The following is a 144179-nucleotide window of genomic DNA, read 5'->3' as shown; positions in this document are numbered from 1 at the left end:
CCGGCTCACGATTTTTTCTCTCAAAAATAAACATTAAAAATAGTTACTATTTGCTTAAAAAAATCATAGCCAATTTTAAGGATTTTTTTAGTTGCATTTTTTATTAGAAAAAGTTTCAAATCTTCTTTCATTTATATTCCCACCCACAATTCTCTCTCCATTATCCACAAATTCCAGACATCACACAGGGGCCAGGGCTAGGGAAAGGCAAGTGAGGCGTCTAGGGGGCAGCACTGGAGGGGCCAGCACTGGAGGGGCCCTCAGTCCTAGTCCTGCATCATCATTTCACCAGCAAGTATTTTAGTATGTACGTGTCCATATGAGTCAAAACTCTTTAATTGAAAAAAAAAAAAAAAAACCGGGGCGCCTGGGTGGCTCAGTTGGTTGACTTTGGCTCAGGTCGTGATCTCATGGTTCAGTGGGTTTCAAGCCCCACATCAGCCTCTGTGCTGACCGCTCGGAGCCTGGAGCCTGCTTCGGATTCTGTGTGTGTGTGTCTCTCTCTCCCCACCCCCCACTCGCACCCTATCTCTCTCTCTCTCTCTCTCTCAAAAATAAATTAACATTAAAAAAAATTAAAAAACAAAACCCCAGGTAAGTATGTTACTATGATCACACTTAAAAATAACAATCCCTTACTATCATCCATCAAACATCTAGGCTGTGTTCAAATTTCTCTGATTATTTCATACTATTTTTTAAGGTTGATTTGTTTGAAGGAGCGTTGAAACAAAGTCCACACATTGCACTTGGTCGATACAGCTTAAAGAACGTTTCTTGCAATCTGTTGGTTTCTCCATTCCTTTTTTCATTGCTATTTTTTAAATTTTGCCTGCAATTTATGGCTTAAAAGAAAAACAGGTGATTTGCCCCATAAAGTTTCTTTCTTAATTTTCTTAATTTTGCACATTCTTAATTTTTCAAATCATCTGTGTGATCTCATTGCATATGTTCTTCTGCCTCCAGTAGGTCCTGGAAACTAGTAATTAGATCTAGTGGCTTGAGCAGTGTCTTAGTCCGTTCAGGCTGCTGTGATGAAGTACCACAGACTGGGTGGCATATGCACAGACATGTATTTCTCGCAGTTCTGGAGGCTGGAAGTCCAAGATCAAGGTGCCAGCACGGTCAGGTTCTGGTGGAAGTCCTCTTCTATTTGCAGACTGCTGACTTCTTGCTGTATCCTTGAATGGCAGAAAGAGTTGGCTAGCTCTAGCCTCTTCCCATAAGGCACTCATGCCATCCAGGAGGACTCCACCCCATGACCTAATTACCCCCTAAAGGCCCACCTCCAGATACCATCATGTCGGGGATTAGAATTTCAACTTGCAAATGTGGGGAGAGCAGAAACATTTAGTCCGTTGCAACCAGATTCAATGTTTTTGCAAGGATACTTTGTGGATAATGTTCTGTCTGTCCACACAGAGGCACGTAATATCTGGTCATCTTGGGTTTTGTGATGTTAGTAGCCATCGAAGATCATTGCCTAGATTTGTTACTTATTAGAGTTACAAAATAGTGATACTCAGATTTTACTATTCTTCCTTTATTTGTCGGCTGGAATACTTCTATAAAGGGGAATTTCTTCCCATCAACTATTTGTTTGTTTTCAGATACAGCTCACACAGAAAAGACAGATAAGTGTGTGATTCTTTCCCTTTATGTGCAGCTTTCAGAGTAATGAGTCAATTTTCCCTTATTCTCCAAAGATGACCGATGAGGTGGTGATGTTGTTTTGTATCATCAGGAAATCATGGACTTATAATATATTTGATGCATTTCAAGAAAGTTATCCAAACTTTTTGCAGTCGGAACCCCTTGAAGTTGACACTTGAATCCTTTTGATGAGACCTAGTAGTCTTGCTGGTTGCCTGTTACGACTAGATACTCCAGGCTTATTTTGCATATTTCACGCCCCAGATCTAGAATCGGCCACTCAACCAAGGAGCCCAGATTTTACAATCTTAAAGTCCAGAATTTCAAATGTCCGCCTCTGTTATTAAATATTCACTTGTTACAGGAATATAGTTAATGATTCTTGACAGTTCAAGGCATGGAACCAGTAGGAGGGAAGCCAGTTAGGGCTGAGGTGAGTAGAAAGAAGAGAGAGAAGACATCTATTCCAATTCCTCCCTCTGCTTCCTCCCATCTTTCCTATCCTTCTTACGTCAAATTTCTGAGCATCAAGAAAAGCCAAATGTTGCCTTTTTCTAAGTGGGTCTACAGATGTAGTTGGGGTAGGAATAAATTTGGGCGTAAAGAATTGATTAAGGGACTACTAGGAGTAAAATACATTGTTCCTGTTTAAAAAATTTTTTCAAAATATTTGTTTATTTTTGAGAGAGCGAGACAGAGCAGGAGCAGGGAAGGGGCAGAGAGAGAGGGAAACACAGAATCCGAAGCAGGCTCCAGGCTCTGAGCTGTCAGCACAGAGCCCGATGCGGGGCTCGCTCACGAACCTTGAGATCATGACCTGAGCCGAAGTCGGACGCTTAACCAACTGAGCCACCCAGGTGCCCCTATTTTTCCTTTTGAAAAACAAAGCATTCTTCTTTCTTTCTTTATCTGTCTTCATGGACGATGGGTAGTATTCTTTGATACCAAGGAAGGAATGCAAAAGTTTGGTTCCAAGTACAAGAAATCAGAAACTGGAGATGGTGAGGGGTAGCACCAGGTTTCCTCAGGCCCGCCTCCACCCAGGGCACAGGAAATGAGAGCCAGAGCCATTGTTCTCCATCTGGACCCGGAGCTGAAGATGGGGTCTCCAGTGGATCCAGAAGAACTTGGGGCCCTCCCGTTCCTTCTGCTCTGTGAGTGTGTCTGTAGTGCCACAGCTCTCTGGGATGCCATTACCCATGGGGTCAGGAGCAGTGTTTCAGATGGGCAGAAAACTGCCACTTCTTCAAGCCACCTGGAATTATTTTTGTTATTGTTTCAGGGGAAAGCCATAATAGCATTTTTGCAAGTGGAGTGGTTGCTTTCTTTATTGTTACCTGATATTTCTTAGTTGATATATATTTTTTTCCAGGATACCTTTCCACAAGACTCATTGTGCAGGGGGAAACACAATTGAAATCAATTGCTAATTAAATTTGTGTCTAAATTAATAAATCACAACTATTCAGATCATATCTGTCTGAATAACTTCTATTATGGTGAACGTAATTGTTAGATTCAGCATTTAATGAACCGTATTGTTAGGTGAAATTCTTATGACAATTGGGACTAATAGAATATATTAACCTTTATTCTTCCCAGCTTGACATTACATTGGACCATGTTAACATGAAAGCACCTGGAAGAGTCTCATCATTAAGTATCCATTGTGACTCTGCTGGCCTTCTGATGGAGCTTGTGAGGCTTTGGGAAATTAGTAATATTTGATATTTGTCAGTGAGTGTCCTTATCTACAACCAGTTTTTAGGGCGTTTGATTCTGTGTGTGCCTGTCTTCATAAGATGGAAAGTGTACCAAGGTCAAGAGCTGGAAAGCCCCCGTCCAAAGTCAACAACATGTTTGGAACACCCATCTATAAGGTGCTCTGGGTTTGGGGCCCTGGGACAGGCATGTAGTGGGGTGGTGAGAGAAATAAACATGACTCTTTTCCTAGGGGTATACTTAGTCTAATGCAGACAACAGGAGAGCTTGCTAAGAAACTATAAAGAAAGCTCATTCCAAAGAAATCTAAGTATATTTAACTAGAAGCAGTTTTGTGGACCTATATCAAGCTGTGGCTCTAAAGTTCTATGATTGCATTCCTAGAGAATATATCAAAATTTATAATTTATTTATCCTTTTGAATGTTATCTCCTTCAAAATATCAGCATGTCAGCCTGGAAACCTCTTCTAATGAACTTTGTTTTGGGAGGTATCTTTAGGGTTTGGCATCTGCCATTTATAATTTATTTATTTATTTATTTTTTTAATTTTTTTTTCAACGTTTATTTATTTTTGGGACAGAGAGAGACAGAGCATGAACGGGGGAGGGACAGAGAGAGAGGGAGACACAGAATCGGAAACAGGCTCCAGGCTCTGAGCCATCAGCCCAGAGCCCGACGCGGGGCTTGAACTCACGGACCGTGAGATCGTGACCTGGCTGAAGTCGGACGCTTAACCGACTGTGCCACCCAGGCGCCCCCTGGCATCTGCCATTTAAAAAAAAATTTTTTTTTAACGTTTGTTCATTTTTGAGAGAGACGGAGCATGAGCAGGGGAGGGGCAGAGAGAGAGGGAGACACAGAATCCGAAGCAGGCTCCAGGCTCTGAGCCGTCAGCGCAGTGCTTGATGCGGGGCTCGAACTCGTGAACGGTGAGCTCAGACCTGAGCCGGAGTCGGATGCTTAACCAACTGAGCCACCCAGGCGCCCCTGGCATCTGCCATTTTTTAAATGCTCAGGGTGGAGCATCTGTTCTGCCTTTATAACTAGGAAAATAACCCCAGTTTACAGAACTGAGAAATACTGGGCGATGTTACAGTTAAAGGGTGAAAGTTAGCCTGTCACGTCCACCCTAACACCAATCAGTCTGGCAATGACAACAGGCAGGGCTAACCAGCCTTTCTGTGATGCTCAAAGTCAGACTTGTTAGTCAGGGTCAGAGCTCACTTTCTCTGGTTGATTATAGACCAGCCCTTTGTGCAAAATCCTGTCACTGAACAGTAGCCAGGGGCCTTTAGGTTTTACAGTAACTGTAAAACTGACCCCAATACACAACGGAAGGTACAGGTACTTCCCCTCACTCTAGTCCCTGGCTTCCTTTTCCTGCCTGTTTGAGGGGGCAGGATGGAGTGGGAGAATATACTCCCCAGCATCATCTGCTGAAGTCACTCAGGGTGACACCCACCTCCACTTTTCTGTTGTTTGTTTTGCTAAAAGTAATAAGCCTCTTGTAAGGAACGTGTGGTTGGGATTACTACTTTTGCTTTAAGCAAGTTCCTAAGAGAAAAACTGCAACCCCGGTGATCTATAGCGGAAGGAACAGGACACACACTAAGCCCTGAAGACCACGGTCCCCCCCCGCCTCACGTCCAACAGTCTGGGGTGTGTGCGTGTGTCCGTATTTGATTTACACGTGCCACTTGGACTTTTAATCATCTGTTCCATTTGGCCATTTTAGACTCTGGTCTAAAACACGGAAATCTTCCCAAACTGATTGGGATTAACGCTGGGAAATTTTCACAGAGAATATCCAAGAGTTCTGAAGAATCAGACCGACAGGGTTTAGCAGAAAGCAGTGAGGAGGGCAGCTCAGAGGGAGAGGCAGAGAAGGGGATCTGCCCGAGTGGAGAGTGAGGGCGTCACTGGCCCCAGGTGTACCCTGAGGTTCCCAGGTAGCAGCTGTCAGCCCGCTATCTAGAATCCTGCACTCCCCTCCCTCTCCTTAAGGCAGTTAGGAGAGAGGCTTCTTCTCCAAAGTTGGTCTTCCAGAGTGTTCTTTTCTCTCCCTCTGTTATCCCCTGTTCTCCTTCCAAGCAGTCTGTCCCCAGGCCTCTAATTTTAGCCCAACTGTTACTGGGCTCAGGGTGGACAGAGCAAACTGCTCCTGTCGGTCTGCTTGTGGGTGCTTGGTGGATGTCAGCCACTAGCGGGGGTCTCCTTGGCCCGGGGCCCAGTCCGAGCAGACCAGAGCTTGGAGACAGCCAGCAGCAGGGACCTGGAGCTTGTGAACAGGTGCTCTAATCCCCTTGTGAAGGTGGTTTCTGAGAGTGGACACAAGGATAGTTCATATGGCTCGTTAGGGGAGCGGGAGAAGGGACAGGGGAAAATCTGTTCTTGAAAACAGGACATGCAGGTTTGCAGATGATGTGTTTCCAGCTGCTTTTTCAGAACCATCGGAGACGGCATGTAGAAGGTGGTAAAATGAGGTATAATTTATCAAGCAGGCGAAAGGGGATCCAGGACATGGTAGGTATTTCCGTTTGGGTGCAGAAATATTTAGTTTTGAAATTATTAAACAACATCATCATCTCCTTGGCGATTTTGTCCTTTCGGTAATCTGAGCAGAGCACATATGTATTTGTGTCTGCAAATTACTTTGGAAAATGCATATTATTTACTTGTTCTGAAGAGGCTCTTAGGCTCTGTTGTCTAAATAGGAAATTTGGATCTAATAAAATGGGGCTATTATAGACTCCCAGACAAATAATAACAGAGGCTAATACCTTTAAAAATTCAAAATTAAAAAAAAAAGGTCATTTTGATTAGATGTCAGGACAAAATTCAGTATAAACCTCTACAACTCATTTCTTTCTTCCTCAGTTCTCTCTGTTTTAACACAGTCAAGGCAAATCCCTGGGTAAGAGAAAGTTTCTTCTTGCTCTCTGAGAAACAGCTGAGGCTATAAGCCTCAGCACCAAGAATGTCTCCTGTCACTGGGGCCCCTTGGGCTCTGGGAAAAGGAGTAACTGGATATGTTCTACGCAGATTCTAGATGCATATGAGCTAGTGGAGGAAGTGAGTAGGGGTGTGGTGTCTGACTGGACATTTTACTGGATGGGGACCTTGGGAAAGGTCAGGTCCCCATCATCTTGAGTGAAGTGCTTACTTCTACACTGTCGGGTCCCTTGAGGCAGGCACGTGATGCCTTTGAACTGCACAGAGTTTCTGCCCTGGGGCCCATTTCACCAATCACAAACTTTGGTGCAATTTCTCAAATATAGTGACCAGTTTACCTTGGCGATCTAGAATCTTGACTTTTCTTTGTCCATCTCCCCTTTCAAAGGCATCTTAACCAAGATGGGCTTTAGAACTGCCTTGGCATGTAATCTTTTTTCTTCCTTTGAACTCCTATGGTAATGACATTCCTACAGCATGGTTTCATACTGCGCCCTGATGTTCTCTTACCTGAACCTCAGGTTTGTTATCTGGACAATAAGCAGAGGTAACCTTTCTTGTCCCGAGATATCTTATGCAGAATTTCGATGGATAGAATATATACTAATAAGAGCTGCCTTGTTAGAATCCACGAGGAGCCCCACTGACCCTTCTCTACTTGCCTCTTCCTCAGTTCCTTGGTGGTGCTCAAAGCCCACAGGGACATGACGGTCCAGGGTTCCGCTGGTCACTGTTTGAGTCCCAGCACGGAATGACTTCTAAGACTTTCCCGCTCTGGGGTTTGGAGGTTCCAGGCATTTCATGGGTCAATGGCCATCTCCAGTGTTGGCTTTGGTATACATGAAGAAGAGAAGAGGATTAGGCCATTGATGTTTGCCCCTCCTACTCATTTATTTGCCCTCTTCAGATAGAAAGGTTTGACGACTTGGGGGTCTCCCAAGTCAGTCTCCTGGAACCGCATATTTGGGAGGATCATCTCCCACCGTGGAGTGGCGTACTCCAGTTGATTTGAGTGTCCTGGGGCAATACTTGTACTGTTTTCCTTAAGAGGAACCAATGCCTTCATCTGCGCCATATACCTATGGAGCACAGTGGCTGGTGCTGGGGGTGTAAGGATCTGCTTTGAGAGGTGTCAGGAGCCGAAATAGAAGCCCTCAGGAAACACCCAGCAAAGGGACAGGCCTCACTTTCTGGAAACTTCCTGGGTTGTAAATCTCCGGCTTCCTTCTTAGAGAATCAGAAAGATCAGTATTTACTGTGAGGCTCTTGGCTTGGGCTTGGCTTCTTCCACAGCCTCCCTGCATGGCCCCCCTGGTCACATGACGTGCTGGCTGCTTTCTTCTGGAGCCCTTGGTTTCCTAAATGATAATGGATGAAAGATCAAATCTGTCCCACACAGGTAATCTTTGCCATCTTAATATTTGTTAAGCTTTTTGATTTACTGAAGAGTTAAAGTCACGTCAGGTCACAAAACTGCACATTAGATCTGCTTCATGAAACACTCTGAGCGAATGGTTTAACTCATTTATTTCACCATCTTTAAACCAATGTAGCAGAAGAATTGCACCTCCCCTTTATAAATCTTCCCATTTATTTCTGACTCAGGTTTATGGGAGGGTACAGACCTAGACTGTGCTGGGGTTTTACGTATGGCCGTGGAAACCTGACATGTACTGCTCATAATGGTGAGCAAATGCAGCTCACATATGTTAAATTAGCCAGAGAAGAATTTCATCTAGAAAGCCTGAGGCATGTGGTCTGCTGATAGGACTTCCCTTTGGCTTCTGAGATTCCTCAGTTCCTTACTTTCTTCTCTTCTCTGCTGCCCCTCTTTTTTTACCCGCCCCCCCCACATTTGCCTCTTTTACTCCAGAAGTTCAACTGATTTGGAGAGGAATTTAACCAGCAAAGGCTTTACAGAGAATCATTGCAAGTCCCTCTAAAAGAGAAGGTTGAGAGACAGTGAAATGTGACTTGATGTAAATTAGATTAAGAAGAATCCAGTGGTGATATTTTCCCCCAATCAATTCAGTCCCTTACTCCTCAGAAAGGGAATTTCTAAAAAGGTACGTGACTGTTCTAGGCATCTTTAGCAATCCTGTGGGACAGTTGCCCTGAAGTTAGATCTGAGCGTTGTGCTGAGTGACTTCTTCAAGGTGTTGAGATTGGCAAGGGGGCATCCCTTCCCTGGAAACCTGACTCCTTCCTAATGTGATCTCACTGAGGGCTGGGACACTAGGCTTTTCATATCTCTATTTTCTAGAGATTGCAAGTTTTATCTGTGGTCTGATACAGAATCAATTTTTAAAAAATGTTCCAAGGATATTTGAAAATAATTTCAAATACATAATTCAAAATATGCACTATGTTTTATATTACAAAGTTCAAAACACATTTATTAAATCAGGCTGGCAATGGTTCCTTCATATCTGTTATATCCTTATTTATTTTTTATCTATTTCATCTTTGATTTTTTGAAAGGCAAGTGAAAATCTCCCCCATGATTGAGGTTTTCTTGGTGTTTCCTTGTGTTTCTAATTGACTTTACTTGATAAATGTTTCTGATATATTTTTTGGAAGTCTAAATATTTATGATGGTTTTATCTCCTTTGTGAATTGTACCTTTATCACCATAAAATATTCATCTTTATTTTCTTTCATTTATATCTACACATTTCTAATTATTATTTTCTTTAGAATGCCTTATTTGAAAATTAAAAATAAACCAAAAGAAAACTATAAATGATAATATGGTCAAAACTAGATGCTCACTACCCCAAATGAACAAATGTTAACTTTTTCATGTGTACTTCACATTAAAAAAAAATTGATAGACTTCATTTTTTAGAGCAGTTTTAGGCTCATAGCAAAATTGAACAGGAATTACAGAGAGTTTCTAAATTGCTTGCCCCAAATACAACACAGCCTTTCTTACCATCAACATCCTGCACCAGAGTGGTATATTTGTTACAATCAGTGAACCAACATTGCCATACCATTATTAGCCAAATTCCATAGTTTACATTAGGGTTCAGTTTTGGTACATTCTATGGGTTTGGAAAAATGAATAATGACATGTATTCAACTTAATAGTATCATACAAAGTTTCACTGCCCTGAAAACTCTTCTGTGTTCTGTTTATTCATTACTCCCACCTCCCTAATCCTTGAGAACACTGATCTTTTACTGTCTCCATGATTTTGGCTTTTACAGAATGTCATATAGCTGGAATCAGACAGTATTGCAGCCTTTTCAGGTTTGCTTCTTTCTCTTAGTAAGAGCATCTAGCTTCCTTCTTGTCTTTTTATGGATTGACTAATATTCTATTGTTTGACGTACCAATTTACTTATCCATTCATCTACTGAAGTACATTTTGGTTGCTTCCAAGTTTTGACAATCATGGATGAAGCCGCTATCAACTTCCGTGTGCATGTTTTGGGGTGGACATAGTTTTCAATTCATTTGGGTAAATACCAAGGAGTGTGATTGTTGCATAATACAGTAAGAGTATGTTTAGTTTTGTAAGAAGGTGTCACACTGTCTCCCAGGGTGGCTGTACCATTTTTTATTCCCTCCATCACCGAACGAGAGTTCCGTTGCTGCAAATTTTGCCAGCATTTGGTGTGTTCAGTGATTTGGATTTTGACCATTCTAATAGGTGTATACAACAGCATCTCATGGTTGTTTTAATTTGCAATTCCCTAATGATGTATGATATTGAGCATCTTTTCTTATGTTTATTTGCCATCAGCGTATCTTCTTTGGTGAAGCATCAGGTTAGGTGTTTTGCCCAGTTTTTAATTGGGTTGTCTGTTTTCTTATTATTGAGTTGTAAGTGTTCATATGTATTTTGTATTACGGTTCTTTATCAGATATGTCTTTTGCAAATATTTTCTCCTAGTTTGTGATAGATTTGCTTTTAAAGAAATGTATTTAAATCTCCTGTATTTCCCTCTCTAGTCCAATTCCCTTCTATCCTTCCTCAAAAGAAACAATTATCAAGAAATCAGTGTGTATTTAGTCTAGACTCATGTATTTACTACATGTATTCATTAATGACACAGTAATGATTTGTGCATTTAAAATTTGTTTAAAAGCTCTCATACTGTACAAGATTTCCCTCCCCCCTTCAATCTATGTTCCTTAAAAAACATCCACATTAATACATATAGATATGCTTATTCATTTTAACTAGTGTAGAGTATCCTATCACATGAATATATCACACATTTAATATCCATTCTCCTATGTCAGTCATTTGAATTATTTCTAACTTTTTGCTCTTATGAACAAAGCTCCAGTGTCTCATTGTGTTTGTGTGAAAGAGTTTCTCTGGTGTATGGAAGTGGAATTTCTGAGTTGTAGTATGTGCAGGATTTTTTTAAAGTCATATTAGATACTTGCTGTTCAATGTGATGATGTCAGTATACACAAGGAATGTGTGAGGTTTTTATTTTTCCATATTTTTACCAATAATTTATGTGGTCAGAATTTAAAAATGTTGTCAGTTTAAAGAAGGGGAACTAGCATCTCACTGCTTTTTTTGTTTTTGTTTTTATTTTTTTGGTTTTTTAAACTGCATCTCCCTGATTACGCTTGAGGTAGAACACTCTGTATCCTTATTGGCCATTTTCTCATTTGCTTATTGCCTGTTCATACCCTTTACCCATTTTTATGGGATTGCTTATTTCTTATTCATTCTAGAAGACATTCACGTATTATGGATTTGAAGTCTTTGTTGGCAAAGATGATATTTAAAATATTAAACAAAAAACGAAACACCAGTACAGCATGAGCAATTACCAATCAAAATAGATGTCATCTTCAATTAGAACAAACTAAATTCATAAAGACATTACAAAAATTTTATTCAAAAATTATAGAGATTTATTCCTTTATATTTAGGTATTTAATTAGAATTTGTAATGAATATGATAGAGGATCAATTCTTTTTTGAATAAGAAAAGTCCATTGTCCCAACCTCATCTATTGAACAGTTAATTGTTTCTCTACTCATTTTTATGTGTTCTCCACGTTATAGAAAGGTATCATATATATTGGGTCTGTTTTTGGTATTTCTTGTTTGTTTAATTAATTTGTTTATCTCTCTGTCAATATCACACTTCTTAAATTAAACCACCACTTTAGAAAGAATTCTGGTTTTTCAGAGCAAATGTCCCTTCTTGTTCTTTTTCTGAAGTATCTTAGATATTTGTGCACATTTACTCTTCCATGGAAATTTTAGTTTCAGAACCTAAATATCCAGGAAACATTTTGTTGATATTTTGATTAGAATTACAGTGAACTTACAAAATAATTAGGAGAAGAACATTTTTATGGTATTGAATTTTTTTTTAATCCACAACCATGATCTTTCCAACCATGTATTCAGGTTTCCTTTCCTGTTCTTTAATGATATTTTATGCATTTTTTCATAAAGTTTCACATGTAGTTTGAAGTTTGATAGTAATCTATCAAGGTGGTTTGTTAAGGTGCCTTACATTTTTGTAGCTGTCGTGAATTCTATTTTGTTTTCTGTATAGTTTCCAATTGGTTATCACCTGTATTTGAATGCTATCGATTTTTGTATGCTTATCATATATCTGGCAATCTTGATGTAGTTCTTACCAGTACTAATGGTTGATGTGCAAATAATGACAATTTTGTCTCATTCTTATCTTATTGCTTTGTCTAAGACATGGTATCAGGATAAACAGTCTCGTAGATCAGCAATGGAAAGAAATGTCCTTGATCTGGTCAAACGCATATATCACAAATTACAGCACATATCACATGTAATGGTAAAAGTTTAGATGGCAAGATTTCAGATGTTTCCCATTTTTAAATTGGAAGGAAAGGGATCCTCGCTTTTCTCCTACTAAATAGTTTTTTTTTTTTTTTGTAGATATGTTTTATCAGTTTAAGGGAATTTCTTTTTATTCCTAGATAGCTGAGAATCTTTCGTGAATGGTGTTTAATATTATTAAGTTAATGTTGTATTGTATGTGTTGAGATAAATGTATTTTTGTCCTTTAAACTGTTAGTGTGGGGTATTGCTTTAGAGGGGTCTGATGTTAAACCATCCTTTCATTTCTGGGATAAATATTTCTTTAAAATTAACACATTTTTTATACTAATGGCTTCGGCTTGTTAAATTTTATGTTTGATTTGTTCTCTATGCTCATTAGTGAGATAAGTTTGTCTTCTTCTTTTTTGTTCTGTCATTTTCTTATTTGTGTGTCAAGACTTACTAATCTCATATAATACAATCATGGAAAGGTCTCTCTCTCTGATTTTATTTTTCTTTAAATCTTCTGTCCCTGAAGATTTAGTAAAACTTACCTGAAAAATGATCTCTTCTTGGTGTCCATATTTTTGGAGGAATGGAGGCAGGAGTGAAAAAATATTTTAACTATTGGGGGGCCTGGGTGGCTCAGCTGGTTGTGTCCGATTTCAGTTCAGGCCATGATCTCACAGTTGGTGAGTTTGAGCCCTGCCTTGGGCTCTATACTGACAGTGCAGAGCCTGCTTGGGATTTTCTGTCTCCCTCTCTCTCTCTGCCCCTCCCCACTTGTGCGTGCGATCTCTCTCTCTGTTTCTTGAAAATAAATAAAATAAAAACATTAAAAATATTTTAACTATCAATTAAATTTTTAATTAAAAATTTTTAAATGTTTATCTTTGGAGAGAGAGACACAGAGCACGAGTGGGGGAGGGCAGAGAGAGAGGGAGACACAGAATCTGAAGTAGGCTCCAGGCTCTGAGCTGTGAGCACAGAGCCCAACACACACCCCTCAATTACATCTTTTAAAAAGTGAGTTTTGGTTTACGTAGGGTTTCTGTTTCACCTTGAATTTTGATCATTTGTGTTATATATTTGATAATTTATATTCTTCTAGAAAATTACTCGTTTCATCTGTTATACAATGTTATCTTTGTAGTTAAGTTCCCCCTTTCATTCTGAATATTGTTTTATGTGCCTTCTCCCCTTTTTTTCTTATATAAAATGCTTAACTCATTTATTTTTAATCATGTTAATCTTTGATGAACGCACTTAAGGCTAAATATTTTCCGCCAAGTAATACTGTATCTTTGCAGTTCTGATAAATAACAACTTCTCTAGAGTCAGAAATCTTTTGTGATTTCCTCTTTAACTCAGGGGTTATTTGGGGGTGTGACTTTTAGTTCCCAAATGTTTGGTTTCTAAGGAAATGTTTCCTTATTGTTGAATTCTTACTAATTGAACTGTGGTCACAAAACATGGATTTTATAACGTTAGTTCTTTGAAACTGTTATCTAGAATGCAATCAATTGTTGTAAATCTTCCAGGTAAAATTGAGAAGAAAATTCAGGTAGAAACAAGGTCCTTGAATTGTAATTAGATACTTACATTGAAATTTCAATTGATGCACTATTATAAAATAGATACTGTACATCAGAGTGAACTGTCATTCCCAAATGCAAATTTAAAAAGTAGGTGAACCAGAACCAGTTTAATGACTTTTGGGCACTTGAGTTGGAAACCATAACTGTTACATCTAATTGATGTATTTTTTTCAATATGTTGGTGTTCCTCATTAGTCCCAGTAAAGTTTTTCACCTAAAAATCTTCCTTTTTTCCCCCCTCTCCTCTCTGTGATGTTCTTCTTGACTTGGTAAATTTTGTTTCTTTTGGTTTTACTTTTCTCTGCTTCTGCAGTGGGTTTTATTCCACTTTTAAAATTCTGTTCTGTCTTTTAAAACTCAGTTAAAAACCTATTATTTCTGTGTTTGATGTAGAGAAAGAAGATTTAAATGTCAAGTCACAGACCCATCTCTTTACTTTCAACACTTTGCTTTTGTGTCATTTCGGGTAAATCTCTTATAAGGAGCTCATATTTAGTTTTGGCTTTTAGTTTTTCAACCTAACTTGAGAATCTCTGTCTTTCAATAAGGGAATCTAGCCCACTGACTCCTGTTCTTTGGGGTAAGTGTCGTGTCTGGTATTGCTCCCAGTCTTTTTTTTTTCTTTTTCTCTTCTTTTCCTTTCTTTGCTTCTGCTATATTTATTGTGTGCCTTAGTGTCCTTTACTTTTTGCTTGAATGACAGCTCTTTGTCACTGTTCTCTACCTCTGCCTAAAGTGAGGTGGAATTTTAACATCTTAATTGTATTCTACTAGTGAAAATCTTTACATCAAAAAAATGTTTAATGTTTATTTATTTTTGAGAGAGAAAGAGAGAGAGACAGAGCACAAGTGAGGGAGGGACAGAAAGAGAGGGAGACACAGAATCTGAAACAGGCTCCAGGCTCTGAGCTGTCAGCACACAGCCTGACATGGGGCTCGAACTCGGGAATGGCGAGATCATGACCTGAGCTGAAGTCAGATGCTTCACCTACTGAGCCATCCAGGTGCCCCAGAATCTTTACATTTTTAATGAACATTTTAAAATGTATTTTTCTTTATTAGCTTTATGAATTAAAATTATTCTTTTACACAAAAAAATTAAGTTTAATCATGCTTTTATTTTTTTCATTCTATCTTCTCTTGAATTTCAGAAAATCTGAGTTCTTATTTCCAGATCAATACTTATTTTTCTGTTACACCATATCCTCTTTATATTTATTTAGTATTCATTAATTAAGTAATTAATTTACCATACCCTCTTAAAAATTTTTTTTCATATTTATTTATTTTGAGAGAGAGAGAGTGAGAGAGAGCAGGGGAGGGGACGAGAGAGAGGAAGAAAGAGAATCCCAAATAGGCTCCAAGCTATCAATGTAGAACCCCATGCAGGGCTTGATCCCAGGAACTGTGAGATCATGACCTGAGCCAAAATCAAGAGTCGGATGCTTCACCGACTGAGTCACCCAGGTGCCCCACCGTATCCTCTTTTTAAACCATATTTTTCATAGCTATATCTTCAACACTTAGTTAGGAGTAATTATACACATTACTGGTTTCATTGGTCATAATTAATTTATGTGTATTATGTTTTCTTTTTTCATGAGGTCTTCAACTGAATTCATGTTCATTTTATGGAATTTTTTATGAGTACTTTTTTTTTATAAGGAGACGATGGTGGACTTTCTGAATATGTGCATGTCAAAGATGCCATCATTTCACTCACGTGTGGAAGCTGAAAAACAAATGAATAAACAATCAAAAAGCAAAACCAGGCCTATAAAGACAGAAAAAAAAAATGATGGTTGCCAGAGGGAGGGGAATGAGGGATGGGCAAAGTAAGTGAAGGGAAGTAGGAGGTCCAGGCTTCCGGTTATGGAATGAAGTCACAGGGATGAGAGGTACAGCATAGGGAATAAGGCCAATCATATCATAATAGGATTGTGTGGTGACAGACAGTAGCTCTACACCTGTGGTGAGCACAGAGTGATGGATAGAGAAATTGAGTCACTCTGTTGTACCCCTGAAACTAAGGAAACATTGTGTGTCAACTATATGCAAATAAAAACATAATTTTAATTCCTTTTCTTTTGTGTTCAGGAGAAATAATTGCTACACTGGATAGAGAAGGAAACCCTTTGTTATAAGAATTCTATATAAAATATCTTTCTGCTATTTTTTCTTTTTTAGTGTTATAAGAATTCAGTGACAGTTTGAGTTAGTTGAATTAGTTGTTTTTTTTTTCTTGAATTGTTGCTAATGTATACAATATGCATGAAACTTAGTTTCATATATTTGGCAAGACATGCTTACTTCTGATTTTTTTCTTATTCATTCTGATACTTGGCAAGGCTTGTCAAGGTGAAGGATTTGGTTGTCTTCCTTATGGAGAAATTTTCTTCTATTACTTTTCTTTTATTACTTAGGAATTCGTTATTCGTTATTATTCGTTCTCTCTCATCCACTACTTCTTTTCTTTTGGACATCTTTTTATATTGATGTCGCTCCTATCATTTCTCTTCTTAAATCCCAGTGCTTTGTGTTTTGGCCCAGTGTTTTGGGAGCATTTCTCAAGGCAATCTTCTAAATCATAAGTCAGTTTTCATTAATGTGTATTCTGCTGTTCACTTTCTCCACTGAGTTATTATGCTTGTGATTTAATAACAATTCCAGTAACTCTCTTGTTCTCAGATTGTCTTAACTCTTTAAAAACAGAAACCTACTGCTATTTTAAATGTAAGTTTCATTGAGGCCAAATTTGCATAAATAAAATTCTCTATTTTAAAGTATACAGTTCAAAATTTGAAAAATGTATACAGTTGTGTAATCATTACCACAATCATCATATAGAATATTTCCATTACCAAAGGAGTTCCCTCTTGCCAATTTGTAGTTAATCCCTGTTCTTTATCTTAAAAAATGTTTTTTAATGTTTATTTATTTTTGAGAGAGAGAGAGAGACAGACAGACAGAGCACGAGCAGCAGAAGGACAGAAAGAGAGGGAGACACAGAATCTGAAGCAGGCTCCAGGCTTTGAGCTGTCAGCACAGAGCCCGACGTGGGGCTCGAACCCATGAATTGTGAGATCATGACCTGAGCCAAAGTCAGATGCTTTAACCAACTGAGCCACCAAGGCACCCCTCCCTTTTCTTTATCATAACTCTTGGCAATCATTGACCTGTTTTCTGTCACTTTAGCTTTGGTTTTTCTAGAATTTCATATAATGGAATTATTTATTCTGGCCTCTTTGATGTCTGACACCTTTCATTTAGCATAATGCTTTTGAGATTTGTCCATGTTATTGCATATATCAACAGTTTGCTCTTTTATAGCTCAGTGGTATTCCTTTTCATGGACCTCAGTTGATGAACATCCCTCCCTCCAACCCATGTTTTGGATGTAATGAACAAATTACGAAAATTCATGTACAAGTCATTGTGTGTACAAAGTTTTGCATTTGGTCATGTAGTAAATGTATATTTAGGATTATAAGAAACTGCTAAAATGTTTTCTCAAAGAGGTCATACATTTTGCACTCCCATCAACAATGTATGGGAGCTGCATTTCTTCTTGAGTGACCTTTGATAGTTTGTGTCTTTCAAAAAATCTTTTTGATCTAAGTTGGAAGTGATTGGGAAAATATCAAGCCCAGAGAGGATTCAGTTAAGGGCAGCTATGGCAGTACCTTCTGGACCGTTTCAGTATCTCTGCAGCAATTGTGTTCATAGTGGATACAGGTCCTAACATGAAGAATAACTCCTGCTGAGCAAGAAGGGAGCTGTGGAGTTATTGGGTGCAGAGAAAGCCCCATAGAAAAGGTGAGTGGCTTTGGGAATTTCTCACTGTGTAATCTCCTTTCTTGTAATTGCTTGCCTGGCAGCGTCTATGGTCTTATTCAAGTGGGGTGAGAGTATGGACGGGGGCTCTAAAAAACGGACATGGAGGTTGGGTCTTTTCCAGGTTCAGATAAGATGGGCTGGGTCAGTCTTTCCTCCCCATTGTTAGGATCCTATCTTCATAGGAATCCAGATTTTCAGATATGTGACAAGGTTTTCTTTTACACTCGTTGCATTGCCTCAGAGAGAGAATTAATAAAAGGGGAAGACGGCCCATGATATTCTATCACCATCTTCCTAGAATAATATCCTGTCACTTCTATAAGTTATCAATTTCTCCACAACAAATGACCCAAAGCTTAGCAGATGAAAACAACAAACATTTGATATCTCCCATGGGTACAGAATCCAGGTGCTGCCTAGCCAGGTGTTCTGACTCAGCATCTTTCACAAGGTTGCAGTCAAGGTGTTGGCTAGGGCTATAGTCATCCCAAGGCTCGAATGGGGAAGGATCTGCTTCCAAACTCACTCAGTGGATGGCGGGCCTCAGAATACCTGCTTCCAAACTCATTTAGGTGGCTACTGGAAGCCCTCAGTTCTTTGCTACGTGGACCTCTCCCCAGGACTGCTTCACAACATGGCAGCCATCTTTCCCTAGGAACTTGTGAGAGAGCACTCAAATGGAAGTCACTATCTTTTTATAGCCTGATTTCGGAAGTGACATCCCATCGCATGTGCCATATTCTATCCTCTAGAAACAAGTCAGTAAGTCCAGCCCACAAGCCAGGTTAAAGGGATGGGGATTACACAAGAGCATGAATACTAGGAGGTGGCAATTATATAACTGCTTACTCTTTTGTTCTTCAGTGTCGTGCTTAGAATTTTCCCAGAAGCAGACCTGAAGAAAGGATTCGGTTGTAAATAGTTTATTTGGGAGATGATCCCAGGAAAACCTGGTAACAAATGGGATGTGAGATAGGAAAGGTAAGAGAGCCAGTCTATAAAGGGAACATTTTCAAGTCAGTTACTAGCCTGGGCAGCTGGAGCTTAAATCTGCTGGGGAACTCTGGGAAGCGGTATAGAACAGGCCACAGTGTTAGCCCATCCAAGGATTGAGGAAGTTTAGGTATTTATCTACAGACTCTCCATCCAGTTATTGCTTGATGACTGTGGAGAAACTAATTCTCTGGTACTCCTGCTTGGCCTGCATATGCTAAGAGTGCTTCCTCACCCTTCTAACTCCGCCCACCCCCCCCCCCACCCAATCCTACGGTCTATGAAGGTAAATGCTATAAAGATATAACAGAATCTGCTATACCCAGCTGGACTGTAAGTTTCATGAAGGCAAAGACCATCTACCTATCATTTTCTTTCCATCGCATCGTCATTATCTAGCATACCACTAGCACTTACTGTTGCTCCACAACTGTTTGTTGAAAGAATGCAGGTCACTGATGGGGGCACCATGAAGGAGCTCACAGCGCAGTGAGGGAGATAGACTTGCACACTGCTAACTACCGTAGGGTAAGTGCTCCCTTATAGGTACGTCGGGGGTGCTCTCAGTGTCTAGGGCAGCAAGTGCCAATTCTGCCTGGAAGTAGAAACGAGGCTAAGGAGGGTCTCACACAAGAGTGAAAGTCTGGGCTAAGTTGTGAAGGGACATGGATAGAATTTTCTGATAGGATTTTTCTGGATGGAAAAAAGTAGAGGCAGTTCAGGGAGATAGAATGAGTGGCAGAGGCATTTGCTATTTATAAAAATGGAGTGTAGGTACTTTGAGTCCTCTCCTTCCCTTGTCCTTACTCTGCCCTAGAAGTTTTACGTGGTCTGAACTTTTGGTGCTTTCTGTGCATGCCATCTTGTCCACAAAGTCATCATTGGCTTGATCGTCTTCACATGTATTAATGCCCTCTCCCCTCTCTTTCCCAACAAACACGCACACAACACGGTGGCTCAAAGTCCTTATGACAAAGATAATCTTTTCTTGATCTTTGAAAAGGCAGGTACAGTACATATACACACATAACAAATATTTTCTTTATGTATTTACTGTTTGTAGGAAGTCTAACCCTAATCCAGCATTTATTAAAACAGGACAGGATTTATTAAATTGGTTCAAGTTTATCAAATATGTACAGATCTTTACATAGATTAATTCGCTTTTTAAATATTTGTGAAATTTATTAAGATTTTGGAGGAACTTAAATAATACCTGAGCTGTCCAGCTGAATTTGGCTTAAGTGTTTTTTTGTTTTTTTTTTTTAACCTAAGGGATTGATGAGGCGATAAGGAACAGACACAGGACTTTAGATGGTCCGTTGAAAGAGGGCCAGTGGTGTCACCAGTTGGGGCCTGACAGGCAAAGGAAAAGACCTTTGGGTACTTGTGGATGAAACTCTCTGTTCAAGAGACCTAGAAGATTCTGATGGTGCAGCTTGGGGACAGTGGGACCTGCTACTCTATGATGTTCTAAGAAATGGAATCCATGGATGCCTTTCTTCCTGCTCATTAATTCAATAACGTACTGAGCCCCTGCCATGTCCCAAGCATGGGCCCCATGGACTTGGAATACAAAATGACCAAGCCGTAAGCCTAGTTCTCAAAGAGCAGGAAAGATAGACCTAGCTACATAAGTTTCAAATTCTAAGTTCAAATCCTGTGTTCATCATTTACAGCCTCTCTGACCTTAAAATTACCTATTTCTTTATTTTTCTTGTTTATTTATTTATTTATTTATTTATTTATTTATGAGAGAGAAAGAGCAGGTGAGATGGGCAGAGGGAGAGAGAGAGAGAATCTCAAGCAGGCTCTACCCTCAGCGTGGAGCCCAATGCAGGGCTCAATCCCTGGGATCGTGGCCAGAGCAGAAATCAAGAATCACACGCTCAACCAACTGAGTCACCCGGGTGTCCCCAAATTACTTATTTTTTTAGGTCTTCATTTCCCAATGTGGAGAATTAAGAATTATTTGAAATTTTAAGTTAAGGCGTATAGGAACATCTAGCTGAGTGGTAATTTCTGCCTTCTAGTTATACCCGGTCAGTAAGTCAGTCCACACATTTCTGCCGCCTGAAGATCTTTTGAGTCCGTGCACTTTGCTCTACTGCTGCGTCTACCTGGTCCCAGCCACCAGTATCTCCTGCTCAGTGGTCTCCCTGAACTGACCTTTGTCTTCCTCCAATCCGTTCCCAAGAAGTTACCCTACGTGGTTTTTTTAAAGTTTGAGAATGATCATGCCATTTCCTGACTTAACAAGTCTTCAGTACCTTCCCATTTCTCTTAGGACAAAATCCTACAAAGCCCTGCCTGACATGCCCACCCCTCTCCCCCAGCGGGCCTAGTGGTTAATGCATTCAGGTTGCCTGGTTTCAATCCTGCCTCTGCCACTTTGTGCCAAAGGGTTTCGGGTTCGAGGTCTGTCTCTCTCCAGGTCCTTCCCCCTCTCCCTTCCCCCTCCTTTAAGGATATTCTATTAATTCTTTGGTCTCATTTTAAAAGTCACACACTCCAGGGGTGCCTGGGTGGCTCAGTTTGGCTCAGGTCATGAGCTCACAGTTTGTGGATACAAGTCCCGAGTTGGGCTTTGCGCTCATGGCACTGAGCCTGCTTCAGATTCTCTGTCTCCCTCTCGTTCTGCTCCTCTCTCTCCTACTCGCATGCTCTCTCAATCTCTCTCTCAAAAATTAAAAAAAAAAAAAATTTTTTTAAGTCACACACTCTAGGAGGCACTTCCTGATTCCCTCCCCAGACCAGTTTCTCTCCTCCCTATTATATATGCCCATAGCACCTTGTGTGTTTCCTCAGCAACGCTCATGACACAAACAATTTCTAAACAATTTCACCTAAACAATTTCTGTCTTTTCAGGAAGACCCAAGCCTCTCGGGTCAGGGATGCCACACGCCTTATTCACCGTGGAATCCTCAGCTCATACACAGTGCCTGGAGATCATTGGCACTGAAGGACTATATTAGCAATAAAATGTAGCCAAACTATCTGTACTAGTGTACCATGCTATAGCAGAACTTTTTATCAACTGTTATGGGTGCATAGGTATCTGCCTCACGTCCAGAAAAATAAAGTATTAGCCATGTCCGGAAACAGCAAGTGCCCTGCTGAGAGCTGCTGAGGGATATCTGGCCCTCCCAGCAGACTTCCCAGGGGTGGGAAGGTGGCAGCAGGGGGTTTTGTTTGGTGGTTGTGGTGGCTGTCTGTTGCGGTGTCAGTTTCTTCACCCCCAGCAGATTCTGGCACACGTCTCAGATTAAAGTGTGAATTTCCTAAGCGAGTGAAGGCCTCCAAATGCCTTCCAGAGCGGAAGCACTCCACCCCAGAAATATGCAAATTGCATTAGGCACCTGGATGTCGTGATTGGTCCAGGTGCTAAGCATATTCTATTTTCTGCAAAGTGGTATATAAAAAAATAATTCTGCAACAAAGACGCCATTTGTTCCCAATTCACATATAAGTTTTCAAAGATTTAGATTTTTTATTTGGAATGACTTTGAGTTTGGCTCTTTAACAGTATAGTTATCTTACAGTTCTCTGCTTTGTGCACTATGAAAGAAAGAAAGAAGGAAAGAAAGAAAGAAAGAGAAAGAAAGAAAGAAAGAAAGAGAAAGAAAGAAAGAGAGAAAGAAAGAGAAGAAAAGGAAAAGAAGGGAAAAATTAAAGTACTCTATGAAAACGTAAAACTTCAGTATATCCTTTGATGGTTCATATAATTGTCCTCATATTATATCTGAAGCAAAGAGCAGGTAGTTTTGTGTTCTCCCCCACTTCCCCTTAATATGGCCACGCCTGTGGTAATGCAGTGGACAGGAAGTTTTGGGAGGATCTGGAAGTTTATACTTCTAGGGAGACTGAGCTCTCATCAGAGAGTTGAGACACACACATCCAAGAGAGAAAAAAATCTCAAGAATCCAAAGGTAGAATAAGATAGGGTGAAAGATACATCTTCATCTGGTGGGATATGGCAAAAAGAATGGCCAGACCTGAATGTCATTGCGTAAGGAGGGCTGATGGAAGAAGGTGAATTTTGAGCATCATTCTAGGCATGAGAGGTGGTGTTCCAGGTATGGGGGCGAGTCCCCGGGAGGACACAAGTGGGTTGTGTGGGGAGTGAAAGACAGGGAAGCCAATAGAAAGGAAAATCAAATGGGAGTGGGCGGTAATGGGGTTGGGGTCACAGTGTTTAGGAATCACCCTCCCTGGCAAGCTGGGGATGTGAATGATGTCACAGATGGGAGAGTGGAGATTATTTTCTGCCAGGCTCCTTCATTCAGTAAATACTTATGGAGTATCTACTTGACTTCAGACTCTAAAGGAGATGATGAGGATACAGAGATTATAAGACACCACCCCCACTTTGGAGGAGCCCAGAGTTGAGTGGGGGCAGACACAGAAAGGGAAAATTATAATATAATCTGCTGCAGGCTAGAATGGAGGTGCGGTGGCAACCAAGAGAGACCAGGAAACGACTTCATAGAGGAGGTGAGGAGTGACTGGGGGAACAGAAAAGGCAAAAAGTATGGTATTCCTATTGGTTAGAATTGGGAGTGAGCCTATTTTGTTCAAGGGGGAAAGGGAGAAGTTCAGGGTGGCTGGGGCTTTTGGGGACAAATGGGAATTTTCTGGACAGGAAACTGGAGAAGGAGTTTAGAGCCAGATGGGGCCCCTCAGCCCCTGTTCTGCAGGCAGAGGGACCAGCTGGCTGGGGATCTCAACAAGGAAACACCGTGATCACATTTATTTCCAGGATAAGAACTCTGGAAATGCTGTGACAGACAGAGGGGACCCAGACAAAGGTCGGGGCAGGGTCTGCAGTTAGTAGAAAGTGTTTTGCGACAATCCCAGTAACTGAGGGACAACAATCGGTCAGGGCAGGGGGGAACAGAGAAGCTTTCTGAAGCTCTGTTTAGTGGTTCTACTTTTTCCAGAAGTTCTTTTACTTCTATTTCCATTAATGTCCTATTGAATGCAAATTCAGGCCTCTTTCCTTCAGCCTTCACCCCTCCTTCCCCTTCAGAAGTTGAAATCTGCTTCACAAGGCAACAGGTACAATGAATTCCACTCAGAGGAAGAGCAGAACTGCCCTGGGCTCTTAGCGGCGCAGGCAGAAGAGGCCAACATTAGTGCGCCCTGACCCGCTAGGAGGGGCTCTCGGAGACCCATCTTTCCTTGCTTCCCTCTTGACTCCCGTGCAAGGTGAGCCGGGCCTCCATTTCCAAGGCCCGGACATCCATTATTCACAGGCTCATTGTGCTGGTGAGTCCGACAATGGTTCCGCTTCCAGGACAAGAGGTGGCCCCTTTTAGGAGGGCCTGGAACTCTCTGTGGTCATCAGAGGAAGGGAGATGCACCGGCCTTTGGCTGCCCGGACGAGGCCAAGGCTTTGCCTCTCTGGCTAGGGTGGGAGGCTCAAGACAGCAGGACTCGGAGTGCTGCAGAAGTGCAGTGAGAGAATTAATTGCTCTCGAGGGCATCTCGAAAGCAGCTTGTTTTAAACAGGAGTTGAAAAGGTGGCAGCGGGTTGTCTCTGTCTTCGCAGTTGGGGAGGGGAGTGTCCCCTGGAGAGGGCGGGGCTGCAGAACACCTCAGGTCAAGGCCGGCTGGCATGGGACCTCACCTTCACAGAATTGCCAGAACTTGCTAATCAGCAGCGGAACAAAGAAAGGGTCCAGGAGACAGTGTGCCGAAACTCAGTGCGATGCGATGGGGCAGAACCGGGGTCGGGCTTGTTCTGGGGTGGAGTCAGGGCTGGGGTGTGCCTGCTCGCCCAGCCCGCACTCCCCTCCCAGCCGAGTGGTGAAGAGGCACTGAAGGTAGCTGTTAAAGCGGTACTTTTATCTGGAACAAAACCCATCTGTAATCTGGCAAGGAGACGAATTAGTCTATCAGCAGCCATCGCCGTCTCAGCATCAAGTAGATTATCAGATTGGCAGAAACGGGGTCCTGCTGGAGCACCTGAATCAGGGGCAGGAGCCTGCCTGGGAGGAGGCCGGCTCCACATGAGCTGGGAACAGGTGGCCCCCGTGTACACAGAGGGGGTGTGGGAGGGAGAATAAGCAGGTCTCCAAGTAGAACTTCACCTACTTCTGAATTTTGCTAAGACCCCGCCCAGGTGGCTAAAGGGCTGGGTCCCCACACTGGGACCCACCTGCCGTTTCTCTCCCACAACGGCTGCCCCTTTGGGGTTGTGAGCCAGGCATTGTGGTTCTCAACTGGGAGAGCTCAAAGTGACACATGAGAAGTCAAAGTGGATTTTTTTTTGTGAGAAGGATTCTCCACCTCCTTTTCCCTTTCTGCAAAGCAGATAAGTGGTTTCACCCACCTTTTGTGACTTCCAAGCAGCTGAATGGCACTTGTGGTGTTTGAATGTCATATAATAGACACTGTCACCAATAGAGAAATGTCCTTTTCCGTGTTTCTGAGCGTTCCTGTGCTTACTACGTTTTGCGTGTGCACTCTCTCTCCCTCTTTATAGAGTGGCTGTGAACAATTCCTGAAAATGTTTGTCCCGTGTTTTCAAGCATCTATGTCTTTGGAACGCTGTATGGGAAATGCCGGTCCCCTGGGGGACTGTGTGTGGCGGGCAGAGTTCCAGGCAGAGCTCAGCTGGGCATGTGAGTCGTAGGCAGCGTGCTGTTCTGAGCGGGGCAGGGGGATATGATTTGAGTCTTCGCATTCTGGAGGACTTCCTGAGTCCAGACACGGGCTGTACCTTCAGCTGGTCATGTGGCCTTGGAGGCAGTTAGTTGACTTTTCTGTCCCTCAGCTCCTCATCTGTAAAATGTATTCATAGTCTGTACTTCCTAGTGTGGTGTTAAGTTTCTCTCGGTTAATGTGGGTAAGGATCTCAGAAGAGGCCTAGCAGACTCTAAGCACTGTATGTGTTTGCTGACGTTGTTATTATCATCATTGGATTTGAATGTTGCTCTCTTCTAAGGTCTCTTTCAATAAAACATCTTTGAGTGATTTTTCAAGATAGGCATAAGTGACATATTTTCTAAACCCAGTACAGCCAAGGCTGTCTTTCTCTTACCGTCGCACATTAAAGACAATGTGACAGGGCTTTAAATTCTTGGATCGCAACTATTCCCCCTCAAAATCCCACAGATCATTCTCTGTGACTTTCTGAAATGTAGGGTAGCTAAGAAGTCTAAAGCCGCACTTAATTTGTTTCTTTGCAGATAATCTAGTTTTCCTAATGTGGATTTTTGTAGGCTTTTTCATCACCGTTGTATTTCAAGAATTTTGGCAGAATGTCTACATGTGGTTTTCTCTTCATTCATTTTGTCTGGAAAAGTCTTTAAAATCTACTTACAAATCTTTCTTCACCTCAAACAATGTGTCTTTTGGGGCGTCTGGGTCGCTCAGTTGGTTGAGCAACCGACTCTTGATTTGGGGCTCAGGTCATGATCTCACAGTTGTGGGACTGAGCCCGTGTTGGGCTCCGAGCTGAGTGTGGAGCCTGCTTGGGATTCTCTCTCTCCTTCTCTCTCTGCCCCTCCCCCACGCATACCCCCCCCCATAAGTAAACATTAAAAAAAAATACAATTTTCTCAGTTTATCATTTTGTGTTCCATATTCACTACATTTTGTAATCTAAGTAGTGCTATTCAAATTTTAGGGTTTTTTTTTTCTCTCATTCCATCTCTTTTTTTTGACATTTATAAGTTGAAAATTACTTATTTTACATCAATATGTAGCCTCATAAATGCTCACGATACTTGAGGAAGGCTCATTAAAGGCCATGATGCTTGTTCCTACCTCTCTTGTTCTCCAGTTGTACGAAAGCGTAAGATAAGACAAATAGGGTGCCAGGGTGTCTCAGTTGGTTAAGCATTCTACTTTGGCTCAGGTCATAATCTCACAGTTTGTGAGTTCAAGCTCCCTATCAGGTTCTCTGCTGTCAGCACAGGGCCCGCTTTGGATCCTCTGTTCCCCTCTCTCTCTCTGCCCCTCCCCGACTTGAGCACACACACACACATACACACACCCTCTCAAAAATAAATAAACATTTTTTAAAAATTAAAAAAATAAGATAAAGAACTAGAAGGATAGAACTAGATTGAACTTGATAAAATTATAATTATTTTCAGATAATATGGTTATACATTTAAAAATACAAAGTATTAAAATAATTTTAAATGAATTATGGAGTTCAGAAGGTACCTATATGTAAAGCAAACAAAAAAATTATTTGCTTTTTTGTCTACCATAGAATCTATTAGAAAATAGAGGAACATATCAACAATAGTAATAAATTTTGTAAAATACCTAGGAAAAAAACTCTTCAAAAGAAAACTATAAAGTATTGTTGCAAGATGTACAGGAAATCCAAGTAAATGGACGAAAATAATATTTGAAAAGATCAATAATCCATAGATTTGATTTCAATAAAAATTTCTAAATGGTTATTCTAAACATAACATAACAAACATTTTTCTAAACTTAATGATTAAACATTAAATCATGTTTTAGAATTTGAGGGCAAAAGAGTAAGACTAGGTTTGCTCTACAAGATATAAAATGTATTATCGAGGATGAATGATCAAAGTGGTAAGGTAACATTTTAAGTAATTTTCAGGAAACAAAACATTACTCAATAAATGGTATTTTACTTTATTTTTTATTATTTTATTATTTTAATTTTTGTTTTGTTTTTAATTTTGAAAAAAACTATTTATTTATTTATTTATTTATTTATTTATTAAATGTTTATTTACTTTTGACAGAGAGAGAGCATGAGTGGGGGAGGGGCAGGGAGAGAGGGAAACACAGAATCAGGAGCAGGCTCCAGGCTCTGAGCTGTCAGCACAGAGCCCAACGCGGGGCTCAAACCCACAGACCACGAGATCATGACCTGAGCTGAAGTCGGACGCTCAACCAACTGAGCCACCCAGGTGCCCCAATAATTTATTTATTTTTTAATTTACATCCAAGTTAGTTAGCATATAGTGCAACAATGATTTCAGGAGTAGACTCCTTAATTCCCCTTACCCATTTAGCCCATCCTCCCTCCCACAACCCCTCCAGCAACCCTCTGTTTGTTCTTCATATTTAAGAGTCTCTTATGTTTTGTCCCCCTCCCTGTTTTTATATTATTTTTGCTTCCCTTCCCTTATGTTTATCTGTTTTGTATCTTAAAATCCTCATATGAGTGAAGTCATATGATATGTGTCTTTCTCTGAGTGACTAATTTCGCTGAGTATAATACCCTTTAGTTCCATGCATGTAGTTGCAAATGGCAAGATTTCATTCTTTTTGATTGCCAAGTAATATTCCATTGTATACATATACCACATCTTCTTTATCCATTCATCCATTGATGGACATTTGGGCTCTTTCCATACTTTGACCATTGTCGATAGCACTGCTACAAACATTGGGGTGCATGTGCCCCTTCCAAACAACACACCCGTATCCCTTGGATAAATACCTAGTAGTGCAATTGCTGGGTTCTAGGGTAGTTCTGTTTTTAATTTTTTGAGGAACCTCCATACTGTTTTCCAGAGTGGCTGCACCAGTTTCCATTCTCATCAGCAGTGCAAAAGAGACCCTCTTTCTCCACATCCTCGCCAACATCTGTTGTTGCCTGAGTTGTTCATGTGAGCCATTCTGACAGGTGTGAGGTGGTATCTCATTGTGGTTTTGATTTGTATTTTCCTATTGATGAGTGATGTTGAGCATTTTTTCACGTGTCGGTTGGCCATGTTGGTGTCTTCTTTGGAGAAGTGTCTATTCATGTCTTTTGCCCATTTCTTCACTGGATTATTTGTTTTCTGGAATTGAGTTTGATACGTTCTCTCTCTATAGATTTTGGGTACTAACTCATTATCTGATATGTCATTTGTAAATATCTTCTCCCATTCCGTTGGTTGCCTTTTAGTTTTGCTGATTGTTTCCTTTGCTGTGCAGAAGCTTTTTATTTTGATGAGGTCCCAATAGTTCATCTTTGCTTTTGTTTCCCTTGCCTCTGGAGACGTGTTGAGTAAGAAGCTGCTGCAACCAAGGTCAAAGAGGTTCAGTAAATGGTATTTTAAAAGTTGGACTGTCATTTAGAGAAAAAAATTAGATTCTCCCAAGTCACTCCGTAAAATAAATTTCCATATGGAAGAAATGCTTTTCTCACAGCAGAAGTAAAATGTGTGCTAGTATTAGAAGCAAATACAAATGGATATTGACACCTTTGGCTTAAGGAAAATATTTATTCACAGGTCAAAAAGCATTAACCATTCATCTATTTATTTTTCTCATACTTGTTTGGCACTTAGTAGACTTAAAAGGGAAAAATGGGTATATTTTATTATAGTAAAAATTATGTTTGCTATAACTGTATTAATTAAGAATATCCTCCACTGGTAATGACAGAAAACCTGACTTAAATCTATGTTAAAGAGATAATGTTTTTTTTTTTTTTTTAATTTCATTCAGGAAGCAATCTGGGGACTGGTAGTCCAGCTGGGCTGGAAACATGGGCTGTCTCCATCCTTCTATTTTCTGTCCTTAAAGTATAGAGCTTTGTTCTCATGGAAGTCACCTGATAGTTGCATGATGATTGTTGATGTACCTCCAGACTCATACTCATTTTTCACACAGAAAAAAAGGCAAGTAGGTAAAATCCCTAGGAAGAATGCCAGCAGAGTCTATTTCTTGTAAAGAAAAAAATTTTTTCCATAGCCTCACTCAGCAACTTCCATTCATATCTCTTGGCTATAATTGGTCACATGACCATTTCTGGCTGCAAAGGAGTCTGGGAAAGTGCATTTTTTCAGCCTCTATTATGGAAGGAGGGTTAGGGAGATAGAGATTATAAATGCCTTTTGAATGTCCAATCCACAATAAACAAAATTCAAAGACAGAAAATTGGGTAATTATTTGCATTATATAAAATAAAAATTAATATTAAAAATAAAGAGCTTCTAGAAATCACTGAAAACAAACCCAGTAAAAAATAATATAAATAGGACATTAACAAAAGAAGGTATAAAATGACCAATGGACACATTAAAATTTAGTCTCTCCCCTAATCCACTACATACAAATTAAAACAAGATATCACTTTTTATGTATCGAACTTGCAAAGATTATAGGAACACATATCAGTACAGGGATGCTTATCCCCCTATGCAGTGACCATGAAATCACTGTAAATGTCCAAGATGGGAGAACTGGTCAAATTAATCATGGTTCATCTATAGAGCAGATTATCATGTGGTCATCAAAAATACATTTTACACTATATTGTTAACACTATTAACATTTTCACGTTGTTAAGTCATTGCCCTCACCCCTGCGCTCAGCTGGGGTCAGAGACCGTGACTGGAGCAAATGCTCTTAGAAGGGGATCAGAGGGCAAGGTGGCTCTATGACTGGCCCGCAGGGTGTACTGCAGTAAGAGTTCTTGGCTCTGCTGTCCTTTCTTCTGCAAATGCATCTCCTGGTTTTGGAACTGGTTTTGAAAAGGTGAGTCACAAGATGAAACGATGGCCGTTAAGAGATGGGTTTTGTACGTGAAAGGATGCTGGTAATGTGTCTTCAAAATTTGAGGATATGGTTGTGATGGAAACTGAATTTTAGCAAGCCACTCATACCAGATGGATTTCTATATTTGCAGAACCAACACCATTTCTTAATGGATTGGAGATGCAATAATTGTCCGAACTCTCTTACCACATGCCAGGCCGTGCTCCCAGAAAGCTATGTCTTGCGTTAAGTCACAATCGTTTAAGCTTTATTTAACCTTTCGCTCAGTCACTTGTTCAATATCAATGGGGCACCCACACCCACTAGTTCTAAGGGGTGTAAGCCCCTGTGACTGGTGCAGGTAACTCACTGAAAGAAGAGTCAGAAAATAAACACCTGTTCATTTTTATTCAGCCCAATGAGAGAGAGAGAGAGAGAGAGCAACAGAAGGAGAAAGAGAGAGAGAGAGAGAATGAATGAGGTCTGACTATTAATGTCTGGTAATAATTATTGGTCATCAATATGATGATTAGTAATTAGTTAGCAAATAGTGTGGTTTTGATGCTATAACTCAGCAACGATGTGGCCTTCGATCAGTCTCTTGTATTTAAAAGGGAATAATAATTCCTGGGAGATTTTAGAAGAATTAGAGATAATAGATGTCTGGCTTGGTGCCTGAGTGCTATTACTTTTAGGCAGCATTTTCCCTGGAGTGAAAAGTGGCAATTCATTCCATTCCTTTTGCTCTTACTTTATGTTCGTTAAGCAACTTTCTGACACATAATTTGCTCCTCTGAGGCCATCACTCCAGGAGAGAGTGTTCTGAATGACCAGTGTGAATTATCCTCTAAGATATATTTCCCATACTAAATTGATAAATCCATGAAGATATTGGGATTCTGGCTGGCAGATTAGGCCCCTGCCAATTTGGTTACAGAAGTAACTTCCTCAAGTGTGACCTATTCCGAGTGAACAGCTTCGAGTATGTTTCAGGATCCCGGAATTTGAGAACTTGAGTGGTAACTCACACCTGCCAGTTACTGCCCACCCACGAAAGACTCATCTGAGCAGGCAGCCAGTCTCACCCCTGAGCTCTTAACTGAAAAGGGACTTTTGACCCGGTGATGCTATAAGGGCCGGTTGGGAACAGGTGCCAGGTTAGGCCTCATGCAGTTGACCGGGTAAGAGATGAAACTGACCTGAATGCAGATAGTAGCAACGGGCATGCAAAGAAGGAAAAGAACATGTGAAGAAACCGAGAAAGATTTGATAGAGTTTAGAATCGTAACTTTCTGACACGTCGCAGTTAGAGATTATTCAGGTCAACCCCGTTGTCTTCCACCTGTGCATCGTGAGACCCAGGTTCTGTGCTCTGTTTCTGCGTCAGGTACTACCTTCCGGGCCCTGGTGGACACAGTGCATTGCAGGCCTCCCGAATGCTTCTATTATAGCCTTGAGTGTTTTGCTAAAACACACGGCACAATAGCTATCTCAAGTACGCCCGGGCATGGCTTGGGCTATGGATACATATGCTGTGTGCATTAATCAAGTTTAATAGACCCCCACGTTTGAAACAATGCCTTAAAAAATTTTTTTTTTCGGAGACTGCACAGAAGTGTGGCATTGTACAGCAAATAAAAGTGTTGCTACAATGCCTGTAAATCAGAGCTTTAAACTATGTTTCAATTATCCTTCTATTATCCAGCTGGTATTTAAGCATGTTTATTATTCAAATCAGCAGCGAATGTGCTGCTGTTGTGTAAACAACTGTCACTTGCTGAAACAATGATTAGGAGGCAGCATCCCTTTCAGGTGTACTTAGGAGTACTTATACCCCAGCCACTTGTATTTAAATATCATGTAAACACAATGCTTGAGTGACTACTTTCACTCCCGTTCCCAGTGCCTCATGCCAATTCTATTACATTAAGAGGGAAATCTATTAAATTTTTCATTTATACACATCCGTACACTGTTTTTACCCATTGTATCATTAGGGCTTAGATTAATATAATAGATGTGCTGAGAGATACAGTGTGCATTGAAAAAGCCTGCTCAAAATAAAAGCCAATTTCTCTGCATTATTTGGGGGTGTTGGAAAGCTTTTGTGAAAACAATGCAAAGAAAATTATTTTCTGAATAAAAAACATGACATGGAGAAAAGAAAAATTTGGCCCCCAGAAAGAGCAATCTTGAACCTTTATTAGCTCCATTACCAATTCAGCATATAAAAGATAGAGAGCCAGAAAATAGGGCATTTGTTGAATGAATCTGTGTCCCTTTTGTAGGTACTCTGCTATCACTGGGGAGGGGAATGTGTGTGTATCAGGGCAGGGTTTGTAGGCGCAGAGCTCAGAACTCCTACTAGGCTATATTCCCAATGAGTCGATCCTTTTTCTCTTAAGCCTCAGTTTCCACATAAAAACCAGGAAGACAAAATTTTGAGCGATGAGGAATCATGGTCCATTCAAATGGTTGATGCCCACTGGGGATTTTACGTTATCTGACGTATGTTTGGGGACGGGGGCTCAATAAATTCCTGTTGATGGATTTTAGTTGCTAACCTGCAAATAGTCTCTACTGTGCTTAGGAAAAGGGGTGGGTGCTCGAGAGAAGGGGGTGACGACAGGATTTTGATTCGGGTTTGGAAATGCACACCCAGAAAATTCATGGATGAGGGCTTTTGTACTTAGCCAAACATCCCAAGTGGGTTGTAGAAGAGCTTTGATTTCATCCGTGCAGGTAATGTGAATAATGTCCCAAATACTGCCTTCTTAATTGATTTCAAAATACAATAGATTTCAAGTTCCTTAGAATCTGTAATATATAGGGTAACCATGTAATTTGTCAGACAACCTGGGACATTTTGAGAGTGAGATGTGCTAAATAATTATGTCAGGGCATCAGGTATAAACCGATACTGTCCTGGGTAAATCTGCACATATAATCACCTTAGAATCACATGGCTGGAAATCAAATTTGCTAAGATGTAAAGCAAGGAAGGAGAATGAAAAAATAGTGACTCAGGGGTCTGACTACACCCTTCTTTTGAGGTGGGTTAGTGTTTTATTTTAGAAGAAAAATAACTTATTTATTTTTTTTTTTTTAGTAATTAGAATCCTCAAAGGCAGTAAATTCAACTTTCAAAGAACATACAAGCAAAAGTCTATTTTTATACATTAGATGGATTCGTGAATGGTTTACTTTTCAAAATGACTGTTCCTTAATGAAAAAACTTACCAGATTCCAAGCCAGTAACCTGTATTTATATGTGATTTAATTTGTTCAAGTGTTGCCTAAAGAATGCCTTTTACACAAATGTAAAGTCTTTACGCTTAACACAACTTTAACTTCTTAGCAGGGACTTGACTCGGCCAACACCGTGAAATGATGATGCGTAGAATTCGCACGTGGTGCCAAATCAGTAAGTACTAACTCTTATGTATTAGAGGGTATGCAGGCGCTTGGCTAATAAATTTTATAATCTCCTCCCTTGTAACAGGCAGCATCCAGAGATGACAAACTTTTGTATGGTAGCATACAAAAATCATTTTCATCTCTTAGACAACCGATTTCTACACTGACATTTCACAATTCCTACAGCCATTTTTGAACTCTTTTATTAGGCCCATGGATGTATTTCCTTTACTGAAGCATGTGTTCTGAAACGTTTTTCATTGGTAAAACTGGGATATCAGTTTGTTAGTCGTTTTATAGATTTATCAAACAGCAGCTTATCTGGTCTTTTTCCCATCTGGGCAGACGGATTCTCACAACTCTGCCTCCGGTGTCTTGGATGGCCTCTTTCCCAACAACTTCTTGGGTTTCTGCTTACAAGGGGAGACTAATTGCCACAGTGACATCGAACAGCATTATTATGCCTGATGGTGTAATGCTCAGCGGCCAAGGTAGTTTCCCCCTTCAATTATGTGCTCTGTCTCTCCTAAGCCCATACATTACCTGCACCTGTCCGTAAACAATTCTCCTCCATTATATACATGTGCTAATTCCTGGTGCCAGTCACCAGATCCCGAATACCTACAACAGACTCTTTGGTGTCCCCAACCGTCTGACTTCTTTTATCTCAAAGCTAACCACGCTTTTATCTTTGTCTTTTAAGCTCATTTGATGGAGGCAAGTACAGTGTAGTTTGGTTTTGTTGTTGATGGAACATTAACAGGATTTCTGCTGAGGTCTATTCTACATTCCCTAACGTAATGTTGTAAAACTCCAGGCAGGGTTTACTGGCCAAATCATAGGCATTAACAAGGTAGGTTGTAAAAATAGCCCAAGCAACACAAATGTGGCTTCTAGGTACTCTATATCTGCCTCTTTAATGGAGTGTGGTGGCTCTGCGAGTTTTGATTCTGTTCATCCTTTGAGGTTTTCGGTTCGAGTCCTACTTTTGCTGGCAAACCGTCCTCCACTCTTCTGATCCCGGTTCCTCCTTGAATTCATAGGACCAGAGTTTGTAACGTCCAGTTCTTGTAATTAACCACATTCTACCATTATTTGATGACATTTCCCCGATTTTCCTTCTATGACATATATTATAAGCTTTTAGGGGGGCGGGGAAGGGAGGAGGGTCCCTTTCACTCCTGTGATTGTCTTAGTGTCTCGCACATGGCTGAGGTCAAAGGGGACTCATAAACACGAATTTAGCAGATACTGATTGAGTACATACTGTGTGCAAAGCTTGGTGCTCAGAATTGGGGAAAAATACAATAAAAAAGATATTCCCTTCCATCCGAGGGGTTTTCAAGATAGGATAAATCCAAAGGAGAGGGGAGAAAGGCTGGATTTCAGAATCATATAGCTAGTCTTCAAAGGAATAGTATACTTAAGAAAATGGAGCTACGGGATAACATAATTCAAGAAAAATCTTCAATGAAAAGATGTCTGTTAGGAATTGAAAAAAGTTTGTTTTTGCTTTTTGTTTTGTTTTAGAGATAGGAATGTCTTACTAGCCTGGCATAAAGGCCACACGTTAGAGGAGCTGTTCTGAAAGGTTCTGAGCATCTGTGTCAAAGGTGTATGGCTTTGGGAATGGACTCTCTGAGGGCAGGACGGGGCTGGGAAGGTCACGCCTGCATGGTTCTGCTGTGGCATGCCAAGGCTGGCTGTTCAGGAGCATCAGGGTGCAGCAGTCCGGCCAGGCATCAGCATTTCATAGAGGGCATTGGTGGAGGAGGTGAGGAGGGTACTGTGGGAGAAAAAGCCAACTTGCAGCCATTGCTTTGGGGTTCCCCAGAAGCAACTGGAAAGAGTTGACGTAGGAATGCACTTCCTTCACTCCTCTGCTCTGAATAGCCCAGAAGCTCTTCATTTCTCTTGGAAGAAACGCCAAGGTCCTTAAAACGGCCTGGAAGGTCCAGACCCTGTTACTCCAATGACTTCATCCACTCTCCCTTCTCCAGCTACACACCGGCATCCTACTTGTCCTCAAATAAGCTAGATCCTGTCCTGCCCCAAGGCCTTTGCCCTAGCTGTCACCCGTGCCAGGATTTCCCCTGGCTTACTACTCTCGCCTCCTTCAAGCATTTGCTTAAATGTCACCTGCACAAGGAGATGCCTGTTCACTACTGCCGGCCTCTGTCCTGGCACTCCCCATTCCCTTCCCTCGCTTTTTCTCGATGCACTTGTTGCCATCCAATATATTTTATAATTCACTCACTTTTTGTGGATTTGCAGTCTTTCCGCTTACGGAATATAAACTCCGTGAGGGCCCAGGGTTTTGTCCATTTGCTCTCTGAGGTCCTCCTGAGCCTAGCTCACTACCTACCATGCACTGAGCAGGTCTTTACTGGATAAGTGAAGGAGCAGGAGAGTCTTGATTAGGGGTAGTGAGAGACAGCTTTTAATGTGTCCCTGACTTCATTTGCACTCTTAGCTGGGGACATTCACGTTACAATTATAATGGGGCTCTGTCTTCATTTCTGATTGATAGATTCGTACGTCTTAAGGCTTCACTTAAAATTGTCTGTTCCTTAGTGTCTCTGGAAACAATTCATGGTCAGCAAACTAATAGTTCAATGTGCAAAGGAAGAACATAGCAGGGGACTTCAGAGTGAATATCTTTATTAAGGGAGACATTTTTTGGTAACAATTGCTGCCTCCATATTTGGAGCCAAGTAAGTCAACCTTTAGGCAAAACAATTTTTGCCCCGATTCAGCGTCTTTCATAAACTGAGAAGGCGGCTCATTGTCAGTGGCTATAACTACAGTCACCTACCTCCCTCAGCCTGCTACTTAAGAAGCTGCTAATGGCCAACTTATTAGCCCATTAGCAACTGCTTTGGCCCATTAGCGGGCATTTAAGTGGGACAGACTGCTGGGAGTTCCAGCAGGGTGAGGGTTGGCTGATGTCAGTGCTAGGGTTCCTTGCTTGAGCAAGCAGGTTTCCTTATGTGGCGCTTATTTATAATGAGGTGCACCTGTACCTCATTCCCCCTCTGGGGTGGAAGTTTTAGGGCAATCGTTCGGAAAGGGGTAGTTTTATACTTGTGAGCTGCAGACACTCGGCTGCTGATGATTTGGCCGTTAGCCGCCTGTATCTAATTGCCCTCCCCTCCCCCTGCCAGCTACGTGCACCCACCCAGGAGTTAATGCAAATCCCCAGCGATCAGAAGAGATGTGCCCCAACCTAGAGTGGTAGCCTGTGTGCGAACCGCAAGGAGTTAGCCTGACTTGTTACTTGATCTGTTTTGTTGCTGTGGTAGGGTGAATAATGCCCCCCTGCAAGGATGACCATATCGGAATCCAGCCACCCACCCCCCCCAAGTGTGAATGCATTACCTTGCACAGCCAAAGGGAATTTGCAGATGTGATTAAGTTATTAAGGACCTTGAGATAGGGAGATAAGCTGGCATTATCCAGGTGGGCCCAATGTAATCACAAGGGTCCTTAAATGTGGAAGAGTAAGGGCTGGGTGGCTCAGTCAGTTAAACATCTGACTCTTGGTCTCAGCTCAGGTCATGATCTCCAGGTTCGTGAGATTAAGCCCTGCGTGGGGCTCTGTAGATGGCAACGCAGAACCTGCTTGGGATTCTCTCTCTCTCTCTCTCTCTCTCTCTCTCTCTCTGCCCCTCTCCCACTCATGCTGTCACTGTCTCTCTCAAAATAAATAAGCTTTAAAAAAAGTGTGGAGGAAGGAAGCAGAAGAGGAAGGTAGGGTGATACCACATGAAAAGCTATCCCTGTGTTTTGCTGCTCCAAGACGTGGAAGGAGGGCCATGAGCCACAGAATGTAGGCAGCCTCTAAAAGCTGGAAAGGCCGAAGAAATGAGTTCTCCGTAGAGAGTCTCCAGAAAGGAACACAGCAATACTGACAGCTTTACCGTGGCCTTCTGAGACATATTTCCAACTTCTGACCTCCAGAACTGTAAGATAATAAGTTTCTATTGTTTTAAGCCATCACGTTTATGGAAATCTGTCACAGCAGCCATAGGAAACGAATGCATTACCCAAGACGGTCAGTGGATTTAGTGATCGGGCAATTGAAGAGACAGAGAACATAATCCCTTCCCTGAAGGTATCGAGGTGGCAGAAAATAGGCACAAAAAGCAGGTTCTCTACAACAATATATGAAGAGTATAAACTTTAATCTTCACTCTACTCTTTTTTTTAATATGAAATTTATTGTCCAGTTGGTTTCCATACAACACCCGGTGCTCATCCCAACAGGTGCCCTCCTCCATGCCCATCACCCACCTTCCCCTCCCTCCCACCCCCCATCAACCCTCAGTTTGTTCTCAGTTTTTAAGAGTCTCTTATGGTTTGGCTCTCTCCCTCTCTAACTTTTTTTTTTGCTTCCCCGCCCCCATGGTCTTCTGTTAAGTTTCTCAGGATCCACATAAGTTCACTCCACTCTTAATACATTACTTTAGCAGGAGCTTAACAAACAAAACAAAACCAGATAAGAAGCCCCCAAACTTTCCACTCCAGAGTCTGTGGCATGCACAGAGGAGGATAGATAAATGCATTGTTACCTGAAATAGCTTGAAACGTGAAGCTACGTGGTCAAAAGCAACCACCGCTCCACAAAGCGCGTGGTGAAGGCGCCATGACACAAAGTAATACTGGTGAGTAGCTTCATCAGCATAACATGCACAGTCCGGCTGTCCTAATACCCATCAACAAAGCAGCTTCTGTGATGGCTCCTGCTCCTGGTATCTTGCACTGAAGCGCTCACATGTACTGCCTGTGCTGAGTCCTTCCATGCTGCTCATGGCTTGTTGATTATCTTCACCCATTTTATTAGTTCTTCTCTCTGGTTACTTCTGACCCGTTTTGATAGTCTTCTAGGCATCCTCAGAAAGCCTTTGGTGTTTGGACTTTATTTTGGTCTTAGAGCCATTTGGAAAAATCTTAAGATATGTCATCAAGATTTTATGTGACGTCTCAGCGTTCTCATACCTGAATCACGAATTTAAACGCAAACGTTTAGCCTTTGATTAATAAATGTTGAGGGAGGTACATATTCTTGTAAATAGTCTTTGGCACTGTATCAAGTTCCAAGTTGGTGATAAGTATCTGATATCGCACACACAAAAATTCTCAGCTTAATTTCAGAAAACCTTCAGAAAAGCATGTCATTAGAGTGGGTTGAATGATGGCCGCCCAAGCGATATGTCCACGTCTTAAATTCCGAGAAGCTGTGATATGACCTTGTTTGGAAAAAGAGTCTTTGCTGATGTGATTAAGGTTCTAAAAGAGGAGATAATCCTGGATTATTCAGTGAGTTCTAAATCCAATAACAAGTATCTTCATAAGAGACAGAGGAGGAAAAGACACAGACCCTGAGCGGAAGACTGTGTTAAAATGGAGGCAGACATTGGAGTCACACAACTACAAACCGAGGTATTCCTGGAGGTACCAGAGCTAGCAGAGGCAGGGAAGGATTCTCCCCTAGGGCCTTTGGAGGGAGCACTGCACTGCCAATACCTTGATTTCAGACTTTTGACCTTCAGATGACAAAAGAATTAATTTCTGTTGTGTTAAGTCACCAAGTTTGTGTTAACTCGTCATGGCAGCCACTGGAAACTAACACATTTGTAAAACATTCAGTACCTACATGTTACCTGTTAATGTCAGCATCCATAAGTTATCAGGCATGGTTGTCGTGAGGTCATTGAATCACTGGACCACACTCATTGGCTGTAATGATTGTATGAAAAATGTCACCCAGCTGAACCTTTCAAAAATACCCTTAAACTGTTTTGCGTCTATGAGATGGCTGCCATCAGTAAAGGGTGCAGTGTATTTTCATATACATGTTCCCATGGGAGGCCATGGAATGGGGGTGAAGTTATTTTAGGGAAAGATGGTTATAGGTGAGTTCTGAGGAGGACCTACACTGCTATATCCCAGAGAGAAGAGGGGAATGGGAGTCCCAGCTGATCCATCCGTTTTGTAAGAACATTTAATTACTGGCCCCAGGAAGCATTGTCTTTGAATTTTATGTAACAGCCGCATTCTCAGCAGATAGAGGAAGGCAGACCTTGGGGCAAGCAAATGGGAAAAATAATCTATAAAGTGTGTTCACAAAATATGACTGTTATTCCGCCCTGGAACTTAATAGAAATCCTTTGACTGTTGTTCTGCAGTCAACAAGACTCATCTAATTGGTGACCATGGTAACAAAATCAGGTCATACGGAGGTTCATGCTGAGATCAAGCATATGTAGATCTCCTAGTTCAAATATACATAAAGATAAGAACCTGTTGGTAAGAGTCCGAAATGGTAGGTTGAAGATGGGCTCTCCTCTACCAAGCTGATAACCCTGAGAAAATGATCATTTGTCGGCGGTAGCCCTACGTTTTACAGAGGAGGAAGAAATGTCTCAAATTCACTGGGGGGGAAGAGATAATTCAGAAATGTGAGACCAGAATGAGTGCATAGATGTTGCTTCATAGATCTGTGTAATTTACTCCCTGGGGTTTGTAGTGTGTCTGACTTATATTTTAGACATAATTAAGTAATCAGCCGTGTACATTGTAAAATGAATGTTTAGGCTGCTTGAGGTTAAATTTTCACAGCCATAGCAGCTGCGTGGTATTAGCGACCACCCCTCCCCACAGCCAAATCCTCTCCCCAGCATACAGTCAGTTATTTAAAATCTGTGAATGGGACTAAAATTATTTCCACATTCACCATTTTTCAGCGGATCTAAAGAGCAACCGCATGGTAACCACTGGATATCAGGATTACTGCACTTCATGCTAGTGAGCGTTCTCTGTTCTGGCTCAGTAGCTGGAGTGACAATAATATCAATTATGGAATGAATAATACTTTTGTTTATGGGGGATCTCATCTGATCCTCAAAAAGCCCTGCAAGCTAGCAAGTTTTCCTCATGATACAGATGAGAAAACTGAGATGCCGAGAGAAGTCACAGGGTTTTAAATGCAGAATTAAGGAGCTAATGTATGTGAAATCCTTGAGATAATGCGACGGAGGATCTAACCCAAGAGTCTGCGCGTGATGGTAGGGATGATCATTGTCGTAGTTCTTACTGTTCTGCGTCCCAACCCTGTGCTGTTTTGCCAGCCTCCTTGGCACAGACACCCTTACACCTGGTGGCATTTCTTCTTTCTTGCTCCTAGTGGCTCTTGCTCCATGACTCTTGGAGAGACTTATGGGGAGGAGAGGGATAGAAGAATTCCTTTTCTCTTTCCTTTCTTCTCTTCCCTCACTTTCTTTTCCCTTCTTTCGTTCCTTCCTTCTTTTTAATCCGGTGTGACCTATATACTCCCTTTCGTTCTCCACTAAATCCAAGAGAAGATAAAGTAAGAGGGAAGACCGGTGGGTGGTGAGGGATGATCTAGGATGTTTGTCTACCTGCTCCAAGGATGCACGGACCTAGGATTAACTTAGGCCACGGGTTCCTTGGGGGATTTTTGAAGAGATGGGTGGGTGCGTTCTCTCTTAAAAAACAAAATATAGCATTTTTTTATTGTCGAAGAAATGGTTACTGTTTATTAAAAAAAAAAAAAAAACTCAAGCAAGACAGACATATAACAAGAAAAAATAAAATCCTTGTCCATTCCTACTCCTTAGAGGTAATTGTTGTTAACAATTTGATGTATATTGCCTTGGGTTCATTTCTTGCTTAGTGAATTGTATATAATACACCCATTATATAATATGAATATGCATTTTAAAAAGCAAATTATCTTTATATATTCTGCAATTTACTGTTTTCATTTAATAACCTATCTTCCCATATTAGTAGATGTAAATCTACCTCGTTATTCTTTAACAGCTCAAGAGTATTCATTGCTGTACCAAGATTAATTATATACCAAGATTAATTATATATGTGTATGTGTGTGTGCGTATATAACATCTTTGTAGGTTTGTGAAAGTATTTGGAGGACCACTTCTTAGAGCTGAAATTGCTAGGTCAAAAATGTACACGTTAAACCTTTTTTACAGGTACTCTTGGTCTGGCTCCCATATCCCAGCCCCACCCTGCATCATGTTCTCCCTTGCAGTCAGTAATTCCTTTTCTCTAGCCTCTCTTACACCGTGAATTTTTCATGCTTCCCCCAATCATAGAGACTGCACACTCCATTCTTCTCATTTGAACCGTTCTTCCTTTCTTTGCCTTGTTAGCTCCTTTTGCATAGCAGACCAGTTATCACTTCCGCAGAAGAGTCTACCCTGATCACCCCAAGTAGATTAATCCCCGACTATACACTCCCAAAGCGCCATGTTCTTCCCTTTCATTACACTTAACCACAGTTGTAACTTTACACACACTTCTGCTCTTGATTGGCTGCTGCCTGTCTCTTTTAGCAGACCATAAGCTCCGGGAAAGCAAAAACTGTGCCTGATTTCACTCACTGATGTGGTTCTAATGCCTACCTCTCGCGCCTGGTCCATAGTCCAAAGTGTTTCTGTATATAACTTGAATGAGTGAGTGAATGTGTTACTTTAATTATACCCTTAACACCAGCGTATTTTCCAGAGGTCTTCTGAAGGACTAATGGATAATCAGTACGCAAAGTTATTTCCTTCATCACTTCAGTAGACGAGAGCTACTGTAGTTTCTCTGTTGTCCATGCTTCTCAGTCATGAGGCCGTTGAGAACACCCAGGGTAGAAGCCTGTCGAACCCTGGGGGAGCAGGCACAGATGACCCACAGAGTCATGACCGGAGGGATCTGGGGTGGCATGAAGCCAACCTCTTCATACTACCAACAAGGCTCCTGAGGCAAGGACAGAGGAAAACACCACGTGAGTGACAGAAGCAGAATGAGGATTCAAGTGTCTCAGTCTGGGGACAACGCTCTTGTTATTCTTTTCTCCAGATGTCAAGAGGACATCAGAGGGGTCTGAGGACAAGCCGTGCTTTGCAGAGGGGGAATGTTCTGGGAATTGTGCTCCATTTCTATTAAGCACTTTCTGCCTTCTCTAATAGAGTGTGGCTTCCTTGGTACTTTGCTGTCTACTCTGTGCGTGTGAAATACCCGCCCACTGCTTGTGTGCCTGAAGTCTGGGATCTGGTTCCATGTGGCCACAAGTGTCATGAGGTATGGAGAATCAGGAGGTCTGGGAAGAAGGCTTTGTCACTTACTGGCTCTGGGTGTCTGGACGAGCTTCAGTCTCCCTGTTGGTGAGGTAGGATAGGCATCTCCACTCTGTACCCTTGCAGCTTATTGCAAAACAAACAAGACCACAATTTGAAGTGATTTATAAGCCGCAAAACACCGCAGTCTGGAAGGCAGCAGCAGGAGCGGTCCATAGGTATTTATCTCTTCTGCATTGTGTGGTGGTATTCGCCAGCCAAAGCAAGTTAAAGAGACGTAGTTCCAGACCTCTAGGAGCTTTTTACAAATGCAGACTTTCAAAACATTCAGGAGATTTTGAGCTTCTTACATTTGGGGACCAAGTTTTATTCATCTTTACAGCACCTCCCCCTTCCCCGATGGCTTGCCCAAGGCATCTCTTTTTGGTGAGTGGGTGTCAGTCACAGCGTCTGATGAGTTAGCTAGGTACCAGAAGACCTCACTGTGCCATTCAGAAGGACTGCTGGTCTGCATTAAGGCAATATTTTTAATTCTAAACTACAGTTTTAAAGAAATGGAATTTGTATTATTTTCAGGAACAAGTAGTAACTCAAATGGGGCTTTACTTTATTTGGAGCAGGGTTTTGGCTTACAAATGGTACCTCGTGGCAATTTCATAGATTACCCTCACATGCATCATATCGCTTTCGTGGCTGTCCCGTGAAGTGGGTTATCATCCCTGTTTTATAGGTGAGGAATGGGGGCTCGGGGAGCAGAGGTAACTCGGTTTCTCACAGTTGGTGTTCGAATTTGGATTTTTTGACTGCGGTGTCAGGACTATTTGTAAGCTTTCATTCTCTTTAAGAGATTTCATTCTTTGCCATACCCTCATCTTCCTCACCCCTGTCTCTCCCCAGCCCCCATCATGCTTGCCTGGCAAAATCGAGCCCTAACAGTTATTCAACTCTCCTCCCCTCCCATGCTTCACCTAGACAGCTGAACCCTTCTAGAGAGAAACATGGACCGTACTGACTGCCTTACTTTAAGGTCGTGACTGACCAAGCTCAAGTGGGCTCTCAGTGCTCTCCAGCCATCCTACAGTCCTACACTTTGCTCATCCCTGACCTTTCCTAGTTGACGAGGTCACACTAATTCTTATCTTTCCACGTTCCAACATCCTCTCTGGGCTCTCTGGTGATGAGCTTCATATTTCACTGAGAAAAAATTGCGAACAGAAAAGAATGAACACTTGGACTACCACACCTTTCAACTTCTCTGCTTTTGCCCCAGGTGATCTACACTCTCTTCTCTTGGTTGCTTTAGGCCATCACTCCTAGAGACATTCTTTCTTTCTCCTGCGATTTTCCCTCTCGACTGGACTACTTTTGCTAGCAATCAAACATGCCATAATATCTCCCATTTAAAAAGAGAAAAAACAACGCACTAAAAATTTCCCTGGACCCTACATCTCCCTCCAGGATGACCCCATCCCTTTCCTCTCCATTACCAGCACTATTTCCTAAAGAAGTCATTCATACTCAAATATGCAATGGACCAGTACTCAGCCATAAAAGAGAATGAAATCTTGCAACACGGATGGACCTAGAGGGCATCATGCTAAGTGAAATAAGTCAGACAGAGAAAGACTAACTCCATATGATTTCATTTAGATGTGGAATCTAAAAAGCAAAGCAAACAGACAAGCAAGAGCAGAAACAGACCCATAAATACGGAGAACCAGCGGGGCGAGGGTGGGTTGCGGGAGGGGAGGGGCCTGGGGGCGGAGCAAAAATGGATGAAGGGGAACGGGAGATACAGGCTTCCAGTTATGGAATGAGTAAGTCCTGGGAATAAAAGGCACAGCATAGGGAACGTAGTCAACGGTATTGTGATAGCGTTGTATGGTGACAGATGGGAGCTACATCTGTGGTGAGCATATAGTTGTCCAATCATTATGTTGTATACCTGAAACTAATATAACAATGTGTCAGCAACACTTCATTTAAAAAAAAAAAAAAAGTCATCCATGCCCACCGTTTCTATTTTCTGTCCTCTTGTTTTCTCTTGGCTTACCTTTTCTATTCAGGCTTACCCCGGCCACTCCACCAAAGAAGGCACCTTCAGAATAACCAGTGGCCCCACATTGCCAAATGCAGTGTCAGTCCCAGCTCCAGCTGAGCTCACCATGAGCCCTGTATTCAGCACAGCTAATCAGTTGCTCCATTTGCCATGAGACCCTTGCTTCACTTGCGACCTAAGACATCTCCTCCTGCCACCAGGCTGCTCCTTTTTGGTTTTCTTGATGAGTTTCCCTTCACCTCTGATCTCTAGGCATGGGAGAGTCCCAGGGCTCAGTCTTTGGTCTTTTCTCTTTATCCGTTCCCAGTCTCTAATATTTTCACCAAAGTTTCCTGGCTTTAAATACAAATGTATATCCCCAGCTGGTACTCCAGACCCCTGCAGACAGCTGCCCGTTTGACACCTGCAGTTGGATGGCTAGTTGCACCTGTAGTCGGGGACTCCTGACTTCCTCCCTGTACCCGCTTTACTCCTACTAAACAACTCCACTCTTCCAGTCGCTAAACCTTGCACTTTGAGCTCATCCTTAACTCCTATCTTTCTCTCTTACCCCCACGGTTGATCTTCCAGCAAATACTGTCTCTCTAACCTTCAAACAATGTCCAAAATTCAAGCACCTCTCTCCAACCCTGTTGCCCCTTTGATCTGAGCCGCTACCTCTTGCCTGGTTTATCCCCATACATTTCTAACCGGTCTCTGTGTTTTTACTTTGCCTGCATAGCAGCCAGAGTGACCTTTTAATAACCCAAGTTACAATAATAATCACGATTATCATGGTAAAATATTTGCCAGGTGCCAGGCATTATACATCCATGTCTATGTCTATATGTCTATATATCTATATCTATATCTATATATCATCTATATCTATATCTGTACCTATATATTTAATCCTCATAACAATCTTACCTATAAGACTTATTATCCTAAGTGTTTTGCAGATGAGGAAACTAAGGCAGAAAATTGCTAAATAACCCACCTCAGGCAACATAGCAAGCAGGTTAGTAGCAAATTTGGTGGGTGGTAGTTGTGACAGGCTCAGTGGGGGTGGGTAGCTCCACCTCCCCGAAGTGATTAAATCTCTTTGCCAGCGCCGATCAATTTTGTAGTAAATAGCTGGGCTATTGACCCTTTATTGAGTGTGTGTGCTAGGCAGTGCATGAAATACACACACGTCATCTCCTTTATCCTCTTGACGTAGTCTTGTGCATAGGTGCCATTAGTCCCCTTTTACAGATGAGGAGACTGAGGCTGCTTCATGGTAAGCGGTAGAGATGGGCTTTATACTTCGGTCTTTGAGACTTCTAAGCCCACGCTTTCCCAGCGGACTGATGGATACAACGAGGGTATCTTCTCTCAGAAGGGAGGTTAGTGGATCTGCTGAGTCAGAGGCTGGTGCCATTGGGCTGGGGCTGGAGTTGGCTGTTCCTTTTAGGGAAGCAGTAGACCGGGCCCATGAGAGCTGTATGACCCTCTCAGACAGAAGTGACCACACTGTGGAGCTGACTGGCCTGGGGCGGGACGGGCACTCTGCTCCCTGGCTGATGAGGAAGAGCAGGGATGGATAATGGACAGTCCTATTTTTCCCCGGTCCTGGCAGGTGCCTGAGCTCCTCTGGCACGCAGGTGGCATGTGTGTTCCAGACCTCAGTGGAGCTATGCTGGGTGTCTCCGGCCGCCATCAGCCTGGTGGGGGCAGAGAAGCTGGTTTTCCCAAGTCTCTTCTCAACCTCGCCCTGACATAATAAGGACCACAGTTCAGCCTTTTCTTACCCCCTTCTTGTTTTCGTCTTGTGCTCTTTGGGAGCGAGCTCTTTGCCACGACTTTGGACTTGTCTCAGGGACTTTACACAGGCGGTCTCCCCTGCCTAGAACCCTTGTCTCCCCCACCACGCACATCCTCTTGCCCCTTTTGCCACACTTAGCAGCGAAGCAGCTCTCTGTTCTCAACCTCAAGGTCATTTCCCCGGGGCAGCCCTTCCTGATCCACCTGGCTGGTTCAGGGCCCAGGGGTTCACTCTCAAGGCATCATAAGCAATTTCTGTACTTACCACTTATCACAGTTTGAAATGACATTTTCTGTGCTTACATTTGATTAATCTCCATCTCCCCAACTAAACTTTGAAACTAGTGGTAATAAAGATCATGGTAAGAATAACAACGACAACAATAATGTCAGCCAACATTCGTTGAGCCTCTGTTCCAGGCATAAAGCTGAGTTTTTCCACGGACTACCTGATTTGATTCCCACAACACCGCTTTGAATTATGTATTACTTAAATTTAAAAAAAATTTTTTTTATCTTTTTGAGAGAGAGAGTGTGTGAGCAGGGGAGAGGGGCAGAGGGAGAAAGAGAATCTTTTTTTTTTTTTTAAAGTTAATTTATTTCGAGAGAGAGAGATCGCAAGAGTGGCAGAGAGAGAGGGAGAGAGAGAATCCCAAGCAGGGACCTCACTTTCAGCACAGAGCCCGATGCGGGGCTTAAACTGATGAACTGTGAGATCAGGACCTGAGCTGAAAGCAAGAGTCAGATGCTTAATCCGCTGAGCCACCCAGGTCTGAGAGAAAGAGAGAGAGAGAGAGAGAGAGAGAGAGAGAGAGAGACTCTTAAGCAGGCTCCACGCTCAGTTTGGAGCTTGCCACGGGGCTCGACCCCATGACCCTGGGATCATGACCTGAGCTGAAGACAAAGGTCAGACACTCAACTGACTGAGTCCCCCAGGCACCCCTGTGGTACTTTAGATTCCCATTTACAGATGGAAAAACTGAACTTCTGTCACTTTCTCAGGCTCGCTCATCTCCTCAGTGGAGTTGCTAGGCTCTGAATGTAGAGGTCTCCCCCCGCCTTTTTAAAAATTGAAGTATAGTTAACATAGAATATTATATTAGTTTCAGGTGTGCAACATAATGATTTGACAATTATATACATTATGAAATGCTTATCACAATAGGTGTAGTTACCATCTGTCACCATACCAAGTTACTACAGTATCACTGACTATATTCCCTGTGCTATATGTTACATCCCTGTGACTTATTTATTTTATGACTGTAAATTGGTACCTCTTAATCCCCTTCATCTATTTTGCCTGTTGCCCCATCTCACCCCCTCTGGCAACCAGTTTGTTTTCTGTATTTCTGAGTCTGCTTCTGTTTTGTTTTGATTTTTAGGTTCCACATATGAGCAAAATCATACGGTATTTGTCTTTTTCTGTCTGACTTGGTTTACTTAGCACAATATTCTCTGGGTCCATCCATGTTGTTGCAAATGGCAAGACCTCATTCTTTTTTATGGCTGAGTAATATTCCATTGCATATATATATACATATATATATATATACACCATATCTTCTTTATTTATCTCTGGATGGACTCTTGGGCTATTTCCATGCCTTGGCTATTATCAATAATGCTGCGATAAACACAGGGGTACATATATCATTTTGTATTAGTGTTTTCATTTTCTTCAGGTACATACCCAGGATTAAATTACTGGATCACATGGCATTTCTATTTCTAATTTTTTTTTAATTTTTTTTTCAACGTTTATTTATTTTTGGGACAGAGAGAGACAGAGCATGAACGGGGAGGGGCAGAGAGAGAGGGAGACACAGAATCGGAAACAGGCTCCAGGCTCCGAGCCATCAGCCCAGAGCCCGACGTGGGGCTCGAACTCACGGACTGCGAGATCGTGACCTGGCTGAAGTCGGACGCTTAACCGACTGCGCCACCCAGGCGCCCCTCTATTTCTAATTTTTTGACGAACCTCCATGTTATTTTCCAAAGTGTCCGTACCAACTTATGTTCCTGCCAACAGTGCATGAGGGTTCTCTTTTCTCTGCATCCTTGCTGACACTTAGTTCTTATCTGGTGGACACCAGCCTGAATGCAGGCTTCTTGACTCCAGGGCTTGCTTTTAAGCTCTGTGAGGGTGTTTTAGCTCACCATAGGAGGGATATATTAAGTTTGTAAGTTGAATTGATTGGTTTCGGGTGGGTTGATTCCCCTCTGGGTCTCCTGTGGACATGAAAGCTAGATTTTGCTTGGGACTGGGTGATCCATCCTGTCTACTTTGTTCAAGCACCCTTTGTCCTCCTTGAAGCTTCAGTGGCCTACACTCTACTGAAAGTCCTGAAGCATCCAGGAATAGCTCCTATAGGAATTTTCTTCCACTTCTAAGACTTACTCCTCCATTTTCATGATTTGGCCCATCTCCTCTCTCCCTTTTACCTAGCCCCCTGCCTTGGGAAGCAGGTGGCATTGTGCCTATGTATTTTCTTCAAATCATTTGTGGTTCTTCCTTTTGTTCTTTACTTCCCTCATCTAGAACTTAGGACAGTTCCTTGAAGAAATCCCTTGGGGATATCTGGCAGATCTGAGCAGTCTCTCAACTATGGACTCAAGATCTTGTTCCTACCCATGAAGTTCTAGCATCCAGGTCAATCCCCAAGTATGTCATTCAACCTTAAAATCCTATGGGCCACCATTAAAGTAGAGCCATTAAACCAGAGGGATCATACCAACCACCCAGATAAACTCCTCATGGCCCCTAATATTTTCTGATGCAAACAATAAGTAAGGGTCAGTAAGACCTCCAGTGATGGCCCCACGCTGGAGGGCCTATGGAAGGAGGCTGGCACATTACCACCAGTGAAACGTAGAGAACGGAGACAAATTCAAGGCATATTTCCCCAGAGCTGTTTGCTTACATCTTGGTTGGTGCTTTAGTCCAGGCTGGCTTAGTTAAAGGTTACTTGAGCTCCTTTCTGCCTCCTGCATTGAGAGCCGGAAGGGCAGGACTCGTGCCCGTGTCACCTCACTCTGCTCAGCACTGCCATTGTCATGCTGTGGGCACCACAGAATAGGGAATGAGAGAAGGTCAAGGTCTTTGTGTAGAAACGTCTTGGGTACAAGGGTTTTTGGATGGTGAGAATTCACTACTACTTTCCTTCCTAATTTTCATTTTCCTAAGCAGGTGTTGCGGAAGAATTGAAATGAAAGCGTGGAAGGATATTGAGGGGCTGCGGGGATGGAGCCAGAGCACACGCTGTTATAGGACGTGGGGCACTGACACGGGGTGCGGAGATGAAAGGGAGCCCCATTGTCCTCCTCTCCGGTCTCCATCTCTTTCTCTTCCCCTTTCTCTCCCATTGCGTTTATCTTCTGCTACTCAGTTTCAATGACTTACTCCCAGACGGACATTTGTGATACCGTTTGGCTCCTGAAACACCTTTTCTATTTGGAATAAAGAATGAAGGAAGACAGGGAACGGCAGGGCCAAAAAGGACACCCTAATTTGATGGGTACTTACTGTGTATTAGATACCACAGGGGCTCTGACTTATGTTGTCCTATTTATTCTTGTATCAATCCACGGAGGTAGGTGTGGTTACCCTCACTGCAGAGATGCGAAGCCAAACTCAGGCAAGGTCGGCGACTTGCTCAAGAACACTTGGTCAGTTGGTGGAGCCGAGCTACAGAGCCAGGCCTGTCTGACTCTGGAGCTGGGATCGTGTCCTAGCTAGAACACGGCAATTCTCCAGGACCAGAGGAGGAGGGAGGAAGGGGAGGCCTCCAGGTGGCTTGGACATATTTTATCAGGGTTCAGAGCATTTTAGGCTATTGGTGGAAAGAACTTTCCTAAATTCATCCTGGCCTTCTCGTCACCTCTCTTCTCTGGCTTAGAGATAAGGCTTGTGTCCATGTTGGACCATGCCTGTGCTACAGTCTCCTAGCTGGTGCTTTTTACCTGAGTGAGCACAGACCAGTGTTAGAGGACAAATTCCAGTGCCAGACACATGTGTGGTTCTGACCTCTCTAGGTCTCGTCTGGCTCCACAAAGAAACCCAAAGAGGCCGGTGCTCTGAGAATGTCCTCTCCCCCACCCTGTCCCTAGCTCAAGTATGCTTTTCTTGGCACTGGTGAGTCAACAGGTGTGAACAAGTGTACAGAGACCTGGCACGCCAGGGCTGGCACTGCTCGTGGCCTTCACTCACAAGAGATGGCAATTTCCACCTTCTGCAGGCTGCCCATCAAAACACATTGTTGCCTGGCACCTCCGTAGGCTCCAACCAACTTGTGAGTGGGCCCCGTGCCATCCCAGCAGATGGGCAGAGGGGTGGGGAGCAGCCAAAGCAGTCCCATCCTGGAGGTGCGTAAAGTAGAGGTGGTGAGGGCTTGATTTCCAATTGAGGATGGGTCAGAATGACCCTCTCTACCTTAGATTTATAGGACAGGAGTTCAAAGGGGATGGGGTCCGTGGTGTAGCCTATAGCTAGTTGTCTGGAGTTTGTTTGGGGTGCGAGGGAAGTGACTTGGAACCCATCAGAATACTGTGGCTTTGACTTTAATGGCCTTAAGTGGAATGTGGGAAAATACTAACTCAAGATAGGAGATACAGAAAGACGAGAGGATTCTAAAGAGATCTTTGCCTACTCCACTTTCCCTTCTCCACCACACCCCAGCTATCCCAACAGCCCCGGCTGACAGAATCGTCCTGGCCACCAGGCCAAGATCAGAGTTGAGGCCAGGGCTGGAGGAGCCCTTTCCATGAGTGATTGTTAGCACAGGCAAGTGGTTCTTAGGAAGTAGGAACAGGCTCCTTGCCGCCTTTCAGAGGGGATGCACAATGTTCCTGTTTCCCAAGGAACCGTGTCATGATTTTGGAACTCAAGGGGGTGATTGTCAGCACGTTTAAGCATCTTAAAGGAGCCACCTAGGTCTGGCCTGCAGAGTCTGTGGGGAAGGCCATCAAAGTTGGGGAACAGTCAAGCAAAGCCTTTATGCAGAGAGAGGATTCTCAGGAACAGTGTGTTGTCTGTTTGTGGAGGGAGTGGAAGGAGCAGCTTTCGAGCCTGAAAGGTGAGTGGACCTGCATTCTGTACCCTGAATGCCAGCCTGGGAGCTGGGGCTTTGTTTAACAGAGGAGGGAGCCATGAAAGTTTTGAGAGGAGAAGTACTTTGATTAGCACTTTTCCCGAGAAACCTAGAAAATGTGGCCATGTGCAGGGAGAGCCAGAGTTAGGAAGTCAGAGCCCAGGGGCTGCCATGATGACTCACGTCTAAATGAGGGCAGTGGTAATGGGATGGAGAGAAAGGAGGGTGGGAAGGCCTTCACTAGGATACCCTGATGGGATAGAAACTCAGAGGGAAAGGAAAGAGTCAAAGAAGACTTTAGAGTAACAGAACAGTGGGGCCATTAATGGGGAAGGTGAAGTCAGCAGGGGGCTCTGTCTTGATGGGAAGGCCTTTCAGCTGGGTCATTTCAATCCACATGGTACATATTATTTTGTACTCTGGTGGATTTTCTTGGCTAACTGAGAATTAACTTTGTGTTGCAGTTTATTATTCTCACAGGTAAGTTGAGGCTCCTGGAGAATGAGACGTGACCGCCTCTCTCCCAGATTCGAGCTTTCTCTAACCCCTTGTATTTTGACCCCATGTACTTTGGAACGAGTATTTGACTGGCCTGACTTCAAAGCTAGCCCCTTGTCTCCCTGAAACATTTTCCACTTCCACGCGTCGCTATAATCTTTTGGTTATCATGTTAAATAATTTACAGCCTCTGCCAGTCTGAAATTACATGCAGGGCTGCTCTGTTTGTGGCCTACCCACCAATTAGCCACATACCATTTTATCACTGCAGTGACACTGCAAAGGGAGAAAACAGTTGTCATTGTCCCAAGGGAAGCTGGGGACTAGCAAGGTCTCAAAGCCGTGTGTCTGGTGGGGCCAGTCGATCAAGGATGGTACCCGGAATGGCACTGAAGTCCTCGTACAGACAGACTCATTGTTTTTTTGTTTTTTTGTTTTGTAACCATGACCTCCTCACCTGTTTCTCACACCTGTTCATTAAGAATCACAGAATCTGTAAGATAACCTCTTCGTAGGATAGCAAATAGCTTTCATTTCTTGTGTGAACTCTGAAAGACTAGAGGTGGTTGCCCGGAGTATTGCCCTGGGAAAGATTTTAAGGCTCTGACGGGACTCAGTAGGAGAGTGCTGTGATCAATTAGTTATGTCTGTCACGGGCAGAGCAATAGAAAGGGCCGCATATCTGACATCTCTTATCCAGTTCAAACCTGACCCTTGAGATAAAAAGTAAGGCCTGGAAACATTGTGACTTATTTAAGATAATAGAAGCTAACACAAATGTTTAGTATGTGCCAGGGAATATTCTAAACACTTCATATAGAGAAACCCACTGAATCCTCAGAACGTCTCCTAGGTGTTTACCTCCTTTTACAGAGGAGGACATAGGAGACACAGAGAGGTTAAAACACTGCCTGAATACACAGTAAGAGGAGCTGGGGTTCAAATCCAAATAGTCTGACTTAAGCTGCAGCCTCCAACCACTGTTCTTCTGCTCTGTGCCCTCATACAGCTCCTTGGTGGTGGGGCCCAGAGCCCAAGGCTCCGGATCCCCAGCTGAGTTCTTTTCTCCCATGGGAACAAACCAATATGCTCCCCAGCATTCATGGCTATATACATCAAAATTGGAAGGGAAGCAATAGCATTAAGAGAGAAGCAATACTTTATTGAGTGTTTAGGGTGTGCCAGGCACTGTGCTAGGAGCTGAGGCATCAGAAATAAACAAGTAGTACCCTGTTAGCGTCCTTAAGAAGCTCACCCCTCAGGACAGAAAAGGCCCATCTGAAATCCCACCTCACGAAGTCTTTGCCTGCAACGGCCGACCCTGATTTCAGGCTGGTCGATGTTCCTGGGCCTGCTCATAACCTTCTCCTCTTCTCTACTCAGCATCACTGGCACCCCCCCAGTCATGGTAATCCTCTGACTAAGTTCACACCGAGGACGTATCATATCAACACCGAGTGGAGTTCTACGTGGTGCCCCATTGACCCCGAAAACTGGGTAGTGGCTTGACTTTGTGGGGATTTGCGCACTCTGCTTTGAGGAAACTCATCAACTTAGGTCAGTAGACTCCATCTGGAGGCTCATTTTATTAATTCCTCTTTAGACAATGGTCCTATGGCTAAATTACCAGTTTATTTATACTGTACCTCTTCTCAGGAAGAACCTAAAATGACCACGTACAATAAGATTATGGGAATAGAATAAAAATAGAAAATCTTGATCGAGACAAGGAAGAGGGAGCGAAAGTGTTGCCAATCATATAGGTTAACACAGTTGTTGTGTTGTGATGAAGCAACACGTTTTATATTGTGCTTCCTGGCAGCCAGTGCAAGATGGAAAGGAATGTGATATAGTTGTCAGTACTGGAAAGAAGAAACCATGACGACTCCTCAGAGGGCTCCCAACTTCTCGAAGTCAGGAGAGCTGCCTTGATCACACTTAGCTGTTGTAGTGTAATGTGAACATACTGGGTCTTTATTCCTGGTTCCTGGCACAGAGCTCCTAAGAGCCTTGGAATTTCCTGAGTGATAAGAGGAGTGTTTTTGTTATTCACAGTGAGCATCTTTTGATCAGCCCTGACCTGAGTTTATGCTAATAAGGTGACTTAAGACTGGGCTGGTTACTGGAAAGACCAAGTGACTAGAGGGTTGGAACTTTCAGCCCCACCCACTGGCCACCAGGAAGTGGGGAGGCTGGAGATGAAGCACTATAAAAGCTCTTGAACAAGTCAATTTGATGAGCTTCTGGGCTGGTGAACACATGGAGTTGCTGGGAGGGTGGTGTTCCCAGAGAGCAGATGTAAGCTCCACATTCCACCTCCCACCATACCTTGCATCTGTTCCAGTGGGCCATCTCTGAGTTGTGTCCTTTATAATAAACTGGCAGATGTAAGTGCCTTCCTGAGTTCTGTGAGCTGTTCTAGCAAATTATAAATCTCAGGAGGAGAGGTAGGAAGTCTCGATTTGTAGATAAACTGGAGAGACGTGTGGGTAATCTGGGGATCCACACTTGTGACTGGTGTTTAAAGTAGGGGAAGGCAGTTTTATGGGCCTGGGTTCTTAATCTGGGGGTCTGTGCTAAGTCTGGATTGTTAGTGTCAGAATTGAGTTGACTTGTAGTATATCTAGTTACCGCCTGCAGAGAACTGGTGCATGAGATGGCTGAGTCTCTGATTTGGGGATGAGGGAATCCATGGAGATGGGGACGATGGCCACATCAGGGGGGATTTTAATTTCCAGGGTCCTCTCCCTGTAGGACATTTGACTATTAAGATGAAAGCTCAGGTCCTTCCCAAGTTCTTAGGAGGAATTAGTTCTTTTGGGGAATTCCTTGGTTCCCACAGTCGGTGGCTAATGAATATCTGTCTGTGTGGCGAGATAACCAAGAAAGAAGGAAATGTCAGTAAATGACAAACTTGCAGAGTAAGTCTTGGGCCCAGCAACTCCTTCAACCCTGGGTGTTTTAGGATTTTTAAATTATGATTCTTCTGTTTGAGGATCTATTCTCCTGTTCTTTGCATGAGAAATAAGTCACCTATTAGGAAATATTCACAGGATCCGAGCGGGACCGAGTACCAACTACACGGCGTTTAGGAGGACAGAGAACACCTACCAAACAGTGCCCCCCAGGCCAAGTGAGGACGTGAGGGAGTGTGGCCGGGAGCTGTGGACAGCCTGTTTCATAGTGAAGAACCGCCTGGTAAAAGGAAGATTTTAAAAAAGGATGAGAAAATAATTTCATAGCAGCAGTGGGGCTTGAAGTGGTCCTTCAAAGAAGACTTCTGGATTGCCGTAAAGATGGGGGGGAGGGTGGTGTTTCTGGAGCGAAGGAGCAGCTTGAGCGGAGCTGTGGAGGTAGGAGTGAGTGTATCTTGAGGTTGGACAGCAGGAAGATGATAACCACTACCAGGGAGGAGTTGATTGTGTGTACTACCCGCTAGATTCCTGCCTTTGGGGAGCCCGTGTTCCCCTGGAGGAGACAGACATGAAACAAGGCGCCAATATAAACGCATACTAAGAGATTATGATAAAGGTCACAAAGGAAACCAACTGGGTGCCGTCACAGACAGTGATGGGGTTGTGGTTTATTAGATGTACTCCTATCCACTGTTTCATCCGTACCACGACTCTCTGACGGAGGCAGGGCAGATATCATTATCCCCATTTTGCAGATAAGGGGACTCTGAAAGTTGAGGTGACACACCAAAGGACACAGCCACTGGCTCTTTCCCCTCTGACGTGCTCTGCCTACTGCAGTGTTAGGTGATTGAAGATGTTCGCCGAGCGCCTGACTACCCACCAGGCCTCCTCTTCCAGCGTGTGATCTGCATGAACGCAGGACTGTTTCTCTCTGTTCCCTTCCGGTGGGAACTGTCAGCCTTGGAACCCGCATCTCAGGCCCTGACATCCATCCAGCTTCCTGGTGACGGGCCACCAAACGTCTGCGATCAGCATTTTGTCACATTGAGCCCAGAGAAAACTTCCATTTCACAAACACATGGCAACATTGTAAATGGTTGAATAAATTGGCCCAGTTTCCTTGCAGAAAAACAACCCCGTTCCGAAATGATAGAGGCCCCTCATGAATAAGAGGAATTGCCGTCGCTCTCCGGGGTTGGTGCTGTTGGGGCCATCCGTTCGCCTGACCCAAAGCACAGCGGTTTCTTTCTCACAAGCCATTCCAGTTGGAGACTAAGTGGGATTTTGGGGGTCATCTTTCTGTGGGGCCCTGCTCCGGATTGGGCTCTCAGTCCTGCCTGGGGCGTCCCCAGGGTGAGATGGGAACAGATGAGCACCGGGACAGGTTACAGTTGTCCAATTCGAAGCAAGCGATAACAGACGTCGTAGAGCATGAATCGAGCCTTGTTCTTGCATAGCACACCCAGCCACCTCTAGTGAAGGACACTGGGGAGGGGAGCAAGGTTACTGTCAATAAAACATTGGAGCCACTGGATTGATCCATTGTCTCCATCTGCCCCATTGGATCAAATAATCATGGGAAACCTGATGAAGAGATCTGAGTCTCAGTTTACCCAGGAGCAAAATGTGCGTAATGCTAACTGATATTTTACATCAGTAATGCCTTGAGACTGTCCTTTGAGGAAGCATACAATTTAATAACAACCGAATCCGTTCAAAGCCCTGGGCAGAACACTAAGAACACACATTTGAATGGGACTAAGGGCACATGTTCAGGGAGCGCTGGGTCCAGTGGGAGAGACAGCTGTGTAGAAACTAAGAATGGTGTGCGTCGATTGTACAAGTAGTATGACAGTGGCCTAGGCCAGTGTCATGTGAACAGATGATATAAACTGGAGGACCCGGGGAAGACTTCGCCAGGAAGTTTGAACGTGTCCCGGAGAGTGAGCAGTAGTTTGTCAGGTGGAGCAGGGGCCCCCAGGTTCTGGGGGTGAAGCTTCACGGAGGGATTTCTGGATCTAGTACAGGCGGTGTTTTTGCTCAGCTCTCGACTTTGGGACTTTGTCGCCTTCTCCTACCACTGTATTCCCCTTCCCTCTATGGATGGGGAGAGGTCATTTGATCTATTTGTAGTCAGAGTGTTGGAGGATTGAGAGGAATGATGTCTCCACTTGCAGAAGTCTCTAGATCTGGATGGCAAACCTCTAGCACGTGGGCCCCCATCTCCTTTGGAGCCATTGGCTGACGGAATCGCCACATTTTCTGCTGAGCCCTGACTCGGCTTCTGGACCTTTCTCAGTAAGGTGCTTCAGAGAGCTGCCACCAACCTGCCCGCACAGGCAGGGAGACTGTTTGCCATTCTTGCCCGGCGCATGTTCTTCGGCCCCGTCGGGCACATTGGTCCTGTAGGCAGCAGAGTCCCCTCCCACCTGGGGGATCAGGAAGTACAGAGCCAGTGTCTCCATCTTCAGATGGGTAGGATGGCCCGTTAGGATGAGCAGGTACCCAGAAGTGGGACCCCCAGAAGTGAAACTTCCTCGCGTCTTTGGCTGCACTCTTCCTCTCTCTCTGGTACACTGCTCATTCTCACCAAGTTTCTGACATTGAGTCCTCTTCGCCTTCCCTGTGTGAGGCATCGGGGGCTACAGAGAAGGTCAGTAAAACACACGGTTCTCAGTCTTGAGAGTCCTGGAATGTGTTTGGAGCATCGGGAACAAGCATTCATGACGGAGTGAAGCAATTATACCATGTTAACGATGTACGTTAACACGTCTAGATTCTATAATAATACAGGACACAGCATTAGAACTGTTCCTTTGGATAGTATTTACTAGGCGGCGTATGATCATGTGTGGCAGCATGAGCAGGCAGTCAAATTCCACAGGACTTCAACAGGAAGACATAGCCTGGGCCCCCAAGCGCCACACAAGCGACAGAGACCAGTAAACCAGGCTTTACACTGCAGTGTGATAGGGGCTGTGCTAAGACAGTCTCCTAAGGGGAGCAGGGGAGCAGGGAGAGCTGAACCAGGGCATTAGCCACCTGATGAGGGTTTAAATTGCATTCCAGAGAAGAGGGACAGTAAATGCAAAGCCAGGGAGGAAAGAGAATGGTGCATTCAGGAGCTGCAAGGAATTCACGTGGGTACAGCCAGGGGAGCTGGCTAGAGAGATTCACGAAAGACCTCAAAGTCTCCTTGAAGGGTTTGGACCTGTGCACGGGCCGGTGCCAAGCTGTGGAGGCACGGTGAGCGGGAAGGCACGATGAGCAGGAAAGCATCACTGAGGCAGCAGCGAGGGAAGAATTGGAGAGGGACGATGCTAGGGGCATGGAGGAGACCACTAGCCCCAGATAAACAGTGACTCAAGTGCTAAACGGAGGAGAGCCACCGAGGAGGAGAAGGAGGAATTCAAAACGCCGTGAGGCAATAGACAACGCAGCAGTCTGCTGACCGACTCTTCGGAGGTTGTGTGGGAGGGAGAACTCAACCGATGGCTTCCAGATTGCCGGCCTGGGATGGAATTTGAATAGGAAGGCAATATTCAGGTGGGGGTGATGGCTAATAACAGGGGTTCAGGGAGCCCTTTGAAGGCTAAAGTCCAACTTCCTGCCTTTAGCCATCTATGTCAATTTAAAGCATCGAGATAAATGAGGGTCTATCGATTCCCAAGGAGCAGCAGAGGAGACCGCCCTTCTCTCTTCAGAGTGGGAATCTTTTCAGACCAGGAAGTCATTTGTTTTGGAACAATTCTTCCCATAGAGAATCGATCTATCCTGATGCTACTTAATTCAGCTGGAAATTTTTGTGATTATTACATGCAAGTTACTGTAGGACTCCATCTTTCCTGTTCCTGTTTTCCTTTCCCTCTTAGACCTTGCAGATTCAGGGTGTGGACTCTGCTCAGGGATGGGCAAGATAGAAAGCTCCAAGGACACATTTTACAAAGGATCTCACTTAGCTGACAAACTTTCAGGTAATGCTGGAATGATTAATGAATGGCTTAGCAATTCATCTGGATGCGTTCTTGTCCGGCAGCTACTGGCTCATCGTCTGCAGCATTTCCAGGAGTGCACGTGCACTTGAAGAGGAGGAGGGGGTGGAGAAAGGAAAGGAAAGAAGGAAGAAAACATGAGAAGAGGGAGAGGAGGGGAAGAAGGAGAAGGAAAACAAGAAAGTAGGAAAGGGATTGAAATGGAATAAAAACACAAGTCACGTAAGTTTAAGTGGAAGGGTGGACTGACGAGAGGGGACAGGAAGCCTGGCAGGGGTGAAGGGAAGGGGATCCTTCAACTGTAAGAAGTTGAGGGGAGGACAGGGGTGGTGCCCAGACCCAGGATGGCAGAGTGAGGTTGGGGATGGACACAGGACAGCGTCCAGGAGATATTTGAGCACAAGCAATAATGTTAGCTCACAGGTTACTAGGGGTGACCACCTATAAAATATTCTCTTTATTTCCTTTTTAAGTTTGTTTGTTTGTTTACTTATTTATTTAGAGAGCATGGGCAGGGGAGGGGCTGAGAGACAGAATCCCAAGCAGGCTCCGCTGTCAGCGAGGAGTCTGAAGTGGGGCTTGAACTCATGAACTGTGAGATCATGACCTGAGCCAAAATCAAGAGGGGGATGCTTAACTGACTGAGCCACCTAGGCACCCCAAAATATCCTCCTTTTAAAAGGAGTTCAGCAGGGCCCCTGGGTGGCTCAGTTGGTTAAGCGTCTGGCTTCAGCTCAGGTCATGATCTCGTGGTCTGTGAGTTCGAGCCCCGTGTCGGGCTTTGTGCTGACAGCTCAGAGCCTGGAGCCTGCTTTGAATTCTGGGTCTCCCTCTCTCTCTGCCCCTCTCCCACTCACGCTCTGTCTCTCTCTCTCTCTCATTCTCTCAAAAATAAATTAAAAACGTAAAAAGTTTAAAAAAATAAAAGGAATTCAAGGATACGACTTTTATTTTTAAGCTTTTTTGGTAGGCAGGGGATGCCAGGGAAGGAACAAGGCCTCTAGCGACACCCCTCCTCCATCCTCTCGGGCTCAGCAGCAGCAGAAGCGTGACCCTGGGTCAGTTACCTACTCTCCAAACCTCAGGTTTCTTGTCTAAAACAAGGGCATCCACAACACCGCTGGGGATCCATGTGAGCACCACCAAAAACCAGTGGCTATTTTCATGGCTGCCCAACGGAGCACTTGAATATGTCTCAGGCCATTACCAGCTTCACAGAAGTAGGAACCACACCCTCATTTGCTTCTACTCAAGCTGCTGAGGTGTTCAGGCCTGAACAGAGAGGGTGCTGAGAATGGCACAGCAGGGGAGAAGAGGAAGGGGAGGAACCGCAGCACAGGAGAGCCTGGGGCCATGGTTGTGTTTCCATTGAAAGGATTATGGGTGACTCATTTAAATAAATAGGTCTCCTGTACTAAAGTTCCATCTGGGGATTAAGGCACCAAAACCCTGCTGTTGCCCGGTGTTTGGGTCTCAGCCGGAGGCAATGGGAGGTGCTGGTGTAGGTGAGATGACCTGCAACGCACGGGTAGCATCGTGGGATGAGACCCAGGGAAAGAAGCACTATTTTTTGTCTCTTATAAAATCCACGCATACAAGAGATCTTTCTTTCCTCAAGCAGGTCAACACATCATCCCCCTAGTAAGAATTTTTCCTGAGAGTAGACCAGTCACTTTGGAGAGGTCCTCCTTTTCGAAGAAGACCACGAAAGGACATGAATGGAGTTTATTTTAATATGTTAATACCTGGTTTCCTTTCCCCAGTGCATCCTGAGCTGAAGCTTGCCTCGCCACTCTGTATGCACCAGACCTCCACACCCGAGGCTTATCACAAGCAATTATCTTACCCAAATAAAAAATGAAAATGGAAAAGTTAAATAAATAACAGGACATCTTGATGGAATCGCAGTAATGCTCATCTTGGTTAACATTAGCCCTGACTTTTGGACAGCTAGATTTGTTAATACGCTTGTCCTTTGTTTAGGCATCTATCTGGAAATCTCGTGACTTTCCAAAATGATGGATGGCAGCCATCTCACCCTCTCCTAAAAAAAAAAAAAAAAAAAAAAAACAACACTCTCCAGGAAACTGGAAGAAGCGAAATGGACACTATAGACCTGACCTAAGCGTGGCTGAGATCGGAGAAAACCGCAAAACTGAGCTCACCTAAAAATTACCACTGTCTTCTCCACAGCGTGTTCAGTGTTCTGTTGTTCCAGGATTCCTGCTCTGCATTCCTGCACCAGTCAGGCCTCGGTGCACTTGAACTGGAAAACCGAAACCTGGGATAGCCGTCAGGACGGACCAGCGTGGGCTCTGGCACAAACCATCCTAAGCCTCAGGGGTTTGACCCAGCAGATGTGTTTATTCCTTCTTCATGCAAAGCCCTGTAGGTGCTACTGGTTTGTCACGACAGTTGCCCTTGCAGATCTCCAGCCTGGCATCGCACGCTGCTTTGACCTCAGAGCACCTCCGTCCCACTGTGCCGTCTTCCTGTGGCCGCAACAGAGAAAGAGAAGCCTGGAGATTCAGGCACTGACGAGTACACGCTTTGGCAAGGAGGGGACACAGGCTGGCTCCCTTCACATTTCCTTGGCTGAAACCGGTCCTGTGGTCAGCCCAACCACCAGAGGTTAGGAGAGCCCAGAGGGAAGCGCAGGAACAGTCCACGTCACTGGACATGAGCAAAGTCTAATTCCTCAGGAACTTTGACCACTGACGGTTGTTTTTCTGTACTCGCCCTAAGCGTACTGGCAACTGAACTCAGGTGTCAGCCGTCTGGGGGTTCCTGGGTCCTACAGACTTTGCAAGTTGCCCTTTCTATATAAAAATATATGAATTATCATTTCAAAATCGACTATTTTTAAGAGCGGTTTTAGGTTCAATGTTGGGCAGCAAGTACAGCGACTTCCCAGAGACCCCCTGCTCTCCCCACGCCCTACACAGCCTCCCCAACTATCAACATCCCCCACCCGAGTTGTACATTTGTTATAGCTGATGAACCTACATTGACACATCATTATCACCCGAAGTCCATAGTTCGTGTCAGAGTTCACTCTTGGTGTTGGACATTTTATGGGTTTGGACAAATGTGTGAGGACATGCATCCATCATTATGGTAACATACAGAATAGTTTCACTGCCCTGAAAATCCTCTGTGCGTCAATACACAGACGCACAGAGGATTCCAGAGAACAGAGGATTCCTCCTTCTGCTCTCCTTACTGCCTCCGTAGTTTTGCCTTTTCCAGAATGTCATGTATTTGGAATTGTATAGTATGCAGCCTTTCCGGATCAGCATTCTCCATGTCTTTTCATGGCTTAATAGCTCATTTCTTTAGACCATGGAATAATACTCCATTGTTTAGATGTGCCACAATTTATTTGTCCATTCACCCACTGAAGGACATCTTGATTGGTTCCAAGTTTTGGCAATCATGAATAAAGCTTCTATAAACATCTGTGTGCAGGTTTTTGTGTGTACAAAAAGTTTCAGCTCTTTTGGGCAAAGACCAACGAGGATGATTGCTGGATTGTATGGTGAGAGTGTATTTAGTTTTGTAAGAAACTTCCCAACTGTCTTGTACAATGGCTGCGCCATTTTGCGTTCGCACCAGGAAGGACTGAGAGTTCCTGTTGCTCCACATCCTTGCCAGCATTTTGTGTTGTCAGTGTCTTTGGATTTTGGCCATTCTACTAGGTATGTAATGGTATCTCATTGTTCTTTAGTTTGAAATTTCCGAATGATGTAGGATTTTGAGCGTATTTTCTTATGTTTATTTTCCATCTGTATATCTTCTTTGGTGAGGTGTCTGTTCAGGTCTCTTCCCCATTTTTTAGTCGTGTTTTTTTGCTTCCTTCCTGCTGACTTGTAAATGTTCCTTGTATGTTTTTGGTAACAGTCCTTTATCAGATATGTCTTTTGCACATATAATTTCCTTGTCTGTAACAAGTCTTTTATTTTAAAGAAATGGGATTCAGAGTCTCAATCTCCATACGAAACCACATATTCCTATCCGTGCTTTTATAGATTCTTGGAAGTGGAAGGGCCTATATCTTTCTTGGTTACTTCTAGCTAAGATTTCCATACCCAGAGAATTGTTTATCTCTCCTCTGAGTATATGCAAACATGGAATGTAGCCTTCTTCTTCTTGTAATTTCTTCCATCTCCAGGGCCCCTACTTCCTAGCATTATAGATCCACTAAAGGTATGGGCCATCGGAGGGAGGTTACAGCATGGCTTTGTGTAACAACTTTAAACACAGTATTAGATACAGCCATTCTTCAAAGCTTCTCAGCATACCCAGCACCCGGAATATCTCAGTGGCCACCTTTTCTTCTCCTGGCATGTTGCCTGTTGCTCTCCCCCCACCTCTTTCCTCTCCCCTTGACTTCTTTGTGTCTCCTGAAAGGTCCTCAGTCTCTGAACTTCTGGTGTTCTCCCCTTTCTAATTATAGGTACAAAAAATGTTTCTCTTGGGGCACCTGGGTGGCTCAGTCAGTTAAGCATCTGACTTCAGCTCAGGTCATAATCTCATGGTTTGTGAGTTTGAGCCCCATGTCAGGCTCTGTGCTGATGGCCAGAGTCTGGAGCCTGCTTCAGATTCTGTGTCTCCCTTTCTGCCCCTCCCTGCTCATGCTCTGTCTCTCTCTGTCTCTCAAAAATGAATAAACATTGAAAAAATTAAAAAAAAATTTTTTTCTCTCATTTCCTGACACAGAAATATTCATTCAATCCTTTGTTTTTAGTTTCTCTTTCTAGAACATACTCTAGGATATGATACATTAGGCATTTCGCCAGGACATAGTGAATTTTCTCTCTTTCAGAATTTCTACTGCTGCCATTTAAAATATCCTCTTACTCAGGGACCTGGGTGACTCAGTTAGTTAAGCATCTGACTCAATCTCAGCTCAGGTCATGATTTCACGGTTTGTGAGTTCAAGCCCCACATTGGGCTCTGCGCTGATGGTACAGAGCCTGCTTGGGATTCTCTCTCCTTCTCTCTGCCCCTCATCTGCTTGTGCACACACTCTCTCTCTCTCTCTCAAAATAAATAAATAGACTTAAAAAAATATATCCTCTTACTCACCTTTGTAGGATAATCTTGCCAAGTGCAATATGGGGATAGGATTTAAAAAGTGTAGGAATAACCCACCTGAGCAAGACTGAATGAACCCCGAGTCCAGCTTTGGGAGCAGAAAGTGATGTTTTACCCATAATGGCCACTTATGAGCATGTCTGTTTCCATGGAAGAAATCTCATCATAAAGTCAGGTGGTCAATTTGGGGGACAGTTTGCCCAGAAAGTCGTTCTAAGATCCTCAAGGGGGCTGCCACAAATAATTAAAAATAAATAAATAAATAATTGAAAATGCTGCAGCTTGAAAGTGTCATCAAAGAGTCAAAACAAACTGGGGGTCTGTTCCCCTCGTGCCCACCCTCCTCCCTGGCAGCAAGGTCCTTGACAGGAGACAGTGTTAGCCGGAGCAGCATGCGGTGCAAGCTCTTAGAAAGTGCTGGTGAAGATAGCCATCTGTGGAGAACAGGCACGCCAAGCCGTTTATCCACTTTGGAACTCTGGGAAATTTCGGGGATTGCTTGAACTATTTCATCACTGCTACTTCTTATGAATGTTTACCAACATTTGGTTGATTACTCATTGTGAATGGTAATACTTCCTTGTTTCTGTCTTTCAACAAGTCCTACTGCTGTGCTGGGTCCTGTACAGTGTGGTTACTCCTCTGGGTGTTTAGAAATCTACAGAGATGCTCTTTTGGGTTTTCCATAAACTCATTCCCCCTTCACTCTCTCCAGTGAAAATCAGCGGTTTCTTTTTACTCACCCACAATGTGTTCCTCTTGAACTGTTTTACCTCTTCTAACCCTGTCCCTGGCTCCTACGATCTTCGCTTGGGAAGGTTGGTTACGAGTTTCCTTATCGCAGTGGCCAGAACAGGATACAAGATTCCAAGTCTTCAACGTTCTCCTCACAACTTAATCTCCTTCTTCAAAACTTTGAGACACCGCCTGGCATTCTATGATGTCATCATTGTGACGTTATTCAAGACTATTAGAAGCAGGTGAAGGCATTTGACACCTTGTAGTTAAAAGATACATTAAAAAGTGATACACAATTCGCATAATTTATGGATGTTTTCACTTGGGGGGGGGGGTAAATATTTTTCCTCAGCCAGGTTAGCATGGGAATTTTCAGAAAGGAGCATATATGATTTTCATTTTCCCCATTTCTTTTGCCCTGACCTAGAATATGTGGAGAAGAGTAGGCAGGGAGGCACAGCAGGAATGAAGAAAGGTGGACAAAAAATGTAGAGGGTGGGGGTTATCCGTCGTTATTTATTTATTTGTTTTTTCACCTTTTAATAAGAAGTTGGAAAAAATTAAGCAATAATAAGAATAAATTATTTAAGTGTCTACTATGTGATGGATGGTCGTGGTGTTAGGCCCTTTGCGCTAGCTATCACATATGATCCAAGGAATTAAGAAAAAGGGCTGTTAAATCATGCAGAAGGAGCAGGCTTGTGGGAGCAGACGAACTGCATCAGTGGGTGGAATTTAGGAGAAGGCAAATATTAAGACTATAAAGAAATTGCTAAGCGGTTAGCCTTGTCTGATAATCCGTGGGGCGCCCTGGAGAGAAGTGACTTTCTGGCTGCAAATTTAGAGGTTTGTCTTAAAGATTGCTAACGAAACAAGGCAGACATCTCGCCATCTAAAAAGACATCAATTTTTAGGGGCGCCTGGGTGGCTCAGTCAGTTGAACGTCTGACTTCGGCTCAGGTCATGATCTCGTGGCTTGTGAGTTCGAGCCTCGCATCGGGCTCTGTGTGACAGCTCGGAGCCTGGAGCCTGCTTCGGATTCCGTGTCCCTCTCTCGCTCTGCTCCTCCCCTGCTCAAGCTCTGTCTCTGTCCTTCTCAAGAATAAATAAAACATTTTTTAAAAATTTTGAAAAATAAATAAAAAGATTGATCAATTTTTTATATTTTTATGATCAGAAAGAATAATAACTATTATTTTAAAAGGGATTGATTAAGTCTCATTGCCTGCATCTTGACATGCTAGGGAATATGCTGTAGGAATGCCCCAGGCACAAAGGACTTTGCCCTCTAGAAACTATCAAGTCAGGAGGATAACCCTGAGACAGAGGATGTCATTCATTATTGTTTTCAATACCTCCATTTCAGATTCAGGGGGGCCAGCAATGGAGCTCAGACTTAATCCAGGTGGGATGGGGACCAATGGGGGTTATTTCCTTTCTACGAATTGGGACACTCATTTTAGAGAAGGTAGCACGTTCACAAGGGCCTCAACAGTGGAAGAGAGAAGCATGCTTTGGTAGATGGGGAGGTAGAGACGCTTGGATCCATCTTGACAAGAGGCCCAAGGGTGGAAATAAGAGGTTGAGATCAACGCTGCCCTTAGAAGCCAGAAAGGTCCTCAGCCTGTCCTGGTCCTACACTTTTAAGGCCCTGCTTTGCCTCTTTCTGACTCTTCTCTCTATGGGAGGTGAAGAATCCATGGACTAAGGATGTGTGCCCACCCTGAGCTCATGCCTCTTGGCCTTTACTTTCTAAGTCATGCTCTGGGTTCAGAAACATGGAATTCCTTGGGTTTCCAGGCATAGCCTCTTTCCTGTGTCTGTCCCCAGGGTGTGCAGAGAACAAAGCACTCTCATATACATCCTGGACCTGCAGGTTTGTGGGGAGCAGTGGTTTATAGAAGGCATATTTGGGGTTTGGGTGCATGGACTGGAATATCTGCCTATATGGGAGCCTTATGTTGTGCAAGACAGAGCCACAAATGGAAAGAGAAAAGGCAGCAGGGCGGAATCCCGGGATTGGCTTTCTCCGTACCTCCTGGCCCACGTACAAGTCTGAGTGTGAGAATTCTAAATGTGAAACTGGCCTTCCAGGTTGATCTGAAGCCGTATTTGTAAGGTATGAAGATCGAAAATGTTTTCTTCAGCAGTATGTTGGCTTGATACATATTGGACATGTCCTGTGTGGCCTCCACTTGTATTCCTGCCTTGGGAATACAAATGTTCCCTCTCCTCCTTACAATTATTGTTAAGGATTTTCCTTTGGAAGTAACTGTTCACGCAACAGGGTATGAAGGCAGCAGAGATCTGGCCTCCCTTTCCCACCGATGTAGCAGACTCATTCTGGACAAAACGCAACATGAGTCCTAACAAGTAAGGCTAAGCTCCGTGAATTCTTCTCTCTGTGTGTTTGGTTTGTCGCAAGGTGCCAGTCCTTATGTTGTGGTGTGTATACGACAGGTGTGCTGCCATGTTCCCAAAGTCCTCTTCCCCCCTCTGATAGAGAGGGAGAACTTTGAAGAAGGATGAATTGTAAGAGAGGTTTGCCTGTGAGCATGTTCACACCCTCTCTCTCTCTCTCTCTCTCTCTCTCACACACACACACACACAATTTGAGGAGCTTCCTTCCCGTCTCTTTGTCTCTTTACACTTGGGAGTCTCCACGGAGGCTTTTCTTCCACCTGCTTGTGTCTGCTACAAAAGGGGCTTGCAAAGAGAGTTGCTATGGCACATCTTTGCAGATAACAGGAGTTGGCAGATGTTTTTTAATTAAAGAATTTCAGGTTATGAGAAAGATGTCATGGGTAGTGAGAGTGGGGACTTGCCAGCCACAGACCCCTGCTTGTGTCTGCTCAGCCCCAACACGGAGCATCTGCTTCAGGATTTCAGGAAATGCCATTGTTGGAGGTGGAAAGGAGTGGGGGGCAGATGCAGGCATCAAGACGCTGCCAGCTCTTGATTACCTACCATTTGGGGTACAGGCCCCCAACCGGAATGATCTACATCCGTAGAGAACACAAAGCGACACTGGAACACAACGTCTTGACTTCCTTCTTTGACAAACTAACCACAGGAAAACTCTTTAGGGTTTGGTCTTCTTGACTCCTTCCTCCTTCCTTTGAGGCCAATCACAGTGAGGAAATCACGTACAAAGGACAGAGAAGCTGGGATCTTCAAGCCCTGCTTTCCCATGTAGCTCTTTTTAATTGCTTTAGCCAGCAAAACCATCACATTTAGATCTTCAGAAGGAACTTTGAGGCCTTCGCTTTGCTGTTGAGGGAACAGAGGCCCACGGAGGGCAAATGACTCGCTTAAGGTCTCCCTGTGAAATCAGTGACAGCGCTGGGCCTAGAACCAGGCCTACTGACTCATTGTCACCATACTGCCCATGAAGACTGCTTCCTTTTGAAACTCTTAATAGCCCTTTTGGGCCATCCATGCAGGTTAACATCTGGTTGAATGTTATTCTTTGGTATTTCTCCTATATTAATATTGCTTAATATGCCTAACAAAAATATAAGTGTGTCTATAAGAGTCACAAAATTTAAATGCTTACAGAATCCAGTTAGGTAAAATAAATGTACAAATAAGCCAGGTGAAAAACACTAAGGAATGTTGAGGCCTGGAGCATGCCTGAAGATACATGTCCCTCTTTAAAGGCATCTAAACAATAAAAATTTTTCAACATTGTGTAGGCCAAACAAAACATCTATAGGACACAGTTGACTCTTTGGTTGCCATATTGCAACCCCTACCAAAAGGCCTAGGACTTTGGTAGTAGCCAAACGTAGGGTCCAGCACTGTCCGATAGAAATACAATGTAAGCTTCCTCCATATGTAATTTTAATTTCTAGTAACCCCATTAAACATTAAAATAAAGAGATGAAATTAATTTTAATAATGTACCTTACTGAATCATATATATCCATAATAGTAGCACTTTTTTTTTCTTTTTTTTTTAAGTTTATTTTTGAGAGAGAGCGAAAGCACAAGTGGGGAGAGGGCAGAAAGAGACGGGAGAGAGAGAATCTCAAGCAGGCTCCGCACTGTCAGTGCAGAGCCCGATGCAGAGCTTGAACCCAAGAAATGTGAGATCATGGCCTGAGCGAAGTCGGATGCCTAACAGACTGGAACACCCAGGTGCCCCAATAATATTGTTTCAACATGTAATCAACTTAAAAATTATTAATGAAGTCTCTGAAAACCAGTGTGTATTTTATGGCAGGTCTGGGATTTGACTTTACCTTTCTTACAAGCTTTTTACACAATTTCACATATTTTGGCAAAAGAGATGAGATCCTTGGCTCAGAGATAAAGGATTTTATTACTCAGGGCACAGCAGCAGCATGAGCACCAACACGTTTGCCTCAGTTCCCCTGGTTCCTGAAATAGGCAGAATTCTAAAGTGGCCCCAGATATTCCCAGTCCCTTATATATGCACAGCTTCTCCTTAGTTATTCAATCCCTGTGAAGGGATTTTGCCGACATAATTAAAGCCTGAAATCAGTTGAATGTAAAATAGGGCAACTAAACAGGTGGGTGTGATCTACTCACATGGCCTTTTAAAATCTGGGTGTAGAGGTCAGAGACAGAGAAGTCACAGAGATCGAAAACATGGGAGGGATTTGATGGTAAGAAATTCTCCACTGTTGGCTTTGACACAAAGACCATGATGTCGTAAGGAATGCAGGAGGCCTCTATGAGCTGACAGTGGCCCCTGCTGACAGTCAGCAAAGAAAATGGGGGAATCTCAGTGCTACAATCACAAGGAGTTAACTTCTGCCAACAACCGGAACTTGGAAGAACTTGGAAGTGGATTGTACCCCAGCATCCCCAGATCAGAACTCAGCCTGGTGATCCTTTAATTTCAGCCTTTGAGACCCTGAGCGGAGAGCTTTGTGTGGCCTTATGACCTACAAAACCATGAGCTGATAAATGGGTAGTATTTTAAGTTGCCAAATTTGTGATAATTTGCTACTCTGCAACAGAAAACCGATACGTGTCTAAAGTCCCATGGGGGTGACGTGGAGGGCCCAGGTGGTTGTAGCACATATAATGGGTTTATGTGACTGCTGAAGAACCCTGAGCCTAGGGAACTCACCCTTTTATAGAAAGCAGAAGGCAAGCCTACTTTGTCCCAAAGGCAGATATCACATCCCTCAAGGATGCTCACTACAAGCACAATTCTGATACATGCCCTAGGTAAAAAGCGATCAGAGTCTTATATTCTTGGCATATTGCTATAGACTGAATGTTTGTGTCCCCCCAATTCATATGTTGAAATCAAGTCCTCAGTGGGATAATATTTGGAGATGGGGCTTTGGGGAGGTGATTAGGTCATGAGGATGGAGCCCTCATGAGTGGGATTAGTGTTCTTAGAACAGAGACCCCAGACAGCGCCCTCACCCCCTCTGCCATGTGAGGACACAGTGAGAAGATGGCAGTCTGCAAACCAGGAAGCGGGCCTTCAGCAGACACCGAATCTGCCGACACCTTGGTTTTGGGTTTCCACCCTCCAGAACTGTGAGAAATAAATTTCTGTTGTTTAAGCTACCTAGTCTATGGTAATTTTGTTACATCAGCCCCAAAAGGCTAAGATTCATACCGAGCAAAATGCGTGAGAGCGAGAGAGATCCACGAAGGGGTGTCTCTCAACATCTTATACTCACTGCACATTTCACTTTGGACCAGACACATTTTAGACGCTCAGGAACCACATGTGGGTAGTGCCCAACATATTGTACAGCACAGATAGAAATACAAAAACCACCAAATATTTGTTGAGGGTTGATTGGGAAGTTGAGAATTGAGCTCTATGGCCCTTTAGACGTATGACTGATGCCTTTTCCTGAAGTTTAAAAGCTGTTAATGAAGGAGAGGTTAGTTAATTAGTCTGTCCGTTGACTAGGTGGGGATTACCTAAGGGAAGGATCATATCGCCAGCCTCCTGTGTATCTGCCTACTCATGGATGTTATCCTCTCTCCTCACGGGTATTTCTCAAACTTTCTTTTTTGTGTTTTAAAGCGTTGCTCCCTTATAGAGCCTTTTAAGACTTTTTTCCCCCCTAATTGTTCCCTCTCTCCCATGAAGTTATATACCACAGGTATACCGAGGTATATAGGTATACCATATATCTATTTATGTTCTTTGGCCCTTTGGAAGTCCATAAGTCATTGTAATATTTAAGCATTTTTACTTCCCCCAATCAAATTTTGCCCCTTGGGGGCAATATTGCCCCGGCTGAGAACGGACCCTTTAGAGGACTACTGTTATATTTATCAAGCTCACCAGAGACAGACTGATAAACCAGGTTGCCATTGTATCTCACTTAAGGTGGAATAACTTACACTTCCATTTGCCTAGGGATGCTGCATGAAGTGCCCCACTTACCTCTTTTTTCTAGACTCTTGCCTGGCCAAACTGCAAACCCTGCCCTAGGGCTACAACTTTAGTAGTAGCCAGGCATATACACCAGCACAGTCTTTTCTTGGGGAGAACTCTGGACAAACACTGAAGCATTTTTGTTCTCAGGGTCCCCTCACCCATCAATTACACATTCCAATCTCAGTGACCACCCCCTTTATTCTCAAGCATTTTGGAGAGCAGACAGCCCAATTCAGCTTTGAGACCATTATTTTGTCCTTTGGAAGAGTGGCAGGGATATTTTCTACCTGGATGTGGCTGTCCCAGGAAGAATATGATAAGGCAAACTTTTCAGGTGAGAGTATTTTTTATTTTATTTTTAATGTTTTTATTTATTTTTGAGAGAGAGAGAGAGAGAGCATGAACTGGGGAGGGGCAGAGAGAGAGAGAGAGAGAGACAGAATCTGATGCAGGCTCCAGGCTCTGAGCTGTCAGCACAGAGCCCGACATGGGATTCGAACTTGTGAACCATGATATCATGACCTCAGCTGAAGTTGGACACTCAATCGACTGAGGCACCCAGGAGCCCCAAGAGTACTTTTTAAAATCCTGAAAGTCAATTGTTGGAGGGACAGGTTTAGGGGAGTCAGCATTGCATATTCAATATCCTTGGAAGTCAGATTCTGGAGCTAATTATTTCATTTATAAAAGGACATGTGTTATTCACTTTACTTAGAAGTAGGCTTTTAACATCTTCAAAGTTTTTTTGTAATTAACTTCTAAATTACTTGTACAATGGTCAAGATCCTTGGTGTGTATGATACCACTTCTTTGGTATTTATTGAAATTTGCTTGGCAGCCTAGCGTATGAGAAGTGTTATGAGTGCCTCATGTGTGCTTGAAAGGAATGTATTCCATAAAATTGCCTGAACAGTTCTTTATATGACTTTAGACTTTGTTAATTATGTTGTGGAATCTTCTACATCATTATTGATTTTTCTGTCAGCTCGACCTACTGATTTGAAAAAAGTATATTATTATCTCTCATTGTGAGGATGGATTTGCCAATTTCTTCTTGAAACCCTATTAATTTTTGTTCTGTATATTTCAAAGCTCATGTCAATAGAACTTTCTGTAATTATCTTTTTTTCTGATGAATTATTCTTTTAATCATTATAAAGTACCTCTACCTCTGGGGCGCCTGGGTGGCGCAGTCGGTTAAGCGTCAGACTTCAGCCAGGTCACGATCTCGCGGTCCGTGAGTTCGAGCCCCGCGTCGGGCTCTGGGCTGATGGCTCAGAGCCTGGAGCCTGTTTCCGATTCTGTGTCTCCCTCTCTCTCTGCCCCTCCCCCGTTCATGCTCTGTCTCTCTCTGTCCCAAAAATAAATAAGCGTTGAAAAAAAAAATTAAAAAAAAATAAAGTACCTCTACCTCTAACAATTCTTGAAATCTATTTCATCTGGAATTAATAAGGTGACATCAGATTTCTATTAGATAGTATTTGTCTAATATGTTTTTTTTCTATCCTTTCACTTAAAATATTTATATGTTTTAAATTTTAGCTACGTCTTTTGTATAGTGTGCATAGCTGATTTTTTAAGGCAAGAAAATCTCTGTCTTAAATCTGGGGAAGTTTATTTCATTCGTATTTATTGGAATCACAGATACATTTAAATTTATTTCTCCTGAAGATTTTGTGTTTTTCATTTGTTGTGGTTTAAGCTTTTTTTCTTTTTCCTCTTTATTCCTACTTTATTTTGAGTAGATAAAGCTCTCTTTATTCTCTATTCTACTGATTTTAATTTTGTTTGTTCTATTTTTGTTCTTAAAGACAGCCCTAACATAAAATAGCATATATACTTGACTTAGAATGTGTCATCCAGGATTGTGTTGTAGACTGCTAGAGAGCACCGATAGCATTGTTTTCCGTATTGTTAAATGGTAAGGCCTTAAACTCTACCTTCTTTCCAGAAATTCAAAGAGCTTAAAACATTTCAACTGGTCATTTCTTCCTGTCTCCCAAATTGTTGTCAAACATTTTAATTACTCTTTGCTTTCATACCACAAATTAGTTATTTTTATATCATTATTGATGATTTAAATATTTCTTGTTTATTCTTTCTTGTTTATATTTTCCCCATACGTTTACCAGTTGTTTTGCTCACCATTTTTTCCCCTTGCATTTTAAATTTTCTTTCTGGATTCAATTTTCATCTTCTTGATGGAAGGTAGGTAGTTCTTGCATTAGGGGGTTTGTAAGTTACACATTCTCAGTTTTTGATTGCCTGAAAAAGTCTTAATTTATGTATATGTTACATATTTTCTCTTATATGTATTGAATAAAGTGTAAAAAAATAAACCATTTTTAGTCAGTGGTGTGCCTTTACTCTTGAATGCTAGGTTAACTGGGTATAGAAGTCTAGGTTCACAGGTATTTTTTTTTCCCCTCAGCACTTGGAAGATATTTGTGCTTGTTATTAATTTATTGCCTCTCAAGTCCAAATCCATCCTTCTTTGCTTTACTTTGTGATATCATACCTGAACTCTCTAGATTACATTTCTCTCTCACCAGAAGGCTTCGTGTTAGGCTCTGCCAAGAGAGGGCACCAGAGGGACACTACAAGGCTGGAAGAGGAAGAAGGAAAAAGGAAACCTTTTTTTCTTCTGTTGTTCTGGTTTTTTGCCTAACAGGGAGCAAATCAAATGTAAGGATCCTTGTTTATCTGTGACACCCTCTAGCCAGTTTCTTTGTTACCACATTAGAGGGTGGCTCTTAGATCTCATGGCTTATCAATGACCAATTTCTTTGCCACCATATCTGTGGGCATCATGTTCCTATGGCAACCATGCCCTCTTCTCAGAGGTCTGAGTTTCAACTTTGCAGGGTCCTGTCCTCTGAGATTTTAAGTTCTTTTCTTGTTCACTTTCCTTTCTTTCCTAAGGGTAGCAGTGTGTGTGTGTGTGTGTGTGTGCATGTGTGTGTGTCGTGTTTGTAATTTCTATCTCTTATACTGTAGAGTTTGTTTGGTCCATTTTAGTAATTAACCACCTTTTACCAGTTGATAATTCATTATATTAAATTTTTCCTGTTTAAACTGCTGGTGTGGTTTCAGTCTCCTGACTTGACCCTAACTGATAAAATACTATTCTATTGTTTTCTGTTTTATTTTGTTGCTGTGCAATAGAGTGTTGTCAGCAAAAGATTTGAATAGGCACTTAGTAAAAGAAGATATAAACTGGCCAAAAAGCCCATGAGAAAGTGTTCAACGTTATTACTCATCAAAAAAATGCAAACTAAAATGACAATAAGATACCAGTGCACACCCACTGGAATGGCTAAAATTAAAAAGATTGACAACAGTAAGTGTGGACAAAGATGTGTAACAACTGGAACTCTCATACGTTGTTGGGAGTGTAAAATTATACAACCAATGTGGAGAAAAGTCTGGTGATGTCTTATAGATGGACACCTACTCTATGACCCCAGCTAGTCCACTCTTAGGTATCTACCAAGGAGATACAGTGTTCCCAAAATGTATGTTCACAAAAAAACTTTTTCAAGAGTGTTCATAAAGGCTTTTTTTCCTTATCTCTAAAATGGAAGGAGCTCAGATACCCATCAGTAGGGGAATAAACAAACTGGTATATTCGTACAAGGGAAAACTAGTCAACAATAAAAAGGAATACAGTGCTGATACATGCAGCATCATGAATCAATATGAAAATCAGTGTGCTACGTGAACGGAGCCTTATATTAAAATGCACGATTTCACTTATGTGCAATTCCAGAACAGGTAAAACTAATCCATGGCAGAGAAATATCAGTATAGTGGTTGACTTTGAAGGAAAAGAAACAGGAAGGAAATTTCTGGGGTTGATGGTTATATATTTGATAAAGGTTTGGGTCACATAGAAACTTACATTTATGATTTGTGCATTTCATTGTATGTAAATTTGAGAGCAATAGAAAGCACCTGCAAAAACATATTGAACTCTATTTAATAATATCCTTGTTGAATCATTTAGGGGGAAGTGTAGCAATGCCTATAATTGTCTTTGAAATGCACACATACAAAAAATATGCCCAAATAAAAAACAATAAAAAAATTTAAAAAACTTATGAGGGATTGATGGATGAAGACAGGCGTGGATAGAGGATAGATATATGATGAAGCAAATACAGTAAAATGTTACTGGTCGAATCTAAGTAGTGGGAATACAGGTTCTCACTGTGAAGTTCTGTCAACTTGCTGTATGTTTTATAATAAAATGTTGGACAAAAGGGCTACTGCCCATCCAATAATAATTATTTTTGAAGGAACTTGTGTTTTGTTCCACATCTTTTCTTTGTTTTTTATGTTCTGCACTTTCACTGCAATGTATTTAGATGTGAATTAATTTTTATTGCACTTAGGGTTAATCAGCTTACATCTTTTTTTAAAGTTTATTTATTTATTTTGAGAGAGATGGAGAGAGAGACAGAAAGAGAGAGAGCATGGGGGAGGGGCCGAGACAGAGACATAGAGGGAGAGAGAGAATTCCAAGCACGATATGGGCTGCCAGTGCAGAATCCGACATAAGGTCCAATCCCACAAACAGTAACATCGTGACCTGAACTGAAATCAAGGGTTGGATGCTTAAGATCAACTGAGCCATCCAGGTGCCCCATGAGCTGACATCTTTTTTCATTTTATGAAGCTTCTCAGCCCTTTTTCCATTGAAGTTGCCTTTTTCCTCTTTTTCTGAAATTCCCATTAGATGTGTGTTTAAACTTCTTGTTCTATCATCCTCAAATCTTAGCCTCTCTTTCATATATCTCTGCCTTTCTTTGCTGCATTTGGGTGCCCTCACCTTATACCTTTAGGTATTTCATACTTTTGTCCATTTTTCAGTTTGCTGATTCTCTCTTTGGCTGTATCTATTCTGCTGGTTAAACTATGACTATGTTTTTCATTTCTAGAAATTCTATTTGTTCTTTTCTCAATATAATCATCATTGTATTGTGCTTTTAAAAAATTCTTTTATATAGTTAACCTTCTAAAACAAGTTTAGTTTTTAGCTTAATTCTGATAGTTTATTTTAAGTGGGTGTTGTCAGGGGTCAGAATTCTGCTCTTTGCTGTATTTCCTGACTCCCACTCATTGTGGATTGCCTCCTTGTGTCCTTCATAAATTTGGATTGTGACTAGAGTAATAGACATTTACCTGAGGGACTCTTCCAGCTTGAAGAAATTTTTGTCCCTTTGTTTGTGCAGGGCACACAAGAATCATAGGCCTCAGTCCCTTCTGACATTAATTGTTTATATCATGCATCTAGAGCAAAGTTGAGCCCCAAACCCACATGAATGCAAGCCTGTGGTCATGAATTGCAAGAGGAGATTATTTCTTTTCTTTATCCAGAGCCTAGTTTAAGACAGCTAAACTTCTTGATCATCTTCCTGAGTCAGAGTATAGATTTTGCTTACTCCCTCCTACAACTAAGGTAGCACTTCAAGGCTTCTGATCTTCTGTGGGGGAAAAGGAAAGAGAGATGTGTGAATTCCACTTCCTTCATCACGTGGACTCAAGGCCCAATCTCCTGATTAGATGTGGACATTCACGCCCAGGCCCTTGCATTACCAAATCTGGCTGCCCTCCATAAGCAGCTGGGGCATCTGCTCAGGCTTTCCACTCTGGTGTTTAGCTCTCCCTTTATTTTGGGTCTCTGGAAATTTCCCTCATTTTCTTATAAACCCAGTTATTGCTTTTAAAAGGATGTTCATTATAATCTATTCAGCATTTTCTAGGTGTTTCATATTGGGAGTGTCTTCAAGTAATTTGATCTTCCATAATACCGGAAATGAAAGCTGTGTTAGGCATTTCACATGGATTATTTTATTAATTCTTCACAACAACCCTATAATATATAGTCCAGGAAATCCAGCCATAGGGGAATTAAGCAGTAAGCTGGTAAATGTGGAAAAGTTGGGATTCTCTCAATGTCCAAACAATTCGGGTATGTAGGCTTTTGTCCTCTGGTGTGGCAAGAGTGGAGAAACCTACTTCCTGTCCTGGGAACATTGCTTTTCCTGGGTCAGCAGTGTCACTCAATTAGTACTCTAACAATCTCCCTTCTGGGTATGCATTTGCTGTCTTTCATTCAGCAATAAGGCCTGAAGAGTGTTCTTTGTACTATGAGAAGCAGGTGGCTTTTGTAATTCTCCCATTACCTGTCCCCTCCAGCCTGTGGGTTGTCAGGAAGAACAGCATTTGAGGTCCTTTATGGGGCCACTCTCAAGTGACCCTCTGCTGACTGACAAGAAGACTCAGGCACAGGAGCATGGGACTTGTGTGTCTCATATAGATTTTGACTGAGTTTTATTTGAGTCACTTGCTCTTATTTGCAAATCTGAGGAGTGATGAGCTTTCTGTTTGTCTCTGAAACTGCGTTGCAGACAAGGGGGGTGATCAGATGCCCTGGTTCCCTTGGGGTGGGGCATTTCCTAGGATGTGAGACTTTCAGTTCCCAAACTGGGTGAGTCCTGGAAAACCAAAATGTGAGTCACTCTGCAGACCTTTCGGGGGGATTATTAACCAGATCAGCCCCAGTTCTTTGCCATGAGAGGCCAGAGCATCTTCTGGTTTCCAGATTTACCCAGAGATGAAAGGAAAGGGGTTTAATGGTGAGAAGAGGAGCACAGAGGACTGAAGATTCATTTCAAGGACATATGGAATGAAGCAAAACCTCACCAGGTACTTCCCAGCTGTTTCTAGTTACATCGCAGCAAAAGATGGAGTAGCTTGGGAGGGACAAAAAAGTAGAAGCAACAGGAAAAAGAACTAGGATTTACAGAGCATGGTTTCCCGGCCCTTGGATCTGGTTAGATGCTTAGTCTATTTCATACAATTTAGCCCTGATTGGACTTGAAGAGGCAGACAAGTTAGGCCCATTTTGAAGAGGAGGAGACTGAAGCTCCGCAAGATTGAGTTCCTTGCCCAATATCACGTTTGCAAGCAATGATGTCTGGATTCAAACCCAGGTGGGCCTGACCCCGAAGCCAGGCCTTCAAGCTGACCTCAGCGAGGGGGTGGGAAGGAGCGCTCTTTATGCTGGCACTGATTTAGGGAGTTGTGAGTCAAGGACGAAAGATGGAAAAGAGGCAGGCTCTGCAAACTATCATGGCCTCGCAAACAATCCCTGCTATTGGGAAGAAGCAGCCAGTGGCCACTGCTCCAGTGGGAGAGTCAGGGAAGTGAACAGGAGAGCATGGGGGTGCTCTCTGCCTGTTACCCACCCCCCTCTTTCTTTTCCCCTCCCCATCATGCTTCTACTCACTGTCGGGTTAGATGGAGTGGCCAGGGATGCTGGACTTGGAGATAAAGATTCCTTTGCCCTCAGCCGTGCTGTTTATAGACCACCATGCGGGCGGTCCCACCCTCTGATGCCTGCTCTTTGCTGTTGAGTGCCTTAATCTCTGGTCTGAGGTTGTGCGCTTAGTCTATCGTGCCCCCACTTGCTTATCTTCAGAAAAACAGCCTTCCTATTGCCTGTCTGTTGCACTGTAAAATGCTGTATCAATATTAACCATTATTAGGGCATCCTTGCCTGATGAGCACATCCTAAGGATCCAGTGATCAGGGCTGCTCTTAAAGGCTTCTTCTAATATTTACCTACCCAGCTTCCTTCCACACTCTTTGCTATGTTTTTCTGAGACAGCTGTGTTGAGAACAGAAGGCTCTTCTGCGCAAACTCATAAGTCACCGGCACTTACTTTGTGTATCCAGGGCTCTTATGCTCTGCAGCAAGCTATTTAAAAAAAAAAAAAAATTGGAGTGGATATTTGATATAATAGATTATTACATGTTCAGCATATAAATTACTAAGTCTTAGAAGCAAGAAATGAGTAATTTTGCCCTGAGGTAATATAACAGCTACTGTGGAGTCACTAAAATCAATTAAATAGATCATTTGTGGTCAGGGCAGAAGTGTGGAATCACCGCCTGAATAGCATTCAGTAGCTGTTCCCTCACTTAATCATTCAACAGCAGGTACTGAGAACCCAAGGTGAGTTTGGGACATTATCGAAGTTGCAAGGCTACAAAGAAATGCAAAACACACAGCTTCAAGGAGACCAAAGACTTTCCTCAAATCCCTTCCACAGCAAGTTGAATGAAGTCATTGCCATGTCTGGTGGGTACAGGTAAGCACGAGGAAAGTGGGCCCTCTTAGAAAACAGCTGGACACGGAACCAGAAGCAGGAAGGGTAACCTGTAAAGTTGGTGTAGGAGGGCATAGGGTCAAGAGGCTGCAGCACAAGTCGTAGTTAGAGCCGGGGGTCATGGTACTAAGCCCAGCTCTATTGCTTATTAGCTGTATGATTTAGGACCACTTTACCTCAATGAGTTCCAGGTTTGTTTGTTTTTTTCATCTGCCAAAAGGTTGATGAAACTATTTGCCTCAGGGTTATTGTTAAGAATTAAATGAGATATCGTATGGGAAATGCCTGGCTCACGGTGGATGCTCAAAGAAAAGTGTGGCCATGATGCTTTTAATACAGGTCCACATGAAAAGATGGGGTGCCATTCTCACGATGGGGATCATCCCAACTCTGCTCAGAAGCCCAGAGGTGTGAGGGTCTCGTCTTGCTCTGGTTACTGACCTGTGTCCCAGCTGAAAAAAGAGACTCGTTTTCTCATGGTCCCCAAAGAAGAATCCAATTTTGTGGGAGAGTCCTGAAGAGGGTAGAATTCTCTGCCCACAATAGAAGACCCTTTGCTAACCGAATTCTCCCTGGGAGGAGAATTCATTTTTTTTGCTAGTGAGGAACTTTTCATCTGCCTCTATAATTGAAATAGGACTGCTGGGTCATTGGGTCAATATCATGTGGCCTGTGAGTCATCCAGGGCAGGGGTCCACTTTTTATCAAGTGAATTAAAAATCTATTGACCCAGGTCAAACGATGTGGAGGGGTGAGAAATTATGTAATGAATCTGGGCGATCTAGCCTCGTGCCTATGCTGCTTCGGGCGGCACAACAACCTTCGACCCTGATGCCAACCCCCCTTCCTTGTCAGTGTAAAACCATTCAAATGAGAATGGGCGGGCCAAATTGGATTTCTTTGATTAAAGCACCCGTGAGTGAAAGATGCTCTAAAATAACTTATGTCACAAACCAAAGTTAAAATAATGTCATACTCTGATAATTCACACTCTCAGGCTTGACAGTGGAATATGCTAAGTAAGTCTTTAAATGCTTATGTTTCTTCCAATTATAGGTTTTTGGTCTAATAATTGCTTCACCGAATAGATGAATTGCCTCAATATTCTGCTGACTTTGGCCTGGAAAGATGTGTCCTTTTGAAACTAATATTCAGTAGAAATACTGCCACCCCCCCCCCCTTTTTTTTGGTAGCCTCAATCTGTAAAATGGAGAGCTTTTTTGAATGACCAGTAAAGCATGACTTCAGTTAGACTTAACCAATTTCTGTGGGGTGTCTGCTCAGGTAAGGAACAGGGCCAGCCACTGAAGGGGACACGGGGACAGAGAAGGGAAGCGGTTGTGAGGACTGAGTGAGTGCAAGCGGAGGCAGAAAGGGACTCCAGGAGTAGCGGCAGCAGAAGGCAGCATTTTCAAAATGCCTTGTAGGTGGCTGGGCTTTGGAGACAGGGAAGAGGGTGGGTCAAAGACATGGCAGGGACAGGGAAGGGTAGAAGGAAACCAGGGGGGCTCAGAGATGGCTGTCCCCCGGGGCTCTTTGAACTTAATACAGATAGTTCCCTAAGTGTTAAGCATCTCTGTGTCCCTTTAGCTCATTTCTAACAAACGCATAGTCACTGTCTACTAAGTAGAGAAGCCCAAACTGCAGCTTGGGTCTGTCTGATGCTTCTGAGCCTCTCACTACTGGTTCTTAGCCTTGGGACAGAGCAGATCCCCCCGGGGGCACTTTTGAGACACGGGATCCAGGATGTCACTCCAAATCATCCCCAAGACCTCGGGTGGGAGCCTGGGCATGCGTATACTGAAAGACTCCGGGGTAGTGCTTCTCAAACCGGATGTGCACAAAGGTCCCCCCGAGGAGCTGGGTGAATGCAGGCCTGGGCCCAGGGCCCAGAGTCTGCATTTCCTGCAGGCATACAGGTGAGGCTAAGCTCCTGGTCCCTGGTATACTCTTAGACTAGCAGGGTTCTGGGTTCCTGAGTCTTACCCGAGGTTGAGAATCATTGCCCTGGTCGACACGGTCTCTTGTGTAGGCTTCTGTAAATACGGAGACAACCATCTGAGGGGACACAGAGGCTCAGAGCTGAGGGGCAGGAGATCAGGATGGGGCTGGGCCATCGGGGCCAAGCTGGCAGAGTGCTTCAAAAAGCACAGGGACTGACAAGCGGATCTGTCTGCTTCAGAGAGAGCTCCCGGTGGCCGAGCTCTGCGGAAGGCAGGCTGGGGCGGATTCCATCCCTGACAGATCCCACACGCAAGACCTTCAGAAGGACCCATTGATTAAAGAAATGTGTTCTCCATGTAGGAGGAAAACTCCAGGTTTAAAACTAATTTCCTTCTGTGGGGCTCTTCCTCCCTGCCCCAGTACTGACACACATAGACATTCTCAGAGGAAATAACTGGGTGCTTTGAAACAAAGCCACATGAGGCAGACACATACAGACTTTGATAGAAAGATGGCCATCCCGGTTTTCTCTGGTTCCCAGACTGGGGAAATATTATTATGTTCCAGTTACGTCGAAATGAAACACATTTTAAAGTTTTTTTTTTCTTTTTTAATAATGGAAAAAGCAGGTAATCCGAAGAAGTGACTATAATTCCTTTAAACCATTTTAAAAATAAATGAATTTAGTGTTTTTTTTATGTTAAATCAGGAAATAGCTTCATTGTTTGAATTAGATATAATTAAACCATTGATTTGGCCTCATCGGAGAGTGAGGGTTTAGCAAAGAAACAGGGACACTGTGACAGGGTTGTAGATGGGTGGGGGAGACACAGACTTTGTCCAAGTTCATTCGATTAATTTCTTTATAAAAAGATAAAAATTAGGATTAGCCAGTGGCCTCAATAGGGAAGTGTAGCAAATGTCTTCTCCTTTTTCTAAGAGTCCCCGTCTTGGCGATATTGTGTTGCTTAGGAACTAACAAAACACGTCTGTGTGTGTGTGTGTGTGTCTTTCTTTTTTTTAATGGTCCCATTGTGCCCTGATATTTTTCCAAGTTGGCAGCTGTGAGGAAAAACAATGTGATTTGGTTAGATGCAGCCTCCTTCTCTCAAGTCTGGAGCAGAATAGATAAGAACTTGTATGTCAGAATACAAGGTTTACTCAGCACTAGTCAAAAGCTTTTGATGTTGCCTGCCCAATCTGGCCTCACATCTTTGAAGTTCTATTACACATGCTAGGGTTCCGTCAATAAGAAACAGACCTTTCTTTCCCCTGCTAGTTAAAACATCTGCCTCCTGGAAACGCCCTGCATTAAAGCAGGTTACAATAGTCCCAGGGCTAACAGAGACCTGGGCTTTGCCACGCTAGTGACGAGAAGGGAAAGGTTTAAGGAATGGAAGCCATTTAAGAAAACCCTCAAGGATCTGGGGTGATGGTGTTTTCTTATTCCAAGATTTCAAAGGAAAAGATTCAGCTTGGTTGGCTCTCTCAGAAGCAGAGTGACTGATCAGGGCAGCCTTTTCGTGTGGCTCTTTATACAGCGCTGTATTCACGTTATAAGTCACATGTGATCTACACTCTTTATCTGGGGCATTAGCTGTTTTGCAGTGAATAGGAGCAGGGAAAACAGGCTCATTGGTTTGTAGTGTCACTCTTTGCAATGTCATTTAAACTGCTCAGCAAATGGCTTATTTGTCAAAGAATATTGCTTTTTCCTGGAATAAAACCCAGTTACTGAATGCCGAAACCTATGGATATCAGAAATGATATCGTGATGTGCTGCTGTTGCTGTTACAAAGTGGTGCCCTTTGAAGGGACGGAGAGGTGGGGGTAGGGGAGCCATTGTTCCTGGAAATGAAAGCATCTAAACAATGGATTCGCTGAAGGACCTTAGATGCCAGGCTTCATGCCCCAAACTCTGGCTTGCAACAAAAGCCTTCAACTCAGAGAATCCAGTCCTGGAAATGTTGGAGGTGGGTAGAAGTCCAAGGCGCGTTGGTGAAGGAGGGCAGGTAGGCAGACAAGCGGTTGGACTGCAACCCAATGATCGACGGTCCCAATTGTGAGTCCCGATTGCGTGGCTACAGGCCTGCTGCATCGGCTGCTGGCGGGTGGGGAGTAAAAGTCAGAAGGGAAAAAGGAACATGAGCCCATGCCCATGCCTTAGAAAATCTTTGCCAAAATGTTGAGCTCAAAATGCAAGTGTCAGGGGCAGGGACAAGTTGGTGTGCTTTGGGGCAACAGAATTATTGGGCAGATAAGTTGTCCTGGGGCATCACTGACACCCATTTTCTGTGCCTTTTTCTCCCTTGATAGTACATCCTTTTTTTTCTCTCTTAATCTTTACATTTGGTGTTCTCATACTCTTGTTCTTATTTCCCTCCATTCCCTCAAATGTGGGCACAGGAGTAGATTCTTATCAACTTTTCCATTCTAAGAATGAATGGCTGGAAATGCTCAATTGGTAACTCCTGCTAAGAGCATTTTCATTTTTTTTTTATTAATTTTTTTTCAACGTTTTTTATTTATTTTTGGGACAGAGAGAGACAGAGCATGAACGGGGGAGGGGCAGAGAGAGAGGGAGACACAGAATCGGAAGCAGGCTCCAGGCTCCGAGCCATCAGCCCAGCGCCTGATGTGGGGCTCGAACTCACGGACCACGAGATCATGACCTGGCTGAAGTCGGACGCTTAACCGACTGCGCCACCCGGGCGCCCCAAGAGCATTTTCATTTTAAGGGAATACAAAGTCAAGCCGAAGAAATGAACCTCTCTAATGGTGGAATTTTATGAATTGGTGGGCAGAATTTCATTTCCTTAGAATTTTACCTCTACTAACCTTGCAGAGGAAAGACAAACAGTCCTTTCCCTCGGTCAGTTTGCAAAATAATAAGGGAGAAAATCAGCAGCGATCCAGAATTTTTACCTGAAACATTTGCAGATAAACCGGGTCATGACCGTGTTACGATACGGATGGTGAAGGTCCATAACGAGGAGGGGCCCCAAAAGTGGCATGCAGGTCAGCTGGGTGTCAGAGCCAGATAAACTGTGTGAGAGTGCTGGATGACAGAAGGGAGAAGAGGATGCTGAGCCATCGTGGGCTCCATCCTAGAGAGGAACGTGTTGACACCCGTGTCTGGAGAAAGCCACGGTCCCCAGGCTGGCTTTGAAGAGGCAGTGGGAGGGTGGAGGCAAGGAGACTGACCGGGGAAAATCCCCCCAAACGATGGGGTGTGGTGTCGGGAGCACAACGCTACAGCCTGACCACCTGCTTAAATCCCAGCTCTGTCGTCCTAGAGCTGTGCGTCCCTGGGCAGATTATTCTATCTGGGCCACCGGATCTTCTTCTGGAAGATGGGAGTGATACTGGCATCTAGCTTGCTGTGTTCTGATAAAGAGGAAGTGAATTGCAATGTTTCTAAATAAATACCTATAGAACCATATAGATAAATGTATATACGTATCCCGCGAAGCCCTGGTCTGTGCCTGGCACAGAACATGTGCTCTCGGTGTTCGTGTTTATGGCTGGTATCCAGATGCGAGGAAGGGAAGCCCAGACCTTGGGTGTCCCCCGGGCGCCGTGCTGGTGACACAGCCCCACGAGACCAGGAGCGGGTGTTCAGATCCACACGGGTGGCTCCTGGATCTGTTGAGGACGGGCGCGCCCGCCGAAACCCAGTGCAGCCTGCGTGTTTGTCCGTGGACGCCTTTCCTTGGACGCTTCGTTCCTTGGATATTTGTCGAGGAAGTTAGTGCCCACCTCAGCAGGAAGGTGCCAGTCTTCAAATCCATGCTCATATTCCCCCTTCGGGAAAAATAAAAAGAAATGGGCTCAGCGTGCATTAGACACGGAGAGGTACAGGCCGCAGGCTTCCCAGGAGTGGAATGGGGATTGTTCGCTCTCCGTTGCCAAGATGGAAAAGGGTTGTCAGCACTTCTGGGATGGGCTGGACGAAGATCGCTGAGGGGGCTGGGGTGGGGTGAGCTGGACCGTCGTGGCTCTACCTGGACCACCTTTCCCAGCGGAGGGCATGCTGAATACAGGGGCCCAGAGAAGCTTCTGTGCCTGAAGCCTTCGCTTTCTGCTCACAGCTCCGAGGCACCGCTGACCGAGGTCAAATGTCACCCTCTGAAAGAGAACTGGCCTCACGGTGTCCACTTCTGCTCTTCTCTGCTCCCTCTCCCCCGCTCTCCCCCCTCAATCAGCCCCACTCCACCTCCACTGTCATTAAAATGACATTTTAATGTTGCATGTTTCCTTACGTTGCCAGTCGGAATCTACCCACTAGCTCTTTTCTATATTGTTTTGCTTCACAAGACACAGACTCTTATGGGGGGGTGAAAAGGCAGGAGAAGGAGCCACTTATTTAAGGAGAGACACAGAAAAAAAAGGTACTTTTCTTTTTATTTGAGAACTTTTAAGATCCAGCCTGTTAGTAACTTTCAAATATGCAGTACAGTATTAGCTACGATCATTAGCTGTACATTATAACCCCAGGACTTATTTACCCTGCAACCCTCACCTCTGGCAACTGCGAATTGTTCCCTGTATCGATTAGCTCTTTTTTTTTTTTTTTTTTTGAGTCCAGATATTAGTGAAATCACAGGATTTTTGTCTCCCTCTTATTTCAGTTAGCACAATGCCTTCAAGGTCCATCCGTATTGTCACAAACGGCAAGATTCTTTTTTTTTTTTTTTTTTTAGGCCTGAATAATATTCCATTCATGGGCTAAATATCCATTCATCCATCAATGGATGTTTAGGTTGTTTCCGAGTCTTGGCTATTACAAATAATGCTGCGGTGAACACAGAGGCACAGATCTCTCTTCAAGTTAGTGTTTTCGTTTTCTTCAGAGAAACATCCAGAAGTGGAATTTACTGGATCAGATGGTAGTTCCGTTTTCAATTTATTGAAGAAACTTCACGACGTTTTTCATAGTGGCCGCACCAATTTATGTTCCCACCAAGATTACGTAAGAGTAGCCTTTTCTCTACATCCTCGCCAACACTTGTTGTTTTTGTTTTAAAGTTTATTTCTTTACTTTGAGAGAGAGAGAGAGACAGAGAGAGACAGAGAGAGAGAGGGAGAAAGAGAATCCCGATCAGGCTCCATGCTGTCAGTGCAAAGCCAGACATGGAGCTCGATCTTCTGAACAGAGAGATCATGATCTGAGCTGAAATCAGGAGTCGGATGCTCAACCGACTGAGCCACCCAGGTGCCCCTAACACTTGTTATTTCTTGTCTTTTTGTTACTAACCATTCTAACAGTAAGTGCTGATGATGAGTGCTGTTGAGCACCTTTTCATGTACCTTGTTGGCGATGCATATGTTTTCTTTGGGAAAATCCCTATTAACATCCTCTGCCCCACTAAAAAAATTTTTTTTAATGTTTATGTATTTTTTGAGAGAGAGAGAGAGAGAGAGCGTGGGCAGGGGAGGGGCAGGGAGAGAGGAAGACACAGAATCCGAAGCAGGCTCCAGGCTCCAGCCAATCAGCACAGAGCCTGACATGGGGCTTAAACTCATGAACCTTGAGATCACGACCTGAACTGAAGTCGGACGCTTACCCGACTGAGCCACCCAGGTGCCCGTCCTCTGCCCCATTTTTTAATCAGGTTTTCTTCCTTCCTTTTCTTTCTTTCTTTCTTTCTTTCTTTCTTTCTTTCTTTCTTTCTTCTTTTCTTTTGCTATTGAGTTGTATGGGTTCTTTATATATTTTGGATTTTAACCCTTTATCAGGGGTTATGTATTGAAGTACTTTGTCACCGTTATCCCAGATGGGGGAGAACAGCTTGAGGAAAACACGGAGGTGGCAGGTCTGGATGGTATTTGCTGAGTAACAAGTGGCACTGTCTGGCTGGACTGTAACTGACCAAGTACTTTAAACTGATCTCGCCATTTACTTCTATTCTTCTTCATCCTTTGACACCACTAAAGACAGAAATTTTGTCTCCACTTCATAGGTAACTGTACTGAGTTACAGAAAGTATCAGTGTCTGGTCTGAGGCGACACAGCTCCTACCTGCCCCCAGCTTCCCTCACCGCTTTACCCGCTTTACCTGCACTCTATGGTTTGTATCGGGGAAATGGTGGGTGTTACGTCTGGAAAGATACGATGTGGCGGGATTAAGAAGAAACACGAGAGACCAAGTCACTTTGTTCTGATGGCAATAGGGAGCCAGCAGAGGTTCTTGAGTAGGACAAGGACGTGGCCGCACAATTGCTTTAGAAAGGGCAGTGGAGAGACGGTTACGGGGAAAGCAGAGGAACGGGGTGCAAGTGAAGGGCCAGCTGGTCTCAAGCCCTGCAGGGCTGGCAGGCAGAGGGCCACAGCAATGGAGGCAGGGGGTGGGGGGGGAGGGTGGACCCCTAAGCGGAAATGAATGGGGGAGGGCCCGGAGCCAAGTGGTTAGGAAGCAGAGGAGAGAGGGAGGGAGGGATGGTGTTAAAGGATGGGTCTGCAGCTCGAGAAGTAATCTGTCCACGGAAAGCCATGTCATCCAGAAAGCCATGTTCTAAAATGCAGGAGACTCATTTCATGGACGTTCCTGTTTTCTCTCCGCGGTTGAGTCTCCAGGGGGCACAAGTGAGGGAACAAATGAAAGAAAACCACAAACACAGTCAATACAGGCAGCCCTGGGCTGTAAGGCAACGGTTTTGGGAATGGCAGTTCCCAAGGGCAGTGCTAGGACTGCAGCTCGGGCTTCCTGGCTTGGATTCTGAAGCAGCACGCGAGCGACTTAAGGAGGGAGGGCTCTCAGGAGAGGCAGGCAGGGAGGTGAGGGAAGCAGGACAGGGCAGATGAAGAAGCCGGGCAGAGGACAGCTCAGGAGCTGCACAGCCCCTGTCTGATCCCAGGGGGCGCTCTGGAGCACCGGCTGGACGAGGAGGTCGTGGTCCCGCCCAGAGCCAAGGGGCTTGGGTTCTACAGCTGCAGGTCAGTCCGCTGTTGGCTGGGATCCCCCCGGGGGGGCCTCTCCGGGTGAGGCGGCCAGCCGAGGGCCACCTCCAGCGAAGAGTGCAGGTGTGAGGCCCTCAAAGGTGGTACCTGCTGCAAGTGGGGGAGGAAGCAGCTCCCAGTGTGCACGTCGACCACCCTCAGAGGAGGCTCTTGCCTTCTGTGGTCCGCTTCAGTCTTCGCTCCCAGCGTCAACTGTCCGCATTCCCTGGCCTTACCGGACCCCTTCGGGCCCCGCCTGTTCCGCACGCTCTTACTCCCTGTGCTCGGGAGCCCTGGTTCCCCCGTGCTGTCGGCTGCACCGCCTGTATCATTTCGGATGAAGGTGATGGGAGGTCCTCCGGGAAGCCTTCCTTCCTTCTCCCAGGCAAGAGCTGAGGCTGACTGCCTCGGTAACACACAGCGTTTGTCCTCTGCCCGTATCTCAGCACGACACGTGTTGCTTTAATTTTGTTTCTTGTGTACCTGTGTTCCAAATACACTTTGAGCTCTCGGAGGATGGGAGATGTATGGATTTAAAAAAAATTTTTTTAATGTGTATTTAAATTTGAGAGAGAGAGGGAGAGCACAAGTGGGGAAGGGGCAGAGAAAGAGGGAGACACAGAACTTGAAGCAGGCTCCAGGCTCTGAGCTGTCAGCACAGAGCCTGACGTGGGGCTCGAACCCACGAACTGCGAGATCATGACCTGAGCCGAAGTAGGATGCTTACCTGACTGAGCCACCCAGGCGCCCCAGGAAATGTATGTATTTTTAAAATTCATTTTTGAATACCCAATGGCTGTTCCCTGTGCCTGGCACATGTTCTAAATGTGTGTGAAATGAGGTTATATTGAATGCATGAAAGAAGGTATCATTGAAAGGCGAGCAGACCCTTATTTCAGGCATAGAGTGCTACCTGCATGGGTGATTTTGGGTGAATGGCTTAATCCTGTGCGGTAATGCACTATCTGTAAATATGTGAGCCCCAGGACACCTCCAGCTAATCCCTGTTCTCCAGTGGCTTGCGATCCTCCTGCTAAAAAAAACGAAACCCAAGCAAAGATGGCCCCTATCTACTCTTCGCCAAAAGAACCTAAAATCCTTCCTGACTGCATGTGATGTCGCTGCTAACCTCCATCAGCCGGGATCACGTTATTGACGGGAAGCATGTCCTTAAAACACCAGCACATTTAAAAATGAATATAAACATTTGAACTGTGACTCTTCCCTGTTTGTTTTAAAAGACAATTTTACATAATCAATGGGGCTTCTAGGTTTTTAAAGTGGGAAGAATGGTTTTGGGGTGAGAGGCACAGAGGAATATGGAAAACTACTTTGGATTGGCATGACGAGAAGGAAGCAGGAAGTTAAGTAGTTTGGCCAAGGTCACACAGCTAATAAATGATGAGAATTATTTGAACTTTAAAGAATATGTGACAATCAATATTATCGAGTTCTAATTTACATACGATAAAATGTACCCACTTGAAATATAGAATGTGATGAGATTTTTTAAAAACTCAGTATAATTATATTGTTTGTAACCTCTCTATGCAATCTAGTAAATGGGTACTGTTTTAAATATCAATATACAAAGTAAATTTATGCTCATTTATAGCACTAGGAGTACTATTTTATTATTTTAAGTATTTGAAAATATGTTAGCTGTGTGTTTTTTTGGCATATTGTTGAACACTCCTTCATTTTTTAAAGTTTTTTTTTTAATCCAGTACAGTTAACATACAATGTTATATGAGTTTCAGGTGTACAATATAGTGATTCCACAATTCTATACATTACTCAGTGCTCATCAAGATAAGTGTTACCTTAACCATGCCCCCACTCCAGTAACCATCAGTTTATTCTCTGTAGTGAAGAGCCTGTTTCTTGGTTTGTCTCTTTTTTTCCCCTTCTGTTTGTTTTGTTTCTTAAATGCTGGAAATCAGATGGTATTTGTCTTTCTCTGACTTACTTTGCTTAGGATTATACTCGCTAGCTCCATCCATGTTGTTGAAAATGGCAGGATTTCATTATTTTTTTTTAGTTTTTTTTAATGTTTATTCATTTTTGAGAGATAGAGAGCATGAGCGGGGAAGGGGAGGAGAGAGGGAGACACAGAATCTGAAGCAGGCTCCAGGCTCTGAGCTGTCAGCACAGAGCCCAACGCGGGGCTCGAACTCACGGACCACGAGATCATGACCTGAGTCGAAGTCGGACACTCAACCGACTGAGCCACCCAGGCGCCCCAGGATTTCATTCTTTTTTATGGCTGAGTAATATTCCAGTGTGTGTGTGTGTGTGTGTGTGTGTGTGTATAATCACATTTTCTTTTTTAAAAAAATTTTCATGTTTATTTATTTATTGTGAAAGAGAAGGAGAGAGGGAGGGAGAGAGAGAGAATGCAATCAGGCTCCAGTCTGTCAGCGCAGAGCCCTACCTGGGGCTTGAACCCACAAACCGTGAGACCATGATCTGAGCCAAAATCAAGAGTTGGCTGCTCAACCGACTAAGCCACTCAGGTGCCCCTCCACCACATCTTCCTTATCCATTCATCTATCAATGTACACCTGGGCTGATTCCATATTAGACTATCGTAAATAATGCTGCAGTAAACATAAAGGCACATATATCTGTTCAAATTAGTGTTTTTGTAGGCTTTGGGTAAATACCAAGTAGTGGAATTACTGGATCATAGGGTAGTTCTATTTTTAATTTTTTGAGGAACCTCCATAGCGTTTTCCACAGTGGCTGCACCAGTTTGCTTTCCCACCAACAGCACACAGAGGTTCCTTTTTCTCCACATCCTCGCCAACACTTGTTGTTTCCTGTGTTGTTGATTTTCGCCATTCTGATGGGTGTGAGGCGACAGCTCAGTGCGTTTCCCTGATGATGAGTGTCAAGTTTGATGAGCTTTAACAAATACACTTGCCTTGTAATACCTCCAAAATCAAAATACAGAGAACATTTTCATCATCTCCAAAAGTTCCCTCAAGTCCCCTTTGTAGGTGACTCCTCTGTTCCTAGCCTAGGCATCTAGTCATCTGCTTTCTGTCACTATAGATTGGCTTTCCTCTTTCTAGAATTTTATTTAAAAGGAGTTATGCTGTATGTAGTCTTCAATGTCTGGATTTTTCTTCTTGACGTGTTGTTTTTGGGATTCACCTCTGTCGTATCACTGATTTGTTGGGTTTTATTACTGAGTAGTATCCCATTGTGTGGGTGTTCCACATTTGTTCATTCATTCACCTGGTGATGGGCTCTGGGTTATTTCCAAATTGGGGGCTTCTCTGAAGCTGAATAAAGCTTCTCTGAGCATTTGCATGAACCCATTTTTCATTTCCCTTGGGTAAATACCCCGGAGTGGAATCGCTAGGTTTAATTTTATGAGAAACCGTCCAACCGCTTTTCCAAGTGGTTGGACCATTTGCATTCCAAGTGACAGTGTATGTGAGCTCTGAGTTAAGGCCCATCTGATTGTGAAGCTCAGGTCTTCTCTCTCCTGTGTACCATGTCTATTTCCAAATCTGAGTGTACGTATGAACCATCCAGGGAGTTTGTTAAAAATACAGATTCCAGGACCCCAACCCCCAGAGTATTTAAGTAAGTAGGCCTGCAGTAGAGCTTGGGAATTTTCAGTTTTGTTTTTTTTTTTTTTACATTTATTTATTTATTTTTGAGAGACAGAGAGAGACAAAGCATGAGCAGGGGAGAGGCAGAGAGAGAGAGAGAGAGAGGGAGACACAGACTCCAAAGGAGGCTCCAGGCTCCGAGCTGTCAGCACAGAGCCCGACACGGGGCTCAAACCCACAAACTATGAGATCATGACCTGAGCCGAAGTCGGACGCTTAACTGACTGAACCACCCAGGCGCCCCGGGAATTTGCAGTTTTAACAAGCACTCCAGAAGTTTCAGGTGCTGAGGGTCCACAGAACACCTCTTGAGAAACCACGCTGGGTGGTTCACTGGATATTCCAGAGAAAATCCCCCCAAACAGGGACATCTGGTATTCTAACAGGGAAATGGCTGCAGTTAACAAATGCCAACATCTGTCTGGTCCAGCTGTTTCTGTATCACCATTATCTATGGATGCTCTAGATAAAGAGATAAATGACACCGAATGGTGGATAATTTCCAAATCTTTCGGAAGTGACTTTGAGATGTATGTTTATACTTATTTTTTCTAATATTGTGCTGTAAGAATTCATGTCAAACAAATAAACAGGCTGCATTTGGAGGACAACAGTCAGGAATTGCCCGAATTGCAGGAAATGCTGCTGACTGAAACCGACTGATTCCCCATGCTGCTCGAGTCCTGCAGGACACCAGCTATATGCTTTGAAAAGATGCGTGCCTCTCAAATGTCATGTGCATCAGCATCTCCTAGGGCATATGTTAATATGCAGATTTTGAAAGGGCTCCCGCCGGGAAACTGCATTTGGTTAACGTCCCAGTTATAGCCGATGGTCGATGGTCGTGGGCCCCGAACCTCCCTTTGAGAAACCGTGAAATAAACCCATTTTTCAGTCTCTCTCCAGGGCAAGAAAAGACGGTTCGATGTCTGTGTTCCAAAGGATTATAGACGAGCAACCAGAAGCTGGATATGTATTTCTGTAAGTTTTTATTTTGTGGTCTTCTTAGTTGGGTTAGGATGCAGGGGGTAAGAAACTGGGCTGTAGAATCAGATGTGAACTTGAACTTCAGCTCCACCATTTACTAGCTGTGTGATCCTGGGCTAGTTCTCTTGTATCCGAAGCCTCTGTTGCCTCACCTGTCAGATGGCAATAATAACCTCCAGTCTAGCCACCCTCCTTAATTTTCGGTGGCTGCGAAGACTGATCGAGGTCCTCTCCGGAGCCTCGTGTGCGGTTAGCGCTCAGTGAGTGTGAGTAGGAGCAGTGACGCACCCTGTGCTCATTCCCCAGGCCCACGTGGTCCAGGGCTGTGAACAGTGACTCCTCATCATGCCGTCATTCCCTCTGTGGAACCTGGGTCTTCAGGGACACACGGCACTGGCCTTTGTCCCCTGCCGACGAGGGAGTGCTTGGGCGAAGCATTTATTCCACACCTTCCTCTTCTCCCAGGGGAATGAAAGGTGCCCCCTCCCCCCAGCCCTCAGCCCATTTCCCCAGGGAGCCAGAACTTATTGCTACTCGTCACTTCTTATCTGATCTCCAAATAACACAAAGGCAGCTCCCGCCCCGTGAAGGTCTGATTGCAAGTGACCTTCAGACACCCAGGCGTGTGAATGTGTGAGAACAGCCCAGGCTGGTGCAAGGAATCTGTCTTCTCCCAGCTCTGCTTCACTCCCTGGCTGGAAGCCTGCCCCTCTCTGGCCACCTCTGGGGGGCCTCCAGAGCTGGGCGAATTAGTCTTCCCTCCTGAGGCTTCCCAACCCCGGGAGAGTGTCTGTAGGTGGAGGCCTGGGCACCCTTTCCTAGGTCTCTCTCCCCAGACCTGTGGCACAGCTCAACCCGCCCTTTGCAGAGGGCGCCGCTGGAACAAAGAGTGTGTGTCCAGAACAGTCTTCAGATTAGGGGCCAGTGGCTGTGATTTCTCGGGGCTGCCCACCCTTGGGCGGGGACGGGGCATGCCGAGAGCAAAGGGTCTCCCATCAGAACGAGACGCTGTCTTCCTCTCTCCTGCTCCCCCCGGACACTAACCCTCAGGTTTCTTTCTTGCGGTCCCATCTCGCGTCTCCAGGAGAACAATCTTCCTTTGGAATTCTTTGCTCCTGCTCTGAAGTGCATTCCCCTCCCCTCCCCTCCCTTTGCCATACACAATGACCTTGGCATGTCTGCCAACACTCAACATCGTGAGGCTTTATAAACCTCATATCTCAGAAGGGGCTGACATTACATTACAAGAGGATCTGTAAACCTCCCCGGGATGACTGATGTCTTTTTTAAACAACAGACCAAGACTTCATTTAAATTAGTAACATGGAGATTAGAGGCGCTCTCTCAGCCCCTGGCTCGGCCACGCTGCGACGCTGGGAATATCAGTCACATGAAAGCTGTTAAGTTTGAAATGGAAATAAATCTGGGAGCCTGTAAAAACTGTCAGCAGGTCAGGGAAGTTTATGAACTCTTGCTGTATCTAATCATAAATCATCAGAATAAGCTAAAACTGAGAAGAAAAATGTCCTCTTTTGTAATCTAATGCTGTCTGTTAGGGCAATAAAACTCAAATGAAATGCATGCATTGCAATTTTTAGCTGATACTTTACATTATTAGCAAAGTGAAGGAAGAGACTCCGACTTAAAAGAGTGACACAGATGAGGGGAAGGCCATCATCCCTCTAAGGCCCTGGGCTCACTCCCCTGGCTTTGTGGCTCGTTCCTCTCCCCTCCCACCTCCTTGGGCCTCAGAACAAGGAAGTAGGTGATATAGATCCCAGGAACTCGGGTGCGAAGTGACAGTGTGAGAGTGTCCTGATGATGGCCTTGAGAGGTCACGTGGCCGGGTTCTCAGCTCCCAGCGGGGGGTTCCCACCCCGGCCTTGTTGACCCAGTCCGCATTCCCACAGCTTCAGACTGTGGAGGGAGGAAGGTGTGTGCCCAGCTCTCCTTGTTGTCATCTGTCTCTACGTGCGCCCTCATTCTCCCAAGCCCTTTTGGGGTGACTCACTTCCAGGCTGAATTCTTGGGCACTCCTCTGTATCCCTGGAAACCTTTCACAAGAATTCACACATCCCACGCCTTTCTCCCATTTATTGTCTGTGACCTTTGATGTCTGCGACCTTTATGTCTCCTGGGACCTTCCCAGGGATTAACAGTGCCCCAAGCAGGGACAGAAGTGGTGTGAGGAACAGGGATGTTTTTATTTATACCAACTATTTACTGAGTGCCAGTGACTCAAAGGAAAATAAGTCAAAGTTCCACAATAGGGTGGGGGTGGGGAGGAGGGTGGGCAGCCCTGGGTTGCTGCTCGAAATAGCAAGGGGAGCATCCACCTTGCCATGGCCTCTTGCTGGTCTTCCAAAACATTGGGAAGATTGAAAGGCCAGAGATGGAGCAGGACGAAGGCATAGAGTTGTCTTCAAGAAGATGATGGGTTTTCAGGAGATAGACCAGGAGCTGCTGTCATCCATGGCTGCTGACAGCTCTGCAAAAGAAATGGGCTAACCTAGGGGCGCCTGGTGGCTCAGTCGGTTAAGCGTCCAACTTTGGCCCAGGTCACGATCTCACAGTTTGTGGGTTTGAGCCCCGCATCAGGCTCTGTGCTGACAGCTTAGAGCCTGGAGCCTGCTTCAGATTCTGTGTCTCCCTCTCTCTCTGCCCACACCACCCCCCCCCACACTCTCTCTCTCTCTCTCTCTCTCCTCTATCTATCTCAAAAGTAAATAAACATTAAAAAATTAAAAGAAAAAAAGACACGGGCTCACCTAATGCTTGGCCATTGTAGGCATTGGAATATTCAATAGATAAAAGAATAGATGAATAAAATGGGTTTAAGATAAAGCAGCCTAGACTATGACTGGCCATACAGTAGAAATTCCTGCTCTTTGAGATGTTCAAACATTGGATACTGAGAAAACCGTATCTCCGAAGATCATCCAGAAAATATTAAGTGCCTATTTGTCTGAGTTTTGATGCCCTGTTGCAAGAGAGCAAAAGTCTGAGCAAGTTAATCCCTGGAAATCCCGTCGAGTGTTCCTTTCCACCTTGAGCTCAGCCAAATGATAGGATGGGAAATTCTCTTCTAAGTAGGTGGCAGTGTCTCTCATGTCCCGTGCCCAAAACTGTATCTCCCTGGCCCTAGTCACCAGCCGTCTATGGTTCTCTTCCCCTCAGTGGAAACTGGTAAAGGGTAGGTGCCTCTGCAGGAGGTACACATAAACCAGCTTAGTATAGGGAAGAGCATGGTAGGTAGTCATTTCCATGAGCTCCTAGGTTGGGGGACACAGATGAGACTTGTAAAGAATGAGCTTCCCAGAGTAGGCTCCCAAAAGTAAACAAAAGGGAAGGAGATTTGGAGGCAGGCAACTTTTTAAAAATAAATCTATAAGCAGATTTATATGGATTTATAATAATTCCCTTATATTATTATGAGGGAAGCAGCTCCTGGAAGAACGGCCCTAGTTTGGCCCCTTACAGTAGACAGGGGAAGTCTCAGCAGAAGCTTACTGTCTGCAGAGATCTCCTTCCCCAGTGGGTCAGCAGTCTTGAGCGAAGAACCCGGACCTGAGTCGTCTGGGGGCTTCTAGGAGGCCCGGGACCCCTGAACTGTACTCACGTGCACTTACTTAAATCTAAATGTTTCCTTTAGGCAGCATATATATCGGAAAAGAAAATTCAAAGAAATTTTGAATTTCAATTTGTCCTTATAGATATGTCTCCAATTCCAATGAATTTTCACATATAAATTTTTAATTTAGCTTCTTTTTTAAAAATTATTTTTATTTGTAGAAAGAGAGAGTGCATGAGCGAGGGAGAAGGAGACAGAGAGAGAGAGAGAGAGAGAGAGAGAGAGAATCCCAAGCAGGCGCCATGCTCAGCACAGAGCCTGACTTGGGGCTTGATCCCATGACCTCAGGATCATGACCTGAGCCAAAACCAAGAGTTGGACGCTAAACCGACTGAGCTATCCAGGCATCCCTAGTTTAGCTTCTTGATGGTCCGAGGAAGAAGGTTGTTTGGTCAAGAACTATTCCCTTACTTTTTAAAGTGGGAAAACAAAGAACTTTCTTAAGAACAGCTAGTAAGTGGCCTAAAACTCAGGTGTCTTTGGTCTCAAATCCTTGGGTTTCCTATTACATTATACTACCTGTTAGTCTTCAAAGATTCTGTTGGTCATAGGGAATCAGAGAATCTTTGTGAACTTAAAATAGGAATTGGCTCTGCTTCCCAGAGGCTAGATGTTATCAGGCAGTGAGTTAAAGATGGGCAGTAGGATGGAACTCATGTGTATTTTTGTGGGTACGTTTTTGTCTCGTCTCTGTGGTAAGAGGTGTGTGTGTGTGTGTATGTGTGTAGACCAGCAATGGTGGAGAGAGGATAACATTACATAATGTAAATTTGTGTGGAAGATTAGAGAAACTTCTAGTAGCTTCTTGACTTGGGAAGACCATTTACCATGTGTATTACCCTCTGTTATAGATCCCAGGGGCAGACAAAAGAAATGATGCTTTACTTCTAAGAAATGTGAAAAGTCGGAGAGCTAATGATGTCACAGCTACCCACTGATGCAGATGTGGGCATAAACCTTCTGCCAGCAGGTAGCGTCCTGTCATCAGAAAATGCTCTCTTTTGAGGAAAGGTGACTACGTTAAGCTCCATTTAAGGGATGGGAGGAAGAACGGGAGCATTCAGAGATGCAGGTGAAAGTCATCAGAGGGACAAGAGAAATGCAGCAGCTGAGAACTGAGGGGCACTGAAAGAAGGAAGAGTCAGCATGTCAGAAGTTGCATTTTCAGGGGTAAAGGTCCTAAGAAGAAGATTAATGTCCTAGAGATTTTTAGGGAATGTTTCTGGAATCAACCTCAATAGAAGAGAAGGGAAAGAAGCAGGGCTGGGAAGAAGGAGACATTGAGCCACGATGCAATCCCAACTGAGGCCTCAGATGACATATGGGAGGTCTGAAACGGGGTTGACACACTTTAGAGATGTCCTCAGTCGGGGTGAGGGACTGAGCCTTTATACCCCCATGCTGATTAGACGTAGCAAACGGGCTGTTCTGGAAAGGAGATACGACCTTGGGCAAGAAGGCTCGTACCGCCTCAGGCTATTCCCAAAGGTGACTGATGTCCCAGGAGGGCTGGCCACACTCCTGGCAGTTGTGTGATGGCGGTGATGGTGGTGGTTGGTCACTCTTGAAGGGGAATCCAGGTAGTGTCCCCTGGGGTCCATCCCTTGTGCCTCTCAGAACCACTTCATATATGTTCTGGGAACAGCTTCCCTAGGATTCAATGGGAATTGAATCTGTTCCTGAGGAAAACTCGGAAGAGGTGAGTTAGTGGGACAAGCTAGAGCCCCCACCAGCGTGGCTGGTCTCAGAGACATAATCGACATTCCTCCTCTCCTCTGTCCCTCTATTCTAGATTCCCATCACTATTAGCTAGTACTTTTGCTGGTCTTTTTGGCTTAGCAGGTACCATAACCAAAACTCCGATTCCTGAGGGTTTGAGCCATTGGACCCTATACCGTTTTCAGATCAGAGCTGCTATATTTGTACATTTACTGTCAATTCCACAAAAGAGAACCAAGAGATGCCCAAGAGCATCACTTGGGTGCCGGCAATATTTTCTCTATCCCCATTCTGTAACAACAGCCCCACTTCTTCCTGAAGGTCAGGGTCCATTCCCGTTGCCAAGATGGGGACCTCTTCTTGACTGCTTGTCCTTGCACACAAGACCCCTAAGTGCCAATTACTCATGCTCAGGCTTTTGTTATGTTTTCAAAATCTCAGTTGAGCTTCCCCCAAATGACCAAATTCCACTGTTTTTAGAACTGTATCTTCTGCCACGTTTCCCAAATACCTGATAAGTTGCCCCAGCTGGCACGTCCCCCCTCTACCAGTACATCATCCCATTTCGCCAGGTGGGAAAGTTGTGATAATGACCCTGCAAGCTTGTGGGGAGGACTACCTGTGCTTGGCCCACCGCCAGGGATGGGGTCCTTGTCACCAGCCAGCTTGTAGGAGGTCCAGTCAGAATTCTCACTTCTTATGTCAACAGTTACAGTTGGGGCCTCCAGGAGGGGAGTAGACTCAGATGAAGATCATGGGTAGGGGGTTTTTTAGGGGATGCTCTTGGGAGTAATGTCTCTGAAAGAGAGGTTAATGAAACAGGTTTAGGCAGAGGAGAGAAGAGGGGCTCTGCTAGAGTTTTAGCTGATGCCCTAGTGGATTTCTGGGACAGTCCAAAATGGGTGTGCCCCTGCAGAGATTTCCTGAGTTGGGACGGTGAGCAAGGACTTTCTACCCTGTGTCAGTCAGCAGATGTGGGCCACCCCAAGAAGGGAGTATAACCTTGTGCAAGGCAGCTCTCTTCAGCTTAGACTACCTCCAAAGGAGCTGAAAGCTAAGAGTTGTCCACAGGTAATGTAACACTCCCAGCAGCTTGGGGGTACCAGACTTTCATTCTTGAAGAGGGTCTTGGGTGGTGTATTTTAACACCCAGGGCATGACTTATTCCCAAAGTATGAAATGATTAAAGACAATGAAGATTGTGATAAAAAGTCATTGGACTTGGTCCTCAAACCCCAAGGACTTCTGAGTTACTGGATTGAAGGGAGCACTGTAAGAGGAATGTGAAAAAGCAAAAAGAGAAAATTATGGGTTTTGGGTTGTGTGGGGTTTTTTTTTTAATCAAAGGTTCAGTTGAAATTGAATAAGAAATAAAAATTCATCCAAAGGCATTCAAATCCAAAGTTGCAAACTGATAGCCAAATGTATCTAGCAGTCTTATTTTGTTGAACAGTTTTAATAATTAGAACATTTTATTTAAAAATTTGAATGTATACCTTTTTTTAAAAAAATCAGAGTTTCAGGTAACATTCGGCCAATCTTCTTGTGAGGCAGCACAAGGACTAAGTGATTGAGCTAAGTGATTTTTGCCTCTCCTGAATGAAGCGAGCACTCTCCAGTGGCCACAGTCCCCACCCCTCCCTATTGTGCCTTACTCACGTACAGTTGTCAAGTGTCTGTCAGGATTTGCGTTTGCAACCATTGTTTTTTGGTGCTTTGTGAACTGTGATATCAATTTAGCACTTCTTTAATATATCATGGGGTTTTACCAACGGCAGGAGCCACACGGGAGTTTTATGTTGACTCATAAACTGGAAGTATTAGTGAAGGAATTCCGTTTTGCTGGGCCTCTAGGCCTTGGGGCACAGTGGTATACAAAAGGGGCAAGCTGCTTGCTTACGTTCTATTGTGTAGGCAGACATCAACTGAGCCAATCAATTGATGAACAGTGGTTTCAAACAGTTGCAAGAAAAGATGACTAGAAGGTCAACAAAGTTGTAAAAACAGATGAAGAAAGCCAGGCAGGGTGTCGTGTAAGAGTGTGGGTCCAGGAGTTAAGAGTGGAGTCAGGCAAGGCCTCCCCTGTGACAAGAGGAAACCAACCAAGCAATGACAGAGGGTCCAACAAGGGCGCTGACGCTGAGGTGGGTGTGGGCTCAAGGTGCTTGAGCAGCCGGAGGCAGGAGGATGGCCGGCGTGGCTGGACACAGTGAGGGGGGTGGGGGTGGTGGTGGAGTCAGGAGGCAGGCAGGGCCTGTCCCGGAGAGCTGCGAAGACCTGGATGAGAAATGTGCATTTCATTTTAAGAAAAATGGTTAAGACACTAGAAGGCTTTTAGCTGGGGAGATATGGATCTAATTTGTATTTTCAACAAGGTAATGCTGGCTGCTGTGCGCAGGACGGACTTTCATGGGGACCAGGGGAGGAAGCAGTGAGACCGAGCAGAAGGCTACTGGAATAGTCCAGGCAAGCAGAACATGGTTCATAAAGTCAGGGGTAGTTCCCTGGAAGGTTTTAAAATCAGGTCAGGGAAGTAGGATGCACACACACACACACACACACCCCTACACAGAGCAAACACACAGATAAAATAGTTCAGATTGCATATTCAGAGCCTTGGGCACACCAGGTTGTAAGGGATGCTAATAAGTCCTCAGGGGGCAGATGCTGGGAAAGGCTGTCCTGGAGGAGGTGAGCTGGCAGTTAAAGGGGGCAAGGGCCCTGGAAGAGAGGAGGGGGAGCCGTTCCAGGTAAAGGGAAAGGTGCATAGGTCTAGTGTAGGAAGGAGCTAGTGTGGGGGAGTGAAGAGAGCGTAGCAGGGCCACGGTGTGCTGTAGGCCAGATCGGATGAGGTCAGTGAGGTCATCCTAGCATGAGGACCTAGCAAGGTCACTGACCTAGCATGAGGTCAGTGGAGGAAGTCAGTAGGTAGCTTAAACCTACATGGTCCAATATGGTGGCCACTAGCCAGCTGTGTCTATTGAGCACTTGAGATGTGGCCAGTGCACCTGAAGAATGGAATTTTAAGTTTCAGTTCGTTTAAACTTAAAGCTAAAAACTGAAGCAATGCATATTATTTTTTTCCATTTAACAAAACTCCACTGTTTTGGATTTCATATGGCTTCAACTGTTGAAAAATTAGCATCCAAACTGAGATGTGCTGTGGGTGTAAATTACAGAAGAGATTTCAAAGACATAGCACACAAAAACACTAGAATATCTCATTAATTAATTTTATATTGATTACATGCTGAAATGATAATATTTTTGATGTGTGGGTAAAACAAAGTACGTTAACATTAATTTCATTGTTTTCTCTTGTTGTTTAAAATGTGATTGCTAGAAAATTACACACAAGTTGACTTTTTTTTCTTTAAGTTTATTTATTTTGCGAGAGAGAGTGCTTAAGCGACTGGAGAGGGGGGAGGGGGGAGGGGCAGAGAGAGAGAGAGTGACTCTAACTCAGGAACCCTTGAGATATGACCTGAGCTGAAATCAGGAGTCAGACATTTAGCCAACTGAGCTACCCAGGTGTCCCTAGAGTTGACTTTTAATCAAGATCCTCAAGCAGTGATTGCTTATACCACCCTCATCTTTATAATAATAACAATCCATTAATTAATCACCTCCTACCACACTATGAGCATTTATATAGTGCTTACTTATGTAGTGCTGTTCCAAGTATTCTCCATATCTATATATGGAGATACATGTACATTTAACCCTCATGCAACTCATAGACTCATTAAGGTGTGGTTGCTTTGGTGTGGTTGGCCAAGCAGGATGACTGACTCTTGGTGGGAAGGGCCATGCATGCACCCAGTGCCAGAGGCAAGGTACTGGAAGGCAGTACAGAAGTGAGTGGAGGGTGGGGAAGGTGTCACAGTGAAGCCCGTTCCTCTTGGAAAAGTGGCCCGATGCTAGGCTTTGTTGAAAAAAATTTTGTCTCTCTTGGCCTTGAGGATGGGAGGGCGGGTAGAGTAATACATTAGAAACATCAAGTAGAAGAAGGAGGAGTGCCATCCCAGAACAATGCTTCTTTATTTCCCATGGAAGCTGTGAAAAGAGAAGTTTCCTGTTTATGAAAACACAATTGGACCGCATTCTGGAGCTGCAATGACACCACCAACACCAGCCCCCAGACTCTTCCTCTTCTTTATTTTCACTTTCAAGGTGAAGCTCCACCGTGGTCTGTATCATACACAGTGACACGACTGTGGCCTGTGGCCTCACACATGGACCCAGGCACAGCATGTGGGTCAAAGAATTTCTTTTGCTTTCCTGCTAAAATTTCCACCTCCAACCATTGTCCCCTGGATGGAATGACCTGTTTTGGGTTAATGACAGTGACTTCCTCTTACAACCTCCAAAACACAGTTGATACTTGCTCTCCAGCCCCCCATGGGGCGTCAGGGCAGAGGAAAAGGTGATGAGACAGCCTCTTGTCCATTTCTCCTCTTTGTTGTAGTGAGAAGACATTACAAATGCATTTCCTCTGCAAAAGGCAGGCAGGAGAAGGGAGCAGACGGGTACACAGGTGTCCCCTTCCTGACCATGAATGTCCAGGACATAGACCGTCAGCCCCCCACACCTTCCTCAGCTGCTTTCAGAAGCCACCGGCTTTATCCTGCTAGCCCCTCAGTGTGAGGCTTGCTCAGGACACCATGTAGCACTCTGCTCGCTTTTTGCTGGGTGTTCCCAAAAGCCTTTACCTGGAGAATCGTAGTGAGGCCAAAGTTGAATGGAGCATTTATCATATGATGTTAAACCATGGGAGTCTCAATATTCAACCATTTTTGATCTGTCAAAATGGTAATTTCTTAGATTGTTTTTTAACCTAATAATGCCCGAAACCGTGTGTGCCTTAGCTTAGTGGGAACCTCCACGTTTTGCAGTGATGCTCGAATGGCAAAATGCCCAGTTCCCCAAGAATTTTGTTATATTGAAGGTTTTTGTTTTGTTGTGTTGTGCTTGAAATACCGGAAACAAAGGCAGAAGTGTAGAGAGAAAGGGACATGGCAATATAACTGTAGGAGGTAAATTAATTTTGAATGCCAAGTGGTTTAAGACTGAGTTCCGAAAATGGTAGGAATTGACAAAGGCTGACTTGATCAGAAGGACGAAGAAAATCTCACAAAGTAATCTGGAAAGCCTTGCCAATTCAGATAAACTATGAAGAGGGAATGAAGACGTTTAGGGCAACTTAGTAAAAAGGAAGAAGGAGTTCTCACTTCCTCTTTGGTCATGCTCTGGGTTTACACCTTAAGGCCTGTCCCGTGGGCTGATGGGCGCTGAGCACGGCTTTTCTGCCTGGTGGCTCCATGGCTGCACAAGGGGCTGGTTCCAGTAGCTCAGTGAGAGGTGGTTGTCTTCCTATCTTTAGAGGGCTTTCTCCACCAGCCTTGTAAGTGAGGAAGGGGCCAGAGTAAATCCCCCCACCGAAGGAACTGGTTTTACGTGGGCTTGGCTCTGATAGAACAAAGCTCAGCTGTGCACCACGTATCAACATGGGTCCCCTCCGTCAGAAAAGGGACCTTTGGGTGGGAAGTCCGTCATTCACAGTTTGATCTTTTAAATTATTTTGGCTCACCATTGCTTAGCGTTGAAAATTGACAGCTGATCCTCAAACCTTACTTCTGAAGAATTCAAATCCTTAAATTAACTTCCTCTCAAATTGGGCTTCAAATGTCCATTCTCTCATTCTGTCACGTAGTTAGCACATCTTTCTCAAATCTAGCACCATGCCCAGAGCAGAAGATAGTTTTTGCCCTTGTGAAGTCAAATATTGACATACATATTGAGTAAAACAATGAGAGAATTATCAAGGAAGGTGATTGCTTTAAGGGTTCGACACTTGTGTTTGACACCCTGTCCGTAGCAACCAGAGCAGCCCCGTGGATGGATCACAGTGATGGGCGCTGGGTAGGGGCGTGGCTCAAAGGGGGGCCAAAGCCAGGGTCAGGATAGACAGTTCAAAGCCGAGGTACTGATTAGAGGCTGTACAGACCGAGCGCCAAGGAGGATGGTATATTCCCCAAGAGGAAAGGAAGCTTGTTGGGTACTTTTTTCTTCTAACGTATAGATGTTTCAATATTTTTTTTATAATTAAATCTATTTTCCTTTGTGACTTCTTCTATTGCTTTTAGTTTGAGAAACTTATCTGCCATCCATATAGGTAGAAAATTCACCTGTGAGTGTTCACCTGTGTTTCCTTCTAGTTTAAGAAAAGTAAACCTGATATTGGAACATCCAGGTGATACCCTTCAGAGACAGGGAGAGATGCAGGTCGGTGCTCAGATGCAAAGCAAATGCAGATTCTCAGGCTGGGGCCTCATCAGCCAGTGTAGGAGGGAGTGAAGCAGGGCCAAGGCCACACGTCTGGGAGAGGGGGTCTTTCAAGGCATCAAGAGGAAGATGGCCCAAAGAAGAAAATGGAGGCAGGCCGGGCAAGAAAACCCAGGGAGAGAGCTCACGGAAACCCCAAGGAGAGGTTTGAGGGAAGAGGGATAAAGACCCATGCCAAGTTTATTTTTATTTATTAAAATTTTTTTTGTAATGTTTATTTTTGAGAGAGGGAGAGAGAGTGCAAGCAGGGGAGGGGCAGTGAGGGAGGGGGACACAGAATCCGAGGCAGGCTCCAGGCTCCGGGCTGTCAGCGCAGAGCCCAACGCGGGGCTCGAACTCACAGACTGTGAGATCATGACCTGAGTTGAAGTCGGACACTTAACCGACTGAGCCCCCCAGGCGCCCCAACCCATGCCGAGTTTAGCAAGGTCGTCCACGTGGGATGATGTAGGAAGGGGAAACCGAAGCTCAGCGAGGCTCCAGGAGTGAGTACTCAGAGGGTCAGCTGCTTTAGGTGCCCGCTGGCCTGTTTCTCCGGGACCTTCTAAATACTGAGAAAGCCAGGGCTGCTCTGAGTGAAGGACCCAGTTGCTTTGCTGTCAATTAGGAAAGACACACATGGAACAATGGAGGAAATGAACAATGTAAAGACTAAAGAAAGGACAGAGCTGAGACAGCGGTCAGAAGAAACGAGGGGGCATTGAAAGAAGCACTTGCACCTCTGTAATGCCTACCCCGCTAAGCACATAGATGGGCTGAAATGTAATGACTATAAGCCCGAGTCTAAAAGGAAGCTAGGCTTTAAGAAGTCACCTATCAATCTCAGGGCTGTTAAAAAAAAAAGTAGCATAGAGTCATAACTTGTCCCAAGATGCATAACAAAACAAAACAGAACTTCTAGAAAATTACCAAAATTACCAATGAAAATTCAATGGTACCAGTGGCAGGAGAATATCCGTTAGAGGAAGGGTATCTTTGCCTTCAGAGCTGCAGATACTGTTATGACCCATCTTCTGTGTTCCCGAGACATGGATAGAAGGATCCGAGAAGGTGCTGAGGAAGTCACACAATCCAATAGCACAATTGTGGGAAGTCACCAACTAGCTTACAGAGCACACGATCTCATGTTAACGGAGAGAACCCTTTCTGGGCAAAGCTACTCTGCCCGTCCAGAAATGGAACCAGCTTTGGACTCACCTAACCAGGGGAGTGAATCTTCTAGAGGTGTATCCAAATTCTAATCCCAGCTCTGCTACTGGCTATCTATGTGACCTTGGGGAGTTACTTCCTCTCTTTGGGACCTCAGTTTTCCCAGCCGTACAATGGGTGGGTTCACTGAAATGATAACCAATTATTCCCTATTTTGCTTTAGCAATCCACAATGAGGGAAGTCAAAAGATGAGGAAAAACCCAAACTCTCCTGGAAAAAACTTCTGTTGAGACTTTGTATTTCAATCTTTCGAAGCAGGCTGTATTCTTTCACTTACTCATCTTGTGACATTTTTAGATTCTTGTGATTCCCCAAACTGCACGTGAACAAAATGCATGGGAGTTTCACTCACCCTGCTTGGTACTCGGCAGTGGGTCTGAAGCTAAGATACGAGGGTAGCGTGTTACTGTTTTGCACATTTATGATTGCTGGTTGCATTTGCTACAAATAATTCTGTTCTATTTAGGGAGCTGGTGATCAATAAGGCAGATCATATTTCCATCATATTCAAAAAGACTAGTGTTGTGAAGACAGCCTGTGGAGGGGGCCTCTGTTTTCTTTGCGGCTCGACAGTTTCCTGCAGACTGTCTCCCGTCCAGGCTCTGTTCTTTGCCGGGTCTGTCCTCCGTTCCAAGCACCAGAAGAATCATCCCCAGTCATTTGTTAATGCTGGAGATAAAAAACAAAACAAAACAAAACAAAACAAAAAACCCAAAGTGTCACTTCTGGTAGAAACAGGGGGAAAAAAAATCATGGCAAGATTTTCTTTTTCCATATTTCCAAACAGTGGGGGGAAAATAATAGAATGTTTGCCTTGAATTTTGTGCTGCTTTGGCTGCAGTGAAGAGATAGTTTCTTGAAGGCAAAAATCTGTCTTCTGTCTTATTATTGCCATCTTCAAATGCAGGAAAATCTGTTCTAGCTGGCGGTTCTGCATTATTACTTTTCCCCTCAAATCTGTTGTTTGCACCGATTGTGGAATTTCTTGACTCGAACGTGGATTTGAAGGGCCTGGTAACGAAAGGGGCTGTGACTCTTGACACAGATCAGAACTTTTGGCTTTTTGTCCCCTCCCTCATCGCCTCCTCTCCACAGCAGAGGCTGGGGAAGCCTAGGACCGGTGTGGGTGCCGAGGATTTCGGCCGTGGTGGTGTAGGATGCTAAGACACATCTCAGTCACTCCTGTCTGTTTGGGGCACAGGACTCACGACAGGAGGCACCACAGGACCACCTAGCAGGCCCCTCTCCACCCGCTTTGCCTTTGTGACCGTCACTTTTGAAACAGAGAGCCATGAGGTGTCATTATCATTTTGGTGATTCTCCTCTGGGAAGATAGCTTGTTTTTCTATTCAAGCCCATGGTTAAGGTTGAGTGCACTTGAATTCCTTCTCTTAACCCAGGTCTGTAGAACTCTTGAGTCTCCTGTTTGACTCTCCTTTCCTACAAAGCCCAAAGCGATGAAGGAGATGTCTGTTTGGAGAGATGTCGAAGCAAGAGCTTTCCCTATCCGTCTGCACCTTAAGATCACTGGGAGTCAGCCCTCAATCCCCACCACGTCCACGTCTCCCCATTAACAAGAGACTCACCCACATTTTGACTTGAAATTTTTATGCATTAAAAATAAGCAATCAGGGGCGCCTGGGTGGCTCAGTCGGTTAAGGGCCTGACTTCAGCTCAGGCCAGGATCTCGTCGTTTGTGAGTTCGGGTCCCTTTGTCGGGCTCTGTGCTGACAGCTCAGAGCCTGGAGCCTGCTTCAGATTCTGGGTCCCCCTCTCTCTCTGCTCCTCCCCTGCTCATGCTCTTTCTTTCTCTGTTTCTCAATAATAAATAAACGTTAACAATTTTTTTTTTTTAAAAAGCAATCATAGAGATGATGAATCACTGGGTTCTACTCCTGGAGCCAAGACTACAGGGTATGTTAACTAACTTGAATTTAAATAAAAAATAGAAATAAAAAAATTAAAAAAAAAATAAGCCGTCATAATGGGTACCTTTTTGATGAAATTGCTTGACGAGATAAACTCAAACAGAATCGCTGGCACATACTACTTCTTCAGTAATATTTGTTAAGTGAATGAATAAGTGGTAAGGCATTATGTGGCCCCAAATACTGGCTGATTTGGGGGGAAGCCGGAGAAAGATCCGTGGCCTTTCAGGCTGGAGGGTGGATGAGGCATTGTGACTTGCCCATGAAGCACTCTTGGTGAAGCGGTGTTTTGCGAGCCGGAAGGAAACCCGGAGGCAAGGACAAAGAGACAGAGAAGGCTGACACATCCTGACCCCTCGCACCCTGGCATGCAGCCAGATTCAGGGTTCTCAGAAACAGGTGAAAAAAAATCCACAAAATGAATTGATTTTCTTTTCCCACAACAAACGTCTGGTTCAGTCCAAACGAATTCAATTCAAGGCAGCGGTTCGTATTTCTCTTTATTTGACTTGAATATGTTTGCAAGGGGAAAAAAAAGTCCTTAAGACACATGAAAAGGTGTCAGATAGTCAAGGACTAAGAAGATAGTCACAGGTTCCAGGACCTTGACTCCTCTAAACGTAGGAGACAGGAGTAGGAGCAAGGTACCTCTTCTTCCAGGTGCAGGAACCTCTGAGACTGTGCTGCTCCCATGCCTGACCTGGGATTGGGGTATCAGGGCAGGGTTCCGGCCAGCAGCATGGGGTGCCCTGATCAGGCAGCAGCATGGTGTGCCGCATAAGTGGGAAAAGACAGGGATGGGTAGAAGGCTGCTTAGAAGATAGTCCAAATCTGACAGGTTGCAATTTGAGGAAAGGGATGGGTATTGTGGGTCTTCTGGGAAGGAAAGGTGGGGCAGGAGGAGAGGGGGAGGGGACAGGGACTCTGGTCTATTGTGTCAGTGACAGTTTTATTCCCTGAGTCTGGGGCTCCCTTGGATGGGACACTTAATGGTGTCTCAGAACGGAGTGGTTTCTCTGAAAGTATTCTTAGAACTCCATGCCTCCATATCGGACTCTGTCCTTTCTCTATGGTTCTTTGGTTGTTAAAATGGTCATATCCTTTTTTTTTTTAATTTTTTAATGTTTATTTTTGAGAGAGAAAGAGAGACGGAGCGCAGGGAAGGGGCAGAGAGGGAGGGAGACACGGAATCCGAAGCAGACTACAGGCTCCGAGCTGTCAGCACAGAGCCCAATGTGGGGCTCGAACTCATGAATCACGAGATCATGACCTGATCCAAAGTTGGACACTTAACTGACTGAGCCACCCAGGATCCCCTGGCCATATCTTTTTAACACTGTATTTTTCCTGAGAAGCTAGAGAATAATTCTCATTCCTTGTAATAAAACTTTGAGTCTTTACTCACTCATCATTTATTCATTCATTCATTCATCTTTCAATGTAAAAATCTCTGAATTCAATGAAAGAATAATACTTTATGACCTTCTTCAGGGTTTCGTAGGATCTCTGGGAGAAGAGGTTATGTCAGACTTGATTTTTCAATTAATATTCTGAAGCTCTCTACTTCCTAGGTCATGACTTGAAGCTAAGATCAAGATTAGGGTCACTGGAAAGCAGAGACATGTTGATGTCTTGGCTAGAAATATTAGATGCCAAGCAAAAATGACAAAGATTTTTCTCATTAACTTTTCTCTAGCTCCCTTGTAGCCTTCCAGGCTCAGGGCCTTTATTTTATGGGATTTCCCTAATGGAGATAGAAGAATGCTCATTTGCATTTTCCCCACGAAGATCAGAGCCACGGGTCTGTCTGGATGAGATTTCGTATAAGCACCATGGCTTAGCTGCAGTATGTAAACATGAGGTGTTTTATGGAGTTTGTGTTTTATGGGTTTTATGGAGTTTGTGAGGTCTGTAACACTTTCCAGAAATGTGTCTTTCCGTGTGAGTAGACCCTCCACCTAGCAGTTAGTAATAGTAAACTTGACACACGCATAACACTTTGTGGTTCCCAGAGCACAGCCAGGCAGATTAATCTCATTTAAGCCCCAGTAGCCCAGTAGGGCCAATATTATTTGGCCCTATTTCTCCCTATTTGATAGATGAGGCAATGGACTCAGACATGAATTGTCCAAAGTCATACAGCCAGCAGAAGACATGGTCAGCTTCAGAGCAAGGGCTGCTGCCCCAGACGCCATGCTATGTCACTAGCCCAGAGAGTGCTGTCCTGATGCTACCACCGTAACTTTTGACCTCACCTCCTGGGTTCCTCTCATCAGATGCTCAGGGCTTTGAAAGCAGTTACAGCCACAGCTATCACTGGAAACAGATATCATACCTGGTCATGAACAGAAATGAAGGAAAGGGTCCAGGTTCATTCTTCTGCATGTCGCTGTCCAGTTCTCCCAGCACCATTTGCTAAAGAGACTGTCTTTTTTCCATTGGATACTCTTTCCTGTGTTGTCGAAGATGAGTTGGCCATATATTTGTGGATCCGTTTCTGGGTTCTCTATTCTATTCCATCCATCTATGTGTCTGTTTTTGTGCCAATACCATACTGTCTTATCCAGAGGATAAAAAAATGCTGATTCAAAGGGACACATGCACCCCAATGTTTATAGCAGCATTATCAACAATAGCCAAATTATGGAAAGAGCCCAAATGTCCATCAATGGATGAATGGAGTAAGAAGATGTGGTATATATATACAAAGGAATACTACTCAGCAATGAAAAAGAGTGAAATCTTGCCATTTGCAACAACGTCTATGGAATTAGAATGTATTATGCTAAGTGGAATAAGTCAGAGGAAGGCAGATATCATACGATTTCACTCATATGTGGAATTAAAAATACAAAATAGATGACCACAAGTGAAGGGAAGCAAAAATAATGTAAAAATCGGAGAGGAGACAAACTATAAGAGACTCTTAATACAGAAGACAAACTGAGGGATGCTAGAGGGGCAATGGGTGAGGGGATGGGCACTGAGGAGGGCACTTTTGGGGATGAGCACTGGGTGTCATATCTAGTCACTGAGTTCTACCACTGAAGCCAAGACTGCACTGTATGTTAAATTGAATTTAAATACAAATAAAAAAGAAGTGAAGGAAAGGGAACTTTGGAAAGAAGTAGCAGTAGTGACATTTCTAGTTTGTTGAGTTTTTATTTTTCATCCTTCCCAATTCCCAGGTTGGCCTTGGTGTTATACCAAACATCTGGTAACCCCACCTTGTACCTTCTAATTATTGATTTTCCATGTTTGTACGGAGAACTGACCCCTTTGGGGACACGGCTTTCTCCAGTGGCTTTGGTCTGCATTGGGACACGTCACTACACCAAGCGGCTTCTGCTCTTGCTTCTTTTTCATTAAAGAAATCGATGTGATGGTTTTTGTTTTCCCACTTTAGAAAATTTGGAAATTACAGAGAAGCAGAAAAAAGAAAAATTGAGATCAGTTACGCTCTACCCATTTAGATAGCATTTGGTTATATCTCCTTCCAGTAATTTTTCCATATCTTCTTTCCTCTCTATCGTCTCTAAGCCCACATTGACATTTTGTCACTGAATGTCCCAACTTCGTATACCTGATTATTCCCCTATTGTCCGTGGTCTTATAGAACGTGTTTTTTTTTTTTTTTTCCATATCACACAGTATTCCACAGTGCAGGTTTACCATAATTTATTTAATAATCCCCTACTTTGGACATGAAAGCTGTTTCTGATTTTCTCCTGTTATGAATAGACCACTTCCTCTCGGCTGGTCCCTCTCAGCTCTGGTGCCCGTTTTTGTAACTGGGCTCCTACTTTGTTCTTTGTCATTGAACCTCCACCCTGGGCCCCATTTCTGGGAACTGTGTCCCTGCTTGGGTTCCTGCTCAGGGCCTCAGTTCCTTCCAGGGACTGGAGTTGTGTCTCTGAAATCCAGTCTCTCCCCGGCTGACTCTCTGGCACCTGCTTCCAGACCTGCCATGAGGGCTGCTGACACTGCTGGGCGGCCACCATCTGCCTGGCCCCACCCCAGTAGGCTTGTCAAATCTTTAGGTCTTTGTTTTCCCCGCTGCAGTGTGATCCCAGGCCTTGGAGGTCTGAGAATAGGAGGGAAGGCGGTAGGCAGGGGTCTGGGGGAGGGGAGCGGTGTGCAAGAGTATGAGTGTGCATGCGTGCAGCAGTGGTGGGCCAGACCGCTCACCTCCGGGCGAGCAAGAAGCTGGCACTATGAGACAATTTACAGTTCCCCAAGTCACCCTGTTCTTTCTCACGTCTGGGGCTTGGATATAGTGTTACTTGGCCTGGAGATTTCTTTCCCTTTCCTTCAGCCCAATTAACAAATCCTCGCCCTGCAGGTCTCAGCTTAGATCAGAGATTTCCAAATTTTCTCTCACACGGTGTTCTTAGTGTCTGTAATTTTTCATGGAGCTTCAAAGCCCAGAGAAGCCCTGAACAGTTACTTGATTAAGTAGTTAGGTCTGAACAATGTAGTATTTATGTCCTAAGAACTCAGCAGCCATTAAAAAAAAATTTTTTTTTAAATGTTTATTTACTTTTTGAGAGTCAGGGAGAGAGAGAGAGCACAAGTGGGAGAGGGGCAGAGAGAGAAGGAGACTCAGGATCTGAAGCAGCCTCCAGGCTCTGAGCTATCAGCACAGAGCCTGACACGGGGCTCGAACTCATGAACCACGAGATCATGACCTGGCCAAAGTCGAACGCTTAACTGACTGAGCCACCCAGGCACCCCTAAGAACTCAGTAGCCATTTGAAAAATAACTCTCACAAATTGAAGGAAATATGGTATTTAAAATTCATTCTTTTTTTTTTTTTTTTAAAAAGGTGTATTTATTTTGAAAAAGAAAGAGCACAAGAAGGGGAGGGACAGAGAGAGAGGGAGAGAGAGAATCCCAAGCAGGGTCCATGCTGTCGGTGCAGAGCCCAACTCCAGGCTCAATCTCAGGAACCGTGAAGTCACGACCTGAGCTGAAATCAAGTCAGATGCTTAACCGACTGGGCCACCCAGGAGCCCCTAAAATTCATTCTTAAATACTCTTGGGATGTGTGGAGCTGTTGGACACTGTCCACTGTCCAAAACTTTGCAATCATATAAGACACTGCACTGATTTTTACACAGTATTTCTTGTTATCACGGCAACTGCAGATACATTGTGGAAAGGAACGCGCTTTGATCTAATGTGGACACCTATACCGCCTCAAGCCAGTAGTATCTGACAGACGCTGAGTATTGCCATGTGACCCTCAGACTTCACATACCCCACAGAGTGCCTGTGAGTTTGTTGTGGTGGCCTGGGCTCCTTGGGGCTCCCCACCCAACGGTGTCTGTTGACTTGTCTCTTTCCTTGTTCATTTCATTGTGAGCCCAGTGAGTAGGCAACATATCTGTCTTGTTCATAGACAACAGTGCTTGGCACATAGGAGGCGCTCAGTAAACACAGAGTGGAGAAATAGAGCCCTCCAATTTCTTTTCTTTTTTTTCATGTTTATTTATTTATTTATTTATTTTTGAGACAGAGAGAGACAGAGCATGAACGGGGGAGGGGCAGACAGAGAGGGAGACACAGAATCCGAAGCTGGCTCCAGGCTCCGAGCCGTCAGCACAGAGCCTGACGCGGGGCTCGAACTCACGGACCTGTGAGATCATGACCTGAGCCGAAGTCGGAAGCTCGACCGACTGAGCCACCCAGGCGCCCCATAGAGCCCTCCAATTTCTCACGCCCGATCTCCTTCACGAGGCAGGTCTGGAGGATTCAGAAGCAAAGGCGCTGAAGTGCTGGGTTTGGTGAGATCAAGGACGGTGCTCCCGGTTCGAGAGGCTTCGGCGGATGACGAGGGGGAATAATCAAGGTTGTGGCGGAGGACATATGCGAGGGATATGCCGCCAGGTGCTAAGAAGGATGCTGCCGATTACAGAATGAGGTGGAGGGAGTGTGAGCCATGATAAGAAAAGCTCAAGGAGAGGATGAAAAGAAGATTGCACAAGGGGTCAAGACAGATAATGAGAAATGCTTCCTGTACATAAGGAATGTCCGCTCGGGGAAGACGGTGGCAGCCCCCCCTCCAAGATAGAGCAAAAGCAATTTATTGACAGACACAGTTTCTGAAAATTAAATGGATCTCTGCCTTGGTATGTTCACAAAAGCAGGGCAGAGGACAGATCCCGCAAAGACACAAATTTCCCGAGGGACGGAGAAGAAATATCGTGGAAGGCATGGAGGGTGAGTGGAAAAGAGAAAAAAAAAACCCTTATTTTCATAGCACGGCTGTGACCTTCTGGGGCTGGCAAATGGTCCAAATGGGACATCAATTGAGGAAACCAATCTCTTATCGCTGGCCTCGCTGGCCCCAAAGCTGCCAAGTGTTTGGTGCCCACATCAGTCCTCAGGGACTCATTTTGTCACATTCTGTTCCTGGGTCTGAGGTGAACTGCTCCAAACAGGTTTCCTCGCCAAGTCCGGGCAGGGAGAAGGCTGCACTTTTGAAGTTGCGAATAGTGTCTTCCTCAGCTGATTTCTATAAGGTATTGTTTTCCGGCAAAGGAGGAATAAGGGAAATACTTAAACAATAAGTGCTCTGAGGGAGTGCATACAGGGAAATCATTATCTCTTATTATTGTGCCAATAAGTTTCAAGGCAAGCAGCCAAGCTGTTCTTACTCCCAAGGAGCCCCTGCTGACACGCCAAGGTGGAAATCCAAACCAAAAAGGGAGGCCTCCCAGAGACGCTGGAGCCATCAGAGGTATATTTGACACCAACTGTTTTCCTCATCGTGGGGATGATGCTTTTTAAACTCTGTACTTCCAGGAGAGTAAAAGAAATTCTCACGATGATCATCAAACATAAGAGCTGGTGTTACCGAGCCCTTATTCTGTGCTAGGCATTGTAATAAACGCTTTGTGTATAATCTCATTTAAAGCTCACTAAACAGGGGCGCCTGGGTGGCTCAGTCGGTTAAGCGTCTGACTTCGGCTCAGGTCACGATCTCGGCTCAACTTCCGCTCAGGTCATGATCTCACAGTTCGTGGGTTCGAGCCCCGCATCGGGCTCTGTGCTGACAGCTCAGAGCCTGGAGCCTGTTTCAGATTCTGTGTCTCCCTCTCTCTCTCTGACCCTCCCCCGTTCATGCTCTGTCTCTCTCTGTCTCAAAAGTAAATAAACGTTAAAAAAAAAATTAAAAAAAAAATAAAGCTCACTAAACAACGATGCGGGGGGTTGGAGGGGGGCGCAATTATCTCTGTTTATAGATGAGGAAACGAGGATTCACTCCGGGGCCAGCTTGGCTGCAAAGCCTAGGTTTTCGCCAGGAAGTGATGCTGAGACCATCCAGTCTGTCCAGTTAGTCTTCCAGAACCTGAATTATGTGCTGAGCAGTGTTTTCAGCATCGAAGAGGCCTTGTGCAAAAGAGTAAGATGTGCTGCCCTCTGCAAGCCAAGTTGGAAATAAGTACAATTTCAGGAAAGTTTGGGGGGTGGCAATAGCATTACAAATTGGAAAAGTACATTAGATTTTAGAAAAAAAATGCACATAAATTTACATGGAACTACATAGTCTTAGGAGAATAAGGGATTTGGAAATTTAATATAATCCTCCTTTAAAAAAAAAAAAGAAAATTAAGGCCCTTATGGTTGTTAGTTTTTTTGGTAGACCCCTGTCTCTAGTGGTCTGTATTCCAGCAATGACGATGAACTTCTAAACTAATTAATGGCTCCCCGCCCGCCTGCCTAGCACTGGCGATCATGGGACCAACAAAGCCCTCTCCCACCACCCTCAGCCAAGGCTCTGTGTGTGGTATGGGGGACACCAGGCAGGAGGGAGCCCCCACCAGCAGAAAGCATTTAAGGTGGCAGACAGTCTGTGACTTGAAAGAGTTTCAAGAACAATGCAATAGCAGCAACAATAAAAATAGCTGTCTTCTCTCAACTTGTAGAAACGTTGGGTACATGTTGAGGGGTGGTGGCTCACAGAAGTTTCTCATCTTACTCTGTAGGCTTTATGTCCGGCTTGAGTAGGAGATATCTGGGCTCCTCCGGCTTTCCTTCCGGTTCGCATTTTCTAATGCTTAGTTCTGGAAGGTTTTCTCAGTCCTTCCATCCTCTGGTCTTGGTGGGCTTTGCTGAAAGGAGGTAATGGACAAAGTTGGATTTCCGGGACACCAGAAAGCTTGCTTCCCGCTGCTGTCCCCAAACATCTTCTACATGTGGCAGACATGTTGCCTTTAGGGATTCCTCCCTGGGCTGAGTTTGTCTCATCTCCCTGTTAAAGTGAAGACCTTTAGAAGGGGAAATGTTTGTGCGCCCTAACTAAGCAGACCTTTTTGCAAGAGGCGAGAAATAATGAAAGGTGCTGCAGCATGGAGCACGGCCAGGGGGCGGTGATGACAGCGTGTGTAGGGTGAAGGCAGCGAGGACCTCACAGCCCACAGAGGCCAGGGCCCTGCGGAGAGAAGGCAGGTGGGTCTCCTTTTGTAAGAGCGTCCCTGCTGCTTTGCCGTAGAAGCTACCCTCCCGGTGGCCCATCAAGGAGGCAGCCTCACGGTTAGCATGAGGCCTCCAGAGCTGCTCTAGGAACCCAAATGTCAGAAGGCACCGAAGGGAAGCAGCAGTTGGAAATCAGGATTCCACAGTGGCGACAGGACGGAGGGCCCATTTGTGGATTACGTCAAAGGCCACCGGGGTATGGCTTCCTCATGGAAACACAAACTGGACAAAGGCACGTGTTTAGATTTTTAAACATGTTCTTCCTGATTACAAATGTAATCCTTAACCATTGTAGAAAAAAGCCAAAAATGTTTTTAAAAATTTCATCCCACATACACATAGTGAATATCTTTATTCTACTACATGTGTGTATAAAATCTCACCTATTTATATTTTTAAATTTATATTGATTCTATATTATATAATTTTGTACCCTGCTTTTCAATTCATGTTGAGCATTTTTTCATTAAATCTTTTTATTAATGTAAAATGGCTTCACTAATGAAATCTTAAAATGTTTATCCACATGGTATGAATATATCATAATTCATTTGACTGTTTTCCCATTGTTTAGCATTTAGGTTATTTTCATTTCTAGGTGCACAGATATTTGTCAACATTTCTAATTTTTTTTTTTAAGATTAGATTCATAGGCCTGGAACTATTAAAACAAAGAACATCAATTTGTTAGTATATGGCAAAAAAAAAAAAAAAAAAAGAACATGGGGAGGGATTAAAAGTGATAGAGAGAGAGAGAGAAGGAGGAAGGAGAGAAAGAGGGAGAGAAAAGGAGAAAGAGGGGAGGGGAGGCAGAGAGAAATAAAGAGAAATAAAATGATCCTTAATTCTCCGCAAAGTGGGTCCCTCCCTAGCATTTTTATGGTCTGTAGCAAGAGTATAAGCAAAGGCCCACCTCCTTTATATCTAAATATTTAGAAGTAATAAGTCCAGCTGACTGCTACATGAAATATGTCCTGTCCATCCTTTTGTGACAATCTGAAAGTTTAGGCCCAAATTTAGAATTCTGGGACTCCCTGAAATTCTGGGCCAGAGTGCAGTAGCATGGGGAGAGTTGACCTCAGGGCCCGGCCACCTCCTTTCTTGTCTCGGCCATGACTCCAGCCTTCACCTTGAGGGTCCCTTGTGTGCACGTGTGGACAATTCTGTCCCATGTGCAAACGCCATCCACACCCCTGCAAACAGCTTCCTTCTGGCCACCTCCTCGGGCCCTGGGCATGCACACCAGCCGCACAATCTACCCCCAGGCAGAGGGAACCAGGGAGAAACCTGTGGGGTCCTAGGCATGAGAATTCCAATGTCCTGGGTCCTGGACTGTGTAGTAGGAGGATGGGCCAGACCTTCAGGGGAGTTCATCTCTTTGGCCTTGACAGTCCTTGTCCCATGGGAGAGAAGCAGGCTGGAGAAGGGCCAGGGCGAGACCCTCCAGATGATGGGGCTCTAGGAAGGCACAGGCTTATGGGTGGTATGGATTCCAAGAAAATCAGAAATAAAAGTTGGGAACTTATCCTTTTAGACACTTTTCTGCACCCACATTCACACCCACACCCCCCCACAAATAAGATTATTCTGTCTGAGCTATTTTATAACCTTCTTTAAAACAACCCAGAGGTGTGGTGAGCGTATTTCCAAATTAATAAACGCAGAGGCACAAACACTTTCGTTAAGATCTTGTGACGTGGCTTCCAGTAAGGTTTTACGTTCTCACTGTCAGTACCTTATTTTGAAACCACACCCTGCCCCGAGGGAGCATCTTAACATCTGTCTAATTGTCGATGCCATGAGCAAAAGGTGACATTTACTGTTGATTCTTCGTGAGGTTGACCGTGTCTGCATACATTCTGAGCCAGCTTGTTTTCTCTTGGGTGCGTCGTCCCTTCACGTCGCTGGCCTGTTTACTGAAGGTGTTGCAACAGTGCTTTGGGAGGCCTGAAGACAGGAGGGATGGGGGTGGGCCGGTGACGGACGAAGAGCCGGGGGCGCCCCATCCCCAGGGCACTGAGACACGGAGGAGTCCCCAGAGGGGCCCCAGAAGAGCCAGGAGGATATGGGGTGGACGCCCCCACTGTCAGAGATATGAGATCTGTCTCCACAGAGGAAACGCCGTGGACTCGTTTCCTGACCCCTGGCCATCTTAGGGCTTCCTATATAATGATTCAGTCCTTCTCCCGCAGGAAAATACAATTTGGCTTGTGACCTTGACGTGTGTTCTGATCGTGGAGGGTGACTGTGGTCTGAAACACGCTCCCCAGGACAGGAATTAAGTGCTCCCCTCATCCTGGATTGCAGGAAAACAATACATGACATTTGTCGGCTAACACGTGTGGACAGTTCAGGTAGGAAAACGTCATCCCCTGAGGGTTAATTTGCTTCCGTGGAACAGATCTGTTTGTGCAAGGACTCAACAGATCAAGTCAGCTGGAGTCACCTGCACTGGCCAGCAGAAGCGATTTAACCTCTTTCCTGTTTGGGGCCCATCTGCCGGCTGCACTGACACAAGTGACATCCCGATGTCTGAAGCATGTCCGTGAATGATAACACTCTTCTTGGGTTGCAGGCAGTGACACCAGAAACGCTCATATTACAATGTCTAGTATTGCTTTCTTCAGGAAGCTTCCCTGATCATACTGAAGGCTCCTCAGGGGCTGGTCTCTGTCTCTCTGATTCTTGCTCAGCTCTGCTGGTGGTGGGGCCACAGGGAATGCTCCTTCCCTGCCTTGTTTTCTTTCGTTCCATGCAGGTTCCATCTGTGTCACTCCCTGGCCTCTCCCTGCCTCCTCACGCGCTCCTTTCCAGAAAAGAGGAAATGACCCATCTGCCTGGTCAACTTGAGAGAAATTCCTTCCTCCTTCTTGGGGTCCAGCTGCCCACAGGAAACACAGGTTTTGCTCTGACCCTCCACGCTTTGGGTTTCACAGGACAGGCCCGTCGGGGGAGAGGTGGTTGAGGACTAAACTCGAAACTGGAATTATCCAGCCAACGCCATAGGACCTTAATGGAATGTTTCCTAACCAGTACTTATCAGAACGCTTTTACTCCATGAAATGAGAAGTGTGATATTATCAGGGAAAGTCAAGGGGTCCGTAGTCACGTAAAATCGGGAAGAACCACGTTAAACAAGGTTACACTGGTTTGCACGCTTCAGGACTTCCCGAGAGTGCTGAGTGTACTAATGTGCATCTTGGATCTTATGGGAGTGCTGGGGGACTGTGTGATATGCGATGGTATTTAGCCTTTGGAACAAAGTTGCTCCTGAGGCTGAAGCTTGAGTTCCTTATTTCCGTCTTAACGTCTTTGATGTTTCCCAGAACCCACAGTGAAAGGGAAGGGTCTATAGTTGTGGGCGTCAAGCTGGAATCTCACCGCAATGGGAAAAAGTCATCCCTGGTGTAGACTGGAAATGTGGGGAGGGAAAGAGGCCCACGGCATTCCCAGTACAGGCTCCTTCTTGCAGAAACCTCAGCAGCAGAGGTGCTGGGAGATGAGGCCCACCCCAGACCTACTGAATCAGACACTCCTGGCTGGGGCTTAGTGGTTTAACAAGCCCCCAGGGGATTCTGATGCATGCTCAAGTTTCAGAACCCCCTTTATGTAATACCCACGTCTGCATTCTGATTAAGAGCGTCAGCATCAGACATTTCTGTAATCAGTTACTCTGGTCACTACCAGGGTCCGGATGAATTGTGTGAATGAACAAACCTCGGAAACTGGGGGAACTTCATGACTGAGGTAGGAGATCCGACTAGAACCTCTGCTGAGGATCCTCCAAAAATTCGTTTTGTTTTCCTCCAGGGTAAAACAGAGGGACTAAGAACGCCCTGCGGGGCTCAGGGTGCTGCATACACAGTAATTGAAACATGTAACTAAAGTTGCTACACAAAAGTTAAGGTGTTTCACATGTGTAGAGGCCAATAGCGGGTCGAGAGTCTTTGAATCCGGTTTTGGCAATAATTACAGTCTCAGCGCCAATCCAAAGCTGTTTTGGATTCAGGCCTGGCCTTTACTCCAAGATTTCACCCTCGAATAACCACTTGGGGTTTAGGGACCATGTTGGGAGAGCCTCTTCCTCCAACACAACATTAAGGGGACTGTTTGCTTTGGAGAGGGAAGGTGTGTACTATTTTTATCAAGTTACTCGTGATGGAATCTTCGCTTCTCCTTTAAGGAACAACGACAACAAACAAACAAACAAAAGTAATTTCCACTTTTCAATGTCATTTTCCAAACGGAGCCCTCTGCGAGCGGGTTGAGGAAATCAGCACGCCTCTCCTCCAGGACGGTGACTGTCCATCACTTCTGTATTTTCTGCCATTGCATAGATTGCCCATGTCCTCAGCAGTTATAACTCATTCTCTCCCAGCCCACTGTCCCCAACTACCCAAGAAAGCCTTTTTTGATTTCATCAGGGTATCAGCACATTTTCACTCAGCTAGTCATAATTATGAATGGCAGAATTAGCCAAGTTGCCTTGGTGGTCCCTGGGCAGAACTTTTGAGATGATCCTCTCTGTCCCAAATTGCACCACCATCACTGTGCTGGGCTCTCCGCCACCAGACCCCTCATCCTACAGGCTCACCTTTGTCACTCCTTACTGTCCATGATGAAAACAGCACAGTCATGACCTACCTCCGCGAGGGAGTTGGACTTTGGGCTTAGAGCGACAGGAAGGGTCAGAGTTCAGAGTCCTGGATCAGGGTGCAGGCTCTAGTTAAGAAGAATTGGGACAAAAGCATGGGGGAATTGTCCAGAAATGGAAAGTAGCAAGCTCTAGACCCTAGCTAGATAGTCGTGAAAGACTATCTTTGGTTTTAGAACCGATATGATAATTGGCAGTGGGACAGCGATGCAGTAAAACGATGTATCTATTGGCTTCCCCTTGCTTTTGTATAGATTCCCTAATGGTGACCTTAAAGGCAGGGAAGCTCTATTTGCAAACAAGGGCTTTAGGGATAGCTTTAAGCTTGCTGCCCGTGGAGCCCGAGTGCCTCAGCGTCTCTGTATTGGAACCACACCTCTGGGCAAAGCACGAGAAGGCCAGACGGTGGACACCACCCCACTTTCCCAGGTGGGATTGCTCTCACCCAGCAAAGCCATTCCTGAGGCCAGTGTGGTTGGTTCACTCGTGAACATCGGTTCATATGCAAGACAGTTGTGCTCAATTATCCTTTGTGATTCACTAAACAGGCATTTTTCACAGCTGCAGGGTACACATGTCCGAGACGGCAGGGAATTGGCTGGGAGTGCCTGGAGGAAAGGTCTTCTCTTATGTAAAGACCAGTGTGGGTCTGTTTAACCCTCATCCTTTCTGGACATGTGCTGTCCCCAGCCAAGTTTACCGGGTCACAAAGTCATTGACTGAGCCTGGCCATTTTTGTGCACATTCCACTATAGCAGCTGAAGATCTGCCTCCCGGAGAGGTGAAATGGCTCACCCAAAGTCACGGAGCAAAATACGTCGGTCCCAGGCGTAAAGTCTGGTCTCCTGATCCCCATGCTAGTGTTTCCAGGAATTAGATGGGCATAGAGATACCCAGAAGGGGAAAGATACTCCCTTAGGGGTATCTTTTGAGAGCCCTGTGCACCAGTTTTGCTTTTCCAGAGGGTGGGCCGTTGAGGGCTAATAACCCAGCTTCAGGAAATTTAGGTATGTAGAGGCAAGTTACCACCCCGTAGACAGCAGTGCTCCTCAACCACGAAGCTTCTTTACTGCTTTTGGTCAAACCAGAAGTCCGAGGGTCTCTTTGGCAGTGGGAATTAATATCTCCCTCCACCCTATTACCCGATGTTTTGTATATCTTACTCCCCCCAGCTTCGTTTCAAGCATTATTCCCAATTCATACTCTCGGAGGGCAGAAATCACTTCTTAATCATTTCTCGGTCAGTAGATGTTTCCTTTCGGTTGGTGGTGAGGGGAGAGGGCTGGTCAGCTTGGAGAAAGCATCCCCCACTCTCCTAGAAAATTCACCATGTGAGAACCAGGGTCAGGGATAAGACTTGGATTATCCAGCCCGCGGAACAAGGACTCACAAACCTTTGGGATTGTGACTCACAGGAGGAAGTGCATTTTGTATCATGCATGTGTGTGTGTGTGTGTGTGTGTGTGTGTGTGTTTGTGTGTGTTTGACAAAAACCCGGTGAAACGGTACCACCCCTATGTGTGATGCACTGATATGTTCCATTCCATTCTATTTCGTGAAAACAATTGCTAGTTGTGACCTGGTAAACTGATACTGTGTTCCACGGATGGGTCACGACCCCACGATATGAAAACCCGCCGCCTCCGAGAACACAGCTCCCTCTGAAACATCATGGGGGATGGGAGGCTGGGGGTAGGGGACCTGGAGTCTTATGCAGCCCAGGCGGGCTGCTCTGGGGGGCTCTGGAGCCAGGAGCACATGGAAGGAACAGTACTGGGGCTCTTGCATCGGCCAATGTCCTCGTTCTGTGGATAAACAGAAGACACGAGCCTCCAGTGTCTGCAATCTGCTACCTTTCAAGAGCTTTCCAACTCAGCCTGAGAGAGGAAGGGAGGCAGGCTTGATTAGAAGGAAGAAAGCAGCCCCCTCTGCCCAAAATGCCTCTGGCACTCACAGGCGGGATGTGGCCAAGGCTTTCTCTCATCACCCGGATGCCTGTTATGAGCAAGACACCTTGTGGAAGGGCTAGGACGAAGGGACAAATGGTTTGGTGGCACTGAGCCCCCAGGCTGCTCTCCTCCCTAGCTGGTGGCTCCTTCCATCGCCGCATGCTCCACAGAACGTGCCATCTGGGGGCCTTGCTGCAGGAGATGGCTGGGACTCTGGGAGGCGGCTGAGCTGCTGCTAAGACAGAATGTGTCCCTGCGAGAATGTACACTGAGTCCAGGGGAGGCATCCAGCCTGCCTCCCTTTGAGCCGGGCTCTGCCAATCTCCGTGGGGACTGTGGGGAGAGACGGCCACTCTCTGCAAGGGGCAACTTGGAGGTGGGCGCAGAAGGCTGCAGAGACGGTTCTGGGATGGGGGAGGTCGCGGGCTGAAGCAAAATTAGCTGGTTATTCGACCAACTCTAGTTCCACACCCGAAGTGAGCAAAGTGCCTCTGGGGTCAGGTGCTTAAAGGAATCCTGTTACATTATGTGTCCTCTCCACCCCACCCCCACCACTACCCCCCCCAACCCCCGCCCGGTGCAGGGGGCAGGGAGACTTTGGAAAGGACAGGATTGGAAAAGCAGCATAAGCAAAGTGCGAGCATGGTCCTGGCTTTTAAGGAGCTTACAATCCAATCAGAAAAAGGATATTAAAACCAGAAAGCTATTAATGCACAGTACATGGGAGAATGTAAGCAAATGCTGAGTGGGGCTGGACGTACCTGCAGGGGTTCAGGGAAGGGGAGGTGTGTGGCACGTGGGGGCTGGGCCACCAGGAGGCTCTCATACAGGCCAGGGTGGGAAGGAGGAGGGAAGGAGACAATCCAAGGAAGGGGGGGGGGAGGCAGCAGGGGAGAGGCCTGGAGCTGGGAAGAAGGGAGACCAGGGTGATGCGCTCTGCAGGTGCCTGGGCGGGGAGGGAGGACAGAGGCGTCAGGTTGGAGGGTGAAGCAGTCACTGCAGACCCTGGATGCTTGGCTAATAAATGTCCCGATCTAGATCCTTTATCCTTTGGTGGCATATACGACCCACGCAGCAGGTGCATGTACCACAAGGTGGACACCAGTGCGGGAAGTGGGTACCTGTGGCAAGGCAGCCGCTGTAGGATATCTGCTGGGACTGGGCTAAACTGCCAGAGGCTGAGGCCACTGAGAGTCCCCGACCCCAGGAGGACAGATCTGTGAGTGGTGGCAGGGCGTGGTTCCGGAAGCAGACAGGCCTGCGTTCATACCCTTGCTCTGCCAACCTGGCACCATGAGGTGATGGTAACCTCTGTGGGCCTCAGTGTCCTTGTTGGTAATAACGGAGGTAGCACAGTAGTCCCTGTAGGTCACCCATCAGACATCAGTGTGCCGAGTCTGGCATACTCATAAGCCAACATATGAATTCGGAGGGGGGGAATCACCTGGACCAAATGCATGCTTTGGTCTGAATGTTTATGGCCACCCTCCCCCCCCCCCCCAGATTCATATGTTGAGATCCTAATGTGATGGCGTTTGAAGGTGGGGCCTTTGGGAGGTGATTAGGTCATGAGGGTGGGGCCCTCACGAATGGGATTAGTGCCCTTATAAAAGAGACCCCCACGGAACCCCTTGCTCCTTCCACCATGTGAGGACACAGTAAGAAGCCAGTCTATCTGCGGTCCAGAAGACGGCTCTCACCGGAACCAGACCATGCTGGCAACCCGATCTTGGACTTCAGCCCCCAGAACCCGTGAGAAGTAAATTTCTGCAGCATAGAAGCCACTGTGTGTGGTGTTCTGTTTCAGCAGCCCAATGGGCGGAGAAACCTCAATAAAGATAGTTATTCTTATTCCTCCATTTCCGTTTCTCTAGGCTGGCCCCTACCTCTTAATGCAAAATGGCAGGCTGCTACAAAGTTCACCCTATATCCAGGGGTCACCCAGGCGTGCGTCCCAGGAGCTCACCACGTGGTGACCGCCTGGCGCCATTCCCCTTCTGTGCCGGGGGGTGGGGGATCACCACATCTAGTGAGAATGACAGCTGTGATTCGCTGGGTGTCGCCTCCAGGCTTCCCACTAAAATAAACTGAGTCTGTGCCAACCAAACGTACGCAACTGATACCAGAGGGTAAGAGGGGGCAGGGAAAGGCAGTGACCTGGATGGGGAGACAGAAGGAAGAAAATCAGTCTGATCTCATTCTGTTGAGTTAAAAAAAAATACATCAAGTGCCTTCTCTGTGCTTCGCCCGGTGCTACCATGCGCCCCTCTACTGGGGAAAGAGCCACTCAAACACTGATTCCAATAATGACATATCGGAGGTTATGAGTTAAGAACGCATTAATATTATCCTTCAGGTAATTCGTGAAGGGAGGGTTTTAGTTTTAAGGGAATGGTGAGTGGGGAAACTCACGTGCCCTTGGGAGAGATAAAACCATGTCCCCGTGATCGCCTTACCCACAAGCCCCGGGAGATACCTACTCTGTCTTCACTTCCAAGGGACCTGTTGAGTGGCCGGCTGATGATGAGTGCTGACTGCTTGGTTCCCTGGAACAAAGAAATTCCACCGCCCCAAGGCCTGGGGTGGAAGCAAAGAGATGCTCTACAGAATGAGATTTCCCTTACTGCTCCGGTTCCGTGTCTCCATCAGAGACGTTTTGACAGGGAGGTCTCCTGGGAATGAAAAATGTAGAGGGGCTGGAAATTAGGGAATTGCTATCTGCAGCCTTGTTTCTTTGGGGAATTGGTTCTTCCTCGTGATTTATTTTCCCACTTTGAAATATTTCATTCATTCATCCCACAATTCATTCATGGCATTTCATCAACATGCCACTATGAAAAACTGGGCCAACTTATTATTTTTTTTTTTTTTTGCCTTTAGCACTAGAAAAAAGTTCCCCCAATTCGGTCACATTAGGTTACTTTCTGTTCTAAAAAGTGGTTCTTTATTTGAAGTGGAGTTTTAAACCAATACGCTAGAGAATGGCTGGGGGAGCTCGATAGTGACCGCACTGTAACTTCTATTTAGTTTAGCAGCATGAATAATATCAAAACAATGCGGCTGATCGTCCCTGCAGCTCCTTCGAGAACACTGGATGAGATCACGTGCGTGAAAGCACTTTGATGAGTCTGCTGTGCTCAGAGAGGCATTTTCTGGGAGCTAAAAGGGAAGAGCCCAGGCTCAGGGGTCAGACACCTGGGTTCAGATCCTGAGTTCATTATTTACTGACCCTGTGACCTTTAACAAGTTATTTATCCCTGTCAGTTGGAGGTTATGCGTATCCAGGAGCGTTTGGGATATGGTGGACTCAGCTAATGGTAACCATTATTATTATGCAAGAGCGAGGCATTACTATAATCATTATAATGATTCTTTTTATTATTTTCAGCCTTAGAATGAGTCATATGGCCTCTCTGCAACCTTCTTAATGATATTTCATTCGGGTTAATATCAAAATGAGATTGTGTTCCAGAACTACCCATGTTGGTGGGAGGTAAGGCCAAGGAGTGCAGAGCACCAAGAGACAGTTCTTCAAGGTTAAACCGTGACAGGGGAAAATACCTGGAGTGGCAAACATTTGCTTTCTCTCTAATTGAAGACCCTTAGGTGAGTTCACTTTAGTTCATATCATTTACTCCATACCGGGTCCCGGGAGGAATTCGAGGAATAAACCTCAACAGGTGCCCGACCAGAGGAGGCAGATGTGTACTCACAGGATAACGCGAGAAGTGCAGTGATACCCAGATGATGTATGCAGCTTGCGAGTGGAATCGAGGGGGCCATAGGAATCCACCATAGGATGCTCTTGGCCGCCGGTGACAGAAAGCTTGATTACAAATAGCTTAAACAATAAAGAGATGCGTTATCTTCCATAAAAAGAAGTCCTAATGGAGGAGAGGCCAGAGTTGGTTCGTTTACTGACTGGATGCAGACCCAGGTGCTTTTCACCTTCCCCTACTGCCATTGTCACTCAGCCTGCTGTGCAGATCCCCTTGTGATCGCAAGGTGGCTGCAGTAGCCAAAGGCACCGTGTATCAACAGACTAACACCTGGGGACAGATACGGGTTGGTTTCTTCTACATGCGTCTCTGTCTTTTAAAAAAAAAAAATGCTTATTTATTTATTTTGAGAGAGAGAGAGAGAGGGGGGGGGAGTATGAGCTGGGGAGGGGCAGAGAGAGAGAGAGAGAGAGAGAGAATCCCAAGCAGGCTCTGTGCTCAGCTCAGAGCCTGACGAGGGGCTCAGTCTCATGACTGTGAGATCATGACCTGAGCTGAAATACAGAGTTGGATGCTTAAGTGACTGCATCACCCAGGCATCTCCACATGCACCTCCTTTTAAGAATGAAGAAAACTTGGGGTGCCTGGGGGGCTCAGTCAGTGGAGTGTCCGACTTCGGCTCAGGTCGTGATCTCATGGTTCACGAGTTTAAGCCCCGCATCGGGCTCTGTGCCGACAGCTCGGAGCCTGGAGCCTGCTTCGGATTCTGTGTCTCCCTCTCTCTCTCTGCCCCTCCCCTGCTCGTGCTCTGTTTCTCTCTCTCTCAAAAATAAATAAAAACATTTAAAAAAAATTTTAAAAAATGAAGAAAACTTTCTGAAAAGTCCCTCCTTCACCACAGCAGACTTCTAACCTTGTCTAACCAAGTCACCAGACAGACACCTGTGAAAAATCACAATAAAGAGAAGGAGGGCAATGCCAAAATGACATTTAGATCAGTCAAAATTTACCCAAGCCATGGGGGGAGAGGGAGGGAATAGATGTTGAAATAAAACAGGCTTGGCCAGCCCTAAAGAAAAGTTGAGCTAGGCAGCCAAAGGAGCCCTCAACAGCATCTAACAGCCTCAGGGTGAGAGATTAGGAATCAGGAGGGCTTTCTGGAGGAGGTGATTCCTCGGCTGAGACTAAAGCCTTGCTACTGTAAGTGGGGACTATGGACAAGCAGCGTGGACATGGCCTGGGGCTTGTTAGAAATGTAGAATTTCAGGTCTGTCCCAGACTTACTGAATCAGCATCTGCCTTTGTAAGAAATGCCCAGGTGAACAGCATAACACACTGAGGTTTGAGAAACCCAATATAAACAGGAGGCATGAACAGGAGGCGGCCGAGCAAAAGTGTATGAAAATGGAACGGGGGGGCGCCTGGGTGGCGCAGTCGGTTAAGTGTCCGACTTCAGCCTGGTCACGATCTCGCGGTCCGTGAGTTCGAGCCCCGCGTCGGGCTCTGGGCTGATGGCTCAGAGCCTGGAGCCTGTTTCCGACTCTGTGTCTCCCTCTCTCTCTGCCCCTCCCCCGTTCATGCTCTGTCTCTCCCTGTCCCAAAAATAAATAAACGTTGAAAATGGAACGGGACTAGGAAATGGGAGAGGTGACCTCACAAACAAAGGTAGTAGAGGAAAAGTGATGTCCCTGAAGAATTTGTAAGAGTTTACAGGTTCCGCTGCAGGTGTCGTCCTGTTTCTCTAGATCTGTTGTCCTGGACGGTGTGTAGATTGCGCCATTTTTGTATGGCTGCTAAACAAACTGCTTTAAAACTTAGAAAACTGAAACAACAATCCCTTTATTGTTTCTCACAATTTTATGGGTCAGAAATTCGGGCAGGGTTCTGCTGGGCGATTGTTCGGCTTCACACGGTGTCAGCACAATGGTGTTCAGGCTGGTGGCTGGGCTGGGCTTCAGGGTCCAAGATGGCTGGGCTCACGTGCTTGGTGGCTTGGTAGAGTGGCTAGAAGGCTCCGCCTGGCAATCCCCCGCTCCCTCTCCTTGTAGTCTTATTGCCTCTTTGTGTGGCTTCTCCAGTGAGGTAATCAGCTAGAGCTAAAGGTGGAAGCTACCAGTTCTTGTGAAGGTTAAGCCCGGAACTGGCAAATTTCATTTCTGCCCTACGCTCTGAGTTAAAGTCATAATAGACCAGTCCAGAATCCAGGGGAAGGGGGACAATATCCCACTTTGTAATGGGAAGAATGTCAAAGAATTTACGGGCAATCTTTAACCTACCAGACACTAATCCATTATTTCCCCAATAACCCTGAGGTGGTTATTATTAGTTTACAGATAAGGAAATGGAGGCCCGATGTGGTTAAGTAACTCGCCCAAGGTCAGCGCTTAGTAAGGGAAAGTGTCAAGATTGGAACTCAATCAGTCTGGCTCCAGCACTCGTACTTAACCACTGCCCCATGACTGTTTCCCCTAAGGAAGGCCACACTTACCAAGAATTAGACAGAGTAAGTTTCTATATTTTTAAGCCACAAGGAAGGTTACAGCTCCTTTTCTCCGAAGAACCATTTCATGGCCCTCCTGTTGGCAAACTCATTCTCCACGACACACGTGTTGAATAGCCCACTTATACTTTTAATGCCCTGGTTGGGGCCCCACATTTTTAAAACGCTTTTGATCTCTTCTTTCTGTGTCCAGTAACCCTAGCCTGGGTGTGGAGGATCCAGCAGCAGATTAAATGCATTTCAAATAATGAGAAGACAAAACCCTGCCTTCGCTGCCCCCACTCCTCCCCTGGATTGTTGACGGATTATTTACTGTGTTTGCCTTGACTTGAGCTATTTAATTTTTCCAAAACAGATGCAGCCGATTGATTAATGGCATTCCCCACTAAAAGTCAGAAATGTCAGCGAGACTCTTAGAAGCCAGTGTCATTCTGGACGAGGACAATAGATACGGCTGAGAAACAGGGACCTGTGCCAAGTATTCTTGAGGCTACGAGGTCATGTGCCACTTTTCTGCTAAGAGAGAGAGATATATATAAGGGCAAGGGAAACAGGAGTTTGGGGGTTGGGAAAGGCTGGGCATGGGCTAATAATAGGACGGATCACATGACACCTAAGTCACCTCGAAAGAGGCTTAGTTGGTGGAGGTGAATTAAAGTGCTCGGAATTAAGGACATTTCTTCAAATATCCCCTGATGTGTAAAAATAGACCCAAGGAAATAATGTGTGTGATGAAGGGGTATGGCGAGGTTAGGCCGACCTCCCTTCAGAGGGCTTTTGCGATTTGCTAAGCAGGACTGGCTACATAATTTGTGGGGCGCAGTGTGAAATGCCAACGTGGGGTCCCTTGTTTAAAAATCTTTAAATTAAACGGTGCCTGGGTGGCTCAGTCGGTTGAGCGTCCGACTTCGACTCAGGTCACGATCTCACGGTTCCTGAGTTCAAGTCCCGCAACGGGCTCTCTGCTGTCAGTGCACAGGCCGCTTGGGATCCGCTGTCCCCCTGTGTCTCCGTCCCTCGCCCGCTTGTGCACTCTCTCTCTCAAAAATGAATAATAAAAAAAACATTTAATACAATCTTCAAGATGGTGGTAACAAAGCATTAAACCACACAAGCGCGGGGCCCTTCTGAGTGCGGAGGCCCTGAGCCACGATGCGGGCCTGTGCCCAAGACGCGGGCCCTGCTGGGAGAGGCCGGTGCCCGATTTCTCTAGAGCTCAGCAACAGTGAGTGAATCCGACAGTGACTTGCGGGGTGGCCCCAGGCAAAACTGTGCAGGGCCAGTTTGTTTAGGAGCTGGTTTCCAGCCTGCGCCCCTTCCTCCGCCCCTCCAGGCCTCCTCCTACCTCAGTCACCCATGACTCTCTGGCTCTCTCCCCTGCTCCAGCCCCGCCCCTCAGGAAACCTGCGGGCAGGAGAGGATCCAGAAGGGTTCCAGACATTGAGGTGTAAATGATACTATTTGGAGTGCTCCCCCTACGTGTTTGTATTTTTCCAGACGTTTAAGCCTCAGGCAAAGCGATGATGGAATTTCAGGTATTATCCGATTCATGGGAAAATTAATTTTTTTTTTTTTTTTTTAATAAGCTGGGAGGTTTGCCCAGAGCCTTGAGATCACGCTGTGAGAGGCCTCCACTCACTCTGGCAGTCGTGGAGGGCTGTGGCTCTCTGCTGTCAGGAGCGTTTATCCTGGAGGGTGCGAGTGTCAGCCTCGTCTTTCGTGAACGGGGCTGGGAGGACCCTTCTCAAAAGGGTGGATGGTAGGACATGCTTAGACACTGTCCACAGGCTGGGAATTGTCTACAGGCTGAGTTGCATTTTGGTTATACACCTGTCGTCTGTCTCTCATCCACCCCACCCCTACCCCTCCATGACCACTCAGCAATTCCAAAGGACACAGCTCACTTCTCAGCAGGCCTGCACTGTCCTTTCTCTGACACCCTCTGAATACCGGGGACACCCCCGAGGTGGCTGCCGGTGTCTCAGGGCCTTTGCCCCCCTACCCCCCAATAAGCACTTGATGCAGGGGAGGGCTCTTCTTGCTAGAAGGGTTGGACGCCCTCTGGACATCCCAAAGCAGGCTCTGCTCCCCTTCTCTCGGGCCTGCTGTGGATTGCTTGTCCTTCCCCCAGCTGAGTGTCAAAGGAAACGCCTTCTGTAACCACAAACCACCAGGGCCTCCCTCATTTCTCAGATGAACTTGGCTTCTAGGAAGTGGTTGTGGCCCACAAAGCCACGGCGTGAGCCCGGGAGAAGCTCATTTCAGTCACGCAAGGCCAGGGAGAAGCTCGGCCTCGCGCAGGAGGTTAATAATAGAGCCCATCCTAGAGGCCGTCCGGGAAAGCCTTTGGAATTTTCTGTCTTCAGATATGCCTCGGATGGAGCCATTCAGAAGCACTTTATTCTCTAGGCCCTTCTCTGTGGCAACCTGGCTCTAGAAGGAAGATTGTTTCAGTTCTGGTTTTGAAACCTCGGGGGCTAGGACTGTTTTAGGGTTTGAAGCCAAAACATATCGGGCAAATGAAAACCTCTCACTCACCAGGAATCTTCACTCTTCGTTTTCAAACACATCAAAAGGTGTGTCAACAGCATTGACTGAAGGTCTATTCTGTGAAGAAGTGTGGACGGGGCACTGCGGGGAAATTTGCAGGACCGTGTATTAATAGCTCATTCATCCATCTTTAGCCATTTAATTCAATTTCGTGAATCAAACCAAATCAGAACTACCCACTGAGCTTTACTAACCACAAACCCTGCCTTCGAGGGATGCCGGAAATACAGAGGTAGTAATGTATAAAAAGTCACTCCCGAGAGCCTCCCACCTGACGGAGGAAGCGGCAAAGGCAAAGGCAAAGGCACGAATAGATTCGGCCAGGGGAACTGTGATAAATGCAACAAGGGAAGCTGACCGGAGGTGTGCCAGGGATTCTGCAAAGGGACCTGTCCTGCTGAGTCGGAAAAATGACAAAATGCGGTTTTTGATTAGGAACTCATTACCGGACACTTTAGGTATTCAATAGGTACCTGCTGGGAACTGCTAAGTAAGGTGGGCATGGGTGCAGGCCTGGGAAGGCTGGTTTAAGAATTCACGGGCAGAAGCGACAGCGAGGCACAGGCACGGTGGGTGACAGGTGCCACTCGCAGCCGGTCTGATGAGTCTAGGGGGGCAGCCAGCCGTTCTGTTTCTTCATCCATCACCATCCTCTCCATCTAGTCATCCATCCATGACGTCACACTGGCAGTGAGGGACAAACCAGGGGGGACGACTGACATTGCAGAAGCAGTGAGTAGGAGCTAGAAAGCATTTGCAGAATAGGAAGTGGGATCACAGCGGGGACCGGCGGAACGGGGGCCTGACGTTCGGTGGCAGATGGGGAAGGAGGCAGAGGTAGAACCCAAAGCCTGGGCCAGGGGCCAGAGACGGGGCCAGCAGATGAGGTGACCGCGTGCAGGCACCCCAGATGTGCTCACTGAGTCTCTGTGACGCAACCTCCAGAGGGGCATTTAGGCCAGGCACGAATTCTGTAGTAAGCACTACTTGTATGCACAGCCTTGTGCCGGGTGAGAGAAAGATCCAAGAGAAGTACATGAGGTGGTCTCTGTCCTGACAGAGCTTATAATCCAGCTGAGCAAAGGAGGAAAAATGGAAAAGAAACAAGTGGGTCGTGATACGAGAACAATTGTGAGAGTGTGCATGTAAAGTGTGAATGAGTCGTGGCAACGGGAAGAGGTTAACTGCAGTCTAGACTCACCTCATTGGTACGGAAGGGGTGCCTGGTTGCGCTAGGAAGTCACGGGAAGCGTGCCCAGGAAGGGAGTTTTGAACAAGACCTCCAAGAGTGGCCGGTCGGACTCTTCTCCTCCGCAGGGCCGCGGCTGTGGTGATAGTCTATCTGACCCCATCCTTGTCGCCGCAGCGACACCCGCACTCACGGCTGCCATGACTGAGCAGATGACACTGGGTGACGCCCTCAAGGGCCACACGGGCTGGGTGACTCAGATCGCCACCACTCCCCAGTTCCCAGACATGGTACTTACAGTCTGCCCCTCGAGATAAGACCGTCATCGGGCAGAAGCTGACCAGGGCTGAGAACAACTCTGGCATCCCACAGAGTGCTCTTAGGGGTCATTCCCACTCTGTTAGTGATGTGGTGGTCATCTCCTCAGCTGGCCAGTTTGCCCTCTCAGGCTCCTGGGAGCCTCCTGGCCGCCTCGTCTCTGGGATCTCACAATGGGTACCACCACATGCAGATTTGTAGGGCATACCAAGGATGTGCTGAGTGTGGCTTTCCCCTCTGACAACTGCCACATTGTTTCTGGCTCCTGAGATAGAACCATCAAGCTGGGGAATATTCTGGGTACACGCAAATATACTGTCCAGGATGAGAGCCATTCAGAGCGGGTGTCTTGTGTCTGCTTTTCACCCCATGGCAGCAATCCCATCATTGTCTCCTGCGGCTGGGACAAGCTGGTCCAGGTATGGGGCCTGGCTAACTTTAAGCTGAAGACCAATCACATGGGCCACACAGGCTGCCTGAACACTGTGACTGTCTCTCCATGGATCTCTCCATGCTTCTGGAGGGAAGGATGGCCGGGCCATGTTGTGGGACCTCAACGAAGACAAGCACCTTTATACACTAGATGGTGGGGACATCATCAATGCCCTGTGCTTCAGTCTAATGGATACTGCCTCTGGGCTGCCACGGGCCCCAGCATCAAGATCTGGGACATGGAAGGCAAGGTCACTGTAGAGGCACGGAAGCAGGAAGTAATCAGTACCAGCAGCAAGGCGGAGTCACCCCAGTGTCCCTGTCTGGCCTGGTCTGCTGATGGCCAGACTCTGTTTGCTGGCTTCAACAGATAACCTGGTGTGAGTGAGACAGGTGACCATCAGCACTACTAGAAATATGTGGCAGAGCTTTAGAAGTAAAACATTGGTTCGCTAGAGAGAGAGAGAGAGAGAGAGAGAGAGAGAGGCTGGCCAGTCCGATATGGGCAGGCAGGGGACCTCTGCCTCAGCCTGTAGGTTGCTATTAGCCCCAGCCACCTGTTGTCCTTGGTACGGGTGTGGTCTGAGCCAGTGGTGCTCTGGAGCTGGCTCGCACACGCTTGGGAGAGCCGACTTTGTGTATCTCTTCTCAACTTGCTTTCCCGTGACATCATGCGGGTAGCTTGAAATGGACCCAAACGGCACCGTTTACACCGCAGACATCCGTAAATGCTTCTTACCTGGGAATTTCTTTCCCCCAGGATTTCTGACGTATCAGCCACGCTTTGCCCCTGACCCGTTTTCCCCTGGGAAAGGAGAGAACCAAATCACCACTTCCGGGAGGAGCCTTTTCAACCTGGATCTAATTCAGATTTTATTTTTATCTCACATGCCAACACAGAGTTTAAGAGTTCATTTCCAAAAACAGGCACTTTTCATTCCCTACCTAGAGGCTGTGCTGCTGGCACCAGGGAGCCGAAGATGAGTGTGACGCAGTGAGTGGCAAGGAAAAAGGGCACCAATCGACGGCAAAGTCAACCGGCAAGGGCTTTGACGGAGGTCCCTTAGGATGCCGGAGGAACACGGGAGGAGGCTGGAGTGGATAGAGAGCCAGGAAGCGCTTTCCCAAGAAAGCACCGCTTGTCCTGACTCCTGAGAGGGAATTCCAGGTGGAGGAAACATGCCAGCAAAGGCAAAGGGAGGCTTGAGGGCTTTCTGCTCTGTGCGCTGTCATTTGTAAGGTTGGAGCAACACAGAGGAGCCACAGAGGGTGCTGGGCAGGGAGTCAGAGGCCCCTGATGGTGTTAAGAGCATGTGAACGTTCCTAACGGTGAAGGTCAGTCAGGGAGCTGGGTGCAGGCAGCAGGGTGTGGGGAAGCTGCCAGGACCAGAATAAGGAAAGGCCGAGGAGACTGGTCTGTTTCCCTACCCGTTCTCGCCTGGCTTCTATGAAGCCCTTTCAGGGCTTCTCACTAAGGTTTCTGGGTCTGGGAGGAAAGTCGGGGCTTCCCCGCTTACTGCAGACATGGGGCAGATGCAGTTCTTCCAGGACTTCCCCAGCCAAGGCCTGACTTCTCAGATCTACAGTAGCTGAGCCTTCCTGGCGCCCGTGACCACCTGTTCCTATGGTGATGTCCACCGCCTTCTTTCTCTTTTACTTAGCACAATGCTTTTCAGATTCACAAGAGTTGTTACCTAACAGTGATCATTTTGCCTTTATTATTGCTGAGGAGTATTCTACCATACGGTTGTACCACGTTTTGTTTATACATTCACTGAATGAAGGACGTGTGGCATGTGTCTAATTTGGGGGAATTATGAATGCAGCTACTCTGGACGTTGGTGCACAAGTCATTATGTCAATTATGTCAATGTATATTGACATTTAGTTCTCTAGAGTAAATACCCAGAGTGGGATGTCCGGGTCGAATGGTAAGTGTACGTTTAACTCTAAAAAAACTGTCCAACTGTTTTCCAGAGTCGCTATACCAGTTTGCACTCCCACCTGCAGGTACGCGACAGTTTCAGTTGCTCCCTGTCCTCATCAGCCAGCCCTTGATATTGTCAATGTATTTTTACTTTAGCTATTCTGGTAAGTGTGTAGGGATATCTCGTTGTGATTTCAATTTGCATTTTCCTAATAGCTCATGATGCTGGGCATCTTTTATTGGCCATCCTTATATATCCTCTTCGGTGATCTATCCAAATATTTTTCTCACTTTTTAACTGGGTTGTTTGGCTTCTTATTGTTGAGTTTTGAGTATTCTTTAGATATTGTGGGAACAGGTCCATGGTTGGAATTGTGACTTGCAATCACAGTATTTGCCAGTTTTTTCTCTCAGTCTGTAGCCTTTTCATTTTCAGAGCAAAAGTTTCTAATTTTGATAGGCTTCAATCTATATGTTTGTCTTTTATGGAATATGCTTTTGGTGTCATGTCGGAGAACTCTTTGCATAATCCAGGTCATTATGATTTTCTCCTATGTTTTTTTTTCCTAAAAGTTTTACATTTTACACTTAGATCTATGACTTATTTTCAGTTAATTTTTGTATAAGGTTTGAGGTATGAGGCAGGGCTTATTGTTTTGCATATGGATGGTCAATTGTTTCAAAATCATTTGTTAAAAAGACTCTCTTTTCTTCGCTGAATGGCTTTTGCGTGGCTGTCAAAGATTAAATGCACATTTTTATGTGTCTATTTTTGGAGTTTATTATGTTCTCCTGATCTATTTTCCTACCTCTTCACCAATACCATACCGTTTTGAGTCCTGTAACTTTATAGTAAGTTTTAACATCATGTAGTTAGATTCCTCTAACCTATTCTTTTCAAAGTTACTTTGGATGTTCTGAGTCCTTTGCATTTCTATATGAACTTGAAATCTTCTCATTAATATATGCAAAAAGGCCTACTGAGATTTTGGTTTGTATTGCACTAAAGCCATATGTAGATTTAGGGAGAATTGACAACTTAATTACACTGAGATTTCCATTCTATGAATATGATGTGTCTCCATTTATTTAGGTCTTCTGACTTTTTAATCATCATTTTATAGCTTTTAGCATGTTTTATAAGATTTATGCATGCATTTGTAACATGTCCATGTTTTCTAAGATTTATGCCCTTGTAAGTATTTCATTCTTTTTAGCTGTTATAAATGGAATGGTTTTTGTAATTTTAGTTTCCAATTGCATATCACTAGTATACAGAGACACAATAAATTTTTGTATGTCAACATTGGATCCTGCAACTTTGCTAGCCACACTTTGTTCTAGAAGGTTTTTAGTAGAGCTGTGGAATCTTCTATATAGATGATCATGTCATTTGTGAATAGGGATGGTTTTATTTCTTCTTTAAAATTGATTGCTTTTAATTTCTTTTTCTTGCACTATTGCACTGGCTAAGACTTCCAGTATTATGTGGAATTAAGAGCATTGATAATGGATATCCTAGCCCTCTTTCTGATCCTAGGATGAAAACATTTTAGGGAGAAATCTTTTACCATTAAGTCTAATGTTAGCTGAAAGTTTTGGAAAAAATTCCCCTCTTCCTAACTTGCTATGAGTGCTTATCATGAATGGATGTTATATTTTGTCAGATGCTTTTTTGCATGTCTTGATAAGATCACTTAGTTTTCCATCTTTAGATGATTAACATGGTAAATTATATTATTGATTTTTGAATATTGAATCAGCCTTGCACTCTTGGGATGAATCTCTGTTAATTATGGTGACTATTTCTTTTTGTATATTGCTGTATTTCATTTGTTAATATTTTGTTGAGGATTTTTATTTCATTTATGGTCATGAAAAATATTGATCTGTAGTTTTCTTTTTTCTATACTGTATTTTTATGGCTTGGTAGCAGTAAAATGTTGGCGTTATAAAATGAGTTCAGAATTATTCCCCTCTGTTTTCTGAAAGAAAGTATGTAGAAATTGGTGTTGCTTCTTCTTTATATGTTTGGTAGAATTTTACAAAGGCTACAATCTGGAACTGGAGATTCTTTTTGGGGAAGATTTTAACTACAAATTTAATTTCTTTAATAGTTATAGAATTATTCAAGTTATCTACTCTAGCTGGAATGACATTTACTAGTTTGTGGTTTATAAGGAATTGGTCTATTTAATCTAAGTTGTTGATAGCTGTGCACAGAGTTGCTCGTAGTATTTTTTATTATTACTGTCCTTGTAATGTCTGTGGCTTCTGCAATGATACTGCCTCTTTCATTCCTGATAGCAGTAATTTGTGTTTTCTTTCTTATTTTGTCAGTCTTTCTAGAGACTTATCAAGTTAATTGATTTTTTCTCTAAGAACCAGCTTTTAGTTTTAGTGATTTTCCTTTATTGTTTTTTTCTTCAATTTCATTGATATCTGCCTTTATCTTTATTATTTACTTTCTTCTTTTTTTATTAAAAATTTTTTTTTAATGTTTATTTGTTTTTCAGAGAGAGAGAGAGAGAAGCAGAGTGAGCAGGGAAAGGGCAGAGAGAAAGGGAGACACAGAAGCTGAAGCAGGCTCCAGGCTCTGAGCTGTCAGCACAGAGCCCCATGCGGGACTCAAATCCACGAACTGTGAGGTCATGATCTGAGCCAAGGTCAGATGCCCAACTGACTAAGCCACCCAGGCACCCTACTTTCTTCTTCTTGATTTATGCTTATTTTGCTCTCCTTTATCTAGTTTCTTAGGGTAGAAGCTTAGCTTATTTATTTGATACCTTTTTCCTTTTCTAGTATAGGCGTTTTTAGTGCTATAAATTTCCCTCCAAGCACTGCTTTAGCTGTGTCCCACAGATTTTCAGATATTGCATTTTCTTTTTTGTGCAGTTTCACGGAAACTTTTTCCTTGATCCATGGATTATATTTAAGTTTTTAAAATTTTCAAGTGTTTGGAGACTTTCCTGTTGTTCACTTGGAAAAAATGTGTATTCTACTGTTTTCGGTTAATAATTAGGTTCAGTTGGTTGATGATATCAATCAGTTCTTGTATATTCTTGCTGATTTTTTTCTACTCACTAGTACTATTACTGAGAGAAGGGTGTTCAAGTTTGCAACTATAATTATGTGTTTGTCTACTTTTTCTTTCATTTTGGTCCATGTTCATTTCATGTATTTTCTTTTTTTAGTGTTTACTTATTTTTGAGAGAGAGGCAGAGAGAGACAGAGCGTGAGAGGCGGAGGGGCAGAGAGAGAAGGAGTCACAGAATCTGAAGCAGGCTCCAGGCTCTGAGCTGTCAGCACAGAACCCGACACGGGGCTTGGACTCACAGACTGTGAGATCATGACCTGAGCTGAGGTCGGACGCTTAACCGAATGAGCCACCCAGGCGCCCCGTTTCATGTATTTTCAAAGCCTGTTCCTTAGGTGTACACACATTTAAGATTATTATGCCTTTGGGGTTAATCGACACTTTTAGTAATATGTAATATCTCTCTTTACCTTTGAGAACTTTCTTTGCTCTGAAACCTACTTTGATACTAATATAACCTTTGTGGTTAAGCAAACTCTAAAATGACTCCCAGTGAAGTTCACTTTCTGGTGGTCATGCCTTTATATAATTCCCTCCTCTTGAGTATGGGTTGACCCTAGTTACTTGCTCCCAACCAATAGAACATAGCAAAGGTGATGGGATGTCATATTCATGATTAGATTACAGAAGATTAGTCTTGCTAGCAGAGTGCCTCCCTCCCTTTCTAGCATTGATGAAGCAAGTTGCTATGTTGGAAAGGTTTCATTACAAACAACTGAGATGTCCTTGAGCCAATAGTCTAAAAGGAAGTGAAGCCATCGGTCCAGCTACCATCAAAGATTTGTATCCTGACAAAAACTATATCTCTCAGGACTCTCCAGAGAAATAGAACCACTAGGATATAAACAGATTTAAGAGGAAATTTATCATAGGAATTGTTTCATGCAATTTGAATATGATTTGTCTGGGTATGGATTTTTTTAGACTGATCCTGTTTGGGATGCATTTCGTTTCTTGAAACTTTGGGTTTTGTCTTTTGCCAAAATTGAGAGGTTTCCAGCCATTATTTCTTCAAGTACTTTTTCTTTTTTCTTTTTAAAAAATTTTTAAATGTTTATTTATTTTTGAGAGAGAGAGAGAGAGGCAGAATGTGAGAAGGGGAGAGGCAGAGAGAGGGGGAGACACAGAATCTGAAGCAGGCTCCAGGCTCTAAGCTGTCAGCACAGAGCCTGATGCAGGGCTCAAACTTATGAACTGTGAGATCACGACCTGAACTGAGGCCAGACACTTAACTGACTGAGCCACTCAGGCGCCCCTCAAAACTTCCCTCTTTCCTATCCCTTTCTAGAAGTGTGACAACGCAAACAGTAGACATTTTGTTGCTCTCCTACAGATCAATGAGGCTGTGTTGTTGTTTATCAATCTTTTTTCTTTCTGTTGTTCACATTGGAATATTTCTATTGACCTATCTTCAAGTTCATGGACTCCTCTGTCGTCTCCAATCTGCTAATAATTCCACTCAGTTGGTTTTTAAATTTCAGTTATGGTACTTTTCAGTTCCAAAATTTCCATTTAGTTCTTCTTTTTGTCTTGTATTTCTTTGCTGATTCTTTCTCTTTAAGATTTATTTTGAGAGCATTTGTATTGCCCTTTCAAGATTTTTTTTTTTTAACGCTTTAGGATCTTTGTCAGGTAATTGCAATATCTCCATCATTTCCTTGTTGGTGTCTATTACCTGTTTTTTTCCACTTGAGTTGAGAATTCTGTGATTCTTCATAGGGAGTAATGTTGGATTGTATTCTTGACATTATGATTATTAGGTTATGAGATTTTGGGTCTTGCTTGAATCATATGAGTATTGCTGATATTTTTGTTTCAGTGGACAATTGATGATTATATTTAGACCCAAGTTTCTACTTGCCTTCTGTAGGCTGAGGCTACAATGTCAGTTCCGCTTTCAGTCTTTGTAATACTATCCAGATCTGTCTCATGAGTAACCACCAAGTAGCCATTCCAGGACCTGGGTGGAAATATATTTGTTAGTATAGTTCTTAATGTCTTTGATATGCTCATTAGGATTAGATCTACACATGTGCACACATATGCAGGTTGGGGGGTGAGCCCAGAAATTCACTGGGTCATCACTCTGCCATCTCTGTGATCTCCCCGGTACCTCTCCGCTCCCTAGGACTCACTTTTTTTTTTCCATCTCCCATATAATTGCAGTTTGTCTGTGGCCAAGTGGTAGGAGGACAGAAAGAAAGAAAAAAAAAAAAAACAAAAAAACAGCAGTGAGATTTGGCCTCACCTCCATGGAAGCACTGGCTTCACTGAATGGTGAGGAAAGTTCTCCTCCCTTGGAATTTTGGCTCCTGAAGGCTACCATCACAGAATTGCCTGGGAGGGAGCAAGAGAATGAGGGAAAGCTGGATAATTTCCCCCAGTCTCTCTGAGCTTTAGAACTTCCCTTTAGCACTTCTGAAACCGGAACTAGAGGGTTTCTCCTAGAGTTTTCCTTGTCTACCCCGGTGTTCAGTGTAGGTTTTCCAACGAACTTGGGCTAGAAGGACACAGAAGGGAAAAAATTAGTAAGGTGACTGTTAGATTGAAGATACTTTATTTTTGGTGTTCCATCTCGGCTGTTGACTGCTATTTACTTTTTAGAATCTTCTAGTAGTTGGCCATGTATTCTGTCCAGGTTTTATACTTGCATTCAATGGAAGCGAAAGTATGGTGTGTGCTCACGTCATCTTACCTGGAACTGGCTCCCTCACTGTTGTTTGAATGCACATTTCTATGGTTATTTGTGAGATTGAGTGCCTTTTCACGTTATCAATTCCCATCACGTATTTTCTTCTGTGAATCATATTCATATCTTATGACTATTTTAATTCCTAGGTTTTCCCCCTTATTAATCGTAGGAGATTTTTTTTTTTTAATTTTTTTTTTTCAACGTTTATTTATTTTTGGGACAGAGACAGAGCATGAACGGGGGAGGGGCAGAGAGAGAGGGAGACACAGAATGGGAAACAGGCTCCAGGCTCTGAGCCATCAGCCCAGAGCCCGACGCGGGGCTCGAACTCACGGACCGCGAGATCGTGACCTGGCTGAAGTCGGACGCTTAACCGACTGCGCCACCCAGGCGCCCCTAATCGTAGGAGATTTTTATCCTGAATCAGAAGGCTTTGATTATTTTCTATGTGACAAATACATTTTACCCTTGAGTTCCTCCTGCTTTTGGCTTTAAATTGTTCATAGCTAATGTTCTTAATGTAATCAAGAATATAAATTTGATAAATTAGTCAAATTTATTAATCTTTTCCTTTGACTTCTGTTTTTGGTAACTTTTTTTTTTTTTTTAGGATGGGCTTTTTAACTCCAAGGTCACTATTATATTCACCTATTATTTCTAATACTCATATGTTTGCTTTCTTACATTTAGACATGTTATTCACTAGAATTATTTTTGTGAATGATATATGTTAGGGATGTAGCTTAGTACTTTTTCCTAAATATGTTGCCATTTTTTCCAACACCATTTATTATACTTTATTTTATCTGCTGATTTTATCAACTACTAAGTTTCCGTATACACAATGCTTTGTTTAAAAAACTTTTTAATGTTTATTTTTGAGAGAGAGAGAGACAGAGCACGAGTGGGGGAGGGGCAGAGAGAGGGAAACACAGAATTTAAAGCAGGATCCAGGCTCTCAACTGTTAGCACAGAGCCTGATGTGGGGCTCAAACTCACGAACTGGGAGATCGTGACCTAAGCCAAAATCGACACTTAACTGACTGAGCCACACAGGCACCCCAACAATGCTTTGTTTTAGAATTATATTCAGTTCCACTGGCCTATTCATTTGTTCTTTCAAAATATTATATTATTTTAATGAATGTCGTTTTATAATATGCTTTAGTAAGTAATAGGCCAGTGACTTTCCTAACCATTTTTCTTTCTCAAAATTGCCCTTAATATTCCTGGCATTTATATTCTTTCATATAAATTATAGAATCAACCAATTGGGGGGATACTGAAGTGCATTAAATTTATAGGTTAATTTGGGGAGAATTTTTAATAAATACTGTATTTTAGTCATCTTATTTATGAACATGGTGTATACCTTCATTTATTCAAGTCTCCTTTTATGTTCTCCTGGAAAGCTTTATAGCTTTTTCTCCATGGAGATGTGTGGGCATTTTATGAAATATATTCCCAGATATTGTATAATTTTATAGATATTTTAAAGGGTATTGTTTCCAATATTTTTAGTTTTTTTATTTATTTTGAGAGAGAGAGAGAGAGAGAATGAGTGGGAGAGGGGCAGAGAGAGAGGGAGGGAGAGAATCTTAAGCAGGCTCTGTGCTGTTAGCACAGAGCCCAATGTGGGACTCGATCTTGTGAACTGTGAGATCATGACATGAGCTGAAACCAAGAGTTCAACGCTTAACTGACTGAGTCACCCAGGCGCCCCTCTACTTTTATTTTATCCTTGATTATTGTAGATATATGAGAATACTATTGAGTTTTTTATACTTATCTTGTATCCAGGGTTTTACTAAATGTATTTATTAGCTCCAGCAGTTTTTTAATTAAACCTTTATATATTTATGGGGTATGTGATCATATTTTCCATAAATAATGACTTTTTATTTCTTTTATTCCATCTCTCTCTTTTCCTCCTTAGTGCATGTGTGTGTGTGTTTTGTGTTAACTAGGAGTCCCAGTATAATAAATGTAGAGAAGAGAGAAACAATCTTTGTTTTATTTCAATTTCATTAGGAATTCTTTTAACGTTTCACTGTCAAGTGTAATGCTTGCTATAGATTTCCAGTAGATAGTATTAGTCAAGTTCAGGAAGGTGATTTTATTTATGTTGGGTAATAATTAGAAAAAAATTTTTTAATGTTTATTTATTTTTGAAAGAGAGAGAGAGAGAGAGTAGGGGAGGGGCAAAGAGAGAGGGAGACACAGAATCTGAAGCAGGCTCCAGGCTCTGAGCTGTCAGCACAGAGCCCGACACGAGGCTCGAACCCATGGACTGCGAGATCATGACCTGAGCCAAAGTAGGACGCTCAACTGACTGAGCCACCCAGGTACCCTGGGTAATAATTTTTTTTTTTAAATTACAAATGGATATTGAATTTTATCAAACGATTGTTCAGCATTTATTCAGATTGCATAAACCTATTAATTGTTTTCTAAAATGGAACCATCTTTGCTCTCTTAGGTTACTATGTCGTGGTGATCTTTTTTCTTTTTACACAGAAATGTTGAATTGAACAAAGAGTTAATTTGCTAATAAATTATTTAGAAGTTTGACACCTATATTTATAAATGAAATTGCTTATAAAATTTTTCTTGTAAGTGTTTTTGTCTAGCATCGATATCAAAATTTCTATTACCACAGGGAATAAATATTATCAGTTTCTTATGTATCTGTCTAGAGATACTTTAAGCATATACAAGCAAATGCACACACACATATAATTTTATCTTCTCCGCTTTTATAAACAGATGTATATATGTGTGCATATATGTCCCTTACATATTCTGTGTACATACATGTCTCCTATGTATGCGTGCCTTAATTTACTGATTTTTCTTAAAATATATTTGTCAGAGCATTTCATATTCAGTAGAAAAAGAGTTTCCTCCATGTGAGTTTTTAAAAAATTTTTTTAACATTTTTATTTATTTTTCAGAGACAGAGAGAGAGACAGAGAGAGACAAAGCACAAGTGGGGGAGGGGCAGAGGGAGAGGGAGACACAGAATCCGAAGCAGGCTCCAGGCTCTGAGCTG

General features: G+C 44.3%; 1 long non-coding RNA gene and 1 pseudogene across 1 annotated transcript; one reads left to right on the top strand and one right to left on the bottom strand.

Moving 5' to 3' along the window:
- Positions 1-129828: 129828 nt before the first annotated feature.
- On the bottom strand, positions 129829-132780 carry LOC115505552. The gene is made up of 4 exons (XR_003966053.2): positions 132674-132780; positions 131946-132156; positions 131461-131553; positions 129829-131355 (listed from the first exon to the last, which is right to left on the bottom strand). It is a non-coding gene; the product is annotated as an uncharacterized LOC115505552 (long non-coding RNA).
- A 48-nt stretch (positions 132781-132828) lies between these two features.
- On the top strand, positions 132829-133867 carry LOC115504832 (annotated as a pseudogene).
- Positions 133868-144179: the final 10312 nt, after the last annotated feature.

This window comes from Lynx canadensis, chromosome F1 (genome assembly GCF_007474595.2).
Source record: "Lynx canadensis isolate LIC74 chromosome F1, mLynCan4.pri.v2, whole genome shotgun sequence".
Taxonomy (NCBI): Eukaryota; Metazoa; Chordata; class Mammalia; order Carnivora; family Felidae; genus Lynx; species Lynx canadensis.
This window is presented reverse-complemented; position numbering and strand designations above follow the sequence as displayed.